Source organism: Bubalus kerabau, chromosome 5 (genome assembly GCF_029407905.1).
Source record: "Bubalus kerabau isolate K-KA32 ecotype Philippines breed swamp buffalo chromosome 5, PCC_UOA_SB_1v2, whole genome shotgun sequence".
NCBI classification, from domain to species: Eukaryota; Metazoa; Chordata; class Mammalia; order Artiodactyla; family Bovidae; genus Bubalus; species Bubalus kerabau.
The window spans coordinates 11071741-11205678 of NC_073628.1; the positions used below are offsets into that span (position 1 = coordinate 11071741).

Here is a 133938-nt window from a genome sequence, read left to right on the forward strand (position 1 = left end):
TATAGCCCGCCAGGCTCCTCTGTCCATGGAATTTTCAAGGCAAGAACACTGGAGTGGGTAGCCATTCCCTTCTCCAGGAATCTTCCTGACCCAGGGTCGAACCTAGATCTCCTGCATTGCAGGCAGATTCTTTACCTGAGCCACCCGGGATTGCTGAGTCAAGGGCAAATGCATTTGCAACTTTGATAAATATTAAAGTGTTGCCCTTCGTAGGGAATGCTCCATATTGAATTCCCACCATCTGTATATGAATGTTGTTTATTTTTTACAAGAACCAAATAAAATACTTTTCGTCCTGAAAATGTACAAAACTGGGAAAATACAAACACAGAGCAGAAAACAAAAATCACCCCTGCTCCAACTGAGCGGAGATCCCTCCTGTCCACAGTCTGGTGTGTTTCCTTCCAGTCTTGCCTGGTACCCTGCATGTTATTCCATAAACTGATGTATTCACTGAACTAATATTTTGTGAATGGTTTCTCATGTTGGTAAATTTTTTTCTACCCTCGGAGAAGTGATAGAACAGAGATATTAAGCAAGCGGACCCTGGTTCAGAGCTTAGCCACACCACTTTCTAGCTGCACAGCCTTGGGCAAGTTACCTAACAGTTCTCTACTTTCATCTCATTTAAAACGGGGATCCTAAGAGCACCTACCTCATGTTTTTGTCATGAGGGTTGAGCCGTGAGGGCCAGCACATGTGAAACGCACAAGCAAGTTTTGGCACTATAATAAAAGTGAGCTGATACTGCATCGTATTTGACTGCATGGTATTCCCTCGGATAGAAGTAGCATTGCTTATGGAATGAGTTCCCTATTTTCTTGGACACCCAGGTTATTTCTGTGTTTCACTGTTCAGCTGTGCTACAATGATGCAGCTTTGTGGATACAACTTTGCCTGGGTCTCTGGTTATCTTCATGGAAGTGGGAGGGAAGAGTTATGGCCTACCTCTAAGGGCTGCTCAGGATTTGCCCCTTGGAGCTTTTTACGGTTGGTTTTCACATCCCTGCCCCTCTGGGTTTTCCTTCACGCAGGCTTGAGAGGCAGCGTCCGGGCTCCCTGGTGCCACCCTGGCCCCTCCACTTGGGTAAATCCAGTCACCTCTCTCGGCCAAGAGAACATCAGAGCCTTTAAACCATCTGGTAACTGATGAATGGATTTTTTGAATGTGATGTCGCCATATGGAATTGGTACATGTTACAACAAGGATGAACCTTGAAGACATAAAGGTAAATGAGAGAAGCTGCACACAGAAAGCCACGTACATTCCATTTAGGTGAAATGTCCAGAAAAGACAAATCTGTAGAGACAGACAGTTGATTAGAGATTGCCAGGGGCTAGCAGGAGAGCTGACGGGGAAGGATTGCTAAGAGGTACAGGGTTTCTTTGGGGTGATGAAAGCTTTCTGAAATCTGATGTGGTAATGTTTGCACAACCTTGTGGAACATACTAAAGCCCACAGACCTGTACACTTTGTGCTGTGTGCTTAGACGCTCAGTTGTGTCCAACTCTTTGCGACTCCGTGGACTGTAGCTCACCAGGCTCCTCTGTCCATGGGACTTCTCCAGGCAAGAATTCTGGAGTGGATTGTCATGCTCTCCTCCAGGCGATCTTCCTGACACAGGGATCGAACCCAGATCTCCCGCATTGCAGGCGAATTCTTTACCATCTGAACAACCTACTGAACTGTACACTTTAAAGGAAGCGATTTTTCTCTAATAAATAAATAATAAAAGAGAATTGAGCAGAACTGGACACAGGGAGATGGAGGAAGCACCTCCTGCCCACCCAAGGCTTAATACCACCTGACAGAATAAATAAAGTTTAACCTCTGGGTCTTGTCCCAGTCCTCTGTGCATCTCAGAATCACCTGGGATGCTTTGTGATCCCAAGGCCCAGGATGCACCCAGACCAAGGAAATCCAGTGAACCCCATGCAGAGTCGGGACTGGGAACCAGTCAGTGCCCACGTGAGCCTAAAAACAATAACAAAAAACAAAGCAAAACATCTGGCCTATATGATAAGGACTCTGACACCCAGAGAGGTGAGTCTGTTTGCTTGGCAAGTCACAGGCTACCCCACTTGGCAGATTCTCTTGCAAAGGAGCATGGATTCTGGAGCCAAGCGGACCTGAGTTCAAATCCTAACTCTTACTTAATTATCTAAACCTCCCTGAGCACCAGCTCTCTCATCCACAGGCTAGTCATTAGTACCTGTTCCTCAGAGATCAGATAAGATGCCATATGAGTAAGCACTTATTTTATGCAAGTATCTGGCAGTTTCCAACGTGCTCGGAGAAGGGCAAAGGAGCATGACTCCTAACCCAAAGTGTCTGCCTTTTATATCCTTAATAATCATAGTAACTGTTGAATCTTTCTCATTCCAGGTGCTTTGTGGGAGAGGGGGTGTCTTGACCCAGGTCCCAGACTGACCCCAGTGTTTTCTTCTTTGTGGATGGATATTGGAGTACAAGTTGGCGGGGAACAGCCTCTGCAACTCTCCCGATGGTGGGTTTCCCTGGGGTGGTGGGCTTCTCTTCTCTCTGCTCCCACAGCACCTAGTGCCAGCTCTGGTATTTAATAGGTGCTCAAGAAAGATTGCCACACAGAGAAAAGTCCCCAGAGGAGCTCCGCTCCTGGTGGGTTTCCCAAGGAGACGGCAGTCCCCCATGAGGCCACTAGGGGTCTCCACGCTCCACCAAATGGCTCCGCTAGGGTTTCGTCAAGGGTTCCGCGGGCATTGGTCCGCTTGGGAGGAGGGTCCATCCCACTTGTCCTCCCCTGGGGTCAGATCACCGACGGTGAGGTTCAGCTTCTCAAACCGCTCAGTACAATGTCAGCATAAGGGGCCGGGGTCATAAGGTTGTCAGCATAAGGTTGGAGGGAGGTGTTCATGGTGATTGAACACCTACTACGTGCTAACTCTTTGAGCCAGCTCATTTTCTTTAATCCCCACAGCTACAAACCTGTGAGGCAGACATCGTTTTCTCCATTTTATAAATGAGGAAACTGCAGCTCAGAGAACCAGAGCCGTTGATGGGACTGGATTCCGGCTTGACTGTGCCTGGTTTCAGAGACTGCATGCTCTCTGGGGCCATCTGCTGCCTTCGTCTCCCCTGGGGCCTGGCTTCTGGAGAGACTGACTGTCCCTCATCCTACACAGTCATTCACACAGCACACTACACACACACACACAGGCCCCCATCCAAAATCTCAGAGCCCAACTGAGACATATCAGTCCCTGTAACCAGGGTTCTCATGGAGGAAGATGAGCCTTAAGGAGTTATTACAACAAGATCAGTTGCTCTGATCTAATCTATTTAAAAATTTTTTTCTTCCCTCTGAATGTACGTTGCATTAAGGGCTTATCTTCTTGGTTCCTATGAGAACGCTGTGCTATTCCTTAACTGAAGGTTCATTTATGGTATTTTTTTCCTGGTGTTACAAAAGCAATGTGTGCCATTGCAGAAAACACCGAGAAGCCAAGAGAACAGAAACTCCCCTCTCCCATGGTGCATACCCATACCCTTCCCTCAACACTCTTCTCCCACCACCGGGCCTGGAACCCCCACTGCGTCTCAGCTAGTTCCCTGAGACAGAACTCCCAGGTGGAATTCAGAGGCCGGGTCTTCATCCTGCCCTGCCACAGCGTCCTGTGTGTCCTTGGGCAGGGCCTGCCTGTCTTGGGGTGGGCCTGGGGATAACTCAAAGGGCCCTAACATTCAAGGACTCTGGGCCTGTCTGGAAGGGCTCAAAGCCCAGGGGGCAGCCCTAAGGGCCTCCTTCTCATGCAGGACAAGTTGAATGCTCCCAGTCACAAGTGCTTCTGGAATAATCTGGAGACCAGGGAAGGCAAGCTCAGGGAAGCCCTCACTTAGATTCAGCATCAAGCAGAAGGGCAACCTTCCTGAAGACAGACCACGTTGCTGCTCTAAGGACCAGGGCATCCTATCTCCTGGGTGTCTAACATGTGCAGAGGGTAGCAGAGGATGAGATGGTTGGATGGCATCACCAACTCAGTGGACATGAATTTGAGCAAACTCCAGGAGACAGTGAAGGACAGGGAAGCCTGGCGTGCTGCAAGCCTTGGGGTCACAAAGAGTCAAACACGGCTGAGTGACTGAAGAATAACATGTGCAAGTAGCTCAGAGTCCCAAGCTTGGGATCATGTTCTGCTGTCGCTACCTTGAAATTCTTAATCATTTTTTAACAGGTACCCAACATTTTCATTTGTACCGGATTCTGCAAATTATGTAGCCTGTCTTGCTCCTAATAATAGTATCTATTACTGATATGGGCTTCCCTGGAGGCTCAGTAGTAAAGAATCCGCCTGCCAAGCAGGGCACATGAGTTTGATCCCTAGGTCGAGAAGATGCCCTGGAGAAAGAAATGGCTACCCATTCCAGTATTCTTGCCTGGGAAATCCCATGGACAGAGGAGATTGGTGGGGTACAGTCCATAGGGTCACAAAAGGGTCAGACACGACTTAGCAACTAAACAACAGCAGCAACAAATACAGCTCTAGATCTTGCCGTATGCCAGGTATGACCAGCTTCTCCTAGTTATAATTCATCTGTCCCCCACAGCGGCCAGGTGTAAAATGCTTCTCTTGGACTTGGTCAACTCAGATGATGATGTTTACTGGGAGCTAGGCATTTTTATATATGCTGACACTCCTAAGGCTCTTAGCAATGCCAGAGGTACTATGACCATCCACATCTGATACAGGAGGCCCCAGGCCCCGAGCGATTAAGCGACTTGCCTGAAGTCTGTAGGGGGGCAAGGAGTCGGCCGCAACTGAGCACGCACGCACTGCAGTTGTGGAGCGAGTGAGGAGTCACCGGCTATTTGAATCCACGTTCCAGACCCTGGTCCTCCTGCCACTGTGCGGGGAGCCCACTGAAAGCCAGGGGTCATCCCAGGAGCGCGGCTGCCCTGCCGCCGCCAGCTTCCAACCCAGCTGTGGTGCTGCGTGCCCAGCAGTGCCCGGGTGGGTGAGCTGTCAGTTCCCGTTCCCTCCACCTCCCAGGCCTCTGACAGCTGCTGCGCTCTGCCACCTCCCATGCCCAGGTGCGCGATCTGCTCCCCCGCTCAAGCGAGGACCCGTGGGGCTAGGAAGTGTCACTTTCCATTTCTGCCCGCAGTGCTGAGCTCCCTTCGTTCCCGGCTGCAGCGTGGCTCCGGGGACCCTGGTCCGCCCGTGCTGGTTAGCACTGACATGACAACCCAGGCGGAAGGGTCTGATGCAGCTGGAAATGGGGTGGACAGACCAGCACGCAGACATGCTGCTGGGATAAAGACAGCAGGTTCATCAGTGAAGAATTTGGGGTCTGGGGCACACAGTCTTGAGTTCAAGTCCAAGATTCGGCACTTATTAGCCATTTGACTTGGGTAAATTACGGAATTGAATTTCAGGGTCCCCTTCTGTAAGAAGACAGCAAGAAGGAGGCATCTTGGTTAAGAACTCAGACATAACGGGGACTTCCCTGGTGGTCCAGTGGCTGAGGCTTCCTTTTCCCAATGCAAGAGGCCCAGGTTTGATCCCTGGTCAGAGGACTATTAATACATTCCACAAGCTAGCAAGGTAAGCTGCTTCAGTCATGTCCAACTCTGTGCAACCCTGTGGACTGTAGTCCACCAGGCGCCTCTGTCCATGGGATTCTCCAGGCAAGAATACTGGAGTGGGTTGCCGTGTCCTCCTTCAGGGGGTCTTCCCAACCCAGGGATCAAACCCATGTCACATGTCTCCTGCATTGGCAGGCAGGTTCTTTCTCACTAGGGCCACCTGGGAAGCCCCAGTACATCCCACATATGGCCAATTATTAATAAGACCCGTTGAGGCCAAATAAATAAATTAATTAAAAAAAAACTCAGACATGAAAGACTAATGGAAATTCACATCCTAGCTCTAGTACTTATAGCACTTGTGCTAAGTCCTATCACTTTGCACAACTCATTTCAACTTCTCTGAGCCTCGGTTTCCTCACCTGCCAAGTAGAGATTACCCCTGTGGCAACCTCATGGTGTCCCTGGAGGCCTGAGTCCCTTTTCCCAGTGCCTGGAGTTTAATACATGTTCAGTAAGCCACTGTTACGACCATGATCTCTCAGGGTCATCGCGAAGACCTGATGGGGTTGCTGAATGTCACAGGAACCGGTGCCCTGCTGGAGGGGTCTGTGTCAGGCCAGGCTGGGGATGGAGTCAACCAAGGGCAGGGTTGACAGCTGGGCTGTGAGGAAGACAGCCCATGTCCCATGCAGAGGCCGAGCCTTGGGAATTTGTAGCTGAGCCCCGGAGAGCTGACCAGGAGGCAGGTAACTGAGGGGCTAAGCCTGGAGTGCTGCACTTATTCAAGTTCAAGACCGTGGCAGTGGAGTGGGAGAGACACACCAAGCCCACGCCAGCCTGGGCCACCTCCCCAGCCTCTCAGCGACCTCTCCTTCCCCCACCCTGCAGCCCACCCACTCTTTAAGCCCCAAAGCTGAGCTTCTAGAACTTTACTATTCAGAGGAACCCCAAGTGGGTCCTGATACCCCACATTTTCTCACTGGCCCTCAAGTCTACTGTTGCTGCTGGTTTAGGAACAGACATGAGCAACCAGAATCTAAAACACTGCATAAACGTAGGTCATGAAAATGAACAATAACATGGGTTGTTGAGTTATTATCTGGTCTGACTTTGGTTGTCTTCAGGATGCTGTCTGAGAGACGATTCTCCCCAGAGGTCAAAGTGAACACTGTCCTCTGAAAGTCAGAGTGCGCTAGGATCTGATTCTTCTCCTAGGAGCAAAGAGAAAGGGAGAGGGGTCCTTCCAGCTTGGGTAACATGGACAGTAGTTTCCAAACTCTGGGCCACATTCCACCTTCATCTGAGCTACTTGGGGATCTGAAAAAATACAAAGGGACTTTCCTGATAGTCCAGTGGTTAAGAATCCACACTCCTGAAGCAGGGGGCCCAGGTTCAACTCCTGGTCGGGGAACTAGATCCCGCATGCTGAAACTAAGACCTACACAGCCAAATAAAGAAAAAAAAAAAAAAAAAAAAAAGACAAAAGCTGCATGATTCCACTTAAAGGAGGCATCCAAAGTAGTCAAAGAAACAGAAAGAAGACTGGTAATTACCAGGGCCTGGGTTGGGGTGGGGGTGGTGAGTTATTTAATGAGTGTTGAGTTTCAGGTTTTTTAAGATATGAAAAATTCTGTAGATCTTTTCACAACAATGTGAATTTACTTAACAGGAGAAAATGGTACCCTGAGAAATGGTCAAGATGATAAATTTTATGTAATGTATTTTTTTATCACAATTTTTTAAAAAATTACTGATTCTGTCCCTGACTCCTGAGATCCTATTTAGGTGTATCCAGGTAGAGCTTGGAGAAGGAAATGGCAACTCACTCCAGTATTCTTGCCTGGAGAATCCCGTGGACAGAGGAGCCTGGTGGGCTGCTGTCCATGGGGTTGCAGAGTCGGACACGACTGAAGTGACTTAGCATGTATGCATGCATTGGAGAAGGAAATGGCAACCTACTCCAGTGTTCTTGCCTGGAGAATCCCAGGGACAGAGGAACCTGGTGAGCTGCCTCTATGGGGTCACACAGAGTTGGACACGACTGAAGCGACTTAGCAGTAGAAGCGGGTAAAGCTTAAGAATCTGTTTTTCAAAGTCTCCCCGAGGGGATCGGGTGCATAGCCAGGCTTGGGGACCACTGGTTGGCGGAGGGGGGAGGATATACCCTGAATATCTCCTGAACCTACTCACCTCTCATGTCTCAGCCCCCTATCCTGACAATTAGAAGCCCCATGCTCCCTCTCCCTGCCTCCCTCCACCAGGCAGCTAGCTGCCTCATGACCTTTTGAGATCACAAATCCGATCCTACAAGCTCCATCAAAACTGTTGCCCAGCCTCCCATTGCTCTTAGTACAGAAGAGAAAAAAGCATGGCCCCCGTTATCAGAGTCCAGAAGTTAGGTGCGTTCTGAGCATCACACCAGGGAGCCTTTGGAGCTATGGCAGAGGTGTGTACACGGGCCCCAGGGTGCCAGGAGCCAGGGATTGATCCTGCATCAGAGAGAGGGTGGCAGGAAAGCTTCTCTGAGAAGGAGGCGTTGGGATTTCCCTTCCAGTCCAGTGGCTAGGATTCCGTGCTTCCACTGCTGAGGGCCCAGGTTCAATCCCCGGTCAGGGAGCTAAGATCCTGCAAGTTGAGCAGAGTGGCCAAAAAAAAAAAAAAAGAGAGAGAGAGAGAAAGAAAGAGAAAGAAGGAAGCATTATGCTGGGTCTTGGAGGGCAGATTGATGTCTGTCAAGGACTGGGGTAAAGGGCCAGCTAAGCAAGGGTCAGGAGGGGTGACCCCAAGGGGAGGAGTTGGGGGCGAGGAGATGGGAGAAAAATGAAAGTGGAGGTGGGTCGAGGTCTGTAAGGGGCTGAGCAGGGAGGAGGCAAGAGCTGGTTCAGCCGGGATCAGCAGGGGAGAATTTCCAGGGCTGGCTCCACCCTGGCCTCATGGAGCCGTCGGATCCCCAGTGTGGATCAGTTTACCAGCTTCAGGCCTAAGTGAGTCCTCTCTGTCCCACACCCTCGTGAGGGCCTCCCTCTCCAAAGACACCTATCTGGGAGGGGGCACAGCTCTGTTTGCTTGGAACCCACACAGCGTCCCAACTATCCACTCACACCCCTGGCTTGGCCCACTTCCCAAGGGCCTGCCTCTAGCTTTTGGCCCCAGTGCGTGTGTGTGTGTGTGTGTGCGTGTGTGTGTGTGAGTTTTCAGGGCTGTGTGGTCACACTGCCTCTTTGTGCATCTGTGTACTTGTGGGTGGTTTGTTAAAAGCTGGGTATACAGCACATACAGGCTTCCCAGGTGGTGCTAGTGGTAACAAATCTGCCTGCCAATGCAGGAGACACAAGAGACACGGGTTCGATCCCTGGGCCGGGAAGATCCCATGGAAAGGGAATGGCAGCCCCCTCCAGTATTCTTTCTGGAGAATCCCACGGACGGAGGAGCCTGGCGGCCTATAGTCCATGGGGTCGCAAAGAATCGGACACGACTGAGCCGCTGAGCACACAGAGTGTTTACAAATGTCTGAGTGCAATCCCTTTAGATTCTCAGTGAGGCCTCAGGGCTCTCCCAGGCTGAAAAAGGGGATTCTAGGGGCCACAGAGATATAGACCTGGCATGAGGGAGCCAGGGAGGCCCTCCAGCCACCCTGCTGCTGCTGCTGCTAAGTCACTTCAGTTGTGTCCGACTCTGTGCGACCCCATAGACGGTAGCCCATCAGGCTCCCCTGTCCCTGGGATTCTCCAGGCAAGAACACTGGAGTGGGTTGCCATTTCCTAGATAAGCACAAAACCCAGGTAAAAAGAGAGAGCCCACTGTGCAAACACAGCACCAGGCAGGGCCAAATTCCCTTTGACTTCCTCCATGTCCCCAGGGTCACCCCCATCACCACCACAGAGGAATTCAGGAGTGTTCATTTCAGGAAGGGCCCTTTTCATTAGAGACTAAGGAAACTCATCCTCTGAGGCTGGGGCTCCCCTTCTGCACCCCCTTCTCCCCTGGGGAGTCTTCTTTTCTCCCCGCCTCCACCCCACCCCCCTGTATACACATGCAGTTTCTTACCTGGAGCAGAAACAGGGTCCCACCTGGGGCCTGGCTGAGCGGGTCAGCCTTGGATGGGGTCACAGCTGGCCCCAGCTGGAGGGACATGACAGCCATCTCAGGGCTCAGGGGAGGCTTCTGTCTTTTGGAAAGGAGATGGGAACAGAGATATCCCAGCCAGCCCTGGAAAAGATATCACATCCCGTAACGGTTGGCAGGAAGGTTAATTGGACACAGCCGTAAGCTTGTTCTGACAGCGCTAAAACATCTGAAAACATCTAGAGACACAAGGAGGAATTAAAAGGTCTGGCAAGCCCAAGGGCACACTGAACGGCACCCAGGAGTGGAAAGAGCACTGGACCGGGAGTCTGAGCCCCTGGCTCCTTACCCTGACTCGGCCACTACTCGCTGTGCCCCTCGGGCGAGGTCCTGCCTCGCTGGCCCTTGAGAAACATTACTGTGTGCGAGGCACACGGAAATCTCGTTGTGGCCCCATGCGGTGGTATTGTCATCATCAGCTCCGTTCAGGGGATGAGGAAACTGAGGCTCCCCGGAGAGAGGTGGCTTTTGCCAGAGTTGGCAGCGATGGGTCAGTACTGGACCCCCACTCTGAGCTGAAAGCCATTCATTCCAGGGCAGGACTAGAAGCTGGGTGACTGTCCTCTGCTCTTCCCTTGGTGTCCACTAGGAGGCGCCCCAGGCTTTCTCCTGGGCACCAGCACCTTCCTCCTCAGCCTGTGTGGCCTCCCCTACTCTGAGCTAGGTGGGCCTGGGGGCCAGCTCCTGGGTCAAGGTCAGAAGGCACACTGATCCTCCCTATCCCTCACAACCCACCCCTTATGGTGGAGCCTCTTTCTAAGGGTAAGGGAGAGAAGAGAGGGGTCTCAAACCCACAGTGTCCAATAGGTCCTTCCTGGGAAGGCCAATGTGCGTGTGTGTGCAGGCTCAGTCGTTCCGACTCTTCGCGAGCCTATGGACTGGAGCCCGCTCCTCTATCTGTGGGATTCTCCAGGCATGAATACTGAGCGGGTTGCCATTTCCTCCTCCAGGGGACCTCCCTCCTCTTCCCGACCGAGGGATCGAACCTACTTCTCGTCTCTTGTGTCTCCAGCATTGGCAGGTGGATTTTTACCACGGCGCCCCCGGGAAGCATGCCAGATTGGGGTCAGCTACAAATGGCAGAGGCTCAGAGAGGGTTAGTAATTTACCTGAGGTCACACCGCTAGGTGTGTCTGGTTCCAAACACTGGAGCCCAGCCCAGGTTCAGGTGAAGCTCTGGGCAGGTGTACTGGGCTCAGCCTGTCACGTGGCCCACAGCGGGCAGGAAGGTCCCAGTCAGCTGGGCCTGTGAGCCCTGGGAGTGACAAAGTGTCCCTCGGTTCCGGCAGTTGGGGACGGGCATGGAGGCTTGTGAAAGGGCAGGGCGGGCACTCAGCGGGCAGCGGGTGGCTGTCCTTGATGCTGGTGTCAGCGTCTTTAATGGAAAGTGGGGTGGAAGTTGGGGGTGGGAGCAGAGGGTGTGTGTGTCGGGCTCAGGACCCCCAGGTCACTCTGGCTTAAAATTCAGATTTGTCAGGGCCCTGGGAGGAAAGGGGATGGTGCTGACAGGGGACTGGGCTGGGGAGAGGCCTTTGGGGATGGGGGTAGGAAGGCTGTCATTTGGGGAGGGGGTTGCGCACAGGATCCACTGTGAGTTGGTGTAGCATTGACAGCATGGGCTGGGCTGGGTGAGGTGACAGTGACTTTGAGTGGGGCTGCAAGACCCTTCTCTTCCCTGCTTGGCTTCCTGTGGTTTTTTGTTTATTTCGTTTTTGTTCACTGGGTATTTTTTTTTTTTTTTTTTTTTTGGCTCCACAGCACAGCAGATGGGACCTCAGTTCTCCAACGAGGGATCGAACTTGTGCCACCTGCATTGGAAGCACAGAATCTTAACCAGTGGAGCATCAGGGAAGTCTCCTGCTTGGCTTTCTGAAGCATGGCCGCTTCTCTGACATCCAGGGTGGGTGGCCTGGACCTTCCAAGAAAGCAAGGGGTGAGGCTGAGTACTGGGGGAGAGAGCCTCCTTGCCTCCCCAGAGTTACAGCTAGCTCCTGCCCTCTCACCCAGTCGGGGCATCTCAGCCAGGACCCTACCCCAGAGCAGGGCTGAGTCCCCTCCCCAGTTAGATGGAGACATCTAACCTGAGTCTGTGGCTCACGGCAGCAATGGTGGAGACAGGGTCTGGCCCAGGGCTGGACTCCAGCCTCCAGGGATGGAGAGGAGCACAGCCCAGACCCCAAGGCACTCGGCAAAGCTGGGGAGACAGGAGACCATCTGCGTGCACGGTGATGGGGCTGCTCCAGGTGTGGGAGCTCTGTCTCCCCCATCTTCCAGTAGACAGATGAGTGTGGGGACATCAGGCCAGTGACGCCATCCTGAAAACTCCGAGCCCTTCCGCAGGCAGGTCACAGAACCTGCTCTCCCAGCCTGGGGCCCCTCCCTTTCTCCGGGCAACGTGTCCAGGGGCACCTGACTTGAAGAGGCTATAAATAGAGGGATGACGGAAGGCTCCTGAAGCCCAAGGGAGGGCAGGAGAAAGGGTTCTGATTCTCCCCAGAGGGGCCTAGGGAGGCTGCACTGACAAGACAACGTTTCCATGGTGAGTCTTTGGGGTTGAATAGGGGACCCCCTGGCAGAGGAGGCACTCAGGCAGAGGGAGTAATCTGGCTTAATAGAGCAGGTGGGGGGCTCAGAGCCACTGGGCGAAGGCTGCAAGGGGTTATAGCAGGTGAGGAAACCCAACATCTAACAGCCTTGAATGCCAGGGTAAGGGCCATGTTTCGGGAGCCAGGTCTTGCTCTCGGGGTAGTTCTGGTTTTGTGATGACGAGTCAAGAGTAACACATGAGAATAAGTTGAGGGTGAGCCCAGGGTGCCTGGAGCACACTGCCAGAAAATACATGGCCAGTGGAATGGAAGAACGTTACAGTGTGCTAAAGGCTGCTAACTACTCCCCCAGACCTGTGCTCCCCATCTTCTTTGCTGTAGCACTCCTGATTTTTCACTGGGCACATAACCATTTGAAATAAAGATATTTCCCAGCCTCCCTTATAGCTAGCTATGACCACATGAATAACCCTCTGCCACTGGGGTGTAAGAAATGTCATTTAAAGACAGAGGTTTTCACCCTTTCTGCTGCTTCTTTTCCACCGGCTGGAGTGTTTATGTGATTGCTGGAGCTGAAGCAGCTACCTTGGATCATGAGGTAGACACCACGTGTTAAGGATAAAGATCGAACAACAAGGAGGTGGTCTGGGTTCCGATGTTCGTGGAGATGCCACATCAGTTCTGAACTAGACACTTCCAAATGTTGTTTGTTGGGAGAAAAGAGATTCTATATTGTTCAACACATTATTTCTTTGAGCTTTTCTGTCTCCTTCAGCTGAACATAATTCTAAACAACACACAGGTCAGAAGAGAACCTCAAGAACCCTTATACCCAGTTGTTCTGCCACTGAAATAAATCTGTAAACAAAGCCAAGTGAAAAAGGAAAACCCCAGGGGCATTTACACTTGTTAAGCAGTAACAACAGGCACAAAACAATTCTATTCCAGGTATCATCCCTCACCCACTGGATCCTTTCCAGTCTCCCTTCCCTGTAGTTTCAATAGAATGCTTGGAAATGTACCATCTTTACTGCAGATAATATACAACATCCTGAGAGAGCTTGGTTCCCTGGGCCAGGCCCCATATCCAGACTGCCTGTTCTGGATGCGGTCACTCAGGTACCCCATCCCCCTGCCAGAGAGTCACATACCCAGAGTGGCACCAGAAGGTTGAGCCACTCACTGTTAGAGGAGTAAATGCAGGAGAGAAACTTCCGTTACCCCTTTGGCGTGCCTGGGTGGGTCCCTTTAACCCCTTTCTCAACACACAGGGTTGTGTGGTCTTTTATCTCTGATCATTTATTTCATCATGATCATGATGAAATGATCATGAGAACATGATGATAAGCTGCCACTTAATGAAGACCTTAAGTGTTCAGCTCTCTCCGAGAGGACTGGTCAAGTGGCCTCCGCCCTCGGCTGAGATGGAAAGGGAGGATACAGCCCTTGGCTAAGGATTTAATGGAGCCCTTTCTGGGAACAACCTTCTCCTTGCGTGGCTGAAGGATTAGTTGTTAAGGGCCCGGGAGCTCCTCTTAGGCTCATACCACTTACTGGATCCCGGGCAGGAGCCAGGTTGAGAAAGGGAGGCAGCTGGGAAAACATTTCTAAGCCTCCTAAGGCAGCTCAGGTCGCTCTGTCTCTGAGTCTTGTGTTTACCTTCAGTAGCGGCTTGTGAGGCTCCCAGAGCTTTACCCAGGCCACGCCTCCAGAGGGAGGCGGGGTGGGCTGGCAGGGGCCCTGCCGGGAGGCCTGGAACTATCCTAGGGCCTACCCACCCCTCCTTCCTGGCTGGAGGGGCAGGGAGGGCACTGCCTGGGCCGCTCCTCAGTACCCTGGCAGCTGGGGGAAGGTCCCTCCTGGTGGTTGGGACACAGCTTCCCGACATGGGGGTGGATGGGGGATGGGAGGGGGGCTTTGCACCAGGTACAACAGATGGGGCAGGAGGCTGAGGCTGGTGGGGTGGGAGAGGGATGAATGAATGACTGGAGCCAAGCTGCCTCCTGGGTTTGGTCCCGGCTCCACCACGAGCTCTGGGATTTGCCCAGTGACTTATCGTCTATGAGCCTCAGTTTCCTCATCTGAACAATGAAGAAATTCACAATTCTCCTCCTCTTTGGGCCGTCATGAGGATGAAATGAGTTACATGCCAAGTTTTAGGATAAGCATGTAGTGTATGAAATGGGCTGGAAGAGTATTAGCTGCTAGTTGTTTTATTATTATTAGCTATTGCAAGAGAGAAGCTCAAACTCCATGAGTCCTCTCAGTGAAGGGAACTTCCGGTGAAGAATCTAAGTTCTGGGGTGTTACCTCAACACTTTGCAGCATCACCTCCCACTCTGTAAAGCTGTCTAATCACTCCAGCCCATCAGGGGAGAAGGGCTAAACCCATCCAGGGTGGCAGAGGTGTGTAGTCGTTTCCAGCACAGACTCTGGGGCCAGACTGCCTGGGTCTGAACCCAAGTTCTGTCCTTCTGGAACATTCCTCAACCTCTCTGGGCCCCCAGCTCCTTATGGTGATGTAGGATAATGCAAGTGCCTCATCAGTGAGGTATAAGTGTCTTGTGAGCCAGCATGACAGCCTGGCGCTAAGGGTGTGGGGAGACCAGGGGCCAGTGCCATGGGACTGGCTGCCCCAGCACCCCTTGTTCCCCAGCAAGCCCCTAAGGGATTGTGCCCAGGAACTCCAGGGTGGCTAAGAAGCGGTGCATGCATGTGTGTGTGTGTGTGTGTGAGCTGTATTCAGGGAAATTGCCCAGAGGGCCCACACCTGCCTCATTGGGTGAAACAGGAGATTCAGGCTCCACCCCACCCAGCTGGAGGCCCCTTCCACAGTGGGCACGGGGTGGGTGCCCAGTTGGCTGCCCCACTTCATCTTCTCTCCACCCAGAAGGCTGGCATTTACTGTCCCATTCTGCAGATGAGGAACTGAGACCCAGGGACCCAGAAATGGGGGTGATCCCAACCTTGACTGATTCTGGCCCCCACCCTGACCAGGACACCTTGGCTCCTGGCTCCAGTGTGAAGCCACTGTCACCGTCTCTGGGGTGCAGAGCTGGGGAGGCACATTTTCCCTCAGCTGACTCCTTTCCTTGGGGTCCAGCCTTCTAGTCCCACCTGCTGGCCCCCTCTTTGTCCATTTATCCCAAAAAGCAGTGACTTGGAGTTTACTGCAACTCTCTCCTGCAACCTTGAAGACAAGCAACAGACAAGCCCTCCCCCTGTGGATCTTGTCCTGGAGCCTGAGAGGGAGCCATGGTTGGCAGCAGGCACACGCTGCCCATGGGAAACATGGGGGGAACCTGTGCTGGAGCCATCCAGGAAGGCTTCCTGGAGGAGGTGGGCCTTGAGACCATCTGTTGGGCACCCGCTTGGTGCTACATGCTTTCCTTGCATCCTTTCATTTCAATTTCACGATTACCTTACTTGGGAGATTCTATGATTGTCCCGATTTTTCAGATGAGGAAACATGCCCAGAGAGGTTTGCTGACTTGCCCGGGGTCACACTTGCCACCTGTCAGGTGGCAGGGCAGAAGCTAAGAACCCAGGGCTGTCTGATTTCTGAGCCTGTGTCCCTAACACTCTGACCACTTTCTCTGACCCTCCCTCCCAGGCTTCCCCATCATTAAGAAGGGCACAGGGTGGGAAAGTGGTACTCTGCTCCGTCATGACTCGAGGCCCCAGCTGTTGGCAGCAGCAGCAACAGCTCTTTCTGAAGCCCAGTGCCCCCAGCTGGCCTCTTAGCAGCATCCCTGACCCACCCCTAGGGCAGTGAGGAGCAGGGGCGGGGTGAGAAGCCTTGTCCTGGGGCTCATTTTTCTGTCTTTGCTGAGGGTAGGGGGCTTGATGGGGGAGGAGTCGGGTCCCCAGTGCCCAGGCTCTGCTGGCTAAATTTAGGTGCTGGGATATAGAAGGAACAAGGGTAATTAGGGGTGTTGTGTCACTTTCCAGCTGCCTCTCACATCCCCTGAGCAGTCACACGCCACTCGGGAAGGAGGGAGGAGCTGTGGGTGACACGGAGGGGAGGGGTGGATGGACTGTTGGGGCCGGAAGAGGTGGGGGGACCTGTAGCCTTCGCCCCAAACTGGAGGACTTGGCAAGCAGGGGCTGCTGCCCCAGGACCCTGCAGTGGGGGTGACTCACAGGGAGGCGATTTTCAGCCAGAAATGACAACAGCTTCCTCCAATTAATATCATCCATAAATGGCAAGTCCTGCCCTGAAAGTTGTGACCCTTTCGTCATTGGCAGTGCTCTGCCTAGGGGGACAGCCACCAAGTACGGGTCACGCACAACACGCAGCAGGATTTATGTGTGTGTTCTCAGCAAGTGCTTCCAACAAGGCCATGAGAAAGGCATTGCAATTCCATCTCACAGAGGAGACACTGAGAAGTTAGCTGCCCAGGTTCGCATGGCTGAGACTTGGGGGTCTGGGTGTGAACCAGGCCAGCTGGCTGCAAGTTCCCAGCTACAGGCTACAAGCAACAATAACCCACTGCAGTGTGGTCAGTTATCACTCTGAGAAGCAGGGAAGGATTACCAAGAAGGCTTTACTGAGAAGGTGAGAAGGGGAGGCAGTAGGAACCAGGTCTGCAACGACTATAAGCCAATCTGGGGATCCTTGGCAGTCCAGTGGTTAGGACCCTGCAATTTCACAGGCAAGGTCCCAGGTTCAGTTCCTGGTTGGGGAACAAAGATCCAGCAAGCCACCCAGTATGACCCCCCCAAAAAAGGCAGTCTGCCCATCCCAACATGCACAGGCTAATATGAAAGAAAACATGAGGCTTCTGTGTTGGAGCCATAGTGATTGTTGCTGTATCTTTACAACTATTAAAACCAGACTTGGCCTGGGAGCTTCCCTGGTGGTCCAGTGGTTAAGACTCCGAGCTTCCAACTCAGGGGGTGCAGGTTCGATCCCTGCTCGAGAAGCTAAGATCCCACATGTCATGCAGCATGGCCAAAAAATAAAAATAAATGAAAAAAACAGATTCGAATCACCCAGTTCAAAAGCAGGCAAAGGAATTGAATAAGTGTTTCTCCAAAGAAAAGATCTGCAAATTGCTAAACAGCACACGAAAGATTGGTCATATGGGAAACAACACCATTGGTGTTGAACAACACCAATAACCAACACCATTGGTCATCTGGGAAAGGCAGATGGAACCACAGTGAGATCCACTAGGAAGGTTAGAGTCAAAAAGTCAGACAGTAAAAGTACTGGCAAGGATGTGAAGAAATAGGAACCCTTGTGCATTGTTGGCGGGAATGCAAAAAAATGGTGCAGCCACTTTAGAAAATCGTTCAGCAATTCCTCAAAAGTTAAATACGGATTACTGTGAAAGTGTGTTAGTCACTCTCAGTCATGTCCAACTTTGTGACCCTGTGGACTGTATCCAGGCTCCTCTATCCATGGTATTTTCCATGCAAGAACACTGGAGTGGGTAGCCAGTCCCTTCTACAGGGGATCTTCCTGACCCAGGGATGGAACATGGATCTCTCACATTGCAGGCAGATTCTTTACCGGGGAAGATCCAGCAATTCTACTCATAGGTATACACCCAAGAGAACTGAACTCATATGTCTACCAAAAAATTGTATGTGAATGTTTACAGCTGCATTATTCACAAGAGCCAAAAAAGCACAAAAAATCTAAATGCCTATCGGTTGATAAATGGATATCAACATGGTACATCCATGTGATGGAATGTTATTCAGCCTTTAAAAGGGCTGGAACTCTGGCACATGCTACAACATGGATGATCCTTGAAGATATTACACTACATGAAAGAGGCAGACACTAAGCCCACACGTATAATTCCATTTATATGAAATATCCAGAATAGGCACATTTATAGAAATAGGAAGTAGATTAGTGATTTCCAGGGGCTCAGGGGCAGGGAAGGATGGGAAGTGACCGCTAATAGGAGCAGTGTTTCTCTGGGGAGGTGGTCATCTTCTGGGATTAGATGGTGAGTGCGTAGATAAATGACTTTTTGAATATACCCAAAACTACTGAATTGTACACTTGAAAAGGATGAACTTTATGATATGTGAATTATATATCAATAAAACACCCTAGACCTATCTCTAATATTTGCAAGAGCATAAATGGAGATCCACACACCATATGTCTAAATATTTAAAAATCAAGCAAACAAGCTGTTAAATAAAATATGTTCCCTTCTCTTACCTTGACAAATATACCTCCATAGTGGTAAAATTGAAAAGTATGTATAAAGCTATGCTTTGTATATGCTTGAAAGCTGGTGTGTTTGGGTATTCTGTTGATGGAACGGCTGTGTTTGGACAAGTGATAAAGACATGCATTATTCATAAATTATTATAGTTTTATTCCACAAAAAATGTTCATGCCTTCATTTCACAAAAAATACTAATTTGTGTTCTAGTAAAAGGAGTGATCTGAAAAGACTAAAGAGACAAAATATGTTTTCACAACAATGATGAATTATAGTAAAATGTAAAAATGTTTTAATATTTTTCAAAAAATATATATTTCTAACATATTAAAATTATTTATTGAATTATAAGGCAGAATACAAATTCAATTAAGAAAACATCTAAAGTCAAATTTTAATTTTAATTTTTTAATTAATTAAAATTAAATGTTATGAGACATTAAAAAAATACTCTCAGCCATTCTAGTGTTCAATGCCCATCTACTTGGTAATGTAAAGAATCAGTATCATACTCCACTCATGTTATATCTAAATTTATCTGTACAGATTTAAGAGTAATAGAAATTGTTTAAACATTGCAAGATAAATGTTCCTCAGCCACCACGGGCATCGTTGTGGATACGGCATTAATTCACAGGAACTGCTGGAACCAAGAGTTACTACATGAAAAAGAACCAGAAAACAACTCTCACCCCCTGGTCCGAGGGTGGGTTCATTCTCATGAATGTTTCCATGCAGCTGGCACCCATTCTGCATGGTTGTCTAATCTATGTCTTCGGAGATGCAGAACATCTGAGCCAGGAGACACCTGGGGGCTGCTTCAAACGCTAGCCCAACGCCTGTTCCTTCTTTCTGGCTTATTGCCCACTCCTCCACACTCCACTCCTCCATGTAGCACAGTGTGGCTTCTCAAACCCCAGGGCTGACCTCCACTCACCCCCAATCCTCCTCTCTCTTCTCTGCTGCTCACACGGCAGCTCCGAAGCCCCTCCCTGCCCAGCCAGCAGCCCCGGGCCGTGCAAGTCCCACTCCCTGGAACCCTCCTTCCCTCCCTTCTCTGTCCTCAGCTCTCACGTTTCCCCAGCTCTCCTCCTCTGGAATAGGAGCTCTCCGGGCTGACCTGAGTGTGAGCCCTTCGAGGGCAGGGACCTGTTGCCTGGCTCAGGCCTCCTTCCCAGATCAGGCCCTTGGCCAAGTTGGCTGAGCAAGGAGGCCCCAGCCCAAGGGGCCAGGAGAGGGGTTGGGCCTAGTTTCTTCCATAAGCTTTTCCTCTGTGGTGATAACTCTGAGAACAGTGGGTTCTTCCCAGAGGGGTCTGGGCCAGGTGGGCAGCACCTCGTGGTCCCCTCATGGTCTGGATCACTGAGGCCGGGGGCCTTGGGGACAGACTCCTCATCACCTGGTCCACCAGGAGCCCTCTGACTCCCTCCCTCCAAGATGCCCTCTTTCAGCCTCCCCTGACTTCCAGCCCTCATCCCAGACCTCGGCTCCCCAAGCTCAGCACTTTGCATACGACAGCTAAGATTCTGGGGGCCTCCAGGGCCACACTGTCTAGAGCAACCATTCTTCCTCCCTAGCCTGTTCTTTTTTGTTGTTGTTGTTGTTGTTTTTTCCTAGCCTGTTCTTTGGGCAAAAGACAAAGTGATCAAGCTGGTTTCCTTGACCCAGAAGTGTGAGGAGAGAACAGAAAGTATGGGCTGGAGACCACAGACACAGAGTAAATTTCAGCCTCACCATCTGCCAGCTGTGTGACCCATTCTGGCCTCAGTTTTCCTCATCTTTAAAATGGGAACAGTTAGGGTTCTGCTTCATAGTGTTACTGTGAGGATTAAATGAGATAATGCTTCATATAAAGGGTATAGCAAATCCTCAATATATGGGGTTGTAATAATAATAGTAATAATGATATGACAATTATTATTATTATCATAAACTTATATAAGCTTCATCCTTACTGTCCACTCAGTCAGTTAACAGGCGTGTAATAGTGCCACAGGGTCCAAATATCCTACAGTGGCCTAGAGCAATGGAGACATTCACAGACAGATTTCAATCTGCATTGGTGAGAAAAACTAGTCAAAGAAAACCTGAAAACTGTGGCTTAAACATTTCAGGGATTTCTCCTCTCACATATCAAGGAATCTGAAGGTAAGGGCATTCCTTAGATGTTGGCTTTCAACCTCATGGTGCCACAGTGGCTGCCATACCTCCAGGCATTATGTCTAGGTTCCTGGCAAGAAAAAGAGAAGTTGGAGTCAAAGGAACACAACCAGCTCAATCTGCCTCTTATTATAAAAAGCAAAAACTCTTCTGAAACCCCACACAATTAACTTCTGCTTATGCTTTATTGGTCAGACATAGACTCATGGGAAATTGGGGAGCATGATTAGCTCAGGTTAGCCCTGATCCATCCATGGGGATGGGGGACAAGGCAACCCCTTCACAAAATTGGAGTGTGGTTAGCAAGAGGGGGATGGGTATCATATGGGTAGTTAGCAGCGTTTGCCACAAGTCACAGGATAGAGGGGGCTTGAAGCTCATCCCCTCCATGTGGATACTAGGGCACTGGGATTTAGAGAGGGGAAGCGACTTGCCAAAGGTTACACAGCAAAACAAGGGGGTACTGGAACCCAGACCTTCTAAGGCCACAGGCAAAACTCTTACACCTCCCCTGGCCAACATGACATGGCTCCGTTGACAAGCCCCCATCAGAGGACTCAGGAGCTGGGGACCCCAAGGCTCTGGCACCCAGAATCTTTCTGGAGGAGAGGAGACATTGTCCATAGGAGGAGGTGAAGGAGGACTTCTCTACTGTCACCATCTCCCAGGGGCAGAGCTGGCTATTCGGCGTGGCTAGCCAGCAGGCAGTTAATTACTCTTGTCACCCACTGTTTTCTGGGAGAGACAGCCATATAATCTGCCTGTCAGCTGGAGGGAGGAGGGTCCCCCCTCCTCCACCCTCTGCTGGGGCTGACACTTGGCTGACAGGGGGGTGGCACGGTAGCTTGTGAGGGAGGGGATGATGGGGGGCCAGCTGGTGGGCAGATAGACAAGTGAGAGAAGAGCAAGGATGCCAGGCACCAGAGCACTGTTACGATGGGTAAACTGAGGCAAGACTGAGGTTCAGCCTCTGCCAGGGGATAGCGTGAGCTAAGGTGTAGGGCCTCTCCTGTGCCTGGGTCTCCAGACTCCTTGGAAGGTGTCCCTAGAAGACCCCGGTGAGAGACACTGAAGTCCAGGTGGGGGTAGAGGGCAGGGCTGAGGATACTTCAAGTTGGAGGAAGCAAAGAAGGGCAGGAAAGGTACCCGGGCAGAAGGGACGGCATGAGCACAGGCATGGGGGCCTGCCAGCCTGTCGGGGCCTGTTTTGCTGCAACTTCCAGGGAGGGGCAGCTAGAGGCATGCAGTGGGCGTGGGGACAATGGAGGCAGTACCTGCTGCAAGCGGGCGCTTTTCACTATCTCATGGAACCCTCCCACAACCAGGGAGTCCTCTTTGCATTCCCATTTTACAGATGAAAGGGCTGAGGCTCTGAAGCCACACAGCTCATCAGTGGCAGAACAGAGACTCAAGCTCAGATCTGCCTCCCTCTCGAGCCTGCCCTCTTAGCCCTCACCTGATTCAGCCACCGGCTGTTGGAAGGATGGATGAGGGGCCCACAGGGGAGCCTGGACTTTGAGGAAGGCAAGTCATTGAAGGTCTGAGCAAGAGGAGGTTATATGTCCCATTTGTAGTTTTTTATATATTTCTTCATTTGTATGTATTATCTTCCTTACGGCACGTGGGATCTTTAGTTGCGGCACTTGGAATCTTAGTTGAGGCATGTGGGAACTGGTTCCCCAACAAAGGATCACATGTGCCCCCTGCATCAGAAGAGCAGAGTTCTAGCCACTGGACCATCAGGGAAGTCCCACCCTCACATCTTCATTTAAGAGGATCCTTGGTTGTTTTTCTAAACGCCACCCACAATGTCTACATTCTTGATTTTCCTCCTGTTTCCTTCATGGAGATGTAGAGTGGTGGCGAAGTGCATGAGATCCAGAGCTAAACTGCTGCTAAGTTGCTTCAGTCGTGTCCAACTCTGTGTGACCCCATAGACGGCAGCCCACCAGGCTCCCCTGTCCCTGGGATTCTCCAGGCAAGAATACTGGAGTGGGTTGCCATTTCCTTCTCCAATGCATGAAGGTGAAAAGTGACAGTCAAGTCGCTCAGTCCTGTCTGACTGAGCGACCCCATGGACTGCAGCCTACTAGGCTCCTCCATCCATGGGATTTTCCAGGCAAGAGTACTGGAGTGGAGTGCCATTGCCTTCTCCAGAGCCAAACTGCCTGGTTCAAATCCTCTCCCTGAAATACGCCAACTGTGTAACCTCAGGCAATCTATCCAACCTTTCTGTCCCTCAATTGACTCATCTGTAAAAGGGACATCCTAAGAGCACCACCTACTTCACAGTTTTGGTATGGAGGTTCAAATTGTTATATAGGGACGTTCCTGCCAGTCCGGTGGCTAAGACTCTGCACTCCCAATGCAGGGGGCCTGGGTTCAATCCCTGGTCAGGAGACTAGATCCCACATGCCACCACTAAAGATCCCACACGCCAGAACAAAGAGCCGTTGGAGCCAAATAAATAAATAAGTATATTTCTTAAAATTGGTACATAAAAAGTCTTGTAACAGTGCCAGGCAGGGAGCGAACACTCTGTAAAGGTCAGCTACTGTTAGCAGAGTGCCCTGATTCTACACGTTTGTTAATGGGCCCCTGTCGCCTTGCTACACTGTAAACTCCAGTGAACCAGAACAGTGTCACTTACTGTATTTTATTGCCTAGAGCTGCTGTAACAAAGTGCCACAAACTGGGTGCCTTACAACTGTAATAATCCATTGTCTCACAGTTCTGGAGGCCAGAAGTCTGAGGTCAACGTGTCAGCAGGGCTCTGGTGCCGCTGAAATTTGTTGGGGAGAATCCCCCTTGCCTCTTCTAGCTTCCACTGTTGCCGGAAATCCTGGCGTTCCTGTGCATGTAGACGCATCTCCCCAGTCCCGGCCCCTGCCATCATGCGGCGTTCTCTTCCTGTGTCTGTGCCTTCACACGGCCATCTTCCCTTTTCTGATAAGGACACCATCAGTCATATTGAATTAAGGTCTGCCCTACTTCAGTACGATCCCCCCTCAACTTGATTCCATCTGCAATGACCATTTTTCCAAATAAGTTCATGTTCGAACGTCTGGGGGTTAGGCTTTCAATGTATCCTCTGGAGGTGGGTCAGGAGCGGGGGATATATTTCAACCCATAACACTCATCAAAGCAACCCCAGCACCAGGTTCTGGAGAGATCTGTGGGGTAGATGATAAACATGAGTAAATGGGGTCTTCTGATTGTGAGCCCCCAGGAGCAGGACTCACTGTTCCTGGGAGCTGGGCAAAGCCTGCTTTCTTGGAGGGCTTTAGATGGCTCAAATGGTAATCTGCCTGCAATGCAGGAGACTCAGGTTCAATCTCTGGGTCAGGAAGATCCCCTGGAGAAGGAAATGGCAACTCTAGTTGCCCACTCTAGTATTCTTGCCTGGAGAATTCTATGGACTCTTGCTTGGAGAATTCTATGGACAGAGGAGCCTGACGGGCTATAGAGTCCATGGAGTTGCAAAAAGTGGCACATAACTGAACGGCTATCACTTAGGTGGATTTTAATTTAAATGCATCTGGGGGAATTTTCCCAGCCAGCTGCCTGACCAAGCCACCTGTGACAAGAGTCCTCTGGGACCGGGAGGGGTAGAGAGGAAACCTCAAGAGGTTTCTGCCCCTCAGAAGGGCAGGCCTGACTGCTGAGCCCAGAAAAGCTGCCACTGTGCTCAGCCCTGCTGTCACTCAGCATAGATGGGGCAATCCCGGGGGAGATGCCAGCCGGGGGCGACCGATGTCTCAGTGACATTGCTAATCTGGGGCCCAATCTGCCCGTGAGTCAGGCAGTGACTGGGCGGAGTGGGGGTGGCGGGTAGCTGACGCTGAGTCAGGGGACAGTGGGCTCCCCCTGCCTGGGTGAAGAGGCGGGCCCCACCTCTCAAGCCCCCTGCCCAGCAGTCCCTGGATCCCCTGCCTTTCCCGCTATTCCAGAAGACTCCAGCATCCGAGGGCCAGCCAGCCAGGCTGCGCCCAGAGGCCTTGACAGGAAAAGGAGGACTCAGGCAGCGGCTGTAAAGGTCAGCAGCCCTTGGGGCCAGGAACATCCACCATGCAAATGTGGAATTTACACTCCCGGGTGCCCGCTGGCCAGCCTGCCTGTCTGTCTGTATGCCAGCCAGCAGTTCTGGGCAACACGGGCACAGCAGATGTCCTGGGCCATGCCCGGAAATGGGTGGCTCTGGGATTCCCCGTGGCTGCGGGCACCTCCCCATGGAGGCCCCAGGCGTGATGGGGGAGGGGCCTCAGCAGTGGCCTGGCCCCCTGGGGGCAGGGGGTGGGGGGCTACTCTGGCTGGTGTGGATTGGGGCCCATCTGGGTGGACTCTGGCTATCTGCCTGGAATTTCCACCACCAGCTCCCTTGGCTACATGGCTGAGAGATTCTAGGGGCCAGACAAGAACAACTCGACACCAACCAGCCGTCCTTTCTGCTTATCTGGCTTCCCCCAGATTCTGTCCGGGGCCAGTTCCATTCTATGAGACTGTACTGACCTTCCTGGGCAGAATCGTAGAGCCCTGCTACAGGCCAGAGGTTTTTCTTTAAACCTGCTAACATGCTGTTATCCTGCTGTCCCAGGAGACGAAACTGAGGTTCAGAGAAGAACCCTGACAAGATCACATGTGTGTGGAATGGTGGGGCTGGAACTCAGACCTGGGTCACCATCATCTCTGACAGGCAGCGAGCAGGTCTCTACACTTTCTCAGTCCCCACCATTCTCGGCCACCCTCCCTCCATCTGCTTAGCCCAGCAGACCCAAAAAGATGACCTCCGCACCCCACATCAGGCACTGAGAGTCTGGGCATGTGTTCTGCTCAACTGCATGGTAGGCGGTGCCTTGCAGGCAGCACTGGGCCAGGAGTCCTGGACTCAGGACCCGACCTGTATCTGGCTTGCTGAGCAACCTCAAGACCTTCACCTAGCCTCTGAGCCTCAAACTCAGCAGAGACCCAAGGGCGACAGTCAGGGATCTAAGTCGGTTGCTCCTCTGTGTGTCCAGAACCCCCTGGGGCTGAAGTCACCTTCTTCTCTGCTTTGTGAGCTCCATGTGCCCCCAGCAACCAGTGATGAGCTTGACACCCCGTGGGTGCTTGATAACAGCTCATCCTTGCCTGAGTGACAATCCTGCCACTCTGAGTCCCCCGGGACGCTGTCCACAGCCTCCTCAAAAGGCTTCCAGGCAGAACACTTCCCAGGGCTCAATCTTCATTTGCAAACTTACTCATTCTCTCTCTCTGTCTCTCTCTCTGTTCCTACTCCTCACACACACACACACACACACACACACCCATGCCCTGGGGAGCCCTTCTCCACCGCTCTATTGCACTGAACAGTCCAGCCCAGAGTTCAGAGTTTTGGGTGTTTGGAGCCTGAGGGAGTGGCGTAGGGAAAAGGCCTTGTGGTGAAGGGCTCACAGTACCCCCAAGAGCCACCTGGTGGGTGGTACAAGGGGATTCGCCCCTCCCGGACAGCTGGAGCCTCCTCAGCCTTCTTGGACGGAGGCCAGCCTGGAGGAGGGGCAGGTCAGGGAGGCACTTGACGCTTGCAGGAGGTGTGCGTGAGGTGAGGCCAGGGAGGCAGAGGGACCAGCCCAGGACCACACAGTGAGGCGGACTCGTGAGCCCTGGCTCAATGCCTTCCCTCTCCCACCTCTGGGCCCTCGAAGGAGAATCCAGAATCGCTCCCCAGCTGATTGCTGGTTGTGCCAGAGACACTTGGGGGCGTGGACTCAGAGGGCAGAGGGGCCAGGCCCGGGGAACCCACCACTAAATGTGGACAGGCTGCTGGGGCTGTGGGTTTCCTGGGGAGGACAGGAGGGGAGGACTCCGGAAACAAAGAGGCTTGGGGGAGCTGCCCGCGGAAGTTGCTGCTGGGAAATGAACCCTCGTGAGTGCCTGCTGTGGAAGCTGGTATTGGCTCTGCCTTCTCAGATGCCACCTGCCTGGAGTTTAGGACCAGCGGGCTACTCTCCTGCTGAGCCTCTGCCCTAAGAGAGCAGAGCAGGGGTGCTGGGAGTCCTTCTCAGGGAGGCCCCACCCCTGGGCAGGACTGTAGGGACCAAGTCTTGTCCATCACTCACTCCTGGGAAGCAACATCCTGGGGAGGTGGGGGCCCAGAGCCCAGGTGGGATTGGGGAGGGCTAGGAGCGGGTGGTCCTCACCCTGGGAGATCCTGAGCAGCCCAGAGCTGGACAGCATCCAGAAACATGGAAGGAGCATGGGCTCCAGGCAGACAACTTGGGTTCCAATCTCCCATCTGCCTCTTGAAGGCTGTGGGACCTTAGGGAAATACTTAACCTCTCTGGGCTTCAGTTTTCTCCCATATAAAGTCAGACAACTGCTATCTGTTTCCAACGGTTCTCTGTGAGATATGAGCATAATGTCACATGCAGCACGTGCTTGGCACGGTGCCTTCCTGCTCAGTAAACAGCCACCGATATAATTGCTGTTTTAACATTTCTAACCACAGCGACAAACCATTATTCAAATATCTGATGGGCAAAGCTCACAGAGTCTGATAAAACACTGTGCTGGCAAAGCTATGGGAGAACAGGCAAATGCAGGCACGAGTGGCAGGAGGAGAGGATGAGGCAGCCTCAGCGAGGGCAATCTGACCCCCTCTTTTCCTTCATGGGGGCTCCTAGCCACGTCCCAGCCCGCTGTTCCACTTGCCAGAATTTGTCTACAGGCTCACTGGCACACATCTGAAGCGGCACACGTACACGGTTGTTTATTATAATATTTAATGTAGTTACCCAACACTAGAAACAAGCTAAACGTGCATCAATGGGAGAGCAGTTAGATAATTTGCAGTCCTTCTGTACAATGAAGTAATCTGCAGCCATAAAATAAGAACGGGGAACCAGTTTTCAGCTGACATACAACAATAGCCAAGAAATAGTTTCAAGGGAAGAAAGCCAGGTACAGAACAAGATGTATATGCATTGAAAAAGAGAACGAATGAGAACAGGTGTGAACGTGACTGTTCTCTGGAACTATCTGGAAGAACACACAGGAGCTGGCAAGCACTCCTTTCTGGAGAGGGGACCTGAATGGGCAGGCCAAAGTGGAGGATCGACATTCCCTTGTACGTCCCTTTTGAATTTTGAATCATGTAAGTGCATGACCCGCTCAAAAACACAAAGGTGAACTATTTTAAAATTAATTTTCGTAAATTATTTTTTAAAGTCCATTTTTAAAATTAGACTCTCCTATGGGAATTCCGTCAAGGTCCAGTGGTTAGGACTCTCTACTTCCACTGCAGGAGACATGGGTTTGATCCCTGGTCGGGGAAGCCAGATCCCACCAGCCTTTTGGCATGGCTTAAAAAAAAAATCTAGACTCTTGGCTGAGACCAAGCTTCAGATGTGCTTTTGGTTCTGTGTATCCAGCGGTGGGAATGGAGACCTGAAAACCTCAGAAGCTATGCCCAGGGTCCTAGGCAGTGAGGTGGGACCTCGCAGGACCTGGATGGGCCAGGCCTAGGACCTCAAGTCTGCCCCAAAGATGGGAAAACAGTAGGACCAAGGAGCTATATAGGCACCTGCTCAGCCATGGCCCCAAAGCTGGTATAAAGTCCTAGAGTACAGATCGGCCCTCGTTACATCCTGCCCACATCCGGTGGAGGCTGGCACGGAGTGGACTCACTGAGGAGGGGGAGGGTGGATGTGAAGAGGTGCGGGACGATCCTGGAGCTGAGGTCGCCACTGCGTCTTGTCTGAGGGAGCACTGAACACTGAATGTTCCCAACAGCCACTGTCAAATCCCATGCCCGCCCCCCTGGTTTTCTGCCCCTGCTGGCACCCAGGGTGTTCAGAATCCATCGGGGAAGGCTCTGCCCAGTCTCCGAGCACCTGCATGCCAGCTGCTCTCCCTCCCAGTGGAACAGGCCCAGGGCAGCCAGGACCGCCGTCTCACCTGCCCCCACTGCCATACTGTCACCTGTCCCCCCTGGCAAGCGCGCACCCTGGGGCTGGCCCTGTCTCCAGCCTCCCTGGCCGGATGCCGGCCCACTCCCAGAGTCCAGTCAGCCCTGGTGCCTTGGCGTCAGCATCGCAGACACCCATGCAAGGCGAGCAGCCGAAGCCGTGCTGCCAGGAGACCGTCTCCCTGGATTCTGATTCTTTGAGGAGACAGCAATGTGGAGGAGGAAGGGTGCCATTCCCAGAGCGGGGGATGGCTGGTGCTGGGCTCTCGGAGATGGGGGTGGACCCTCCACCAGGACTGGTCACTGGGTACCGAAACCCCTTCCCAGCTTTGCTATTAGTGGTGGGACCAGAGCAGAGAGGACTGAGGATAGGTGCTCCCTAGAAACCAGGGCCTCGGGTGATGGCTTTTCCTGCATTGCCAACCCCAGAGGGTCTTTGCTGAACTCCACAGATAGAGGCAGGATCACCCTACATCTGTCCCAACTGGTGGTCGTAGACCTGCTATATCGTGACCATCACCTCCATCATCGTTAGACCTCATGAGAAGCCGGGATGAACATTACTATTTTATAGAAACTGAAGCTCAGAGAGCTGGTGACTTGCCCTGAAGTCACATACTGCCCCTCAAAGCCCCTGATTTCTTTTCCACCTCTCCCCCCCGACCCCACCTTCTCTCATTGTGCCTCTGGAGGGGCTTGTATATCCTGGGTCAGCTCAGTTTCACAGACCAGGGGCGCTGGAGTCAGTTAGAACCTATATTAATGAGCGAGCATTCCAGGAAGAGGGCGCAGTCCACGCAAAATATCTAGAGGTGGGAGTGTTCATGAAGAGGACGAGAAGTGTGAGATGTGTGCTTGGTCTCTACAGTGTGGAGGACGAGCACGGGGTTGGAGGGAGGTCGGGAGGCCAGGAAGGCTAGGGTTCGAAAGCCAGGATGGGAGCACTGGGACCCCACAGGGTGTTTCTGATTGGGGGAACAGGCAAAATGAGAAGTGTCTTTCTAGATGATTCCTAGAGGAGGTGATGTGGGCACCAACTCAGGAACAGAGGCCCTGAAGCGGGTGCAGTGACAATCAGAATATGGTAGCTGAAAGAGAGGCTTCTGGAGTAAGGATGCTGGGACTGAAGCCCAGCTGCACTGCCCAGCTGTGTGACCTTGGGCCAGTTATTTAACCGCTCTGGGCCTCAGTCATCTCATCTATAAAATGGGGATGATGGTAATACACCTCCTAGGGCTGTTCTGACAACAGAAGGAATTAGGACATGCCCAGCATGCAGAGCAGAACCTGTTAGAACGTAGTAAGCACCAAGTCTCAGCTGTTCTTTTTTATTACTGTCACCCTGGTGACATGTTGGCTCTCTCTTCCTACTCTGGGAGGAAGCAGATGGGAAGACAGGAAGCCAGTGGGGAGGGAGGACCTGCCCTCACTTCAGACGTCTGTGTCCATGACCCGGATCTAAGTGGTCCCCTCTGTTTTCAGATGCCTGGTCAAGGTGACCAGACAGGCAAGGACGGGTCCTGCCACACCCTGTCCTGCCCCGCTTCCAAGTGGATGGGGGCACTTTATACCAGTTTCCCTGGACAGGAATCCTGTGCCCACTTACCAATGCTCCAAGGCAGGCTTCAGGATCCCCCTGCCAAGCCTGGGAGGTGGGGGAAGGGCGATGTCAGGGCAGAGAGCAGGCAGGCACACCCACGAGGCTCTAATGAGGCGTGTGAAGGCCACAGAGGCCGCCTCGGAGTCATGGTCATGGGAGGACAGGGGCGCAGCAGGCCTGGCATGACGGCTGCGGAGTCGCGGTGATCTGCCCTTTGCTGGTGGTTGCTGGGGTGAGCTAGTGCGCTCCGAGTCATCCGCCTATAATAACTCTAATCCGCTCATTACCACTCCCAAGGCTGCCAAGGGTCCCTGCCTTCCTCACCCCCATTTGCCCCGCCTCCCTCCACCCCTCACATCTGTGCAACAGCTGGGCTCCGAGACAGCCAGTTCTCCACAGGCCCCGCACCATCTGCTTCCCCTGGGGAGGAGGCTCTGCAGAGGGTGTGCCTGGGCGCTCCTGTCCCTGGAAGGGCAGGTGGACCTGAGGTTTGCTTGGCCTGGTGTTTGGGGCTCTGAGCCTCGCTTTGCCTCCCACCAATGGGCCAGGGATCCAGAATGTGGGCTCAGGAGGCTGGGGTCTCTCTTTGGCCCCTGATAGACAATCAATGCTTCATTTCCCTGACACTTGAATGTCAAGGTCTCATCTGCACGGTGATATGGCTGTCTGGACCCCTCCCAGCTTCTCCAGCCAGCCAGACCTAGTGTGTGAAGGTGGTTCCGCTATGTGTCTTTCCTGGGGCTCCTGTGTGTGTTAGGGTCCAGTAGAGGACACTGAACTGCTGACTTCTCTGGGCTGGGGATGGGGTACAGCGGAGAGGGATGAAGGCAGAAGCACCTGCTGGCTCCACCCCACCCCAGGCTGCCCACCACTTCTGGGGTTCTCAGTCCCCTCCGTCCGCCCTCTGCCTGGATGACCGGACTTGTTCTCCATGGCTGCCCCTTCCCAGGACTGGGAGGAGCCGTCAGGACCCTCAGGAATAACAACAGCAGCTGGGCTCCCCAGGTGGCGCTAGTGGTAAAGAACCTACCTGCCAATGCAGGAAACATAAGAAACAAGGGTTCAATCCCTGGGTCGGGAAGATCCCCTGGTGGAGGAAATGGCAACCCACTCCAGTATTCTTGTCTGGAGAATCCCCATGGACAGAGGAGCCTGGTGGGCTATGGTCCATGGGGTTGCAAAGAGTCAAACACAAACGAAGTGACTTAGCATGCGTGAGGCTTACGGAGCACCCGCCGTGCACCCCTTGAAGGCTTTATGCCAGGTGACCTCACGGGGGTGGGACAGGTGTTCTCCTCATCCACAGGTGGGGAGCCTGAGGCACAAGGGCCCCAGAAGGTGACACAGCTAGCAAATGGCAGCCCTGGGGTGTGAGTCACGGCCGGCGTGACCCTGGAGCCCCCTCACCGAGCCCTAGAGCTACACGTGGCCCCAGCGCAGGCTCCGGGAGTGGGGCTCCCCTTCTCAAGCCGGAACCTGGCCAGGCTGTCCCTTTAAACTTTACCCCCACCTGGCACAACAGGGGCACTCAGCCCAGCCACTGTTTGAGGCAGGAAGGAATCCTCAGGCAAACTGCTTAAAGCAGAACTGCTCTGGTGGAAACAAAGATGGAGTCCCATTAGAAAACTGTGAAAGTGCTTCTCTCCCTGCCTCTCATTTTCAGAGAGTAAAACTGAAGTCCAGAAAAGAAAGGGCCTGAGTTGGGGGGCGGGGGGACGGGAACATCACCCATCAAATTGGTGACAGAGTCTATCTTGGACCCAAATGGTGGAACTTCCCCAGTGGAGCAAGACAGAATCTCAGGATTCTTTCTCCTCCCAGAGGGGTGGCCTTACTCCCCGGCCCCTCTCTTGGGCTGAACCAGAGCCCAGGAAGAGGGCCGGAGACCCAGCCTGGGCTGCATTTTCTGAGCACCTCCACTGGCGGGCATAAGGAGCTCCTCGGGTGTATCAGGCTTCCCGGGCTCCTGCTCGCTGACGCCCTGCGCAAAGACCTCCATGGTTCACTCCAGGGACAGCCCATGCGTGTGTGCAGTTCAGGGCCACTTCATTCCCCACTGTTGACACACCCGTCTCCCTTATTCCATCAGCAAACACTGGGCCTGGAGAGACAGTCTAATTGGCTGGCAGTGCCCTGCTCCCAGATCTCCTCCTTGCCTAAACACACAGCCCTGTTTATCCTGTGTGCCCAGCCACCAGGACCTCACTGTCGCCCAGATCCCTGCCCCGTCAGCCACTCACCCCTGTCTCTCTCCCACAGTGCCCCTGCCAGAGCAGAAGAGCCCCATGGAAAACTCGTCGGACACCCCCTAACCACTTACCCAAGTAACACCACCTCCACTCAGAGAGATGAAACAACGCGAGAGGGAAGGGAGTGGCCTGTGGTCACAGCCCAGGAGGACAGAACCTGCTTCCCACCACTTGCTGGGGCTTGAGCACCACCTCTGTGCCTTTGCGTGAGCTGGTGCTTTAGCCAGGAAATCCCTTCCTCCGTGCAGCCTCAGCCCACTGAATGATTGACAACCTCATAGGAAACCCCACATCAACCTCCATGGTTGCCTCCATTACGGCTAATAATACCCACTACCTTCTATGGGCCTGCCTGGTGGCTCAGACCATAAAGAATCTGCCTGCAATGCAGGAGACCTGGGTTCAATCCCTGGGTCGGGAATATCCCCTGGAGAAGGCAACAGCTACCCATTCCAGTATTCTTGCCTGGAGAATTCCACGGACAGAAGAGCCTGGCAGGTTACAGTTCATGGGTTCATGAAGTTTCTATATTACCCTGCAGGTTCCTGAAGGCCAAGACCTGGGTGTTTCATCTCCGGGCCCCCAGTCCCAGCCCAGAGTGAGGCCCTGATAAACAACTGGCAGTGAGAGAATCAGCAGGCTAGAGGCAGGTTCTCAGTCCTGTTCCAGCCTGGCCCAGCCTTGGTCCCTCAAGTCCCCGAGCCTGCTCCCCTGGCCAGGCCTATTCCAGGGGCCCTTGTGCACACCGCTCCCCTGGGTACAGGAGCCCAGCGGGCTTTGCAGATCGTGTCTCCCTTGGTTCCCCGAGCCTGGGCCCAGCCTGGGCAGAGGCTCCTCTGGGCTAGTGTGGGTGAGTCACGGGCAGACTGTAAACAAGTCTACAGAGCACTGGCTGTACCACCAAGGCCCTGGCACTCATCCTAGCCATGCCGGGGGGATCTAAAAGAAGCCATGGCTGGCTCCCACGCACCCACTATGGAAAGGAGAGGGTGGAACAGAACCAGGGAAGCTTCCAGGTTTGCATATCAACCTGTGCACAGGGGTCTGCAAAGAGCCCCATCCGAAAGGGGACTAAGCAGAACCTGTGGGTTGGGACAGTGTTAGTTGCTCAGTTCAGTTCAGTCGCTCAGTTCAGTCGTATCCGACTCTTTGCGACCCCATGAATCGCAGCACGCCAGGCCTCCCTGTCCATTACCATCTCCTGGAGTTCACTCAAACTCATGTCCATCGAGTAGGTGATGCCATCCAGCCATCTCATCCTCTGTCGTCCCCTTTTCCTCCTGCCCCCAATCCCTCCCAGCATCAGAGTCTTTTCCAATGAGTCAACTCTTTGCATGAGGTGGCCAAAGTACTGGAGTTTCAGCTTTAGCATTTCCTTCCAAAGAACACCCAGGGCTGATCTCCTTTAGAATGGACTGGTTGGATCTCCTTACAGTCCAAGGGACTCTCAAGAGTCTTCTCCAACACCACAGTTCAAAAGCATCAATTCTTTGGCGCTCAGCTTTCTTCACAGTCCAACTTTCACATCCATACATGACCACTGGAAAAACCATAGCCTTGACTAGACAGACCTTTGTTGGCAAAGGAATGTCTCTGCTTTTGAATATGCTATCTAGGTTGGTCATAACTTTCCTTCCAAGGAGTAAGCGTCTTTTAATTTCATGGCTGCAGTCACCATCTGCGGTGATTTGGGAGCCCCGAAAAATAAAGTCTGACACTGTTTCCACTGTTTCCCCATCTATTTCCCATGAAATGATGGGACCAGATGCCATGATCTTCCATTTTCTGAATGTTGAGCTTTAAGCCAACCTTTTCACTCTCCTCTTTCACTTTCATCAAGAGGCTTTTTAGTTCCTCTTCACTTTCTGCCATAAGGGTGGTGTCATCTGCATGTCTGAGGTTATTGATATTTCTCCCGGCAATCTTGATTCCAGCTTGTGCTTCTTCCAGCCCAGTGTTTCTCATGATGTACTCAGTCATGTCCAACTCTTTGGGACCCCATGGACTGTAGCCCGCCAGACTCCTCTATCCATGGAATTCTCCAGGTAAGAGTACTGGAGTGGGTTGCCATTCCCTTCTGCAGGGGACCTTCCTGACCCAGGGATCGAACCCAGGTCTCCTGCATTGCAGGCAGATTCTTTATGGTCTGAGCCACCCTCACTGTGATTGGGGTTGGGAAGGGGCAGTTAATCAGGAAGAGACATGCCTGCTGGGAGTTTCAATTTTTTGACTACCTACAATGTGACAGCTACAGATGCAGGGCTGGGGATACTGCAGTCAACAAAACACAGCCCTGTGTTTTGGGGAACAGGAAAAGCAGAGCAGGGTAAGGGAGGGTGTGGGGCAGTCACTTTATTCATCATTTGAAAGATAGTGTAGAAAAATGAAATCCTGGAGTACTTTCCAGCCACTTGACAAATGGGGAACCTGAGGCACTGGAGGGCTAAGCATTTGCCTGAGGTTACACAGGGAGACAGGGCAGAGGCAGGTCCCAAGACCATGTGTGTGGGCTCAGAGGTAAGGCTGACTCCAATGTGGTTCCTATGGGGCCTCATTTCTATAGTCCTGGGGGTGGGGTCTGTATGGGGCCTCATTTCTATAGTCCTGGGGTGGGATCTGTATGGGACTTCATTTCTATAGTCCTGGGGGGTGGGGTCCCCATGGGGCCTCATTTCTATAGTCCTGGGGGTGGGGTCTGTATGGGGCCTCATTTCTATAGTCCTGGGGGTGGGGGCTGATGAGTACAGAACCCCTCTCCTCTGCCTCTTGGGGGAGGGGCTCCCGGTACTTGGCAGCAGCAGAGACTCCTGGGTGAAACCAGGCTCTGCAGTCGTTCCACGGTGGGTTGCCAGACCAGCCTCCTCTGTCTCCCTATCTGTGAACGGGCAGCTCTAACTCCGTGCTCCTGAATGGCCTCCCCAAGATCAAAAGGTGCTTCCCAGGGAGCAGCCAGCTAAGGCTGTCAGTACGGTCTGGCGTCGGAAAACTCTCCCACCTCCACCGCAACCCAGCTGAGAGCTCTAGGAACGCTGAGTGACTCCATTTCCCCGGTTTCAACAGCCTTGGCCGCTGCAGGGTCAGACCGCAGGCACTGACATTTTGGAGGCTTGCTCTTGGCTAAGTGAACATTAGACACAGCTTACTTAGCCGCTGAAATCTGTGGCTGCCTCCTACATGCTGTTTGATAAGCTTTTATTGTCACCTCCCTCTGGTGCTGTATCCCCAGGTCCTGGGGCAGCTTGTTTGCCAGGAACCAGGATGCTGCCAGGTCAGGGGGGCAGGGGCAGTGGGTGGCACAGAGCCCTGGCTGGGAGCCACTACCCAGCTGTGTTCCTTTGAGCACAAGGCTTGCCCTTTCTGGTCTCACCTGGAAACGGCTCTCCATAACGTGACCCGGCTTCTCTGTCTAGCAGCCCTTTCGCCAGTCCACTCCTGGGTGTAGCCCCAAGTCTGAGACAAAGTAACCCATTCTTGGGTCACTAAGCCAGCCCTCCCACCCCCAGCCCTAACCCCTGGCCCAAGCAATCATTCCAGGATCCTCCCATCTCTTCCGGGCAGAGTCTCCTAGAATCCCTTCTCCATTGCTGCCCCTCTGTTTTCTGAGCTCCCAGCACACCCTGTCTAGGCTCACCCTGGACAGTGTCTTGGGCCACTGTGCATGTGGGTGCTCCATGGAGCTGGGGCTGAATGCCCTACACAAGCCTGGGACATAGTTGATCTCTATAGATGTCCATTCAGTCGTTCAACAAACATTGCTCGGGGCAATCTATACCCCGCTCCATGCTGGGTAGTGGATATGGATATTAAAAGCTAATAAGGCACCGCTCCTTACCCTCAAGGAGCTCCAAGTCTGCTGCTGAGAAACACAAACTGCGTAGCAGGTGATTCGCGCACTAGCAGGGGAAGCCCAGGAAGCAGTTGGGAGCCCACAACAGGGTGTACTTGACCTTGGGAAGGCTCCCTGGAGGAGGCAACATCGAAACTGACTTGAAGGATCAGTAGAAGTTAGCCAGTGGAGGGAAGGGTTCCTGGAAGAGGGAGCAGCTGAGGCAGAGTCTGGAGTGTAGAGGAAGTGTGGTTCATTCTGGAAACTAAGTATTTCGGCTAGCCTCCTGATTGCCTGGCTCTTTCCCACCCCTCTAATATCAACAAAAGAAAGATCATTCTCTCCCATGGATTGAGTTTCCCAAATTCCTCTCCCTGCTTGAAGAGACCAGGGGACTCCCAAGAGGCTGACCATTGGCCCCACGCCCCCTGAGCTGCCAGTCACTTCTCCACTCTGAGCTTCAGCTGCCTCATCTGTTAAATGGGCTGGGGCCCTCCGGCCCACATGGTTAATATTTTGAGAGACCCAAAGGAAAACAGAGCAGGCACAGTCCTTTCCTGGCCTGGCCAGGGGGTGCAGCCCAGTTTGGGGACGGAATCTGCAGGGGTCAGATGTAGGGAGATCTTGCCCACCAGTCTGAGCCCAGGCTATGGAGTCTCCCTGTCTCAGAAGGCTCTCTTCCTGGCCCCTCCTCTCTCCCAGCCACTTTCGATGGGGATAAAAAAAGAAAAGAAAGAAATGGTCCTCCCACCACCTGGCAGGCGTGCCCACAATGAGAAATGCCTTCCTGCTGAGCCCTCAATACCACCCAACCCTACCTGTCGTGATCTTGTGGCTGCACGCCCCCAGACGGCCTGGGGAGGGGTGGAAAAGGCATCTCTCATGGTGGTCTGGGGACCGGGAACCTAGGTGTGGGGGCCAGAAGGACAGAGGGGTGAGGGGGGAGCCCTAGGGCCACCTTCACACAGGCCATTCTTCCCCTCCTGGTTTATAGGGGGAGTAAGGGGAGGGAGTGGAGTCCACGACCAGCAGACACACTGAGCCTGGCTCAATTCCTGGAAAGCCTGACCCCCATAAACGACTTGATAAGCTTATGAATCAGATGGGCACAGTCGGGGGGCAGCAGGAATGGTCTCATCCAAGAAATGGGATTCCCGGGTGGTACAGTGGTAAAGAATCTGCCTGCCAATTCAGGAGATGCAGGTTTGATCCCTGGGTCAGGAAGATCTCCTGGAGCAGGAACTGGCAACCTGCTCCAATAATCTTGCCTGGAAAATTCCACGGACAGAAGAGCCTGGTGGGCTATAGTCTATGAGGTCGCAAAGACTCAGACATGGCTGAGCACACAAACATCAATAAATGGGAAAACTGAGGCCCAGAGGGGCCTGGGCTTTTCCAAGGTAACATAGCAGGTTAAATGAGGCAGAGTCAGGACTAGACCTTGAGCCTTCAGAGTCCAGTCCGGGACGGGGACCAGCAGTTGGGATGGAAAGCAGGGTCCCCTTGAGGCCTGTGACACAGCCAGGCCAGGCTGCTATGGGGCCCGAATCCAAGCCTGACCACAGCTTCTATGCCTCCCTATGCTGAAAAGGTTTGTCCATAGGTGGGCTGGGCTCCTGTCCCACCAACTGAGGTGAATGGCAGGGAGAAAAAGAATTCCTGCCTCGATTTCCCAGGAAGCCAGACTTCCAGATCTTTCAAAATTCCAGAATGAAAGAAACGCTGGAAGGAACCTTCTGAATCACCTATGGATATGGGAACTGAAGCCCAGGGAGGAGAAAACTGTCTCAAAGCCCAGACCCCAGTGAGTGGCCAATGCACGCCTCCTGTCCCTTAGTCCAAGCTCTCCTGGCATATCAGTGGTTAAGAGGCTGGGCTGCGGCTGGAGGCTGATTGACCTGGGCTGGAATGCCAGCTCTGCCATTCACTGGCTATGGGGCCTCACTTCACTCCCTAGTCTCTCTGAGCCTCAGTTTCTCCATCCCCATGTAAGCCAGGGATAACAATACTGACCACATAGGGTACTATAAGGATTTAATGGCATGACAAGAGCCTCACAAGGACAGACTTGGCCTCATTCACAGCTGTGTTCCCAGCACCCTGACACATGGCACACCCTCAATAAAAGGGAAAAGTTATCACCGTGTACTATACTGCTTGTGGCTTGACATCTTTAACTCTCAAGTCCCCCGGAGGGAAGTGGGGGAATCTGGCTGCAGTACAGGAAAGTAGCCAGGATCCTAGGAAGAACGGCAGTGCCCCCTTAGGCAGGTCCCAGCCCTTCTGTTTGGTCCCTTCCCACAGTACAAGGAGGACATTGCTAAGTGATGACTGAAGGCCTCCAGCTCCAGGAACTGTTCCTGAGCTTGCGCCATGGCCTTGCCTGAGGGCACTGACCCTGACTCTCTGGGGTACCCTAAGCACGAACTGAGGGTCAGACTGGACACAAGGGAAAGAGGCAGGAGCCAGCCTGCGAGGTTCTCAGGAGCCTAGACTGTATTAGGCTGCCTGCTTGTAGGATGCACGAGTGATCAGAGGAGCCAGGCATCAGTCCGGCCTGAGAGCCAAGCTGATGGTGGATGCTGCCTGGTTCATTAGAGGGGTGAAGGGCAGCGCTAGCTGAGCACTTCATGGGCCCCCACTTCCACTCCAGCGTTACCACCACCTGCACTTAGCAGCTCCCTCCCCACCAGGCATTTGGGAATGTAAGGAACATTGCGGCTCCTAATAGACTACACAGCCCATTCTGGCCATTAGCTCTTGCTACCTGCCTCCGTGAGGGTGTTTACCTCCAGGTTGCAAGGGGGTGGGGGGATGAGTGAAAGTTCAGGAGCCAAGAGGCTCTGGTTGGGCAGAGCAGGCCTCAGTGTCAGGGCTATGAGTCCCAGCCTAGGGAGGGCAGCTCCCATCCCGAAGTCTTTCCCTGGTGTGTTGCCCCACATGAATCCTTCTATCCTCTCCCTCCACACACACACACACACACACACACCCCTTCAGCAGAGCCCTTCCCCCCACATCACAGCCTCAGCAGAGGGACTAGCCAGTGGACTATTTTCCAGGGAACTTGAAGGTTCACACCTGGAAGTCTGCCAAGTCTAGAAAGTTCTGGGCTCTGGAGAGAGAAAGTAAAGTTCTTAAAGAACGTTTCCTTAGATGAAATGGCCTCCAGGAGCCAGGGAGGAAAAACAGGAAGGGCCTGGCTGGGCAGGAAGTCCTGAGGGTGGGGCCAGGTCAGGGGAAGAGGTGCTGGGGAGTGGCCACCGTGGCCCTGGTCGAGGGCTGAGTTAGGGACTGTCCTGGGTTAAGCTGGGTGTGGGAGAGTTGTCCCCAGTTGACCGCTGCCCACCCGAGAGATAGGTCAGGACCCTCAGATCACACGGTGGGAGCTGGGCAGGGTGATGGGACTGAATCCTCCATCAGCAGGAGGCACAGATCCCACACCAGCCCTCTTCTCCCCACTCCTGGGCTGCAGGGGCCCAGAGCAAACTCCCCTCCCCTCACTCACCAGGCCGTCACCTTTCATGCACTGAGCCCTGCTCTGTGCTCAGCAACAACTCTTATCACTGCCCCCAGTCCACAGATGAGAAGACTGAGGCATAGGGACACTAAAATTCTTCTCCACGTTTACCCAGCAAGTGAGTCAGGGAAGAGACTTCAAACACTGGCTGCCTGACTGCACAGCCCTTGCTGGTAGTGGGAATGCTAAGGAAACAGAGCAGAAAACACCTAAAATCCTGGGGCGTGAGGGGAGGCCAGGGAAAGCTGAGGGGGTGGGCGGCTGACCTGAGCCCAGGGTGGGGCAGGAAGCCTCGCTGCTGTTTTCGCATCTGCCACCCCCGGCCCATGCATGCAGGGGGCACTATTTCTCACGATCTCCTCTCCTCACACCCACCCCCGCCTCCCCCACCCTCAGTCCCAGCTGTGACCTCGCTTCCCACTCCCCCAAGACAATCCAGCCGCTCAGAAGTACTTCCAGATTCGCAGGGGCACAGCCGCCCCCGCCAGCATCTGCACCCACTCACCCTGCCTCATCCTAGGAGACTCGACTACCCACGCTCCCTGTGCCACTCAGAGCCCAAGCTCTGCTCCGCTCAAGGACACCACTCCGGCGAGCCTCTCCACTCCACAAGCTCGTCCTTCCCCCCTCTCGCATCATCAGATCCTTTCCACCCGTCGATGAACAAATTGTTTTCCTGCCATCTTGATCCTACTCCCCTGACCCCCCCACCGCCAGCTACTGCCACTCCCCTGCTCCCCTCTCCAGGGGAACTGCTCAGAGTTGATTGTATCTGTTGTCATCCATGTCTCTCCTCCTGCTTCTCTCAAAATCACCCATCTGGCCTCCCCTCCCATCACTCCACGGGAAGTGCTCCTGTCCAGTGGCCTCTGAGTGGCTAAACCCAGCAGCCAGCTCATTGTGGCCACACTGGCCCTCCCCACAGCAGTGGACTGTTGGGCAGCCTTCCCCCTGCTGTTGTGCTCCCCTGTTTTTTTTCCAATTTATCTGGGTATGCCTCCTTGGTCTCCACTGCTGGTTCTTTCTCTTTTCCCAGACCTTGCAGTTAGGGTTAGAGTGAGGGTTAGGGTCACCCAACTTGCTCTAACACACGCATTCTCCATGGGGGCGCCATCTCCCCCAAGGAGGGGGAAATTGGTTTTGGCGGGGGGGAAAAAAAACTCTTAAATATTGCAGTGGTTTGACTCTCCAAAGGGCCAAAGTACATAAACATATGTACATCACAGCTGTGGAATTACAATTTTGTACGGAGGGGGTGATTATAGGGGAAGAGTCTGCAAAGGCTTCTTCGGGTAGATGATAATTTTTTAAAAGGCTGAGAAAGAGGGTTTGTTGTAACACAGATTTCTTATTCTGGCGGATGGCAAGCCCCTCCTTCCACTGCTCAGGCCAAAACCTTGGGAGTGATGTGGCCTGTTCCCTTTTTGTCTCAACCCACATCCAATCCATCAGGAAATCCCGTTAGTTCTGCCTTCAAAATAGATCCGGAAACCAATCACTTCCCCCCACTCACACCCCCATCCCCATGGCAGCTACCCTGATTTGAGCTGCCTTATTTCTTGCCTGGATTATAGCAACAACCTACTTCCTGGTCTCCCTGCCCCTGCTCCCTTGACATATAGCCAGAGCAATTCTTTTACAATATAAGTCAACTCATGTTCTTCTTCATCCAACTCTGCAGAAGCTTCCCATCTCCCAAAGTTCTCACAATGGCCCTCACTCCCCACTCCCGCTTCCTCTCCTGACCCTTCTCTGCTATTCCTCTCTCCCTCACTCATTTTGCTCCAGCCCCACAAGCCTCTGGCAAACCCTCCAGGCACCATCCCACCCCAGGGCCTTTGAACTGGCTGTTTGCGATCCCTGGTTCACTCTTACTGAGACACCCACAGGTCTGAATTTCTCACCTCCCTCAAGTCTTTGCTCAGATGCCACCTTGTCAACACAGCCTGCCCTGACCACCCTGTCTTTTTTTTGTGTGTGTACATTTATTTACTTATTTGGCCACCTCGAGTCTTAGTTGCAGCGTTCAGGATCTTTGTTGCATCACGTGGGGTTTCTCTGTTGTGGCACATGGGCTCAGTAGTTTTGGCATATGGGCTTAGTTGCTCCACAGCATGTGGGGCCTTAAAATAGTTCTCCGACCAGGGATTGAACCTGCGTCCCCTGTATTGCAAGGTGGATTCTTTACCACTGGGTCATCAGGGAAGTCCCTGATTACCCTGTCTTAAGACTGCAGTCCATCCCCAGTATTCCAGATCACCTTTACTTCTCCAGACCCTTCCTTTCTTCCCTAACACACCTAATACTGTGACATTTACTTCCTCTGTTTACTGCTAATTGCTTGCTAGATGCCAGCCCCCCAGGGGGCTCCCTGTTTGGTCACTGTTGTCCACTCAGCAGTAGGAGAGGGTTGGCACACTGCAGGAGTGTCTAATGCCCCCAGACACCCACTTCAGGCAGGTTTCAGACTTTTTTCCCCACTGGGCTCATCACGCCGCCCACCTTTGCATTAGCCTTTTGCTTTCTCTGTAATGCGCCCTGCCCCCTGCCCCCCACACTATCCATTACTCAGAACCCTCTCAAAGAACACTTCATCTCTCATTAGATCAGGAAGGGCCCAGCCTGCCAGCAGGGAGGGAGCTTTTCCCCAAGAGCAATGGGAATTCATGAAAGGGATTTGAGCTGAAGAGTGACATGGTCACATTTGTGCTGTGATGCTCATGGATGGTGGGTGGAAGGGGAGCCAGCTGGAGGCAGAGGAGGAGACCCAGAGGAGAAGCTGGTGAGAGGCGAGAGGACCCTGGCCAGGGTAGTGGATGAGCCAAAAGGGGGAAGAGGGGAGTCTGGGGCAAGCTGCGGAGGTAGCCAGGAAGGGGTAAAGGCCGGGCCCTGCCACCAACTCACTGTGGCAAGTGAGGAAGACAGGGAGACACCCAGGAACATGGCCGAGGTGTCTGCTTTACAGGGTTGGGTGGGATAATGAGTCAGCCAAGCTCAGGGAACGGGATCACACTTCACAGGGGAAAGGAGGTTTCTAGAACCAGTTTCTGTCCTCCAGATCCAGCTTCCATCCCTTTTCACTGGGGCATCTTATACCCCAACACTTCTGGCCATAAAGGAGGCAGCCCATGGGGGTGCCCCTCTATGGCCCCCCAGGGAAGGGCAGGGAGGGGTCCACCAGGGGGTCTTTTTCAGAACAGAAGCTGAAGCCTGTGCCTCTAAATTCACAGAACTTCCAGTCTCTGGTGGAAAAGTCCACACTTGCTTCACTTTCTGCCTAGCCTTGTTTGACCAGAAAGAAAAACAGGACAGGGAGTGGCCTTTGTGTCATCACGGGGGCTCCGGAGTGAAGCCCAGGGTGTGCCAGACAGGAGGACGAAGGGCGTCCCCTGGTCAGCTCCAGCTGTCCCCGACAGCAGCAGCTCCTTGCAGGAGGAAACTCGCTCATCTCACATCCTCACCTTGCAAATGGGGAAACTGAGGCCCAGAGAGATGCAAGCTATCAGAGGGTACATCTGGTTTTCCCGGGGGGAAAACTGAGGCTTCCTGGAGAGGAGAACTTGCCCTTCTGACAGGGACAGACTAATAATGTCATCGAAATATATATATAACTCGTTTCTTCCCAAGAATTCAGAATGCCGCACATCCATGATCTAATTTGTCCACGAGTCATCCCACTGGGATGGGTGGCAGGGCCACTCCATGCAGATGTTGTGAAAATGCTCAGTCATTGCCCTCCCTTCCCTAACCTTTCTTTTCTTCTTCAGTCTCTATAATTTCCCCTTTCTTCTCCCATCCAATTTAATACAGCAAAGAGGTAAGAGGCCCCCACTTGGTGCAACGATTGGGTATTTGAGAAGCTTCTGGATTTCCCCAGGGCAAAGTCACCATTCTGTTCTCTGTGGTCTCAGAGCACTTTGTTCATACCTGCATCTGTGTGCACATCATCCTGTTTCTATAGATCAACAATTCTGGAGTGCAGGGTTGGTCTTATTCGAGCTTACTTTCTCGAATACTGTCTAGGCCAGGGCCTGGCATTCGGGAGCCTGGAGACACACTTGCCCAGGGCATTCCTCCGTTAGTGTACTTGTCCCACCATATGCCAATTATCCCGGGGATGAGTCCAGAGAGGGGTTGTGAATATGCAGTCTCTAGCACATAGTAGCACAATGTCTGCTGAACGGATCAATTTAAAAAACGAAGAAAGGAAGATGAGGATGAATAGGAAGGGTCAATGATAACCTTGCCTTTAAAGAGCTCCCGATCCACGGCATGGATGGGGGAGGTGGGCAGAGAGCAGGACTGGAGAGATGTACAAATACATTGGAGTAGTGATGTAGAAGTACCATGGGCCTACAGAGGAGGAGAATCACCTGGGAGAATCAGGGATGACTCCCCGGAGGAAGTGGAATTTGAGATGGGTCTTTAAGGGTGGAAACACCTGGCAGAAACTCAGAAACAGTTTTTAGCTGAAGGTAGGGCATTGGGCAAGACAAGAAGGGCAAGGTCCTCCGACTGGGGGTGGTGGCGGTGGGATGGTAGTCTGGGTCAAGCCAAGTTGCTCATGCCTGACTCCACTGGCAGTGGGAAACCATCAAAGTCCTTGGGGCCAGAGATCAGAGTATGTTGGGGCCAGTGTTAGAGAGAGTGTCTAACTGAGGGAGGCAGCTGCCAAGTTTGCAGTGAAGGTGTGAGAGGCTCCACAGAGGAAGGATCTAAGGGATCTGGAAACCCATTAGATGTGGGGGCAGAGCAGGGGGCGCTCTGGAGCGCCCATCTGGAGTCTGGGAGAGTGATGAGGCCTTAACAGGTATGGTGTGATCCTGGGAGGGAGGGACTGCTTCCCAAGGAGATGATGGAGTTCATTCCACCGGGGTGGAGACGCTTCATTAGTAAGGCAGATGCCAGCTTGGAAGGGAGGTCAGGGCCCTGGAGACAAGAGTTGGGAGTTGGGTTAAAGCAAAAGCTGAGGCCCTGGGAGTGGATGAGCTCATGCAAGACAGTGTTGGGTGAGAAAGAAATGGGACTGAGGACAGAGTCTTGGAGAACTCTCACAGTTGTCGTGGGAGAGGAGCAGAAAGAGAGGGGATCCAGGAAGAAATGGAGTTTCCAGAGAGGTGGGGGTGGTTCCCTTATCTTCTCCCTCTTTTCCAGTGCTACCCCCCTCACTTCTCAAGAGGTGTGTGGGGGTGGGGGGCGGCCCAGAGGGACCCTGGTGCCTGCCCAGCCCCCGGAATGCTCCCAAGTGAAAGGCAGTCAAGCCAGCGATTGGAGTGCTTGGGTTCTAGAACTGGTCGGAACCGGGGAGGTGCGGCAGGGGGGACTGCCCCCTCCCTCACCCTTCCTGGCTGTGTGACCTCAGTCGAGCCACACTCCCTGTGATCTTCAGCCTTTTCTTCACCTTCCCGAGGGGATCACAACAGGACTTCCTTCATCGGGTTGCTGCGACTATTAAGAGGGATAATGTGCGTTATGCACTTGGCACTTGGGCCTGGCAAGCCCTCAGAGCTCAATAAATGGTGGCTGCTGCTATTATGATTATTACAGGGCTGGGATTGGATTCTGGCGCTAGGTCTAGCCGGGCCAAGGAGTCCAGGAGCCCCCAGAGCCTTTAGCGAGAAAGGGGGCCTGGCAACCTGAACTCGCCCAGCTCCCGAAGTGCTAGAGTCCCTCCCGTGACCCTCCCAAGCGCTGAGTCGTGTTTCGTGGAACTGGGGCAGAGTCACAGCTCTCTGTGCGCGGCTAACCGTTTCACCTGCTGAGAAAGGGGACCCCAACCCGACTAAAGTCTTCAACTTCAGATGGGGCGTGGGGATAGGGTGGGGGGGTTCAGTCCCCGGGGGCCCCCGCTCCTGCGGCGCCTCCTCCTCCAGGGCAGACGTGGACGCGTCCTCTCCCGTACGCGGTAATTCACCAGCTCACGCGGGCTCCGCGGCGCCCCCTCCGCGCACGCGCGTCCCCGCCTCGGCCCCCGCCTGGCCCCAGACTCTGCTGCGGGCGCTGTAGGTGGGTCCGTCCAAGTTGATGAGAAGGACAGCCGCCCTGGGTGGGGGCGCCCGTCACTGGGGGCTGGCGGCCTCGTCCTCCATGCCTCGTCCCCCGCCCCCCGCGGATTTTGCCGCAGGGGCCCACCCGAGGCGCGCCTTCTGCGCCGCCCTGGAGGAACAGGAGCGCGGAGGGGCGAGTGGCACGGGCTGTGCTGGGGGCTTGTGGAGGGGGCGAAGGTCTTGGGTCGGTGGCTGCCGGCTCCTGTCTCCTCACAGACTGAGACCTGTACCCCAGACTTTTGAAAGCCTCGTTTTCCCCTTCTCAGACTAAGGGATCTTTTACTGGACCCTGGAAACAGGTTAATCCATCCCTTGGGCCGCATGCCCGTCTATGCAGCCTTATTAGAGAGGGAAAAAGCGTGTTCCGCCGGAGTCTGGGGGATATTTACTCCGATCCCATCCTCTCTGGACCAGGCGCGGGGCGGGGGGTGGGGGGCTGCCTGCGGGGAGTGGGGCTTGACTGAACTGGACCTTCTACCAGCTGGGCTTGGGGACTGGGGTCACGCCACTGCAGGCAGAGCCGTCTAGCGCTGAGAGGCCCCCATTAACTAGGCCACCGCTGGGGGTGGGCGGTGGCGGCTGGAGCTGACCGGCTTGGGTCTCTGGGGGAGGTGGCCGTAGGGCCAGGGCTTTGAACAAACCACAGAAGGATTCTGCAATATCAAAAGAACTCTTAGTCACTAATATGTGGGGGGAGGGGGGCCGCTGGTGAAAGAGCTGCTGCTTGGTTCCCATCAGCGGAGGATCAAAAAGCATTTGGTCAAAGAACCTTTAAATACCTTGAAAGGCAGGTGGAGCCTGTTCAGTAGACTACAGGAGATACTGAAATGTTAGTCTGAGCTGCCAGCAAACTGGCTCCAGCCACACCGAGTGCTGGGGGGAGGGGGCCGCTGAGGCAGGAGGGAGAAACCTAGCCCACCCCCAGCGCCACCCGGGAATCCCTGCGGGGAGGGTGAGTTGGGCAGAGAACTGGGCTCAGACTGTCAGAGCTGGAAGCCACCTTGTAAACCTCTGGCTCAGGGATTTTTATTTGGAACCTGTAGGACTCTCTCCCCCTCACTTAAGGACAGAATGTTGTGTCTGTATTTGAATATGCATTTTCCTAGGGAAGAGAGGTCCTTGGAGTTCATTAGATTCCCAAAGGAGTCCAAGGCCAAATCAAGACTAAAAATCAACAACATCCTTGTACAGACTGGTAAACTGAGGCTCAGAAGGATCAAATCACTTACCTCGGGTCACTCAGCTTCTAATTGGCAAGCCAAGGTGCTGCCACAGTGCACCCAGATAAGGGCATCTCACTAGTCCCCTGTGGTTCTGTCTCAGGGGCCCAGAGTTGTCTGAGACTGGGGTAGGGGTGTCTCAAAACAGAGGCTGAAGGCCAAGATTCTGACTGAAGCTGTGGCAAGCAGGGACTGGCAAGGACAAAGGGCACTAGCTTTCATCTTTTGGGGTGACAAGTGATTTGAGCAGCTGAACCAACCCTCAAGGGTGTCAGAGTGACCATGGAGAGAGATCCAGAGCCAGAATCTGGATACGGAGGAGGTTACAGGGAGAAAGGATGTGGGTGGGGTTGGGAGTGGGGAAGAGGTTTCTGCAAAGAGAGTTTCTGACCCTATGACATGACCCAAGGATGTGGAATGAGGGCCCAGGGCTATTGGAAGTCAGCTTGGAGTAGTGTCTTTGGTGCTTGGTCACCCCCAGGGAAGCAAGAAAGACACCTAGCCCTTGCCTTGCCATCTCCCCAGTGTATTCTCACAGACCTATGGGGTACAACTATTAGCCCTATTTTATGGATGAGAAAACTGAGGCCCAGAGGTGTCAAGCAACTGGCCAAGGCCAAACAGCTAGATAGTCGCAGAGGCAGGACCAGAATTTGAGTCTTGGATTCTTCCTGGGATGCCGCGGGCCAGACCCTGCCTCTTTAGTATCAGGTATCCAAAGGAGGACCCAGCAGAAGACTGACAAGCGTAGGCCCTGGGTAGACAAGCCTGGGGTCTCCATTGTGATGAGGTGGGCAGAGAGTGGGCTGCAGCTGCCTTCTAGAAGTTTGCTGTTGCGTTGTTTGTGGGGAGATGGCATCTGTTAGTGTGATACCTTCTCCAGACTTTTGTGTTCTGTAAATGAGGAAAGGGAAGACTGGGGAGGGTGTATCTGCAGGGATGGGGGACAAGGTGGCGGAACAAGTCACTCCTCGCCTGGCACATCGGCAGGCTCTGCCGTTGCCCTGCACAGCTGCCTCTCGGAGCCCGCCCCTCCTAAATCAGGAGTAGTGCTCAGCCTGAGCCTCTTGCTACATCGATGGTGGTGAGGAGAGAGGTGTGTTTGTTCTGTCACGTGAGCTGCACAAACGGCTTCCTCAGCATTTTATTAATAATTCAGCCTATGGCCAGGAGGGTGGGGTAGAGGGGGACAGGAGCTATGGGGAGACAGCAGCAATGGAGACCATGCCAGGTGGAGGCCAGGGGAACCCAGGAGCCCTGCCTCCAGCCGTGACCTAGCAACGGAGCCAGGCAGCCTCAGGGGCCCTGTTTAGGCGAGTGCAGGCCTGGCATCTGCTCCTGCGGGGACAGAACGTCCCTCCCTGCTCCCCATCCCTCCTGAAGCCGACCCAGGACACCTGGGCTCTGACGACAGCACCGTATCAGAAACAGGCCTGAGGGGTCCACAGCAAGCACTGCACCGGGCCTTGGAGAACCTGGTGCTGCCAGCATTTCCTGCCACGTCATGGAACCCAGGACACAGGGGCCAGCAGCATCAGAGAACGAGAGAGAAGGGAAGGCGGGAGGCAAAATTCCCAGCCCCTTACCACCTGCGAGGGACCAGGCAGAACCGGGGGTGATTCACACCCTCTAATCTCCTTTCTCAGAGAACCTGCTCACTCCCCCAGGCTTCATTTCTTGCTTGTGCCCAGCCCTCAGGGACTGATCAGAAGACAGGCACTCACAGTTGTCTTGGCTTTCAGTGATGCTCCAGCAGGAGAGCGTAGCCTTCACAAGCAGGAGAACGGTTCAGGGTTAGACATCTGGAAGAACTTCCCTGACAGGCAAAGCATGGGAAAGGGGAGTATGTGGTATCCCTGTTAAGGATAAACAAATGACAATGGCATTCAGAATCATTCAAGACTAAGTGCTATGCTCCCAGTATCATTTTACGTGCTTTAATTGTACCTTCTCATTTAATCTTTGTAATAGTTGAAGGAAGTGGGCATTATTATCTCCATTGTACAGATGAGGAAACTGGGGCCCAGAGGTGTCAAGTAGTCTTCCCAAAGTCACACTGCCATGAATGGCAGAGCCATATAAATCTATATTCTTTCTGATGACTGCATCCCCTAGACAGAGTGACTGAGGCCCAGTGAAAGAGTGTCTTTAGAGCTTTTCCTGTGTCAAGCAGGAAATAAAAACCCACCTGAGGTTTCCAATGCCTCCAGAGCCTCAGATTCTACAGTGATATTTCATGGGGGTTTCCAAGGGACTGTCCAGCTCTGACATTCTGGAACAATGGTTGTCTAATGCCTGCTGGCAGGGAATGAGATTGAGGTTTTTAGTTTTGTAAGGGATAAGCTATAAGATCTTGGGTGGGAGCAAGCACTGGGTCTTCTCACAAGTCTCACAGTGGTTGGCATAAGGCTGGGAGTCAGGACCAATGGTTCTATACCTGGTTCTCTCACCAGCTCCCTGGGCTTTAGCTCTGGGCCTCTAGCTTTCCCTTGAGGCCTCATTTTCACCATCTGTCACCTGAGGGGTGGCCTGGGTCATCTCTCAGAGGTCCTTTCCACCCACTTTGAAAGACTCCGTGATTCTAGATGCTTATAAAGACCTAGTGAGTCACAGTGATGAATTCTGCTGTACCCTTTCTGGATTCTCAGGCTGATGGATTCGGGAGATTCCTGAACAGGGAGTTTTTTGGTGTGCTATCCATTCATGACAGAGGTGTGGGCAAAGGGATGGAAAGGGTGGGTGTGGGTTGGGGGGTGCACTATTTGCTCTTCACCAGGGCACTGGGCTTCCCTAGTGGCTCAGACAGTAAAGAGTCTGCCTGCAAGGCAGGAGACCCGGGTTCAATCCCTGGGTCAGGAAGGTCCCCTGGAAAAGAGAATGGCTACCCACTCTAGTATTCTTGCCTGGAGAATTTCATGCACAGAGGAGCCTGGTGGGCTACAGTCCCTGGGGTTGCAAAGAGTCGGACATGACTAAGCGACTAACACAGGGCAGTGAGAGAGGCAGCTGGGGGTGGGGGTGGGAATAAGCGAAGCCTAGAGACCCTGGAATCCCAGCCTGTTGGCTTGGCTTTCTGGGGTGTGTGAAAAAGGGGTGTGTGGAGAGTACCTGAATTTTTGGCTGTGGATGTGACTGGCTGCAGAGTGTGTGAAACAATGGCCCTTGACCAGGGGCGGAGGAGCTGAGATTTCTGGCCACTGAGGAATTATGGGCTAGAACCTACAGATGCCTTTTTCCCCCCTTCCATTTTTAATTAGAACATTCAATCCAAGGAAATCTGTTCTCTACCGGAACAATCTTCATGGAGGTTTGCTTGGGGGAATTTCCTTGTCTGTTTCTCAACCAGAAAAGCTGTGGGTGGAGGTGAATATGTGTGTGTGTGTGTGTGTGTGTGTTATAGGCTCCATGTGAGTTCATGGAGATGGTGTGTGTGTGTGAGTGAGTGTGCTGGGGGAGACTTGAGATGGAGGCTTGTCCCTGGGGTGCTGGCTGCCTGCTGCTCTGTGGGAAGGTGGAGGTGTGGCTGGGTGTGAGCTGTGCAGTATAAAGTCCATTTCTTGAGGTGACAGTAGGAATCCTTGACTCTGGAAAGCCTGGTTTCCCTGCTGACTGCATCCTCAGTGGAGGGGTGGGGACGACGCTGCAGCAGTCCCCGGGATAACGCCCTCCTGCTTATCCCCTTCAGTTCAGGGTAGGGGCAGGCCCTGTGTTGTTTGACGCATCGGTGTCTGTACCTCCGTATTTGTGTGCCTGTGTGTGATGGGGGGGCGGGGAGAGTGCTGTGGAGGCGGTGTCATTGATTAGGTTTGTAGGTATGTGCAGGGATGCATTTCTGGACCTGAAACCAGCAATGGTTTGGTTCCAGGCTTTGACAAGCCTTGGGCTTGGGCCAAGCCTTGGGCCCCTTCTCCTCCCTGCCCCAGAATCAAACAGTTCCAATTCTGTAGAGAGAGAAGAATTAGGGTTCACCTGACTTGGACTGTGTTGAGCTGACAGAGGCAGGGAAGGCCAAGTGAGACCCAGGGTTGGGAGGGCAAGGAGGCCCTTCTTTCTTACTCACTGAAGGGCTGGGGTCAAGGAAAGAGGGCAGTGGAGTGGTGAGAGGGAAGCAGGGACAGAGGTTGAGATGTCTGTTTTCTTCTACTGTGTGGCTGGGTTAAGTAGGGAGGGTCACTAGGCCTAGTCCCTCGCTGAGGATCGAGATGTTAGACCTTTCGGTTCCAGCTGTGCGCAAGCTGTGGGCATGGCCAGCGTGGTGGACCCAGCTCAGCGTTGGCAAAAATCCACTCCTGGTTTTTCCACACACCAGCTTCCCTTCCCGGGACCGCCGGTCTGTCGAGCCCCGAGCTGACGCCCTTCAGCCGCCACCAAGTGGAAAACGCGGAGCGGATCCACTCGCCTTTTGGAACGGAGTCAAAGGGCACCTCGGAGGAGGTGGCCGGCCTCGCCGCTCTGCAGGGTTCGAAGCCGCTGCCATCCGGGGCGCATCGGCCAGCTGGGGCGCCTGGTGCGGTGGGACCCGCAGGCCCGAAGAGCCCCGCCGGCGGGCTCCGTGCCCTCCCCGCGGGGGCTGCGGGCAGGCGGGGCGCGGGGCGGCGGCAGTGCCCTCGGGGCGGCTCCGGGCGGCGGCGGGCGCGGGCTGCAGTACGGCTCGCGGCCGGCAGCGGGCACCGGCGGACGCCAGGCGGTGGCGGTGGCCACGGCGTTCGGCGGCGGGCGGGCGGCGCCGGCGGTGTCCCGGGCGCGCTCACACACGCGCTCACACACACACATACACACCGCCTCGTACACACTCACACACGCTCCGGCGCGCACACGCGGCTCGCAGGCCGGAGGGAGGAGGCTTGGCGCGGCTCGGCGGCGGCGGCGGCGGCAGCGTGCTCGGCGGGCGGGCGGGAGGGCTGGCGGGCGGCCCCCGCTCCCCAGCTCCGCGGCTCGGTACAGCCCGCACGGCCCCCGCCCTCGGACCCGCCCCCGGGGGTCGCCCGGCCCCATGCCCTGCAGCGGCGGCGGAGCAACGCGCGGCCGCGGGAGGCTCTAAAGAGCCCGGAGGGAGCCGGCGACGAGGGGACCATGTACCGGGACCCGGAGGCGGCCAGCCCAGGTAAGCGCGGCCCCGCGCGGTCTGGGGCGCCCCGCACCGGCGGGCAGGACGGCGGCAGCGCCGGGGGGCCGTCTCGGAGCTCCAACTGGGGGCTGCTGTCCAACCAAGCCGCACGGACTCCCCTCACCCAGGGTCACCCCAGCCCCGGGGGCGCGGGCTGGAGCGGCAGCAGCTCGGACCCCGGCCCCCCGCAGTCAGTCCGGGCACTGCCAAGCTTGATGCCCGGCGCCGGCTTCGCAGTGTCCCCACAAGGACCTCCTTCCCCCCACCCCCCGCAGCCCAAGGACAACGTGTGTGGCGGAGCGGGGAGCTGCCGCCCCCGCAGTGCCCTCAGAGGCACCCCTGGGTCCCAGGCAGCTTTCGGCCAAGGTTGTGGGCACGGGGAAGCGGAGTGACATCGGCCGTGACAACTGTGAACCGAGAGGGTGCCAGGGGGCAAGTGGAAATCTGGTGCAGCCGCAGGGGAGGGGGGCTTCTGGAGGGCGGTGAGCCCCAGGAACGATGAGAAGGGAGGCAGGGGTACCTGAAGGGAAAGAGAGCAGAGACTGGTAGGAATAGGGGTGCCAGGGGAATGTTCTCCAGGCCTTGGGGAGGGGGCAAGCAAAGAACCCCAAACTCACTCCTGTCCTGTCGGGGGTGGGAGGGGGAGGGGCCATGCTCCTTTGCATTTCTGCGGAGCCGGGGAGTGGCCTGAAAGCCCACGTCTGCTAGGCATCTTGGAAGCAGGAATCTTTCCACCTTTCTCGGGAAATTGCTCTGCCATTTCCTCCTTGGTTCCTGATGACGCCTCCTCACACAGTGCCCACCTGTAGGCAGGTCCCCTGCCGCTCCTCCCCAGGCTCATTCTCAACTCCCACCTGGGGTGCCCCACCCCAGACCCAGCACCCCCAGTCTGCCAGTCCTAGCAGCAGGGTCTCTGCTTCTGGGTTTCTCTCTGATGCTGAAAACACGACTCTCAAGCCCGAGGATTTGCTCCCAGACCAAGAGCCTCTAGGCTTACTGATGCTAACCTCCGGGGTCTGGGGGCCCTGGGTGGGGGGAGGGACAGCACTGAGGTCCTCTGCAGAAGGGGCCTAGAGCCCCAAGGCTTTTGAGGGCACTCCTGTGGTGCCAGCTTTGCCTGCTCTTGCCCCAGCCCCACATTTGCTCCTTCCCTCTAGGGGCAGGCTCAGCCTGCCCCCGTGTCTGTCCTCACCCTCATCAAGTCATAGCAGCTCGAGCCCACCCAGGAGGACCTCCTGGGTGCCAGGCATTGCACTCATTCTGTGCTTGCGTATATGCGTGAAAGAGGACTCAGTCTCCCACTCTATAGCCTCATGGCCACCTGTGAATGTCCTCTAGGTGACAGCTGAAGGGACATTGCCTTTGGAGACCCCTCCCTTCATCTCTCGGGACCCAGATCACCCACCTTGGCACCTTCTCCCAAGTGGGCTGCCAGCTTCCAACACTGAGACCAAGGACATAGGCGTTCTCTTCCTTGGATCGCACTCTCAGAAGCCAATAGCTCAGTGCGAAGACCAGCTCTGGGGTGTGAAGGTGGAAGGGGGGATGCAGTGAGAACTCTCCCCTCCCCCTGCCAGGCTGGCAGCCTCCTGTTAGGCCAGTGGCCTGGGCCCTGCCCTTGTCCCCTCTCCTTCCCTCCTCTTTCCTCCCACGCCTGGGCACCATGACATCACCACAACCCCAAGCACCTCTGCCCTCTCCACGGAGGCCAACTTGATGTGCTTGGCATCTTCTGGGCAGAGGGCCTGGAACCCAGTGCTGTCCCCTGGCCTGCTGGCAGCCCCTAGACTTTTCCTTCTCCCTCTTGAATGGGCCTCCCTGTCTGAGCCAGAGACCTGTCTTGCCCACTCCAGTTGCAGGACTCACCAGTCCTCTGGCAGGGCCAGTTCTGGTGGAAACAGATTGGTCTTACTTACAACCGGTTTACTTCTGTCTGAGGTGGGCAGTGGGCTGGATGGGGTCAGAAATAGGCTGCAGAGGGCAGAATTTGCTTTTGACCCTAGATCTCTGGGGGTCTTTGAGGAGCCAGGGACCTCAGTCTGGACTCTGCGCCCCCTGGCCTCCCTGCCCACCTCCTCTCATCCCTACAGCTCCAGGCCAGGCTTTCCCCCTTCCCCAGCTCACCCCAGGCTCCCCGGACTCTGCTCCCCCAGGCAGGGAGTGTGTCCCCCAAGGCTGGCACTGGATGGGAGTAAGATATGCCAATGAATTCCTGTGTGATTCAGGCCCATCCCTCTGGTCCTCCAAAGGCCAGTGGACCTTTTACATCCTCATCACTTCATCCCACTGCCTGGAACACCTGCGGCCCAATCCTTTCAAAAAAAGATCTTTGTCTCCTGTCCTCTCATGCTCCCCACTGCCCCCGGCTGGTTCCAGAAGGTCCCTGTGGTACTCTCTCCTGTAATCCATGCCCTCTGCAAGTCCCCACATGGCTCAGCCTACTGCTAAGACCATTACCCCAACAGGGGACAGGCAAGCTCTGTGTGGGCCCCTGGCCCGCAGGCCATTCTCTTCCGGATCTGAATTCTCTTCCTTGGCCGAAGCAACGGGACTGTGGGGCAAAGCCCGAGCCCAGTGAAGAAGGAAGACCAACCCCCCACCCCACACCTCCATCACTCCTGCTCCGAACTCTGCCCCGCCTCCCCCCAGCCAGGCCTGCAAGCTCTCCTCCACCTTCCCATAGACAGGCAGCCCTCTCCCGGCCCACGGCCTCCATCTTCTGTTCATCCCAAAGCTGGGCTGGCCTGGCCGCTCTGTGTCCCTGTCCCCTGGCAGGGCAGGGCCTCGGCCGGCCCACAGGGGTCAGCGTTGCAGTGGGCAGGCAGGACGGCAGCAGAGAGGGAGGCAAGGAGAGGTGACCTTGCGGTGAGCGAGTGAGCAAGGCCAGAGAAGGAAAGCCTGGGCTGGTGCGGTCGCTCTGGGAGAGAGTTCAGGTCCTGAGGGCCGCCAGCTCTGGCCCCAGCCCTCCCTGAACTTGTCCTTGGGGATAGTAGTACTTAAAGTCTCCTCTGTCTGTCCACCTGCTAGCGGACTCTGCTCCCTCCTACAGCAGCTCTGCCAGGTACGTCATTCCTAAGGAGTGTGGGGGACACCCCACGGGCCAGGGGGCCTTGGCACAGCAGGTCTTCTCTCTCAACCCCAAGACCAACCCCTCCACCTGTGGGCACAAGTGAGGGGCAGAGGCTGCTGGCTAATGTGTGGGACAAGAATCAGGGCCTGGCCGAAAGGGCAGATCGGGGCTATACACTGTGAGGGCCATCAAGGTCAGGGACGGGGGCTGGGGTGTGGGGTGGCCCAGGGAAGCCTGACTGTCCGACCGTTTCACAAACTCTCCCCTCCCACCCCCACCCACCCCACCTGCACAGGCCCAGACCTCCCAGGCCTGCCTCCCAGGCTTGAGTCAGAGTCTCAAGCTGAAGATCACAGGACCTCCCGACGGGCCATGGCTGGTGGCAGGGCTGGACGTGTGACTTCTGTGGGGCTTGGGTCAAGGTAGCCAGCACCCCCAGACTGTAGCGTTTCTAGGACCAGCCCCCACCCTTGGCCTTGGGTTGTGCTGTTCAGTGGCCTTGTGGGGACAGCTTGACTAACAGGCTGGGGGGCTCAGGACCAGGGGATGGTGGAGGGGAAGAGAACCTCACAGCCCCTCCTGGTTCAGGAAGAAGGGCTTGAGCAGGCTGGACCGGCATGGGAGTGCACAGGCCAGGAGGTGACAGGGAGGCACAGCTGGAAGGCAGAGGAACAGGTGGGCGTCAGGTGGACAGAGACAGGCCCTGGGCAGCTAGGGCTTGGCTGACCCCAAGCTCAGGCCCCAGGGACAGTGAAAGCAGCGTGGGGTGATGCTGGTGACAATGGAGGACTGTCCCCTTCTCGCCGGCTCCGGCCTACCCGAGGGACAGGCAGAGGAGGGGTGGGCGGTCCCCTCTCCCCCTTCACCTCCCCCCGCCCCCATTCTCTCAGGGACTCTGAATTCTTATTGAATCCGCTGGACCGTTTTCAATAGCTGCTTCCCCCAGGGAGTGAGGCCGGGAACAGCAGAGAGAGGCGTGGTGAGGGGGGCCTCCAGGAGGGTGTGGGGGCTGGGAGGCCCAGTCCTGAGCAGAGGACTCTTGGCTGGAAGAGGAGTCGGCCGCACAGGCTCCCCAAAGGCTCCGAGGCCTCTCGGGTGGGCCCAAGCGGCCCTGCATGGGGCCAGCACCCTCTCCCCTGGGCATGCCCGGCAGGTGGCACATGCCACCCGTAAGGTCAGCGCTGTCTGTTGGGGCGGTCACTGATCTGGCCTGATGCCGGAGCCAGCCTGTGCCAGACCTAGCCTGGGTGACCGCCCGCCTTGCCAGGGAACCCCAGCCAGTGGTAACAGGTGGACCGTGCCAGTTCCACAGACATGGACGTCCCTGACCTTCCGGGCAGCGGGGGCAGCCTTGCTGGGCCCTGTCCAGCTCGTGTCTAGAGGGCAGGGCTTCGTCTCACCCAGCAGAATTCCCCAAGGGTTGGAACAGAGTTGGCAGACAAAATGGGACCTGTGGAAGGGGCTGGATGGCGCCCAGAGCCTGTGCCTGGAGCTCTGAACCGAGCTGGTCGGAAGGTGGGCTGGTGCGTTGGGCCTGCCCCGGGAGGCTCTGCAGCATCTGCCTGGAGGGGTCCCTTGGCAGAAGTGTATCGCCTGCGGGGCTGAGCTGGAAGCTGATCCAGACGGTGAGCTGGGAGGTTTGGGGAACTGACGGATCCGAGTGACTGCGGGTGTGGGCCCCCAGCACCCAGGAAAGGGAGGGCAGGGCCGATGGGCAGAAGTGGTGGGCTGTGTATGTACCTAGGTGCACGCGGGTGGCAGCTGGATGGCCCTAATAGTTCATCCAAGTGCCGTGCCCGCTGTAAACAGGAGCTAATAAGTGGATTTGTAGCGAGGTGTGTCAAGGTGCGTGGGGAGCTGTGACAGAGAGCGTTGGGGGAAGGCAGCTCCCCTGGCCCTGTACCCAGCCAGGCGGAGCCTGAGCCCTCCAGGGGCCCTGCCTGCCCCCTGCCACACCCTCCCACCTGCCAGCTTGGCTGCCTGCAAGGCCTCCATCTGCTGGGAGCAGGGCCTCACCTGGCTGTGCAGTGTGCACGGCAGGGATGTTAGGGTGGATGAGGGGGTGGGGTTGGAGCTTTGGTGTGTACAGATACGGGGAGGCCCAGGACAACGTGTGAATCTGTCAACGTGTGTGTGTGTGTAACTGGGTGTGTATACGTGTTTCTCCAACTCGATGTGTGTGTGTATACACCCCTTCCCAGAGCTCTCAGAGAACTGCCTCTCCCCATGTTGGTAGTGGCCCTGCCCCTCCGATGCCCTTCCTGGGGCAGAGGGAGCTGGGGTTCTCCAGCTGGCCCGGGGTAGAAAGACGGTGACCCTTTCTGCCCATCAGAAGAGGCAGGCCGGAGGTGCTGGTTGCCTTGGAGAAAGGGCAGAACTTTGCACCTGTAGAACCCCGCCAGCCCTGTGGCTCCCGAGCGCTAAGGAGCCCCCAGAGTGAGAGGAGAGGTGCCAAGGCATCCATCCTAGCAGGTGGGGGTCTCACAGCACGGGCTGGCGAAGCGTGCACCCTGCTTCCAGCTGGGGTGGGGGGTGGCGTGGGGCATGGGAGGCCTCGAGGGGTGCCGGCGTGAGGCACTCCATGAGGGGAGCAGAGGAGGGAGCTGTGTGGCAAATGTGTCCAATTAAATTACTTCAAACCCTGCCGCAGCAGCTGCTCCCGGCGGGGCCCTGGGTACAAATTGGATCCGTCTCATTACCGCGGGGTGGTGTCAGCGGGGCCATAGAGCAGTGGCCAGCTCAGCTAGCGCACGGCCGGCCCCCTCCCACCCTGCCCAACCTGGGCCTGCCGTGACACCTGCGGGCACTGGCTCCCTCCAGCATCCCTCAGGTTCCTCAAGTCCCCTGGGTCCAGATCCTGGGGCTCCCTGTATACCTTCTTGTCATCCTGACCCTCACTCCTGGCAGCCCAAGGCTTCCTCTGCACCCTCACTTTCTTTCTCCAGGAAAATGGGAGTTTCCTGCTTTATGGCAATCCACTCCCATACCCTTGTCTGGAAAATCCCATGGACAGAGGAGGCTGGGGGCTACAGTTCATGGGGTTGCAAAGAGCTGGACATGACTGAGTGACTGAGCCCACATACCCTGCTTTATAGGGGGTCCAGCCTAAGGAAACCCCTCTTAGATCATCCAACAGACTTTGTTCCCTCCACTGATAGTAACAGCAGGACAATAATAGAAAGTTCTTATTTATGGAACATCTGGTATGTGCTACGCACTTCATGTCCATGCAGCAAGGGGTGGCTTGCTTAAGCCAGGTGTCTGGGGTCAAACAGCTTCTGGTAGAGACACTTGCGACTGTGTCCCTAAAGCAAGTCCCCCCATCACCCTGGCCTCAGTTTCCTCCCCTGTTAAATGGGTATGATGCTGGTTCTTACCTCCCATGGAGTCAGAGGATGAGGCGAGATAAGGCAGGAAACATCTTTAGCAGAAAGCCCAGCACATAGTAAACACTCAACCAGCGACAGCTGTTATCAACATTACCCTGCACTGAGTGATTGACGTGTGGGATGCGGGTTCTGGAAGCTCCAAGGAGGACAGGCCTGCCTCAGCCCCACTCCACCCTGCTGCCGGCATTGGGGAGGGCTTCACGGAGGCAGTGTCGGTCTGTCTACTTCAGAACAGTGAAGATGTGTGGAGCATTCAGTAGATGCCACGTGCTCTTCTAAGCCCTCGATGTATGTTAGCTGGTCCATCCTCAGACCACCCTGGGATGGGGGAACTTGCAGTTAGAAGTTGATTTGGGACCAGCCACACTGCCAGACCCAGGAGCATGAGCCTTGGGTCCAGGGTTTTGGGGTTTGGAGGGAGAATGAGCTTGCCATGTGAGCAGGCAGGGAGGAGTCATTCCACGTGGTGGGGACAGCACGTGCAGTGCCCCGGACGTGTGTCAGGTCTCAGCCGGTCGAGGCAGCTGTGAGCGTCTAAGCCTGCAGGGCTGGAACGGAGGTCTTTGGAGGCCGTAGTAGGAGACTCGAAGGGCATGGCAACCCACTTCAGTATTCTTGCCTGGAGAATCCCCTTGGACAGAGGCGCCTGGTGGGCTACAGTCCATGGGGTCGCAAAGAATCTGACACAACTGAGCAACTAAGCACGGGAGTCGAGGCTTGGGTGCAGCAGGCTGGGCCAGCTGATGAAGCTCCTGGGGTTCTGAAGTAGGAAAATTGGACTTTTTTTTTAATTTGGGCAATGGCAGGCTATGGATGGCTTTTCAGCGTTCTCTATGAAGAACTTTAACGCAGCAGTGTGGAGGGTGGGAAGCCTGGTGGCAGGTCCGTCTATGGAGCTGCATCCCCAGCCATTAACGTCTTTGTTCCCACCTCTGTCCAGCCCCTCCACTGCCTCTTACCTGCCCAGGGCTGTGTCGAGAGCACCCTTAGCAGGAGGTCTGGGGCCCTGCCCTTGGAAAGCTTGTGGTGGGTAATGGGCAGTCAAGGGAACAGCCTGCTGCAGGGGGGCATGGCTGTACACCCCCAGGGGCTTACCTAGGGGGTCGGGGTATCAGAGGAAGTCTCCCGAGGAGAGATGTAGAGCCAAGTGGGGTGGTCCCAGGGCCCAGTGAACACAGTAAAGGCTCCTGAGAATCAGTCCTGCACCCCACCCCCCACCATGGGTATCAGGGCTTGGCCCTGAAGGAGCCGTACTGCTCAAGCTCCAGCTGCCAGGCCTGAGCTCCAGAGCCCCACCGGAGCCAGCCTGTCTCCACAGCAACTAGGCAGGCCGCCCCCCTCTCCATGCCCACGGCCCCTGGCACAAGGGCCCATTCACAGCAAGGCCTGGGTACGTCCTCCCACTTCCCTAAGGGGGTCATCCCAGAGCGAACGCCCTCACACCCAGGCACTGGCAGCAGATGAGCATGTTGGCATTTGAGTCCGTGTGCACGCACAATGGGTATGGGTGCCCCGTAGCAGGAAGCAGGGAGTGGGGATAGTCTATGATTTCTGCCCACCTTAGCTGGGGGTTTGTTTCCCTGGGGGAGAGGGTCCCATGGGTACCAAAGAAGATGAACTCTGGGCTCCTGCCTCAAGGATCATGGTAAGGAGGAGGATTTGCCAGTGGGGGAAAGCCGTAAGGGGGATCTCTCAGCAGTACCTGGTGGACCCACAGACCACCTCGTTCTACATGTACGGCTTTCATCTAGTCTTCACAGCAGCCCCTTGAGGGAGATATCATTACCACTGTTGTACAGATGAGGAAACTGAGGCCCAGTGAGGTGGAGCGTCTCTCCAGGTCACTCAGTAGAGCAGACATGGAATTGCACGTCAGCCTCACCCCCAAGCCCTGGTCTTAACCACTGCGCCACACAGCCCTTATCCCGCTAGATCTGAGCCAGCCTGTCTCTTGGTCCATCGCTCAGAAGGGAGGGCTGGGGATGGGTACTGGCCTCAGAGCTGGACCCAGAGTATATCCCAGCACCTGCTTTAGTGCCCGGCGTCCCCTAAAGCTTTATTCCCAGGCCCCTGGAGTGGGGCGGAGCCTCCTTCCCACCATATCTTCTCTCCCTCTCTCTGGGCGACGTGGAAAGATCCTCTCACTCAGAAGGAGGCACCCCTTACTCCCTACTTGGCACCTGCCAGCCCTGGAGGAGCCTGATGAATCGGCTGTGTGTGTGCCCCCCCCCCTCACAACCCCGTTCCTCCCTCTCCAGCCCCCGCCTGGTTAGGGAGGTGCGAAGGGAGCGATTTCACAGCCTGTCAGCTGAGGCCTAAAAATACACAGAACTCTGAGATGCTTGGGCAGGGGGAGGAGAGAGCAGGGACCAAGGATGGGGTGGGGGGTGTGCACCGGTAACTTGGCCAGAGTAGCCCTCTTGGCATCACAGTCCTGCTCGGCAGTGGTGGACAGACCCTCTGTCCCCTGGTTCCCTGACTGGCCCCATATCTGGTGATGACAAAGGGGAGTTGGCATCTCTAGGGTCCTGAGGGGCTCAGCTCTGCACTCAGACCTAAGGGAGGGCTTAGTGTCCGATGGGAACCATAGCCCCTGGGCCCCCAGAGCCTCTGATCAATGGCTCTTTCTCCATCTCCTCCCCCGGGTTGGCTGGCATCTTTGGGCTGTGGGAGCCAGGCTGGGCCTGTGCCTGCTTCCTTCCTGGAGAAGGTGCCTGCTTCTGTTAGGGGAGAGGTGTGAGGAAGGCAGCGTGGATGGGGGTGCCAGCAGGTGTGCAATGTGACGTGCGAGCCACCCAGGCACTGGTGGGGGGAGGGCGACGCAGAGGAGAAGGGGTGTGGTGGCCCACGTCACTGCCACGTGGCCATATGCTGAAGCCTGGCACACAGCTCCCTCGAGTCAGCCAGTGCCCAGAAAGGGGGCCGTGCGTGCGCGTTCATGTGGGCCTGCTGGAGCTGGCCTGTTCTTGTGGCCATGGATGGTCGTGTGTGGCTATTCCAGACAGAAACTGGGCGGAAGCACAGGAGTGGGTGTGGCAGCATGAGCAGACGCATGTTGTGTTATGCAGACACGTGATGGCGGGTGTGCCTCCCATGTGGAAGCGTGATGGCATGTGTGCCAGGGCCGAGGGACATAGGCAGATCTCTCTGGGGCACCAAGCAGGGGCGGAGAGAGTCATTAGGGAAACTGCAGAGTGGCAGGCAGAGCATGGGCTCTGGATCAAAAGTAATGGGGCCCAAATCCCAGATCAGCCATGTATTGATTAGAATTGTGCCCTTGGGCAAGTTACTTAACCTTGCACTGCCTCATTTTCCCATCTCTAAAACAGGCAATAATAGCTCTTACTTTAGAGTGGGCTGGAAGGGGCTGCTGAGTTAACATCCATATGCTGCCTAGAACCGTGTCTGTCACAAAGTTAGTATCATGTATACCAGCTCTGCCTGGAGAATTCCATGGACAGAGGAGCCTGGAGGGCTACAGTCCATGGGGTTGAAAAGAGTCGGACATGACTGAACAACTAACACACACACAAATACACACACACATACATACATACAAGCTCTATTATCTGGTCCTACCCTTTGATGAAGAAGGAAATGGCAACCCACTCCAGTATTCCTGCCTGGGAAATCCCATGGACAGAGGAGCTGGGGTGGGTGTGGCTACAGTCCATGGGGTCACAAAGGGTCAGACATGACTTAGTGACTAAGTAACAGCTCTTTGATGATATAGGTGGGAGAACCAAGGCCAGAGAGGGCAAAGGACCTGCCCAAAGTCACACAGTATGTTAGTGGCAGAGCCAGAACTAGAACCCGGACCCCAGCACTGTAAGACAGGGCTTATTCAAGTCTAGGATCTCCTTTGGGCCATCAGAAGCCTCCACAACACAGAACTGTAACCCCATTGGCATCTGGGACCTAGATTCTACCAGGGCTGGGCTAGGATCTTGCAAATTCAGGGCTCTGAGCATCTCCAGATAATGCCAGGGTGCAGGGGTCCTCAGAGAAGTAGCCAGCCACCAGAGTTAGAACCATGCCATTGGTTAGTCTGCAGACTTGGCCAATTACTCAACCCTCCCGAGTCTCCATTTCTTCCCTATAATAGAATAACAGTAATACATACTTTATAAGGTTATCGTGGGGATTAAATGAGATCTGCATGTAATGTCTTAAGTGGCTGGAACACTGTACCTAGTAAGTGCTCAATAATGTTAGCTGCAATTATAACCCATGCAGAACCCTCCCACCCAGGGCTCCATAAATGGTGACTTCCTTTGCTTCCCTTCCAGCCCCTGGCAACCCTCGCTGCCTTCTGCCTGCCACCCCACACTCCACAAGGCTTAGACGGATCAGGGACTGACTTGCTGGCAACCAAGACCTGTCTTGTCTCCTGTTATTGGCTTCACCCAGGAGGGAACAGGACCCACCACTGAGACTTAGCCCCTGAGCTCTTTTCATCTGGCCTCCTCGCTCACTTGTTCTGTGACCTTGGACAAGCTCTGTTTCCTCTCAGGGCCTTGATCCTCCTCTCCGTAAAGTGGAGGGGCTCGACCACACAGCCCCAGAGCCTCTTGGTCACATGGCTTTGTGACCCAGGAGGGTCCTGGCTTAGCCTGCTGGAGGGGGGCGGCAGATTGGCAGAAAGGAGAGTCGGCTGGCTGCCCTGGATGAGTGAAGCATCTGGGGCTTCAGCCGGCTGGTGGCCTGCCATCCTGCCCGCCCGCACCTGTGGCTGCGTAGGAGGGCAGGCAGGCCCGGCTGGCTGGGCACTGACATTGGGGGAGGCTCAAGGACAATGACGTAGAGAAAGCCCTTCTTCTCAGGGCCCTGGGAGCGGCCACTCCAGCCGCCCTCCCCTGCTCTCCTCCCCTTCTCCCCAGGGCTTTCCTTCAGCAATGCCTCCTTCCCCCTTCCTGGAGTCCCCCGGTATCTCCCCGCCTCTACCTTTTCCACTTCTGTCATCTTGACCATTTTCCAGGGTTCCGTCTTTCTCCCTTGGCAGAGGGGAAATCTCTCCCTCCTCCTCTGTCTCCCTGCTTCCTGAGATGCCTCCTTGTCCCTTCCTATGACGTGTCCCCGATTCTCTGGATCTTCCTGGCTCCCCCTGCTCCTCCCGAGCCTAGGTCTCTCTCTCACTCTGCCTGGCATGTCTAGGCTTCTTCCAGCTTCTTGTCCCCTGGCGCTCTCTCACATCAGAGCTGTAGCATCCCCGCCTCCCGTCTTCCCATTTCTTGGAGCACCTGACTCCACCACCCGTCCCCCCGCCCTCAAAAGTTTCCTGGCCTCCTTCCGATGATGGGGCTGGTCCAGGTAGTTTCTGTGGCTGGTGCTGCTCCCTAGGATCTCAACAATTCCCCCACCCCCATGAGTTGGGAAAAGGGGTCAGCCCAGGGCCCAGGGACAGCAGTCTTGCCTCCTAATTAGCAGGAAGTAATTGCCTGGAAAAAAAAAAATCATTTCGAATGAGACTCCGAGACTCCAAGTTAGAGCTGAGACAACTGATGGCCCCTAGAGAGCAGGAGAAAGGAAGCAGCTCAGGTCAGGGCCTCAGGAAGACCCCCAGGAGATGAAGGTCCTTAAGACCCCCTTGCTGGTTTGCCTGCAGGACCCCAGCCATGAAGAAGTAGGGAGAGAGAGCACTGGGCTAGGAACCCCACCATCTTCACCGGAGTTCTAGCTCCATTACTCATTGTGTGACATGGAACAAAACTTATTCCTTTGAGCTTTATTTATTTATTTTTTTTCCTCCCCTGTAAAATCGGAAGAGTTGATTCGAACAGTGGCTTTGAAAGCAATTCGCAGGCTGTAAGGTGCTGTGGGAGGGTGAAGTTTTCCTCCATGTGGCTCTCAGCTGAGACATGATGATGGTGGAGGGGTGGGGTGGCTTTAGAAACCCCTAAGGGGGCAGTGAAGCTTCCCAAAGAACCTGGAAGGATGGGGTGGTAGATCCAGTTGAGCTGTAAGGTTAAGGGCAGATAGAGGTGGTTTCCCTTGCTGGTCTCAATACTCACCAGCAGCACCCCAACTGAGTGGTCACCTCACCTCTCTGAACCCCACTTTCCTTATCTGTAGGATGCTGACCATGATGCTTCCCTGGGGCAGCGGGGTTTGGCCAGGTTAAATGAGATAATGTTCACAGAGCTCTCAGCACAGTGCTTGTCCTGTAGTAACTGCTCAATGTATATTAGCTCTATCTGCTGTAATTAAGTGGCTTCCCTGGTGGCCCAGCTGGTAAAGAATCCTCCTACAATGCAGGAGACCTGGGTTCGATCCCTGGGTTGGGAAGATCCCCTGGAGAAGGGAAAGGCTACCCACTCCAGTATTATGGCCTGGAGAATTCCTCGATCTGTATAGTCCATAGGGTTTCAAAGAGTTGGACACAACTGAGCAACTTTCACTTCACTCACTGTAATTAAAGGCTATTATCTTTACTCCCTGCCTGGATCCAGAGAAGCTGATTCGGGGTGTTGTCTTCAGGTGGTTTGATTTGTTTTGCTGTTTGTTTCAGGAAGAGGAGAATTTCTGCACCCAGTGAGGCTAATACAAGCAATCCCTAGAGACACCAAGCTGCCTTGCCTCTCCAAGAGCCCCTACCTGTGGGGTGGGGGGAACAGGCTTGGGCTGCAGCTGTGGCCCTCTCCCCCAAGCCCCATTCTTCATAGGAAAGAGCTGTGGGCACGTTTCTTATTTGGGTGGATGTGAGGTAGAGAGACTATGCCATGGTGAAGGCATATTACAGGCCTTAGTGTTCGTTTTGTTAGGACTGGCCTGGCAGCAGGAGAAAAGGTTGCGTTTGTTTAAACAGGCCTACCCCACCCACCTTGGAGGAGAGAACAGGAAATTTCACCTGGTAGGGTCCAGCTGTGTGAGTTGAAGTTGCTGTGAATGGAGCAGCACAGCACCCCAAGGTGGCCGGAAAACAGTTGGACAGCCTGCAGCGTTTGGGTGTTGGACAGCGCTGCAAGCTCAGAGCTCCAGATTGCCCCAGGAGGGGTGAGGGGGCGGCGGGGGCCCAACCGTCTGCCGCTCCTTCCCCACACTCCCGGTGCCACCCTGGGGACCCTTCTGTGTGCCTGCTCTGAGCGCAGTACCCGCGCTAGCCGCCAGGAGGCAGTGTGGTGGGGGGGCTACCCTGAGGGAAGGGGATGCCGCATTTTCATTATCTGGGAAGCTCTTTTTATCAGGAGCAGGGCTGCTGACTGGGGTTCTTGGCATCTTCAGGCCTCATCCAGGAAAAGGGAGCTCTTGAGGTTGGCTGCTCGCTGCTGGGTCTTCAACTTGGGACTTATCAGGGAGTAATTAGCAGAGGAAAGTGTGACCGCCATGCTGCAGTCCCGGAAAAGAGCGCGGCCCTGGGACCGATTTCTGTTTCAGCACCAAGGACAGAGGTGATGTGCCGATCGTTGTTTCAGCACCGCGGACAGAGTTCAGAGCAGCGGGCTCTGTGGATCCATCCAAATAATTTGTGATGCAAATAATACCACCAGAATACCACCACCAACAGCTCCAAGAAGGAATCTCAGATCCCTTATATTCTAACGCGGAGACAGGGCCAGAGAGTTGAGTTAGTTGCCTAAAGTCACACAGCCACAGTGACAGTGGGTGGCAGAACTGGGTTCAGATCCACAGTGGTCTCTCTCCATCCACCTCCCCCGACACCTGGATCCCAGCGAGTTAATCCCTCCTTCTTGAACATCTCTGGGAGCAGCTTCACATTATGTTGCATCCCCCGGAATTTTGAGCTGGCGAGGATTAAGTGTATCCCCTCCCCCACCAAAAACTCAAGTCGGGAATTTGAATCCCAGGAGAGAAGATTCCTAGCCCCCATGGCTTTCATGGCTCCGAGCCTCAGGTGGGAAGGTGTCACGGCAGGACAGGTGCCCTGTCCTGTAAGGAAGTGTATGACTTGCGGAGGTAGAGTTGAGTCATCAGCATGAGGAACTCTTAAGTGCTCTGAGGTCCTCAAATAAAATATAGCACACCATTCCAATCCCAGCTTCTTTGCAGCTGTGTATTATTAATAACAATAAGATGCTGATTTAGGCCAAGGCACAACAATGCATTATTCATAAGAGTAACTAGTGGTCAAGGCCTGCACTTAATCATCACACGTCCCTGATCCTGCCCCCGCTGCACACTCCTGGGGGAGAAGCCCTCTATCTGAGCTTCTCCTTTTCCTGGGCTCTTGCTGCCCTGACAGACATGATCATTTTCATGGCTGCCCAGGCAACTCATCAGGTTTTGGGTCAGGGTGAGTGACAGGTTCCAGGCTAGCTTCTGGCTGGACACCCTTCAGTCTGAGCTCCCTGCTCAAAGCTGGCACCTGGTCCTCTCTGTCCTGAATGGCTTTCACCCTGAAGACTTCCAGACTCAGTAGGCCTCTGGGGTCTAGAGATGTCCTGTAACCCTCCCTACACACACCCTTTTTTGAGACTGAGGACTAAGCCAGATGCACCAGACTTCCCTAAGCCAAGAATTGTAGGAGTTTGGGGGTGTGGCTTTAGTGAGGGGAAGGAGTCACCAGATAGAAGATACCCTCGACACCTCCATTAAATATGACAATGGATTTAAAATCCTCAGTAAACTCTGGAGCACTGTCAAGTGTTCTGCACTAAACAAACCTGAGCCGTGTTACCAAGGCCATGTTCTCTGCTGGAAGACAGAACAGAGGTAGAGAAGGCATGGATGAGGTCCTTGTAGTTCACCAGGCCCCACTCCCTGATGAGGAGTCAGAGTTCTTGTGGATCCTGACATGTCCCCGTCCAATTTCTTGCTGGAACGGCTCCTGGCCCATCCAGATAATCCTTCATTCGCTGTTTACTCACTTGGCATCTCTTCTGAATTCTAAACTGTCTGCATCCAGCCGGCCTCTGCGGCCCCTGCCAGCACACTCTCCCTGGCTCACTCACGCATTATCTGTTTTTATTACAGTCAAGGTTGAGGAGGCTTGCTCGTGCTAAGCCCCTATTTTCAGCTACTTGTAACTTTCCAAAACAATTCCCTTTGGGCCTCCTCTTTCACCAGCCTTGTTCCTGCCCCAGGTGAGGCCAGAGGGCTTGTGGGTGCCTCTGCTGCTTTCTGAAGGACACTCAGAGAGACTGTCTGGAGGGTATGGGGGTAGAGCAACAGCCCAGCCCTCCTGGGAAATGAGAGGCTCTCTTTCCTCTCCTTTTTCTTTTTTCCTTCTACCTGTCCATCTCATTTTCTTTTTCTTGTTGGAAGGAATGAGCTGCCCCCATTCCCAAGGTGGGTGGCCTGGAGTGGGGGAGTTTTCAAGTGAAGAAAGGGCAGAAAATTCAGCATGACAGGAAGCCTGGAGCTTTGCCTGGATGTCTGGGGTTCAGAGTTTAGCTCACTGGTTTTCTGTTGCTTTCTCCTACACTCTGCCTTTTTCTGGCTTCCTTGTGCATGTTGGGTCGAGAAGAGGAAGGGAGGTGGGGTAGGTGCCAAAATTGTTCCCCTTCCTATGCCCAAATAGTCCTGGGGCTGGTAGGCTCTGCCTTTGCCCTGCCACCCTCCCCCATTTCCATCTGCTCTGCATGCACGTGGAGGGGTGCTTCCTGTGGAAACCTGTGACTCCAGCTTTCACTGTTTTCCACCTCGAACGTCATCCTGCAGCCACCAAAGGATGGTGGGGGGAGGTGCTGGGGCATGATACATTGCGGTGCAGAATCAAGTGGGAGGAGGCAGGATCGGGATGGGAAAGTGATGGCAGATGTAGTCCCAACCACCCCCAACATCTCTGCCTCATCTCTGGAAGAGTGGTTGCACCCTAGTCAGCACCTGAGACAGGGCCCTGGGTGAGTCCTCAGGTACCCCACCCACCCCTTCTTCCTGCTCCTACCCTGTCTGGCCCCAGACACCCAATCCCCAACCTATTCTGAGACTTTAGAACATCTTAGCATCTATCTGATGGAGAAGGAGAAGGCAATGGCAACCCACTCCAGTGTTATTGTCTGGAGAATCCCAGGGACAGGGGAGCCTAGTGGGCTGCCGTCTATGGGGTCGCACAGAGTCGGACACGACTGAAGCGACTTAGCAGCAGCAGCATCTATCTGATGAGGATGCTTTACTGAGGCCAAGGGCTGGACCAGTTGAGGAAGGAAGGAGCAAAGATGTGTGGGTAGGAGGGGGTCTCTTACCCACTTTTCTCCAAGAAGTGCTTGGAGAAGTTTGTGGAAAGTGGAAGCCCTTTCCCTTTTGATGTGGAGCAGTTTTAAATTCTTTATTGAATTTGCTACAGTGTTGCTACTTTTAAAAAAAGTTTTGGTTTTTTTGCCACAAGACACGTGGGATCTGAGCTCCTGACCAGGGATAAAACTCGAACCCCTGCATTGGAAGGTGAAGTCTTAACCACTGGGCTGCCAGGGAAATCCTCCTGGCTGCTCTTTATATTTTGTGTTCACTCGTTTCTTTCTTCCCTTCTGTCTCTCCTTGAAGCAACTTATTTTAAGGCTTAACTCCCATGGGGCACAGAGTTGAGGCCTTCCAGACTCCAGGTCCACTCCTAGCTTTGTCTCTCCTCTGCTGTGTGTTCTCAGGCAAGTATTTACCCATTCTGAGCCTCAGTTTCCTCCTTTGTGAAATGAGGATAAGAGGGTTTACCTTCAGAGGGCTGCTGAGGACCTGAACATGATTCAGTGTTGAGCATACACTAGTTACTATGATTAAAGGCACTTGGTGAGGAAAGCAAGGCCTTGTGATCTGAGGATCCCCCAAAGAGGGAAGCAGTCTAGGTTAGGAGGATGTGAGGGTAATGGGACAACTTTGGAAGGGCTGGATGTGGGGAGTGTGAATGTCACCATCAGACTGTCAGAGCAAGTGAATTCTTGGGGAAAGAGTCTGTGTGCCCAGATTCCCAGCATGTCCACTAGTTTCTCTGTATTGTGTCCTGGGCCATGGGCTGTGGGAAACCCAAGCAATGAGGAGAACCCCATAGGCCCTGCTTCAGGGACAGACCTACTCCCAAGAAAAGGAGGTTGGACAGAAGACAGTTAATACAAGTTTGGAGAAGGAAGAGACTGCTGTGAGCACTTGTCATCAGGGAGGGCTTCCTGGAGGAGGTAAGCTCATGTGGGGCTTTGAATAATTTCATGCATTTGTTTAGCACTTATTTATCCAGCCTTTCCTGTGCACCAGACCTTGGGCTACAGAGATGAGTGATCCGGGGGTCTCAAATCTCCAAGTGTTCCCAGTGGGGGAAAGACATGGAAAATGCTAATTATTAATCCACAGGGATGGATTGCCATAGTTACAGGGGAGGTAGAAAGGAATGTGGGAGGAAATGAAGACCATCTTTGTCTAGAGATCTTGAGAATAAAAGGAAGAGAATAGGTGGTAAAGAATGGAGGGAAGGGCCTTCGAGGCAGAAGGAACAGCCCATGTGAAGCCTCAAGTGTGAAAGAGGAGACATGTGGGTTGTGGCTGGGCCGTGCAGTGTGGCATGTTACAAAATGCTCTCACATGCTTCAGCTCAGAGGAGGGCAGCCATAGCAGGATCAAGGCCAAGTTCAAGTTGCCTTAATTCTCCATACCTGTTTCTTCCTCTGCAAAAAGGAGATAATATAAGGTTGAGGAGATCACACGAGATGGTGCATATAAGCTTCCTGGCACAGTGTCTGCCACAAAAGGCACATGTTCAATGAATGTTTGCTATTCTTTGATCCTGATGACACCCCAGCAAGAGAAGTTGGGGTTCTTCTCATCATTTGGAGGTAAAACACTGAGGCCCAGAAGGAGACTTGCCCTGGGTCACTGGCCAGGTGCAGAGGTGGGACCTGAACCCAGGTCAGTTGCCTCCAAGTTTACTTCCTGTCCCACTGCTCTGCCCCAAAAGACAAACGGGGTCCATGGGGAGAGGACTCCAGGCCAGAGAAGGTGCATGAACACTTAGACCTCAGGGACAGCAGAGTGGGCTAGGTATCTGTTCATGACTGTGACCGTGGCTGTGTATTCACTTTTGTGTGTGAGAGCATGGGTGTCCCTCCATGGGGTAAGTCCCCATGGCTTGTGTATATGTGTGTGTGTGTATGCATGTGTGTGTGTGTGCGTCTGTGCATGGGGGAGGCGGGCATAGATGTCTGCGCCAAGGGTGAGTCTCCATGACTTTTGTGTGTGCACGTGAGCCATGGGTGTCTCTGGCCCGTGTGTGTGTGCCTGCTCCCCCTCTGGCTCCCCTCGTGTTCCCCCTGGGCAGCTGTGAGCTTGCCTTCAGAAGTCCAGTGCATCTCCAGAAGCTCCCCAGGGCATCCCAGCAGCCGCGCCTGTTTGATTCTCTTCATCTATAAATCATGGCTTGCTGAGGACATGAGGAGGAGTTGGGAGTTGGGGCAAAGTCCTGGCAAGGGATGGGGTCAGCTCTGCAGTTCGTATCTGAAGCTTTGCCTGGCTTCCAGCTGTTGCCCCAACCCCCGCCACACCACCGCCCCCGCATGGCTCAGCTCTCCCCATTCCTTGTCATAGGTGTTCACTGAGGTTTGCTCTTGTTCAGCCCTGGGCCAGGTCCTAGGGAGGGGGTCAGGAGTACACAGGATTGAGTGAGACATGACCCCTGACCTCTGCTATCCTGTGGGGAAAACTAAATGTGTTTTTAGTATTTCAATCACCACTCACTGAGGGCCAACTTCATGTCCCAGATGTCTCTAATGCAGGGCTCGATGTGGTGATATTATGATAATAGCTAGCATTTATTGCCTACTTATTCTGTGTCAGGCACTGTGCTAAATGCATTGTATGTGTTAATTCCTTTAAACCTCACTATCCTATGAGGCCTGTACTATTCTAGCCCCTGTTTGTAGATGGGGAAACCAAGGCACACAGATAATCAGAATTTGAGCCTAACAATCTGGTCCCAGAGCCCTGGCCCTTAATCAATGCACGCTAAAAGACGGGTACACGCACAGAATGACGGGAGCTCAGAGGCAGGAGAAATTCCCACTGGGCAGATTATGGAAGGCTTCCTGGAGGAGGTGCTTCTCATGTGGGTCTAGAAAAATCAGGACTTGTCAGGCAAAGATGGGTATGGGAGGAGACCAGAATTGATCCTGGGGTGTGTGTGTGTGTGTGTGTAAAAGAGAGAGGCTCTCAAACCCTCCCATCTCTTCTCTCCCATCTTGCTTGGGTGACAAGGGAGGTAACATATGCAAACACTGGGCATTCAACAAATATTTACTGAGTACCTTGCATGCACTGGCCTGCCACAGAGGTTATAGGAAAAAGCAAAACAGCAACATCCCCTTCCTTTATAATCTGTACACAGTAGGCACTTAATAAATGGTAGCCTCTATTATTATATTTATCCCTAGAGGCTTGAAATTCCTCCTCATGCATTCTTTCAACAAGCACTTACCAAGCACCTACTATATGCCCAGCTGTCCTTGGTGCTGTGAAGAGAGTGGTGAACACGAGGCCCAGCCCCCTTCTTGTGGGGCTGATGTTCTAGAAGGGAAGACTGTGTGTGGACATCTTGTCCACCTTCAGAGGGGACCACTTTCTCGAGCACACAGGTCTTATTTACCCTGAGAGCTCCCTGTGGGATGACATGGTCAGGACCATGGTCTCTGCCCACAGCACCTGGCGAAGCCCACAGCACTCCACCATATGGTCATCAATCCTGGGCTCTGACACGTTGACATGGTGGCCACAGTCCCGGGCAGAGGGGCAGGGATGTGCCCGAGTTCACGTCTCGCATCCTGACACCCCTGGGGCTGGACCCTGAGGGCCTGGCTCTCCTTCTTCCTGGCTCACCCTGCCTCCTAGGTCTCCTGAAGACATCTGTCTGCCCTTGTCTGTGTCTCACCCCTGGGACCCAGATGTCTCCTCTGCCCAAGGGTAGGTCGTGGAACTCAGCCCTGTCAAAGGCTGACTAGGGCTGCATTATTTTGTTTCCCCCAATGCTAATATGCTGACGCTAAGGGGACTTGAAACCATGTATGTCATCGGAGGAAGGGCCAGGGCGGCTTTGCCTGGAGAAGACCGGAAGGGGACATGAGAGCTGTCGGTGGGGATTTGGAGGCCTGTCATGTGGCAGAGGGAGCCGGCTTGTTCCCAGCAGCTCTGCAGGGCAGGCTTAGGACTGCGGGGGGAAGATCGAGGGAGACAGGCACAGCAGCCCTAGCTACCAGTGCCTATTCGTGGAGGGTCTGCCTCCCACAGAAGCAGCTTCCTATCCCTGGCAGGGCTGCCAGGGGGTTTGTTCATTGATGGAACCTGACTTCCAAGGTCCCTTGCAGCCAGAGACACAGTGATCCCACACTCTGGGAATGGTTTCATTCTGGCTGGCAGGCAAAAGTATGCCTGACCCCCTTGGTGGCAATATCGCATGCTGGCCGAGGGCGTTGTGCCACTTGTTTGTGGTATCAATGCAGTTTCGCACTGGCAAGCATTTTGCTTTATCCTAGATTCAAGGACTGTTCAAGGATTGCTTGGTGGGGGGTGGGGTGGGCAGGGAATCTTTGGGAGAGAGGTCAGCTGTGTGGAAGGTGATATCATCTGCACATGCTGCAGGGTGTCCTGGGGTCACTGATCTGGGAGGGTTCAACTTTCCTTAGTAATATTTCCCTTTCTTCACATGGGACGTTCCATGGACATGAAACAGGGAAATCAGGTTCTTTTGGTTGCAAACAGCTTGAGGGGACACAGCCCTATCTACTCAGCATCCATCTCTGTCTGTGGCCCTTGAGAAATTCCTGGGAACCCTAGGTGTTCCAAAGAACACACTTGGAAAACCACTGATCACCCTCCTCTGTAGTGGGTGTGATGTCTGGGCGAAGAGTGTAGGCTCGAAGTCAGACGGTCTGGGTTTCAGCCTTCACTCCATTACCTACTAGGTGAATGACCTTGGACAAGGTACTTGACCCCCTTTGTGCCTCAGTTTCCACGTCTGTAAGATGGGGACAATCTTAATGCTCCCCTCAGCTGTCGTGCAGACTAAGTTGTCACTGCATGTAGAACACCTTGAATATCTGTTCCTCGTCAGAGCAAGGACAGGTCAGCTCTCCCACACAGGAGGGCACTGGCATCTAAGGCTGAGTGCCTTGCAACCAGTGCCACACATCTGGTTAGTGGCCAGAATAGGGCCTCAGCCTCCTTCTCCCAGACTCCAAGTTTGGTGCTCACTCTGCTTGCCTGCAGAACGCTGATTGCTTAAGACAGGTGTTTTCTGGATCTCTGGGGTCCGTTCAGAGGGGCCACTGGCTTCTGGGATTGACAGGCTCTGTCCTCAGGGGCTCTTCAACTTACAGCACAGGTCAAGGAGCAGTTTTGATAAGGACCTTGTTTGACAACGAGAAAAGGGAGCTCCAGGGAGGTGACCCCGTGGAGAATTGCCCCGTGGCCAAGAGATGTGGGGCAGGGTGAGTGCGGAGAGGGCACCAGAGCAGAGGAATCACGTGGGGTGTAATTGCCAACCACAGCTCCCAGCTCACGAGCTTGCTGACTCCCCCTCTGATCCTGCCCTCCCCTGCTCAAAAACCTTCCATGGCTCCCACAGCCCACAAACACAAGGAGCCCCTCAGCGAGAAAGACAAAGCCCCTCTCCATCAGGCCCTATTCTCATTCCCAACCCAGCCTCCACCACTTCCCTCCCCATCTCCTAGTCCAGATCTTCCAACAACACGCCTGACCGTTCTTCCTTCTCATGCCTTCGCTCTTGCTGTCCCCTCTGCCCAGACTGTGCTACCTTCACATCCTTTCCCTCTCCCAGATCACACTAAATACCACCTCCTCGGGGAAGCCTTCCCAGATAGCTCCCTGGTCCAGCAATCACTTCTCTGTGCTCCTGGAGCTTTCTGGACACCTGAGAGAGAACTGACACTGCCAACCCTAATAATAATTCATATCTGCTCAGTCACTTCAGCCGTGTTCAACTCTTTGCAACTCCATGGACTATACCCCACCTCTGTCCATCAGATTCTCCAGGCAAGAATACTGGAGTGGGTTGCCATGCCCTTCTCCAGGGGATGTTCCTGACCCAGGGATCAACCTGCGGCTCCTGCATTGCAGGTGGATTATTTACTGCTGAGCCACCAGGGGAGCCCCAATCTGTATCTGCTGCTACTGCTGCTGCTAAGTCGCTTCAGTCGTGTCTGACTCTGTGCAACCCCATAGACGGCAGCCCACCAGGCTCCTCCATCCATGGGATTTTCCACAACAACTCCATGAGTGGGTGCCATTATTATCTTCACTTTATTTTTTTTAATGTGGTGGGGGGGGGGATTAATTATTTTATTTTATTCTTTTGACCACGTTGCTCGGCATGCAGGATCTTAGTTCCCCGACCAGGGATCAAATCTGTGCCCCTGTGGTGGAAGCTCAGAGTCTTAACCACTAGACCACCAGGGATATCCCCTATCTTCACTTTGTGGAGAAAATGCAGACACTGAGCGGTTAAGACACTTGTTCAAGGCCACACAGCTATTAAGAGGCAAAGCCTGTACTCACACCTGAGTCTGTTCTTGGGTCTCCTGGAGTCTTGAGCTTCAGCCTGGGTGTCTATCTGCCACTCCCTGGTTCTAGGACACGAGCTGTCCTAACAATTAGCTGAATTCTGACCTGTCCCCTGGGCCTCAGGGTCAGCTCTTAATAGACAGTGGTTGAAGAAAGCTCAGCCAAAGAAGGGAATTTATTTAAAAGTGAGTTCAGCAAAGGAATGTCTGCTCTCCCAGCCCACACAGCACCCCACCCCCAGGCTCTCTCCATGGGGGCAGGGGCCAACTCCCATGGAGAGAGCTGGAAAGAGCACTGGCCCCATTCCCAGAAGCTGTGTCCGCACATCTCTTGACCACAGGTCTGAGTCTGGGGGCCTATGGTATTATTGTCCCTCCGCACCCCCTGGAGCCTGAAGGTTCAAGATGGAAGCCTCCCATCTGGCCTGAGAACCATGATACAAGTGGCCGCTCCAGCCTCAGCAGAGCTGTGCTCCTCTGCTGGAGGGAAGGAAGGGCAGGACCACTTCCCCGGTGTCTGCAGGCTGTCCAGGCCAGAGCCCCTGGGTGCTATGGACTCTGAGGTTGACAGTGAGCTGGGTGCAGTGGCTTTCTAGGCGCTGAGGCTGGGACTCAGGACAGGAGGAAGCGTAGATGGCCTGGCAGGTGGACAGGGAAAGGCCCCGCAAGACTGGCCTTTCCCCACAGCTTGCAGACTCCAGACGTTGGGGTGGGAGGGGTAGAGCCCAAGCGGGATTCTGAGGAGACCAGACAACGGGACCAGCTGCCCAGAGCGCTGGAGTCATGGTGGGAGGCAGCCCGAGGGCCCTGAGCGCTGGGGCTGGCCTCTGGGCTCTCCTCCATGAGGCCCCACAGCAAAGCGACAGGGACTGGGCGCCCAGAAGCTAAAACCGCAGGAACCGGGAGCAGACAGATATCGTCGACTCTTAATTACCACCATTGCTGAAACCAAAAAGCCCACGCAGGCTCCTCTGTAAATAAACAGCGTCTCCTTGACTTGAAGATCCATCCGAGCGCACACATATTTACAGAGCACGTGTGATCTGTGCCGGTCTCTGTCGACTCACTCCCCCACACAATAATCTCTGGTCAAGTTTCTCCTTCCTTACATTTAGGTTTGAGTTCGTGTTCACAACCACCTGTGAGGAGGGAGGGAGGAGGGTTAATCCACATTTACAGGGGGAGAAAACCCAGCGGTTAGGTGATTAAAGCCGCATAGCTAGCAAGCAGTGGGATTTGCACAGAAACCTGGGCTTTGGCTCCCAGGGCAAGTCCATCAAGGTTCCCACCCTGGAAGCTTAGGGCCCCTGGGCTGTTATGACAGAAGCTGCGGGGCACACCCTTCCCCACCCACCCCTGCGAGGAGCACGCAGGGACACTGTGAGCAACCAAGGTGAGGCTGAGTTGGAGGGGAGGAGAGTGTGGGGAAGGACGGGAGGCAAGCTCAGGGACTAGGGCAGGGGAGGACAGGGCATGCAGAGGTCAGTTGGGTGGACTTCCAGACCAAGAAAAGCTGAGCTAAAGGGGATGAGGACTGCTCAGGGGGTTCCAGATTCCCTCTTTGATTACACATGTGGCCAGCACTTGAGGAGGGTCTGTGAGGGCCCATAGGGCACATGGCCTCAGAGGGGCTGTGGGAACTAACCCTTTTGGCAAATGAGGCTGGAGTTGTGGCTCAGAGTATGTGTATGGGTTGGGGGGGTGGAAGCATTCTTGACAGAAGCTCTTTAAGAGGTACTTGAAAGCCCACTGGGGGCTTCCCTGGTGGCTCAGACCGTAAAGAATCCACCTGCAATGCAAGAGACCTGGGTTCCACCCCTGGGTTGGGAAGATCCCCTGGAGGAGGGCATGGCAACCCACTCCAGTATTCTTGCCTGGAGAATCCTATGGACAGAGAAGCCTGGAGGGCTACAGTCTATGGAGTCACAAGGAGTCGGACACGACTGAGCAACTAAGCACAGCACAGCACAGAAAGCCCAGTGAGGTCTGGGTAGGCCAGGGGCACACTTGACCTCTCCCTTGGGGGGCATGAAGTTTGGGGGATGGGGAGTACCCCATGCAGGGTCCATGCAGTGAGGGACTGGGAGAGACCTACCAGAGGCTCCCATTTTACAGATAAGGAAAGGGAGGTGCAGAGGGAGGAAGAGACGACCCAAGGTGAGCCCGCAAGGCAGAGCTGAGTGTAGAACGTGGGGCGCACAGCTCCCAGTGTGGGTTGGGCGGTTGTTCTGGCGCGGGGCTCCGGGCTGCGGGAGAATGGCTGGCCTTGACCAGTGAGGGTCTGACCTGTGCATGTCCTCTCCAGGGGCGCCCACCCGCGATGTCCTGCTGGTCTCTGCCATCATCACCGTCAGCCTTAGCGTCACTGTCGTCCTCTGCGGCCTCTGCCACTGGTGTCAGCGCAAACTGGTGAGGCTCCTAAGGGCTCCCGGGGGGACGCGGCCTGGCCCTGCACCCCGCCCTCCTCGACGACAGGCTCGTGAACGCTCTCAAGGGCGCGCGCCCACGACCCACCTGCCCACAGAACCAGGCACACGTGGAAATTCACACCGGGCGCTCTGTGTTTGCTGGGGCTTGGTCCCATACGTCTGTGTGCACACCCAGAGCCACACACCTAGGCACACACTGGTGGGGGCATTCGCACGCTCTTGACTACGCGCACACACGCCCCACTTCCCGCAGAAAGGACTGCAGGCACACACGCGCAGACTGAGAATGGAGACCCCTCCTCCCACCCAGCGCCGCGCGCCCCCTCCCCTCCGCCCGCGCGTCCCGCCACCACCCAGGGCTGGGCGTGGCCGAGCCAGGCCCCCTGTCCAATGAGGAGGCTCCGCCCGCCCCGCCCCCTCCCCCTGCACCCTCCCATCCATCCTGGTTCTCGGGGGTTTGTACAGGCACAAACGGCTTCTTTTCATTTTTAACGAGGGCTGGGAAATTAACGAGCAGGATTAGGCCATCAATAAGTAACGAGACCGTCAGGAGGGACATTCATCACCGGAGGGCGCAGGGATGGGGAGTCAGCTTGAATCACCCTCCTGCACCCCCGCAGCTCCCCAAGGGTGGCTGCCCTTGAGGCCGCCGCCCCATTCCCCCTTCTGCTGCCCCAGTTTGGAAGTGCTGCGGGGTCTTTGAGGACTGCGGGGGGCACCCCCAGAGGTGGGCCCAGAGGTGTCCCAGGTGTGGGGCGTTTCTGAGGCTTCGGTGAAGAAGGGTCACTAGCAGACCTCTTTCATGCCCCAGATCGAGGATGGTGGGAGTGAGGTCAGAGTGCCACATTTTTCTCCCTGCCCAATCACAGAGGGGCGAGGGGCGAGGGGCGGGGAGGGCTGTGGCCATGGGTACCGTGTAGGTGGGAGCTCCATGCCTCAGTCCTAATGAGGAGAAGGGGCAGATACCCCTGGGGCCAGACCCAAGAGGCCACCATGCTCCCTTCAGGACTGTGTGCCTGCAGTCCTTTCTGCGGGAAGTGGGGCATGTGTGCGCGTAGTCACGAGCGTGCGAATGCCCGTGAGACCCCTGTCTGTCCACCAGTGTGTGCCTAGGTGTGTGGCTCTGGGTGTGCACACAGACATATGGGACCAAGCCCCAGCAAACACAGAGCGCCTGGTGTGAATTTCCACGGAAAGGCAAGCCTGGGGGTTGGGGGTGTTCTTCATCCCAGGATGTGCAGTTTCAGGCAGCCTGTTCCCTGGGGAGGAGCCAGGGAGAAGGCCAACCCGGCCCCACGCGTGAGAGTGTGCGAGTATGTGTGTGTGACTTGGGCCCACTCCTTGTGTGCAGGTGCCAGGCTGGCTGCCCTGCATTGTTCCTGGATTTCCTGTCTCTGTGTCTGTCTCAGAATTTCAGGGGAGGTGGAGGAGGGGGCTTGGCCACGTGCCTGTGTGTGCCAGTGTCCTCGGAGGCCTGGGAGGGGCTGAGCCTGCACTGCAGCCCTGTGCGTCTTGTTGCAGGGCCCTTAGGCTGCCCGTCTGTCTGTATGTGAAGGCCGGGGACTGTTGTATGAACAGGCACTGCTGCTGACCTTGAGTGGGGGCTGTTTTGTACTGGGGGTGTCAGTTTTGAGGACATTAGTGCTGTGTGTGTGTGTGTGTGTGTTCTGCCCTGCACGGTGGGATGTGGATCATCTCATCACATCCCCATGTAAGTGCTGCAGTATGTGTGTGTGTGTGTATGTGTGTGTGTGTGCATGCGTGCGTGTGTCTGTGTGTGCGTGCATATCTCTGTGTTTGTTGAGGGCCTCACCACTCACCTGGGGACAGGAGTTCAGAGATGACAGCTTTTGTAGCAGGTGGGGGGTGTCACTGCAGGAAGTGCCTTGGGAAGCTGAGAGCTGCAGAACCTTCCCTGGCCCAGCCCCTCCTCCCGGCCTCCAGCCAGGAGCTTCCTCCGGGGTCCAGACCAGACCGGCACGTGTCCTTCTTTGACTTAATCCTCTGAGCTGCTGCTAGAACATTACTTTGGCCAAGACCCCCCAGTCCTGCCACCCCTTCCCCGCTGCCCCTCCACCTGGGTCTCAGAAGCCAGGGAGCTTTTTGTCCAGATTGTCTCCGGAAGGGGCTTTCAAATGCACCCCCCCCCAACAGTTGCTGGGCTCTTCTTGCCTGCCTGTCCCCTCAGCAGCAGTGACGTGATACCTGACAGCCCAGATCCCATTTCCAAACATTAATAACTTCCTTAATCTCCAGCTGGCTTTTTCCGGATCAGCCTGGCCAACCCCCTCCCTGCTAAGCAGGCTGGGGGGATCAGGCTCCTTTAGAGCCACCTAATTCTCCAGTGGGGAGGCTTCTTAAATGGCGTTAGTGGTAAAGAATCCACCTGCCAATGCAGCAGACACCAAGAGACCCAGGTTTGATCCCTGGGTCAGGAAGATCCCCTGGAGAAGGAAATGGCAATCCACTCTAGTATTCTTGCCTGGGAAATCCCATGGATAGAGGAGCCTGGCGAGCAGGAGTCCATGAGGTCGCAAGAATGGGCCACGACTGAGCACTTGTCAGCAGCAATGTCTCCAGAACCCCAGCTGGGGTTCCTCTCTTTGCCCCATTTACTTCCCCCTGACCCCTAAAGCAAGTCCTGCCTTGGTTCCTATCCCCCATATGCCCCAGCTCTTCTGCAAAAGGATCGTTGCAGCTGGAGGGGAAGCTTCCCTGAGCTGTGGCAGGAAGAGGGACAGGCAGAAGCTTCCAGAACACCCTGGGTGAGCCAAGTGCCTGGGCTTGGGGCAGGGGTCACGGACCAATCTTGGAAGAGGGTGCTGGCCAGAGCAAGTTCCCTGAAGACCAAGAAGAAAAAGGAGAAGGGATGAGGGGTAAGGTAGGGACTGCCAGCAGATGCTCCCTGCCCCAGGCTGCCTGAACAGCTGGAAAACCACAGGGCTGGGGCTCCAAACTGAGGGTCCTGCCCATGAAGGGCCCTGGGCCACCGCAGAGGTGCTCCAGGCTCCCCACCTTCCCAGGTGGAACTAGGAATTGTTTGGGGCTTGAGCTTCTGGGTGATGATGGGAAGGACCAGAGCTAAGCTGAGAGAGGGCAGCTTTTGTGGACCCAAGGGATCCAGCAGTTCTGGTGGGTTTTTTGTTTTTTTTTTTTTTTTTTCCACTCTTTGGGTTCTGGCTCAGCATCAGCCTGAGGCTGGGATGCCCAAGTAGGTGGGGCACCACACCAAGTACCAGAGCCCATACGGTCCCTGCCATTGGGGGCTACATTCCCAGGGGTGGGAGCTGAAGTAAGTAAAGAGAAATATTAAAGCCGTGATGAGAACCCTGAAGGGTGAGGGACAAGGGCTCATCCAGGGATGCCACACCATTTCAGAAAGGAGGAAGGGAGGCTAGAGAGGGCAAGGGACGTGAGCGGGGTGACAGGGGGAGTGTGGGGCACTGCTTGGACAGGACTCTGGTGCCCCCAAGGCACAGGGGTGCTGGGGGGTGGCATGAGGGCCTTCCCCCCACCCCCCACGCCTCTTCCAGCAAGCTCCACTGTTGTTGTCCCTAAACAGGCAGCTCCGGTCCCAGGAAGGGGCTGCAGCTGGCAGGAGCGTCGGGGAACACGGCTGTGTGGCTTTTATTTTGCTTTAGGGAGAATGGAATAATTGACTGTTGTGGCTATGGTCTTGGCGCACATGACGGGATGTTGGGGAAATGTATGCCTGTTTGTTTGTGTGTGAGTGTGTGTGTGTGCGTGCATGTGTGCATGTGTATTGTGTGTGTGTCCCCATCCCTACTCTGCTGGGCAGGGGCAGGCCAGTGCCCAGTGGGTGACAGCCCCAGCCCCTGCACTCCCCCTACCCCACCCAGGCCCGTGGCCCCTGGGTGCGCGTGAGGATGCTCGGTGGCCGCCAGGAATGTTAATGGTGCCAGGCTCTGCAGGAGCTAAATTTAGAAACCCAAACCGAGAAGGTGAATGGTGCTCACCTTCCCAGCAGCAGGCCCAGTCACCGCTGTAGCTGTGGCCCTTGCTCCAGCCAGGGGACCTGGCGTGCTCACCCCATGCCCATCATCCTGCCCGGCCTGTCCCTCCACGCATGCTAGTTGAGGACCTCTAAGGGGCTGAGCCTGGCTGCCCCCAGCCCCAGAGTTCGAGGGCAGCCCTGCTTCCTTCCTATAGTGGTGGGTCCTCAAGCTCTGCCCTGCCTCACAGGCCCAGAGCAGAAGTGCCTCAAGGAGCCCCCAGACAGTAAGGGACACGGCCCCGGCAGGACTAGGCACGGGCCTTCTCCCCGCCCCCGCTGCTCACGTCACTGGCCACTGCCAACCTTGCCCTGCAGGATGCCACCCCCACCATCTGGGGGCAGTGACGTGGCCCGTGTGACGTGGCCAGGCGCCTGAGAGCCGTCTGTCCATGGCAGAGGGAGATATGTTTCTGGGAGCCGAGCCAGAGCCCCAGGAGACAGGCAGGCGGGAGGGGCCTTGTCCCCAGGGGTCAGGGATGCAGTGCAGGTCAACGGGGCGGGGCATGGAGCCTAGGAACTGCCAACCGGGGAGCAGGGATGGGTGGGGGCCGGCACCCCTGGCTGGTGGCACCCTCAGACATTGGCCCTGGCCCTTGCTGCCGAGGCTGGGCTCCCATCCACTCCCCTCCCCGCTGGGACCTTGCTCTGGGGAGGCAGGGAGAGTCCAGGCCCTGTCTCCCAGGACTGACCCTGGTGCTGTCTCCACAGGGCAAACGCTACAAGAACTCCTTGGAGACGGTGGGCACACCAGACTCAGGGCGTGGGCGCAGTGAGAAGAAGGCCATCAAGTAGGTGCCAGGCTTCGAGTCTGGGGAGGGGCACACAGGCAGTCCAGGTGGGAGGAGCCCCCGGGTGTGGTCAGTTTCCCCTTTACACCTGGGTGCTGTGCTCTCTCCGCCCGCACGCCCATATACGCCCTCCCAGCGCCTCAGAGTGACTCCAGGGCCCCACCTACTCTGCCCGTGCCTCCCAGAACCCTCTCAAGGCTCCAGGGCCCCCAGCCCTATCTCTGGCTGCCTTCATTCCCCCCATGGTCTGCCTCCTCCCTCAACCTGGGTCCTGGGTGCTCCATCAACCTACACATCACACACGTGATCCCCCAGCCCTGCCTGGCTCCCCTGCACCTCCAAGCTCCTCCCCCAGCTGGGGAGCCCCTCTCTGGGGGTGGGGTGGAGGGGGCTCAGACCCCACCCATGTTCTGAGGGTCACCTGGAAGGAGAACAGACAAGAACCCTGGGCACCCCGACAGAACCCAGTGCTGGGCGGCTCTTGGAAGCAGAGCGATGGGGGAGGTCTCCCTGGTCATACCCGGTCCCCACTGCAAGTCTTGCTGCCCTGACTCCGCTGGTTTCCCCATTTGGCTCTGTGATCCCTCTTCAAGTGGGCAGGTCTGCCTTGCCCTGCAGACCACTCCTGAGAGTCACTGGGAGACACTGGGATAAGCTCCCAACCCCGCCACTGGGGACTCTAGAAACTGGGTGAGGGGAGAGGCCTCTTCCTAGAGGGCTTTCTGCCCTCTGGCCCATTGGATCGTCCCCTTCCTCTCTGCCTAGCCCCGGCCTTTGCTAAGAGGCGGCTGGGCACCCTTCCATCTTAGCCTGCCAGGGCCGAGCCTGCCAGCCAAGGGCTCTGCCTAGAAGCGGGGCCTTCCCCAGCCCCACCCTGCCCAACTCCAGGCCCCACTGCTCCTGCCCACGCCTCCCCTCCTGGCCTCCCCCTGGTCCGTCTTCCTCTCTCCCTCCTACCCTCCTTCGCTCCCCCTCTGCCCTGCTCCTGAGGGCTCCTTCCCTGCCCTTCCTCGGGCCCCCCTCCTCTTTTTTCATCTCTTGCTCTGACCCTGCTTGGGGCCTTCACAGAAGCTGTGGGTGTGTGTCTGTGGGGGAGTGGGTAAGTGGAGGGGTGGGCCAGGCCGAGGTTGGGGGTGGGGAGGAGGCTCGGGAGGAGGCTGCCGGGAGCCTTTGAAGCTGGGTTTGGTTGCACACTCTCCAGTCTTCAAAGCTGAGAGCTGGTAGGTCTCAGGGGCTGTTGCAAGAGCTCAGGCCCCAGGCTTTCAGAAGGAGGGGAGGGACCACGTGGGGGAGCAGGGGCCAACCCAGCTCCTGTGCAACCTCTGGGCCCGACTCCAGTCGCCTCTGTAGCCACGGTCTGGGCCAGGGGGCCTGTCTCTGCCAGGTGACCATCACCTTCCTGGATAAGGGTGTGTGTGTCCCAGACAGTCCTAGAAAGGGCCGTGAGAGGAGATGGGATTCCGATAGCAGGGAGAGTGGGCAGCAGGCTCTGTGGGCTGGGACAGGGTCCACAGGTATCAGAACCTCAACCCCAGGCGAAGGAAGCCACCTTTCATGGCTGCATGCCCCTAGGTCCCTAGCCTTTGGCTTTTGCCTGGGCCCAAGCCAGCGGGCTTCCCTGGTGGCTCCGACGGTAAAGAATCTGCCTGCAATGTGGGAGATCTGGGTTCGATCCCTGGGTTGGGAAGATCCCCTGGAGAAGGGAGTAGCAACCCATTCCAGTATTCTTGCCTGGAGATTTCCGTGGACAGAGGAATCTTGCAGGCTACATGGGGTCACAAAGAGTTGGACAGGACTGAGCGACTAACACACACAGACACACACACACACACACACACACACAAAGCTAGTGGGGCAGCAGGAAGCAGGGTTTACCTGCTGCACAATCGCCCTATGGGCTTGGGACCTCCTCCCAAAGGATCATGTTATCAAGGATTCCGAGAAGCTGCATCCTTTAATAGCTGTTTTTCAAACTGTTAATAGTGTTTCTCAAACTGTGTTCCTCAGAGCACTCGTGCCCCTGTGAAAGATTGATAGTGATCCCATGGATCCAGGGGTCCGTGACCAACTAAGTTTGGGAAACACTGATATGCACGGGTACGTTAAAGGCTCTGAGAAGCCCTGCAGTAAAGGAATCAGTGTTTTGTAAACGTCTTTAATGAAAGAGCCTCTTTTCTGGTACTACCGCACGCAACCCTAGGGACCGTGGGCTCCTTGGAACACAGCGGAGGAGGCCAGCCTGGCAGTGATGATCCTGGGTGGATCTTCCTCTCCAGGACCCTGGGTGGGACGGGCCTCGATTTTGGAGATCTGGAGGGGACAGAGGAACAAAAGCCTTCCAGCTGCTCCATTGCTCTGTTACGCTAGGGCAGGGGACCAGAGCATGTCTCCGGCAGAGTAGGGAATAGGATCTTCTCGGGAGGGAACCTCCCTGGGGAGCCCCCCACCACCACTCGGGTTGCCTTCCAGTGGCCTCCCTTGCTTCTCCCACTCCCGGCTCCTGCTGTCCCCTGAGCTGGCTCAGGGCTTGGGCCTTGGACCCTGAGTACGGAATCCCCTGTGAGACATTTCCAAGGCACACTCTGGCAGAGACTGTCCGCACCAGGGAGGCCCAAGGGGGCCCTGCCCACCCTCAGGCCCGGGGCACTGTCTCCTCCTAGCCTAGGGAGACATCTCAGTTCCGCTTCCTCTTTTTCTCCTTTGTTTCCCAGTCTGAGGCTGAGAACCAAGGTTGAAGTCAAATGCTGGGGCTGGCTGGAGGGAGAAGCAGGTCCCCTGAGAACATGTTTCCTCTGTCCTCAGGGGCTGTGCCTCCTGACGGTGTCCCCCACCCCTAGCAGGGCCCTCACCTTGGCCTTGAGCAGTGGCATGGCCTAAGCACATGCCATGCCCACCCCTGACACGCCCCCCAAGCCCCTTGCTGTTGATGCCTTCCTGAGGGCTCAGACATGACTCCTTTCTTGAATGTTCCTTTGGCCTGGGGGTTGCCCTCCTCTCCCGGTGCTCCAGTTCTGCTCTTGGGGAGGTTCCCAGGAACCCAAAGAGCTGGTGGAACCCCTGGTCTTTGACTCCTGGGTTTTCCAGGCCACACCTCCTGCCGAGGCTTCTGCTGCCCACCCCTAAGAGAGATCCCCACCTTCTCTGCGCTTCTAGCACACATACATCTTCCGTAGGATATGTCACACGGCAGGAGGGGTGGGGAGGCAGGCACGTGGTCCCCTCCAGACCCAGCAGTTCCACTTTGGAAAGGGACAGGGATAAGCCAAGTACACGTCAAGAGCCGAGGCTGGGTCTGCCCCGTCACTCCCCTCGCCCAGAGAGGGGTAGTCTCCCTCCATGCAGGCCTCAGACCTCCACCTGAAGGGCCTCTGTTGACCCTGCTCACCCCCTTTTCTGGGATGACCCAACTACCACTTTTGCAGTGAGCAGAGGGTGCCTTCAGTTCAGCTGACATTGGGACAGTCTCCTGTGAAGGCTGTATCCCAGCCTTTCCTGAGGCAGGGAGAGAACAGAGGAGGCCAGGGGAACCTGGGGCCAGTGGGAGGGCGAGAGACCAGCCAGGAGCGGGGCCTGTCCCCAGAGTGGCTACCTTAAGTAGATGGAAGGGTGGGGAATTTTGAGTCTTATGGCTCAGTGTTTGCAGCCAACCTTCCAGTTTGACAGGCAAGGAGACCGAGGCCAGGAAAGGGGGCACCTAGCGGGTAGGCAGCAGGGTCTGATCTACCTTCCGGTCATTTCCAGCCAGAAACCAGCACGCCCCGTCCTCCTCCCTGTCCACATACCATCACCATCCCACCGCAGGCTGAGTCCCGGCCTCTCCTCCCCCGCCACCTCCTCTCTCACCATCTTTCTCTCTCCCACCAGCTTCCGGGGTGCAAGGCTCCAGTCTGCCTGCCTGCAGCTCGCCTCCTTTCACCGACCTCTCCCGCCCTGGAGCATGTGTGTGTGTGTGTGTGTGTGTGTGTGCACGCACGGTGTGTGTGTGTGTGTGTGTGTGTGTGCGCGTGGGCCACCCGCCTCTCTTCCTCCCTCAGGCACCGACCCCCGGCCCACCCCACCCTCAGTGGCCCCCCGGGGGCCCGGCCCCTCTGCCCACACGGGACTTGGGCGGTTCTTGTTTCTTCTTGTATCTCCCTGTTTTCTCCCCTCTCTCTCTGCCCCTCCAGTGATCTAGACAGAGACTTTTGGAATAACAATGAGAGCACAGTGCAGCAGAAATGGAGCTCCTACCCTCCCAAGGAGTTTATTCTAAACATTTCACCCTACGCCCCTTATGGCGACCCACGACTGTCCCTCAAGTGAGTGACTTTACCTGGTTTGATCATATGTACCCAGTACCCTCGCACGCCCTCCTTCCCCCTCCTGGCCCTCCCCCCACCTCCCCACCCGTGCACCCCATGGGCAGGCTGACCATGGAGACGAGCAACCCCTCCTGCCCCCCCACCCTCGCCTGCCTGACCCTGTCCCGTCCCCTCCCCCAGGGCCAGCCACCAGGAGCGCCCCCCACCCCACTCTGCAGCCACACCCAGCCCCCCAGCTGGCCCCCATGGCCCCCGCCCCCTCTGTGCAGTCAGGATGGGGTTGCCCGTTTTGGTTTTTTTTTTGGATCCCCTCTCTCTCGGTGTGGCTCGCTTTTTCCTCCCTGCTGTGTGCTGCTGCCCTGGCTGCTCCGGTTGGTGGTCGGTGGTCTCTCGTGGAGGTGGTGGCGGTGATGGTGGTGGTGGTGATGAACTCTGACTAACACGGCTTTCTCTCTCTCCCTGCCTTGGGGCCTCCTGGCCTGGACAGCCCGCTCTTCCTCCGTCGTTAACCCTTCGTTGTCCTGTGGGATAGACTTGGAGGTGGCTGCCCTCCCCCACCCCCGCCGCCCCGGCCCCAGGCGGTGGGGAGGGGCCCCCCTCCGTTGTCGTGGTGCGTTGTTCTCCGACCCCCAGCCCGCCCCGTCCCCTCTCTCCTCTCTGCAGGCTCCGCTGGTGACCCATTTGCAGTGCTGACGTCTCTCTCTCTCTCTCTGTCTGTCTCTTGTCTGTCCGTCTCTCTGTCCTCCTCCTCCTCTCTCACTGCCTCTTTTTTCCTTTTATCTGTCGTTGTTTCTCCTCCTCTGACCCCACCCCGCCCCCACCCTCACGTGTGGCCTGCCCTCTGCCCCACCGCCACCCCCGGTTGCCCCTCTGGCCCGGCTGCCTCATGGTACGTCCAGTGGCACCCTCCTGGCGGGCGCCAAAGTGGCCGCCGCGGCGGGGCTGGCGGTGGAGCGGGAAGGCCGGCTGAGGGAGAAGCCGGCAGCGGCGCCGCCACCCGGAGAGGACGCCTTGAGAAGCGGCGGGGCTGCCCCCAGCGAGCCGGGCAGCGGTGGCAAGGCGGCGGGGAGAGGCCGCTGGCGGACGGTGCAGAGCCACCTGGCCGCCGGGAAGCTCAACTTGTCCAAGTGAGTGATGGCCCCACGGCCGCCGGAGCCGTGAGCTCAGGCCTGCCCTCTCACCCCCCGCCTCCCGCCAGTGTGGACAGCGGGACCCCTGGCATGCCCGCTGCTGCCCCCAGAGGTGCCGTCCTCGGCCCCTGGCTCATCCCATCCCTTCACAAAACTCCCATCATCCTTGCCACCTGGCACAACCGACTCAGCCATGCACCGTGCATCTCAGCCTCCGGTTGCCACCCCCATCCGTTTCTCTTTGCCAGTGACCAGGTCATTTCATTTTCTGCCCCCAGGGCAGCTTCATTTCAGTCCTTGGGTCATCCCATCCTCTTTGACTGGCTGCCCCATCTCGACCTCCATGGGCACCAGGCCACAACTGTTAGCACTGGACCATCCATCCCTGGGGAGCTGGCCCAGCCTCAGCCTATTTTCTGCCGCTCATCTGCCACCGGGCCTTCCCTCTTGCAACCAGCACAAAGCTCTAGACCCAAAGGTCGAGCCACTTCATCTTGACCATCAGGTGATTCCATTGGCTTGTCCCAGTCTTGCTTGCATCATGTCACCGTCTGTTCCTTGGGCCCACTGTGAGCAGCTGGGAGGTCCCCACTGGCTCATCCCCATTGACTGTCCCGGTCTCGGTCGGTGACCTGTCCTGCTCTCAGCTGTTGGGACTGGATGTTCTTGGACGTTGGGTTGTTGAGCCCCCAGCTAACTTTTCTGACGAGGGTGGTCTGGATGTCAGACAGAAGAGCCGTTTCCCTTTTAATAACTTCTGAGCTGGCCAAACAGTCAGTCCAGTCCCTCCCTGGGAGCAGACATAGGGTGGGCCTCTATTCTCTGCAGATATTAAGTTCTTAAGTTCCTCCCTCCTCCCATGGGGCAGCCGTATTCTCATCTTGGCTCTTAGAACCTTCCATTTCCCCACAGCTAAGCCTCCCAAGCTCTAAATCCTTTGAACTATGACCGTTCTCACCTACTGGGACGTAGGTTCCATTTTTGGCTTTTAGAACCGCCTTGTTCCCAGCTAAGGCAGGAACCTCTCACTTAGAAGGCCAACAGCCCTGACCCCTTCTTGGTGGCCGGGCCGGTTCTCTTCAGCAAACCTGTGGTTCCCGCCAATGGGACCACTGAGGACCACCACACTGAGACCTCATTTGCTCATTGGCCTGAAGGAGCACCAGCCGATGTGCCCCCTGACTTGGAGCCTCAGGAAGGCTCCAGAGGGAAGCCCCACTGTCCTTCAGAGAGCCAGGCCCAGGGCCCTGCCCTCACCGGGTTACTCTGGCCACAGACTCTGGGCTGCTGAGGCCTCCATGCCCTCCGCTGGCTCCAGGCCTGGAGGAACCGATTTTAGTCTCCCTGTGACTGAGAGGTTGTAAATTGGACTAATTCTGGATGTGATAGAAAACCAAAATGAGGTCAGCGAGGAGGAGGAGGAGGAGGCAGCCGCCCCGGTGCCGGCCTCCCCTCTCCTCAGCCTTCCCCAGGGAGTGTGGGCCCACCCGGCCAGCTAGGCCACGGCCTGCCCCTGGGGGTCGCCCCGATGCCAGGCCTGAGCCAGGTGAGGCTGCCGCCCCTGCCAAGACCCCAGCTGAAGCCATATTTTGCTTTTCTCTTTCTTCTTTCCTTTCTGTCCTTTCTCTCTCTCTCTTCTTTTCTTTCTTACTTTCTCTCTTTATTATTCTCTGACTTTCTGTCCCTCCTTTGCTCTCCCTCTTCTCACTTTCTCTCTCTCAGCCCACAGGGGCAGCCTAACTGTTGTCCTTTTGGTTCCCAGGGTGGGCTCAGGGGGTGAGCCAGGCTGCCTGGTCGTGGTGAACGTGGCTCCAGGGGCCCCGGGGCCTCCCTAGGGCGGCTCAGGCGGGGGTGGGGGGTGTCCCATCTGCCCTGTGGTCCCAGACCAGGAGGTGGCAAGCTATCTCTCTAAGAGATCTGATAGGAAATAGGCTTTGCAAGTCAGGTCCTCTCTTGTATGACTACTCAGCCCCAAAGCCACCATAGACAACATGTAAATGAATGCCGGTGGTTGCATTCCAGTAAAACTTTATTTATGAAAACAAGCATCGAGCCAGATTTGGCCCACAGGCCATAATTTGCCAACCCCTGCCCTGGACGACTGAATGGAAGACGGAAGGAAGGGACAGAAGACGAGGAGGGTGGGCCCCCTGAGGCTCTGGCCCTGCAGGTGCTGAAAGCTCTGGCCAGGAGACAAAGCAGACAGGTTGTCAGAGGAGGCCAGTGGTCTTTGAGACCTCCTTCTGCCTCCATTTCCTGAGACATCTGTAGCTTCCCCTGGCAAGGGAGCAAGGACCAGTAGCATATTTCCCTGGGCCTGACCTCATTAGGTTCCCATGGCAACCCTGTGATTGGAGGCAGCTCGGAATTTTTACCCCCATTTTACAGATGAGTAAACTGAGAGGTCGCCTCCTTTTCCCAAAGTCCCTCAATGAGGAAGTGGCAGAGATGGGTCCTGAACCCTGGGTCTCTCTGACCCCAGACTGCCTCTGATGAGCCATGTCCTGTTCCCAGCATCTTCCAGAGATGCTGGTGGCCCATGAGGCAGGGGCCCTATTGCAGATGCATAGAGGACAGGATAATTACCCTGTTCTTTGTCAGAACTTGGGCAATCCGAGTTCTGCCAAGCAGCCAGCCAAGTGGTTTCCTGAGTTCCCTCCTCCGACTGGGAGTCATTCCCAAGATACTGGGAAAGGAAACTAAGCCTTGGAAACAAGGAACCCCAGAAGGGTTCCCCGTGCCAGAGCCCGAACCCTGAGGGAGCACCGGCCAGAGGGCAGAGGTCCCAGAGGCCCAGGACACGCCCCAGCCTCCGAGGACAAAGCAGGACAACTGTTGGCTGCTCCTGACTCACCGCAGGTTACTAGGCCAGCTCCACGCTGGCCTGGATTTCCTGGCGTCTCCAAAGGCCTGGAGCACTTACAGCACAGAGGCGGACTTTCTTGGGGTCCCCCAGTGAGATGATGGGAGGGGGTGGCCCAGCTCCCTCCACCCCCTCCCACTCCAGCAGGACAGGCAGCCACGGGGCCCTGGGACCCGCCTTCACCACACGGCCAGCGGCGCAGCTCCGCGGCCCGCTCAGACCAGCACAGAGGTCGGCTCAGACAGGAGGTATCGGGCACTAGCTGAGCCAGGGCCGGGGTTGGGGGCTGGGCGGGCCGCCCTGGGGGCCTCTGGGTGGGTGTGGGGCCTGGTGGTGGCCTCCTGGGTGAGTTGGTGGTGGCGACGGCAGCGGTGACAGCTCGGATGGAGGCCCGGCGAGGTATTCCGGCAGAGCGCGCCCAGCACTGGGGCCTCCTCGTCCTGGCCCTAGGCGTCTTTCTCCTCCACTGTGATCCCTTCACCTGCTTCTCCTTTCTCTCCTCTCCTCCACCCGCCCCAAGTTTCGAGGACTCCACCCTGTCCACGGCCACTACCCTTGAATCTATCCCCAGCTCCACGGGAGAGCCGAAATGCCAGCGACCCCGCACCCTGACGCGGCAGCAGAGCCTGCAGCAGCCGCTGAGCCAGCACCAGCGGGGCCGGCAGCCCAGCCAGCCCACCACCAGCCAGAGCCTGGGCCAGCTGCAGGCCCACGCGGCCTCGGTGCCCGGCCCCAACCCCCGGGCCCACGGCCGGGGCCAGGCACGGCAGGGCTCCTCGGCCGGCTCCAAGTACCGGCCGGCCGGCGGCCGCAGCCGCTCCAACCCGGGCAGCTGGGACCACGTGGTGGGGCAGATTCGAAACCGAGGCTTGGACATGAAATCCTTCCTGTAAGTGCCCTGCTTGAGCAGCCCGGCCCCCACCTCCCTGACCCAGCCTCTTTTCCTCCCCGTCTCCTTTGGAGCAGCTGGCTCTGAACCACACTTAGCCCTCCGTCTCCAAGGCAAGGTGCCCGGCAGACTCGGGCACCCTCTCCCCAGCCTCTTGTGGCCTGTGGCTTGTCCCTGAAGCACCCCCCTTCCCATGGAAGGACTTGTATCTGAGCCACCCCCTGAGGACCCCAACCCCCCGCCCTGATGTCCCCCAAAGCCAGTGAAGACACTAGCGGATGCTACTGAGGTCCCCAGATCTGTCTCTCCCCTTCTGGCCAGGCCCAGGCTCTCCTGGCCTCCCTGTCACCTCTCTCCTCTCTCCTCCTAAACCTGGTCTCCTTCACTCCAGTGCCCAGGCCTTGCTTCCTCCCATCCCTGTAACCCGACTCTGCTCACCTTCCGGCCCTGCACTTCCTCCCTCCCTCCCTCCCACTTCCCCTGTCCCTGCCTGGGGCCCTGTCCTCTGTCCCTCTGACGACCTTCCATAGCCACCTGCCCTCCACTTCCCTCCGTGGCTCCCACCATGAACCGTTCATTCCCTGAGGAGAAACCTCAAAATGTCCCCCCAAAGCTTTAGAAAACATCTCTGTATCAGAGGCTTTTTCGAAGTGCACAGGTCAGAGAGGTAAAAACACCCCATCCGTATCTGGCCTTAACCATTCCCCTCCGCTGGGTGTGTCCCTCACCCACCCCCTACCGTGTGCCCACTTGCCCCTCCCGCACTGGCAGGGCCCCACCTGGTTGCCCTCTGCCCAGTGTCCCTCTGGGCATCTACACTCACTCTCCGAGCCTGGGGCCGGCCTGGGCTTCAGTCCCTGACATTACCTCCTTCCTCTGGCCTAACGTGACCTTCCTTCCAGGCTCTGGGAATTATTCTCAACACCCAGATCTTTCCTGGGAGCACTTTACATGGAGCAGGAGACCAGCACACTAAGCCTGGGAGAGGAGAAAGGGAGGAGGAAGGGGAAGGCCAAGGTGAAGGCCCAGCTCACTGGCAAAATGTGAGGATTCTGAGCGTCCTTCAGAGCTCATGCCTCTGGCTGAGACCCCAGCCCGAAAGGTGGGCAGGAGTGCTACCCCTGGGAGGGGCAGCCCAACAGAAGACACCCCGCTGCACCAGCTTCCTGTACCCTTGGCCCCGGCCAGGCAGGAACATGCCATGCCACCTGTGACTCTACTTGGCCAAACTAGGCAACGCATCTGCTGGGGCTTTTCCCCACCCGAGGACCGTCAGGAATTCAGCAGATGCCGGCCTGAGACAAGACAGCCAACAGAGCTTCCTGGCCTGCAGAAGGGTAGTTTGTCCTGGGGCGGATGCTGTGGCACCGGCGTGGATTGGAAGAGTGATGGGAATCGGTTCTGCTGTGGCTTGAGCAGAACGGAGAGCCGGCGGGAACCCTGCACCCCTCCGCTCTCCCTGACTGAAGGCAGCCATCACCCTGCCTCCCATTCTGTAGCTGTCACGTGGGAGCAGGGGCCATGCCCAGACTTCGGGAAGGAAGTAGCCAGCCTCAGAAAGGCCTCTGGTACCCCCTCCTCTGCCCACCCCCTCTCTAGCCGGCCAGGATTCGATGAGCATCACTCTCGTCCCAGCATCAGCGCTTCTTCTGCCCACTGCGGTATTTGCGCCCCTCACCTGCCGGCCAGCCCCAGGGCTCACCCCAGTTCCCCACCTCCTCCACTTGTAGTCCCTCACAGCAGGGGTCTGCAAACTTTTTCTGTAAAGGACCAGATTTATAAATAATTTAGGCTCTGAGGGACACGTGGTCTCAATCACATTTAAAAAAAAAAACAACAATATTTTTAAAATGTGCAAACCATTCTTAGCTTGTAGGCTGCACAAAACAGGCCACCAGCTGTAGCTTGCCAGCCCCTGACCCCTCTCACAGTTCAGCTGGCGTGCTTCTGACATCCTTCTCTCACCACAAATGCTGGGGACCCACACAGAGAGTCAGAGTGAGAAGGCTAACCAGGACCCCCCAAATCCCACTCCCTCTTGCAGGGAGAAGGTGTTCCTCCTGCTTCCAGGATGTGACCACCCCCCTCAACACCACCAGCTTCTCCCCACATCTCTTCCTCTTGCCCTTCACTCGTGCCCCTGCAGCCTGCGATGCCACGGAGAACGACAAACCAGGAACTTATGCAGAGCAGCCGTTTTGTTTTTAAGAAGAGCAAAAGGAGTATCTGAAAAATGCATTAACCAGGGAAAAACATGTTGTTTTCGTTGGGTTTGACTTCCCCCAGCACAACCAGCTTCCAGGCAGTCAAATGGAATTTTACCAACTGTGAAACAGTACCAGTGGGCAGGAAACAAAGGAAAAAATGAGGATTCGTCCTGAGGAAAGGGGGCGTTCTTTCTGAAAGTTAGACGCCGGTGCAGGTGTCAGCCTGGAGCACCTGTGGCCAGGACGAAGATGCAAAGACAAAGAAGTCAGCATCCACCGGCTCCGGACCCCACGGCCTTCCCCCACTTTCTGAGACCCCCGCCTCTTCCCCTCTGTCGTCATGTCTCACTCGCCTTTTTGACGACCTCTCCAGCAACTCTCCAGGGCGACCAACCTCTTCGCGCTCTTGGACGGTGGTTGAAGCAGGAGACCTCCTGGCCCAGGAGTCCCACCCTCTGGGACATCCCATCAGACTGGCCATCTTTCCCTTGGTGGCTTGCCTGCCGCTTCTGAGAATCGCTCTCCCTGTGTTCAGTTGAGAAGTCAAAGCAGGGGGACCTCAGCCAAGCACCCAGAAAAACCCACCAACCGCAATGGACTAGAGGGGCAGAGGGGCACTTTTCACCCCTGGAAAGGGCAGGCAGCCCCACAACCGCCCAGCGGTTCTCTGAGAGAAGCTGGCTGGAAGACGTCACCCCTTGACCTCTGGCCCCACGATGCTGCCCACGTGATGATTCCTGGGCCATCTGAACCGAGCCTTCCTCAGGGCACGATTCCTCCAGACCACCCTGACTGTGGACACAGGTCCCTCGAGTCCTGCCAGGCCCTCTACAGACCTTGCCAGCTTCCTGCACTTTCTGTCTCTCTCTCTCTCTCTTTGCCCCTTGGCGCCTTCTGGACTGATTCTCCAAGGAAAGGCCCCTGAACTGGACCCCAAAGCCTTGGTGGCTATTCCCCAAATCTCCAGGAAGGGGGACCCAGGAGAAGGTGCAGGATGGCCAGTCCACCATGTGCCAGAAGAGACTAACGTTCTCCTCCAATGGGCCGAGTCTCTAAGGACCTGGGAGGGAGCCCCCCAGACCTGCCTCCTGGCGGCCAGGACTCAGGGATGTCTTGATGAGGGACTTCTTTGGATGCAGCACCCTCTGGGTTTCCAAGCTTTCTAAGAACTTCCTGCCTGGAAGCCCAAACCCCTGCCCGCAGGGTCCCCAAGCAAGATGGCAGCAGAGGGCCTCCCCCTACCTTCTCCCAGGGGCCCAGGTGCTCTGAGTAGCCTCTGGTCTTTGTTCAGCCCGAGATGAATGAACCTTGGATACGGACCGTGTCCCTGGGCCTGGGCTCCACTCCTAGCCTTCCCTGCGGGTTTTCTTGGGGCATCCCAGCCACACGCCTCTGCCCAGCCCCTCCTTGGTGGCGAGCTGGGTCTCAGGCTGCAGACACCTCCACTCCATTCCCCTCCCTTCCCCATCGCCCCGCCGCCCCCGCCTTCTCCCCTCCTCTGCTCTACAACTGTTGACAGTGCTGAAGTTTGGTTTCTCTTCTGCAGGCCAGTTTCTTATGCTGTTTTCTTCTCTCTCTTTGTCTCTGTCTCTGTCTCTCTCTCCTCCCCCTCCCTGCCCCCCGCCACCCCGCGGGGCCTCCTCCTCCTCTCCCCCGGCCGGTGGGCTGCCCACCCCGCCCCCCGGGCAGGGAAGGCCGGATGGTGGTGCTATCCTTGGTCTTAGGGCTTTCGGAACAGGATGACTTTGCCAATATCCCTGACCTGCAAAACCCAGGAACCCAGCAGAACCAGAACGCTCAGGGGGACAAGAGGTACGAGCACAGGCGAGGGCCTGCGGCGGCCGTGGCAGAGAAGGAGGCGTGGAGAGGCTCCCAGCCTCGACCCCCAGCTGCTGGACAAGGCAGCGGCACCTTCTGCGGATGCTGGAGAGGGAGGACGACCCCTCCCCAGCCGGCGCCCTCACACCTGCCACGCTGGTGGTGTCCCTTGGGCCTGAGGCCAGTATGGCTGTCCTGGGACCATTCTGGATCAAGCCTGCTCCCCGGGCCTGCCTGCCTTCGCCCAGAGCAAGCCAGCCTTTCGGCCCCCATCTTTCCTGCTTGGCTCCCCTCTGCTGCCCCCTCATCTTTCATTTCTGTCCCACCCGACCCAGAAATCCCAGTTTCTCCGGTGGTTTGTGGGCAGCGGGGATGTTAGGGAGGGGGCATCAGCCTGTTTTCCCTCATCCCCGCCACCTCAACCTCCCTCTTGCCTGGAGGTCCCCCTGGGGTGATGGTCACACACACACACACACCCAACACCTGCAGAGATGTGACCTGGCTGCTCAGGGCTGATGGAAGAGGAGGCCCTGGCGGGGAAGGTCTGGGGCCTAAGAAAGGCCCAGGGATCAGAAAGAACCAGAAAGGCAGCCCCCACTGAGCCTGAGGTACCAGGAGGAGGGAACAGGGTGGGTGGGGGGTGAGAGCAGGTGGCAGGGGCTGGTCGGGCCCTCTGTCACTGGGAACCCTGCAGCTGGCCTTTGGGAGTAGCCCGCGTGGCCCCAGCATGGGCTGAGCAGAGGGCTGGGCATTTAACCATCCGTCGCCCTGGTCATCAGAAGCCAAAGGAAGCATCATCGGATGCCCTCATCTCAAGGAGGGAGCAGAGCGCTCTCATGGGGAAGGGGACGGGCAAAGGTCAAGGGACCCAGGGTTCAGGCAGCATCACTAAGGCAGGATGACCCTGCACCTGGTCTGGCCACCGCCTCCCACCTGGCCTTGGGCTGGGTCAGGTACATACCTGTAATCGCGGGAGGAGGACTCATCCTCTTGATCGGGTTGTACTTTTCATCAGACCAAAGGCCTTCAGGAGAGTTGTGTGGCCTGACAGCCAGGCCACCTCCTTCTAGCTCTGGTTTTGAGACATTGGGCAAGTCACAGCCCTTCTCTGGGCCTCTGCTTCCTCGTCTGTCAAGTGAGGGATTGGACAGGGTGACCCCTTCCAACTTGGACATGCTAAGCCTCTAGCGAGGGAGCAGCCCCTCGGGTTGAGGCACGGGTCAGAGCCTGTCTGCTAGGCAGGGACCCTGACCCTCACTCACTAAGAGCCCGAAAGGTGCAGGAGGGACTGTCCCAGGCTGCTGCCGGGGGCCTGTGTGGGAGGGGAGGACAGGCCGAGTTAGCCAACTTGCCTGTCTCTGCAGTGGCTTCTGGAAACCCAACTCTGTTATGTTCTTCCCATCCCAAGTTCACAGTTGCATGTCTGGTGGGCAAAGCCGCAAGTGAACAGAGAGTGGGAGGGGAGCATGGGACCAGCTCTTCCGCTCACGGGCACAAATGGTGTCACACCCTGAGCCCAGGTCCTGGGATGCGGGAGGAGCTGAGGCTGCCACCTCCAGGCCCCTGGAACCACCGGAGTCCCGGCTTCCTGCAGGCCAGCCAGAGGTCTTTGGGGGAGAGGGCTAGGGGCCGCAGGAGCTGGAGCCCTCTGAAAGCCTTGCTAAGAACCCGGGCTCCTGGACGACAAAGGTGTGAAGCGTGAGGGAGCAGATGCAGGCTGGAAACGAGATTTCACATCACCCATGTGTTAATTAACTGGCTCCATTTTCACCCACCGCCTATTTTTACCCCCTTGCCACTCAGGTCTCACTCCATATTTTAAGACACTCATCCCTTCTGATCATTGCATCAGTCGTCCCCTGCCTTTCTGGGAAAGGTGGGTGTGGAGGTGGGGGCCCTGCGCCCTCGCCCCCACCCAGCCTGACTTTCAGAGTGGACCCAGGCCATTCCCACCCAGTCACACCTACTCCATCCCGGAAGCTCATTTCTCATGGCTGTTGGGGTGTTTCTCAGGCAATGGGCCACTGCTAGGGTGCTTCCTGCCCGGCACTCTCCCCTCCCCCAAGCTTGGCATTGGCATCAACCTCCGGGCACCGGGCACTTTAGGGTCCACCCCTCTGGGCTCCTGGCTGCATGGACCTTGCAATGGTGAGCTTGGGTCAGCTGTTCCCTTCCTCCTCAGCTTCTGCCTCCACGTCCAGGGTTCGCCCTCCAGTCCCAGCACCCCCTTCTCCACCCAGCTGACCCCTTGGCCAGGTGTCTCTGGGGTAGCAGATGGGTGGCCCATGGCTGTGGTAGGGGAGAGCATCCAGCCCCCCAGGTCTGTTAGCCGCAGGTTCCCGGGAGACAGAAGAGCCCTAGGAGGAGGTGTGGCCACTCCAGGTCCCAAGCAAGTCACTGCCCCCCACTCCCACAGTTCTTGGTGGCCCTGAAGCACCCCCCATCCAGGACCCCCCAGACCCCTAGGCCTCAGTGCTGGCGCCCCAAGAGATGCAGACGGCTCCTGGGCCCGCGAGGGGGAGGGAAGGAGGCCACGGCTGCCCCTGGCCCCCACGCCCCGCTCGCCCAGCCCACTTCACCCGCGCTGCCCTGCACCCATGCATGCTTCATGCCCTGTCTGTCCCTCTCACCATCGCTTCTCGGGATCCAAATGGTTTCCACCATGGCCCCACCCCCCAGAGTGGGGTGGGGGACAGGGCGGGACCTAGCCACCCCATCGCTGCCCCCCGCTCCGAAGCCACCATGCTTCCTCCGTCCCGGTGTGTGTCCCCGCCTCCTCTCTGCCTCTCCTCTCGGCCGCCTCGCTCCTTGTCCCCTTGTCCACCCTGCAGCCTCTTCACTTGTGTCCGACTAACCTTTCTCGGCTTCTCTCCCTCCCTCCCTGTCTCCTTCCTCCCATCTGCTCCTCACAGGGATGCCCCTGGGCCAGGCCGGGCCCCTCCGCCTCTCCCTCTGCCTCCATGCCCCGTCTCTCTGTCTCTCTCTGTCCTGTGACCTCCGATAGCTTCAGTGGCGCTGACCATCTTTTCCCAGGCTGCTTGGCAGCTGTGCTGATGCTGTGGTGTGGCCAGAATAACTCCGACTTTCTCATACCTTCAGCAGTCAATCTCGGCTCTCTCCTCCTCTCCCACTCTATTTTTAACCTGACTTTACCTCTCCAGCTATTTCAGTCTCCTCTTCCTCCCCGTGCCTGTCTGTGTGAGCACGTGTCCATGTGTGTGTGTCTGTGATGCGTGCATGCGTGCGTGTGCTCTGCTGTGGCTCCGCCTCTGGGAGGGTGCCCCGCGTGTCCCGGCTCGGGTAGGGCATTTTCCGTGCTGTCTGGATGAGGCCGGGTTCTCACAGCAGGTGCACCGTGCGTCTGACTCTCGTGGCGTCTGTCCCCAAAACTGCTCCCTGCTTTTTCTGTTTCAGTGTGTCCCGGTTCACACGCACCCCTTGGCATGCCCGGGCCTCCCCGAACGTGTGTCCTCTTGGAATCTAAGTGTGCACAGCGCTGCGTGTGCGTCATCTTGCTACCTCTGGTCGATCCGCCTGGTTGCCCATGCCTTTTCTCTCCCTGTTGCCTGGGTGTCTGTTGTGCTTGTGTGCACTCGTGTATGTTTATGTGTGTTTGTGTGTGTGTGTGTGTGTGTTCACACACCCTGCTGTTGGGTCCTGGTGTCTTCTCTCCAGGGCCTGGCATACTCCATGCATGTCCTGTCTGCCTGTCGTAGCCAACCGTGGGTGCTGGTGGCTGGTCCATTCCGAGGGCCATGGCTTGTGTCCAGCCTGTGTGTGCCTCCGAGTCTATGGCTCTGGTAGCCTCGAAGCTGTTCTACTGTAGCCCGTCATGAGCCCCATGCTCCCCACCACACGGTCCCTTCCTCGCTGCCTGCCCCCACCTCTCTTCCTCATGGGATGTTCCAGCCTGGTCCCTGGACAGGCTTCCTGAATCCCGGCTAGACAGAGACTGGCTCACCACCCAGCCGCTGGGCCAGAGAGCCCAGCTTCCCGGGGGGCCATGCAGAGTCAGGGTGTAGATAGGGGCCTGGAGTGGAACCGTCAGAGCCGGGGGCTTTTCAGTGGGACCCTGTCTTCCTCTGACCTGGTGAGAGCCTTATCAAAGTGCAGTCCTCAGAGTGGGAGGAGGGTGGAGATTGGGGAGCAAGGCGGTGTAGAGTTGCCCCATCCAATAGGTGGCCATTTAAATCTAAATTATGTCAATCAAAAGAAAAAATTCGGTTCTCAGTTGTACTGGCCACGTTTCAGATGCTCAATAGCCACACATGGACATGAAAATTTCTAGTGGACAGGGCTGCGTGGACACCGGTCCCAACCTCACCTGGTCAGTCTCATGTGTCTAAAGGGCACCTGTATTCCTGCTGAGCCTGAACAAACAGGTGGGGCCTCCAGGAGACAGGAGCTCTGGGCGTGTTTGCCAAGGGAAATGACGCGGACAGGGGAGCCGGACACGCTGTCTCGGGAGCCTCCCTCCTGGGCTGGGGCCAGCAGGGGTGGAGGGAGCCTCTAGGGAGGGCGGGTGCTCAGAGAGCACCACGTGAGCAGGGGCTGCAGGGTGGGGTACTTTCTAGGGGACAGGAGGGGTGGGAACACGGGCCAAAAAAGCAGCTGCCAGGGGATGTCCAGCCAGATCATGCAGGGGCAGAGGCGAGGGGGAGGTCTCCTGCTGGCCCGCAGGAGGTGGCAGCTGCTTGGGTACCAGAAGGTCCTGCCGCCTCCCAGGCTGGTGGCGCCCAGTCCAGCCCACCTCCGAGCCCACACTCATTCAGATCCCTTCCTGCCCCCAGGTTGCCTGCAGGAGGGAAGGCAGTGAACACAGCCCCAGTGCCCGGCCAGACACCCCACGATGAGTCTGACCGCCGGACCGAGCCTCGTTCCTCCGTCTCAGACCTCGTCAACTCCCTCACCAGTGAGATGCTTATGGTGAGAAGGGCAGGGGGCAGGGGGTGGGGAGCGTGAGGGTCAGTCATGCAGGAGAATGACCCTGGTGGCCAAGTGAGCCTGCCCTGCCTCCTTTTCCAGCTCTTTCACCCCAGCAGCCTCTCTGTGCTTCAGTTTCCTCATCTGTCAAGACATCCTCCTCCCATCTCTGGGTGGAGCCAGGGCCATAGAAAATCTGATACATGGTCCTAGGAGGAAAGGCTTGTGGACCAAAGACTTGGAGCGGAAGGTGTCCCCTCTCTTGGAGGGACCGCCCACTGAGTGGAGGTGTCAGGTGGCACTCTGGGACCCCGTTGCTAGGGGTCAGCTGAGGCCCAAAGAGAACAGGAGAGCAGAACCCCTCTGGTCCTAGTCCTTCTGAGTGGACCCCACCCTCCTGGGATCCTGGCCCTGTGGATCTGGGGTGTTCTCTCTAGGGGAGAGGTTGTGGCGTCACATGGCACCCCCTGGTGGCAGCAGTGAGTCACAGCCATTTGCCCCACCTGCACTTTCCAAAGGGCTCCTTGGAGGGCCCAAGGCCCCAGGGCGAGCCCCCTGTGATTGGGCAGCCGTAGAGGTCAGGCCAGAGTCAGTCAAAGGCTTGGCAGCCCAGAAGTCCCAGGAAGGCTTGGCGAGGACCTACCTGAGGGTGGGAACCCAGTGCCTGCTAGATTCCTAGTGGGGACAAATCATTTCCCATCCCTGGACCTGGGTGCCCCACCCTCCTCCCCTTACTCCTCCCTGTCTTCTCCATCCCTCCTGTAGAGAAGGAAGGGGGCTTGGTGGGCTCCTGGGCCCTTGCTAGACCTGACATCATTCAATTCAGTGTTCCCTTGCCCACCATTCTGACACCACACCCCCCACCTTCCCAGAGGCTCCGGAGCCCCAGGCCCCACCCTCCTGCCATTTAGGGTTCTGGCTGGCTCAAACCATCCATCCACACTCCCCTTTTCTAGATTGTGATAGGCACACACATCACTGGGAGATCTCATTAAAATGCAGATTCCCAGTCAGCAGGCCTGCCACGGGCCCAAGTCTGCATTTCTCTGGAATATAGACTAGGGTATCAGATTTTTCCACATTCCAGATCTGGGCTTCCTTCAGCCTCTCCCCTCTCCCCTTCTTCCTGCCCGCTCTGAGCCCTGCCTGCCTGGTCCTCCACCACCTTTCTGCCTGTCTTCCCCCACCCATGTAAATCAGCCCGGCCTTCCTCTCCTCTGGACGGGCCTTCGGCACAGTCCATCCTGCTTCCCTGCACAGCCTCTTAATTGGTTCCAGCTTCCCAGTAGCCAGGTTCCCAGAAGGGACGGCCCTTTCCCAGCCAGCTCGCCTGCCCCTTGCTGCCTCCAGGGAGGGGCCGGCAGCCTCAGGCAGAAGAAGGGAGTGCAGGCCCCAGAGCCCTCTCACATGCTCAGCGAATGCTCAGAGGTGGGCAGGCAGGGTCTAATTGCCTAGCCTTAGGCCACAGCTGGGTCACTGGCATTAACAGTGATGATGAAGATGAATAGGGCAGAAGGAAACCAGGCCCCAGGCTGATCTCCAGGTCCCAGACTGTCCGAAGCTCAGGGGTCAGGGAACAAGTCGGGCACCCAATATAGCCTTTCAGACAAAGGGACTGAGGGGAGGGGTCAGAGAGGAGGCCTAGCCATACCCGCATCTGGGTTACTCCTGCCTGCTTACCAGAGCTGGGGCTGAGGTAGCACCTCCTCCAGCCCTTGGTGGGGAGGGCGGGGGTGGTGTGGCGTGGCTAGCTTGGTTGCCATGGATACAGATCCAGGAGCTGCCCCAGCTGGTTAATTAGGGCTCAGGGCTGTGGTTTGGGAAGACTGGGAGTGGACACAGAGCCACTGCCCACTTCTGAGGTGAAGTCCACTGGCCCAGGTTAAGACTCTCAGCACCAGACCACCCTGTTTGCGAACCAAGATCCAAATAACCAGACCAGGAGGGGCTGGGGCCACCTCCGCTCCGGTCACCAGGGTCTCCACCCCAATTTTAGAAGGCATGGGGTGGGGCAAGTGGTCCTGGAAGGGACTGCATGCCCCAGGCTCTCAGTCCATGGCCAGCAGTGGCAGGGGCCAGGCTGCAGAACAGGACCACAGAAGGGTCCCTTTAACCTTCCCTGGAACCCCATAACATAGGTCTGTCTCATGGTCCCACTCTATAGATGCAAAAACTGAGGTTCAGAGGGAGTGGGGCCAGTAGGAGGAGAAGGAAGGAGCTCCCAGGGAAAACTGGACCTGAGTTGGAAAGCCAGATTCTCAGTGGGCCTGAATGGAGCTTGCACAGGGCTGCCTGGATCCAGCCAAGGGGTGGGGCTAGAATAGCTTCTTCGCTGTGAGAAGGATAGGGGAGGCAGCTCCACCCTGCTCCCACCTCCAGGCAGGACCAGGGGTGTGGCTGGTGAAGCCCCAGACACTGGACCTGAGTGCAAGAGTGAGGGCAGCTGTAAGGGCATTCATGATGGCTGGGCGCTGACCTGCATTCAAATTCTGGCCCATCACTTAGTCACAGGCTGTTTGAGGCTGTAATCTCTGTGCCCCAAACCAGACTAGAGCCCAGTAGTGTCTGCTTCATTAGGAAGTTGGAGGGAGTAGCTGAGGGCAAAGCCAACAGGGCAGGGCCGGGCCCAGGGTGGTTACTATTGGTGTGATCTGGGTGCCTCTCACCTGAGTCAGGGGAGTCCACACACTGGCTTGAGGCGGATGGTGGGAGAGTCTCAAAATCACCCTGGGATGTGGGCCTGCTTTGGTGGCAAGAGTGGACTTTCAAGTCAGAGAGAGTCCATACTGCTGTGCAATCTTGGACTTGTGACTTAACCTCTCTGAACCAGTCTCCTCAGCTAAAGAGTGGTCATAACTGCCTCTCCTGGCTGTTGTCAGGATTCAGCAAGAAGGTGATGTAAGAGACTTCTGCCGCGGTTGGTGCACATCATACATATTCGTGTCATCTGTATTCCTTAGTAGTTCAGAGCCTAGGGCCGCCTCTCCAGGAGGAAGGAGGGGGCACAGAAAAGTCTCCTGCAGGGGAAGGGGCGAAATCAAACCAGTTCCAGCAGTTTTGTCTTAAATGTGGTACCCTGGGCCCCACCCTGGCTCTTAATCCCCTCAGGAGCTTTTAGAGAGAGGAATTGTTTTTGTTCAGTTGCTGAGTCGTGTCCAGTTCTTTTGCAACCCCATGGACTGTAGCCCACCAGGCTCCTCTGCCCATGGCGTTCTCCAGGCAAGAGGACTAGAGTGGGTTGCCATTTCCTTCTGCAGGGGATCTTCCCGAGCCAGGGATCAAACCCGGGTCTCCTGCACTGCCCGGCAGATTCTTTACCACTGAGCCACCTGGGAAGCCCAGAGTATGGAATGCCTGGACCATGTGGATCCCTGGGTCAGGGGTGGAATTTAGGATAGGACTCGGGGAAGGATGCAGGTGGCCGGGGAAGGACAGGATTCTAAAACCTAACCATGTGTCCCCGGTGAGCAACCACAGCTGGGAACACTTGGCTGAGAGACCCGCCCCCAGCTACTTCCCATTTTTTCGACTTCCTCCAGGAAATGGGACACCCATGCCACCCCCCATGTCTGTTGGTTGCTGGGTTGGCCCATCCAAGTGCCACCCGCCCCGGGGATGAGGACTGAATGCAGGTGCAGCCGCCGCTGCAGCCATCCGGTGTGTGTACTGTCATCCGAGGCTCCTAGGAAAAAACTCTGCCGCCCAGGCCACCCCAGCCCCCTAGAAAGGAGGCTCCCCAGGGATGCGGCCCGGGAATCTGCACTTTGCCTGTCCCTGCTTTACACAAACAGACATTGCTCCTGAAAATTCACCTCTCTCATTTTGGAAATCTCTTTATCCTCAGAACCCCAGAGAGTCGCTTTCTAAAGAATTGCCATGGTAAACTCTTTTGAGATGAGAACAATCTCCCTCATCTGTTTTGTAGCCCAGGTTTTTGTGTTGGTGTATTTCACAGGGGGCCCTCCTGTAGGGCTGATGGAAGGGTGGGAAGGAGGAGGAGGGAGCTGGGGTCCCAGGGTGCACCAGAGGAGGTGAAGCAGCCTGTGGTGAAGCTGGGGGTGGGGGCAGACCCAGGGCTGCGAGAAGAGGCTGGGGAGTGGGGTGCACACGGCTCTGGGGTTCAGGGGTCATCCTGGCTCTGCCCCCTCTCCCTGTGTGATCCTGGTCAAGGCACCTGGCTTCCGCCTCGGCGTCCTCACCACCAAGATGTGAACAGGAGAATGCCACCACCAACCCCACATGGTGACGGGGCAGGGATGGAGGCGGCTCTCCGTAGCTGGACCGGCCTTGGGCACAGGGAGGGGGCCTCCCAACCCCGCTGGACTGTGGAGGGGGCTTCGGGGAAGCAGTATTCTCCCCAACGCTGCCTGCCTCTCCCCTGCCCCCAGCTCTCCCCAGGCTCCGAGGAGGACGAGGCCCACGAGGGCTGTAGCCGTGAGAACCTGGGCCGGATCCAGTTCAGCGTCGGCTACAACTTCCAGGAGTCCACGCTCACCGTGAAGATCATGAAGGCCCAGGAGCTGCCGGCCAAGGACTTCAGCGGCACCAGCGACCCCTTCGTCAAGATCTACCTGCTGCCAGACAAGAAGCACAAGCTGGAGACCAAGGTGAAGCGGAAGAACCTGAACCCCCACTGGAACGAGACCTTCCTCTTCGAAGGTGAGGCCGTGCCGCCCCTGCCCCCAGAGTCCCCTCTTCCCCTTGGCTGTCCCCCGCACCGCCCAGCCACACACACACACACACAGATGACCACATGCACAAACACACTTGTACAGATACACACACGCACAGGCCCAGGAACTCGGCCCAGTCACCCCGATGCGTTTCATGTCTGGCTGGGATGAGGTTACAGGGCTGAGTGGACCCAGCATCACAGCCCGAGGGCAGGGAGGAAAGCTGGGCCACTGCCCAGACACGGGACCCATCCTCAGCATGCAGGAAGGAGGGGAGGCAACCACAGGATCCAGAGGGGGAACACCTGCAGTGACCATAGTGTAGAGGGTAAGAGCCCAGGCTGTGGCCTAGGCTGCCTGAGTTCAAATCTCAGCTCTGCTGCTTACTAGCTGTGTGGTCTGGGGCAAGTTCCTGAACCTCTCCATGCCATGGTTTCCCCATCTGTAAAATTAAGATAATAGTGAGGGCTAAACAAATCAGCGAATTGTAAAAGCACTCACAACACCCAGAAAACACTTTATATCAGTTTGTTAAACACCTTATGGCAGGGTGACAGCCAGCGCACCCGCTAAATAATTCCTTAAGGGTGAGCCAGTGGGTGTTTGTTTGTTTCTCCCCTCCTCAGCTCTGCATAGGGTCCTCAGCTCTGCATGGGGGCCGGTTTAGAGATGGCATAACCAGTGAGAGGCTCAGCTATCTGCTGGTGTAGGTGGCCAACTGGTCGGGTGAAGTTTAAGGGCAGAGCCTCAATCCACTGATCCCTTCTGCAAACATTTACCCAGCATCAACTATGGGCTGGGCACTGTCCTGGGTACTGAGGGTACATAAAAGAATGAGGCACCATTGTGACCCTTAAGGCATTCTTTGGAAAACACAGATGTGTAGATAGGTAAACCATGCATTGCATGGCAGATGTGCAAGAGTCCAATATAAACTCCTGTTGGTGACACTGAAAACCATTTCCCAGAAGCAGGATCATTCATGATGGGTTTTGATGGATGAATAGGAGTTTGCCAGATAGGAGACTGGTGTTGAAGAGAGCTGACTCAGGTTCAGGGACTTCATGGAACCTTCAACCTTTCCAGAACACCTGTCTACATGCATTTCACCTAAACAGATGCCAAAGGTCACCTAGGGAATTCCCTGGAAGTCCAGTGGTTAGGACTCCATGCTTTCACTGGCAAGGACATGGGTTCAATTCCTGGTTGGGGAACTAAGATCCCATAAACCACACGGTGAGGTAAAAATAGAGTCACTTGAACAGGTGCCTGGGGTACTCCAAAGTGAGCAAGACATAGCCCATAGCCCCCCCGATATGGGCCCCCTCTCAAGAATTCAGAAGCTGGGGGCTCGAGGGACAAAGAATTTCCTCTTCGAGTGCAACTGCTCCTATCAGAGGCAACTCTGTGCTGCTGGCATCTTTAGTAGAAGGCACCAGAATCCTGCAGAACTCTTCCTCTCCCTTCATCTTCTCCACCAGCTGAGCTAGGATCTTAAGTATTGTCTCTCCTTCCTGCTCACACCTTGGTTCAGGATCGCATCACCTGAGGCCTCCAGGCTGGCCCGCACCCCCTGCCCTCCCAGGTCAGCTCTTCCTCCTACTAAGCCTCCCAAAGCCCAGTGAGTGACTCAGGCTTCAGACCTCAGGCTCCCCAGTGTCTTCAATCCTGTCCCAGCGCCTTCCCCTGGCTCTCCGCTCTGGCCTGAGGTCCTGTTCCAGCCCAGAACACTCCAGCTGTTCCATCAGGCCCTTTCACGGGCATTTGTTCAATGATTGATTCACTTAACAAATATTTAATCGAGTGCCTACTACGTGCCAGAAATGGTGTTAGATGCTGGGATCCGGTGGTGGCTGAGGACAGAGATGCCTTCCTGGAAATTCTAGCCTTCTGGGAAAGCCAGACTCAAGGAAACATAAATCTCTAGTGCAGCCTGTGAAAAGTGCTGCGAAAGGAATGGGCTAGTGTATAAAACAGGGGATCCAAGCCCCTCTGGGACGTCGGGAAAGAAAGCTGAGACCTGACGGAAGAGGATAAGCTGAGACACGGCGTGGTGGGGCCAAGGCAAGAAAAGCCAGGGTGGCTGGAGCCCAGTCATTGAGTGAAGAGCGGTCACGAGGTGAGCAGGGACAGGACAGCGGGCCAAATTAAAGCCGAGGCAGGGCACCTGGCTTTTATCCTAAGTGCACTGGGAGCCATTGAAAGGCTTTAAGCCGGAGAGTATCATGATGTGATTTCTATTTTTAAAAGCTCACTCTGGCTGCTGTGTTGAGAATGGGCTCTAGGAGAAAGCTCACGAGCAGGGAGGGCTGTTTGGAGACTCTTGTGACTGTCTGGGCAAGAGGTGCCAGTGGCTCGGATGGTGAGGTGGCAGTGGAGACGGGGATGGCTGCTGGTCTGTTGAGGAAGGATGGACGGACAGGCTGATGCATTCGCGGGAGGCTAGGGCAAAATTAGGGAGTCTAAGACAGGAGTCTAGTGCTGTTCCTCCACCTTTGCCATTTCCCCCTGTCCTGTGTCCTCCTGGGCCTTGCTTTCTAGCAGCCGTGGCCATCTCAGGCAGGGCCACATGCCCAGACTTGTCTTATGATGATTGGCAGCGGCAGGGCTGCCCAGAGGGCAAGGGGGGTCACTGCCCAGCCGCCAGGACAAACTCGTGATGAACGAGTGAATGAATCGTCTGCTCTTGATTAGCTGTGGGACTTTGGGCCGATAATTTAAGCCATCTGAGCCTCAGTCTCCTCATCTGTAAAATAGACACGATGCCGTCCACCTCGCAGAACTGTCGAGGGAGACAAATGAGACGGTCCTTGCTGACACTTCAGGGAGGTCTGAGTGCACACGTTCCTGCCCGGGAGCGCTGCCCTGCCTGGGCTCCGTGTGACCGCTCTGTCCTGCTGTTTACCTGCACTGTCTGCCCCCCAGGTTTCCCCTACGAGAAAGTGGTGCAGAGGGTCCTCTACCTCCAGGTCCTGGACTATGACCGCTTCAGCCGCAACGACCCCATCGGGGAGGTGTCCATCCCCCTCAACAAGGTGGACCTGACCCAGATGCAGACCTTCTGGAAGGATCTGAAGCCATGCAGCGATGGGAGTGTAAGGCCCTACCTGCAGGTCCCCGGCTGGGCAGCTAACAGACCAGGTCCTGGTTGTTGTCCAGTCACTAAGTCGTGTCTTACTCTTCGTAACCCCATGGCCTGCAGCCCGCCAGTCTTCCCTGTCCTTCACTATCTCCCAGAGTTTGCTCAAACTCATCTCCATTGAGTCTGTGATGCTTTGCGACCCCATCGACTGTAGCCCACCAGGCTGTCCATGGAATTCCCCAGCCAAGAATACTGGAGTGGGTTGCCATTCCCTTCTCTAGGGGATCTTCCCCACCCAGGGATTGAACCTACACCTCCTGCATTGCAGGGGGATTCTTTATCATCTGAGCCACCAGGGAAGTCCAGATGGGTTCCTAGTCCCTCCTCAATGGCAGGGAATCAGGAGGGTTGTGGGAAGGGAGGGTTGACGGGGCCTGGCAGACCCGAGTTCCCACCAGCTGGCTGGAGGCCAATGCCAATGCTCAGCACTTGGGGAGGCTGGGCGGTGATAGAGAGCCTGGGGAGCAGGGCCCAGACCTGCCAGATGAAGGGAAACCAGCTGTGCAGCTGTGACAGACAGAGGGGGTGGGTAAGCACCCAGGTGCAAGGCGAGGGGTCCCCTGGTCCCCACAGCCCTCTTGTTCTCCCTTTCAGGGGAGCCGAGGCGAGCTGCTCCTGTCTCTCTGCTACAACCCCTCTGCCAACTCCATCATCGTGAACATCATCAAAGCCCGGAACCTCAAAGCCATGGACATCGGGGGCACGTCAGGTGCTGGCACCTCTCACGGCCGGGGGCGGACGGGCCAGGGAGCTTCGGGTGCACAGGAGTCATGCTGGATGTGAACAGCAGGGTCCTGGCTGTGGGCTTCACCCCCGACCCCCAGGCCCCACCTCTAGTCCCCACGCCTTTACCCTACAGCCCTGGTGGCTGCCTTTGGAGTGCCCTAAGGGTCAGCATCATCTTGAACTCTGCCCTGCTCAGGATCAGGAAGAAAGTGAACACGATGGTGGGGGGGAGGGGGGGGGGCCTTGGGTTCTAGCCCCAGCTCTGACACCTCTTATCTGTGACCTCGAGAGAGACCTGAGCCTCTCAGTCTTCCTGTTTGTGTTCCCAGAAGAGCACTAGGCAATGGCTACAGTCCCTGGCAGCTCCTCCATCTGCTGATGCCCCAGGTCCCCCTGCCCTCCTTCTTCCTTGGGCTTTCCTCACCCCGCAGGGAAAGCGCACAGCCCTTCCTGCCCCAGCTTCCCCTCTCTGCTCCTCTGACCCTTCCCCCTGGTGTCCCCCAGACCCCTACGTGAAGGTGTGGCTGATGTACAAGGACAAGCGGGTGGAGAAGAAGAAGACAGTGACGATGAAGAGGAACCTTAACCCCATCTTCAATGAGTCCTTTGCCTTCGACATCCCTACGGAGAAGCTGAGGGAGACGACCATCATTATCACCGTCATGGACAAAGACAAGCTCAGCCGCAATGACGTCATTGGCAAGGTAGTGGGGGTGGGGCGGCGCCTGGCAAGGATGTGTCCTTAAAAGGAGCTGCCGGGGTAGTGAGTGAGCGCAGGGCTGGACAGCAGGAGGGAGAGGGGGTCAGTCTGTCTGTTTCATCTGAAAAGGAGAGGATTGGTCGAGATTTGCCCCTCAGTGTCCTCCCATGGGTCCATCAGTTCAGGACAGACCACTGGAAGAGCAGGGAAAGAAGGAAATGATAGGGAAAAGTGTCCTGGGCCCCAAAGGGGGTTTTCTGGGCAGGACCCTCTGACAAGATAAATCAGCGTCACCCTGGGTTCTGCCTGCAGAGGGTAATCAGCCTGGGGCCTGTGTTGAGAGCTGTAGTCAGGCTCCGAAGACTCTGCTCTTCAACAGCTGTAGGACCTTGCCTCTCTGAGCCTCAGTGTTCTCATTTGCAAAATGGAGCTATAATACCAACTCTACAGCACTTAGCAGGGTGTTGTAAGAACTGCCTGAGGCATGTGGACATTCTCCTTGCAGAAACTGACCTCTCTTCGTCATATATTAACCGAAAGTCCATGCCTGGCCTTGAGTTTTTCCAGGATGCAATTCTGTACCATAAAGCCATCTCTTTTCTACTTTGAAATGTCTATTCCTTTGTTTGGCTATGGCTTAGTGTGGAAAGTGTGGGCTTGAGAGTCACCCTGCCTGGATCCAGGGCCCGTTGCTGCCTCTTAACAGTCATAACGTTTATGAGCCTCGTTCTTCCTCTTAAAATGAGAGTAAACAAACCTAGCCTCACAGGGTGCTGGGAGGATTAAATAACACAGGCAAGATGCTTAACACAGCATATGGAACATGTATGTTACTACTATTGTAATGGCTATTACTGAGAAGTTCCTAGTAAGGGCATGGGTGTCCAATCGGGAATGGAGGTTTGACCAGGAACAGTGCAGGAAGTCAGTTGATCAGGGAGGTACAGGGGAAGGAAAGATGCCAGGGGCAAGTGAGGGGACAACATGCGTCACCCAGGGGATGGCCCGGTATAAGGGAAATGGGAAGTGGCCTGGGCACCCACAGGGAGGAGGGCCGAGGTGGAGGCACCCCTCAGACAGACAGGAACAGAGAACCTAGCTACTGGGGGTGGGAGGGAAGCAGCTGGCCCCAAAGAGGAGAGCTGGCCCTGCCTGCCATCCAGCAAGGCCCAGGGAGTATGTATGACTTGCTGACCTGTGGTCACAGGTAGGATGGGTCACCAGGACAGCATCACCCACATCCCACTGGGACCATGAGTGTTGAGCCCTTCCTTGACCAGCTTAGTCTTTTCTCAAGCTTAGTCTTTCAGAGTTGAGTGAGTCCTACCTTCTGCTGGCTGAACTGAGGTGAAGGTGAATTTGTTCTCCCTTTGACCCAGGTAGCTTAGGGAGCCCTATGCTCTGAGCTAACCACCAGTCACAAGTCTGAGGTTAGCCAGGGGATCACGTACACAGCCTCCCCCACCCTGGGGCTATGAAGCTTCTCACATGGAAGCAGGTAGGATTAGGTTGATAGTATAAAGTCCACGGGGTCTCCAAGACTCAGGTACGACTGAGCGACTGAACAACAACAAACGAAGCCCCAAAGACCCAGATTTAAATCCCTCTGCACCACTCATAAATCCTGTGACTATGGGTCAGTCTCTTAACTCTCTGTACCTCAGTTTCTCCATCTGTAAAATGGGGATAATAACATACCTGCCTCACCAGTAAGGATCTGATGATCTATGTATGCGAAGTCCCTAGCTCCGTGCCTGATAGGTAGTAAGTGCCTATGAAGTGTGGGAATGTTTGTCAGTAAGGAGAGATAGACAGTGCCCAGCAGGTAGGGGAGGGAAGGGCGTGGGATAATCCTGCCTCCATCCCCATCCATCTCCCACCACAAAACTGGCTGGGAGTTTAATTCAAAAGGGCCAGGCATGCCCAGGCTCCCGAGAGAAAGCACAACAAGGAAGATAGGTCAGGCTGGTGGGGGGGTTGGTGGGGATAGGAGGGGCTTCTGTAGGGTAGGTTGTCACTGCAGGCAGGGACCCCATTGGTCCCCACGATCACAAGCTAGGGTGCCACCGTGGACACAGAGTGTCACCACCAGCGGGGGAAGGGACAGTGCCTCAGAGGGTGCCACTAACACGTCCTCTTCCCTCTCTCCCCAGATCTACCTGTCCTGGAAGAGTGGGCCCGGGGAGGTGAAGCACTGGAAGGACATGATTGCCCGGCCCCGGCAGCCTGTGGCCCAGTGGCACCAGCTGAAGGCCTGAATGGGGCCAAGGGAGCCCCAGGGGGCCGAGGGCCGGGTCCCCATCACGCCCTCACCACTTTATGCACAAGGCCCGGCCTGGCCCCCCCGGCCATGGGTGAGGGAAGGATCCTGAGGGCTCGGCCAGGAAGAGGTCCCAGGAACCAGTTGGGCCCTGCTTCTAGCAAGCACCAGCCCCATTCCCCACCGGTCCAGCTCTGGGGGAGGGGCTCTGGGAGCCATTTGCCTGCTTTGCCCCTTTCCTTCCTGACTTGCTGATACTCAAGAAGCGGGGAGGTGAGCTTGAGAGCCAGAGGGCAGATCCCTCCAGAGGCCCGCCAGGTGGGCAAGGTCCCCCCGTTTTCTTTAAGGCAGAGCCTAGGAGTAGAGGAAGGCCGCCCCCTCCCCTGCCCCCAACGTGGGCCCAGGAGAGGGGACGTCGGAGGCGTTTGGCCCCGGCCTGGCCTGACTAAGAGAGAGGGAGGCCTGTTCCAGGGCAGTTTCAGGAGCCGGCTGGGCCCTGAATGCCGAGGATAGTATATAGCCTGCTCCGGGGGTCCTGGAGCCGCAGCCCTGTGTACTTGTGTTGTGTCCACTGTGCGTGTGTAATGTGTGTGTGTGCGTGCACGTTTGGGGGTGGCAGCACGCACTCCCTGTGTCCCTGGGGCCCATGTGCTGAAGGCGATGCAGAAAGGACTGGGTGGGCTGGAGGCTTGAGAAGTCAAGGCACAGAGCTAGGGGGTGGGAGAGGAGAGGCAGGTGAGGGGGTGGGGTGAGGCAGGGATGGAGGAAGAGGTGGGTGGGGAAGAGGGGCAGAGAGGAGCTGGGCTGAGACCTGGGCTCTGTCCTTCTCCTCCCGCCTCCCCAGAGCTCTCCACCGGCTCCCTCCCCAGCAATGTCATCTCTTGAGCATCGGCTCATGCCTTTTAGGCACCACTGTGTATATCACATTCCACCTCTGCTCCTTTCTGTCTCAGGGGTCCCAAGCCCCCACTAGCTCTCTTCCCCAACATCCTCATCCAAAGACACCCTCCCTGTTCCCAGGTGTCACCTCCCAGCCACACTGGCAGCACTCACCACGCCTTCCAGCTTCCTTCCCCTTCCTCCTCTCTGTCTGCCGACCTCCCTGCCAAATTCTCCCTCTCCTCCATCCCACCCCCGCTCGGAGACCTTCCCTTTCATTCCATCGTGGTTTCTGTCCTTGCATCACTTGAGCAGCTCACCTTTCCCATCGCCCCTGGTCCCCTGGTTCAGGCGGAGGAAGCAGAGAGCATTCCCGGATCCTGTGAGCTTTGAGGTTGCCTCCTCCCCCACAAAGAAACTGTGGTTTCCCTGCCTCCGCGGCTGCAGAGACCAGAACTAGCAGCTCCACGGAGAGGGAAGATTTCAAGATGATCCCTGCTTAAGCCCCCTCATCCCCACGTGGGTCCTGGTGTTGATACAAGACCGCTGGCGACCGCCTTCGAATCCCGGGGTCCGCGCGCTTGCGCCTGACATTCCCGGCAGATGCCGCCAGGTGGCGCCAGCACACCACAGTCTGTGGACGAGGCCTGGGACCACGGCTCTACCCCCAAATGGGTCTGACGCCCCAAGAAAGGAGACTCTGGAAAAGGTCCCCCACTTTGCACGGCAAAAGCATGGGCAGTTGGGAACCATGTTCCTTAAGTAGACTTCCCTTTGAGCTGAGCGTTCTGCTCACATTTTTGCCCATATCAAAAGTTTCTTACATAGACTCTCATGCCTTCGCCCTTACCCCTGACCCCAAGGATCTGGAGGAATATCATACAAAGTAAGTGAATCATTTTGTAGAGTGAAGAGTGCTAACGTAAAGCAAGTAGTCACCCACATTCCTTGTAAATCCCAATTTTTCTATATTGTAGCTTTGCTTAAAATGGGGGTCTGCCCTCATGGCACGGCCCTTATCGGGCAGGCTGGGGAACCAACCCCAGTGGGGAGGGAGGGCAGCGGCTCCGGAGACAGTGGAAGCGAAGAAAGGTAGCTGTTGGAAGCTCTGAGAAGCGGAGGGGCTCTGCCAGCCTCCATCCCGCTCTCAAATCCTGTGCCCCTCCACCCCGAGGCGGGTGGGAGAGCAAGCCCCGCCCCGGGTCCCCTTGCCTGCTACAGAGCTCTCGGGAATTGGACCAACTAGCACTGAGTGGGCGGGGCAACTGCATCCCCGTTTTCCGAGCCCCGCCCACGAAGCTCTTAGCCAATCACATGCAGAGAGCCTCACAGGGCCCTGCCTATTCCAAACCTGACCGCACCCAGGCGCAGCGATGAACCCCGCCTGGGGTTCTCCAACCCTCGACGTGTAGCCTGAGCTCTGGGACGCGGGGGTTGGGTGGCAAGCGGCGGGCCAAGGGCAAAGTGGGCTAGCAAGGGAAGAGGCGGGTGGTATGGGTGAGGGCGGAGGGAGGTCTAAGGCTTTAGGGAACAGAGAAAGGGGGAACTTGAGGGTGGAGGAAGGGCACTGCCCTGTCGCCATCCCAGGACCTTGGACAGATCACCCACACTCCCGGGGCCTCAGTTTCCCCATCTGTCAAATGATGGTAATAATACTTCACCTACCTCATGGGGGAGGTTGTAAGGCCGCCGTCACCTGACCTGGGGGTGGAGGCAGGAAGATTCTGAAGGTGCTACCCGCGAGCAAAGTATTATTACCGCAGCCTGAAGGCAAGGCCCGCCTGCCCCTCCCCCTACAGAGCCTCCGGGGATAGCTGAGGCCGGTCTGGGCCCACCTATCTCTTCTCCACTGTGTTCCTGCACCCTTCTTGAGCGTCATCCACCATCTTTGTGGGCACCCTAGAGTTAGTCGTTAACTTGTTCAGGTATCCTTTCTTGTGACCATCACCCCACATAATTGCTGTATAAATTCCACCTGCCCCAGGACCCCGCACCTGCCCACCGGCGCTAGACGCCAGGGAAGGGACAAGGAAAACAGCCACACAAAAAGCCAAGGGGAGTCCCCAGAGTCCCCAGTCCTGCTGGGGCCCCAGGGGTGGGGATTGGTGGTTTCTGTTTGTATTGTGTTTGAGTCCTTGAGCGCAAGTGTTTTATAAAAAAAAAAAAAAAAAAAACTACGACAAAAACCCACCATCACAAAAAAAAAAAAAAAAAGCAGCGAAATGAAGAAAAACTGAAGAAAAAAAGAGGGAAAAAAAAATACAAAATTTTTCCACCACATGCACCCTCTAAGCCAGCAAGATTTCCTCTTTGCAAAATCATATTTTTGTGGGGATGGGCCCTGCTTTTTGTGGCAAGGCCTATTCTGATTAATAAAGGATCGTGAAAAAGTAGGGCCTTGGCTGTTTCCTCCGTGGGTCCTAGCCCTCCACTATCTCCCAGGGGAAGAGGAAGTGGGGGATGGGGATGGGTAGCCTGGGGCCAAGTCTCCCCTCACCTGTCACCTTTGGGATTCAGCTTCATTTGATGAGGCCCTTCTAGCCTATCTTCAGGTTGAGGATATGAACCCACCAGCTACCCAGAAAGCCAGGAAGCAGCCATACCCCCTGGATCATGCCTAAAGCAAGGCTTATTGGGAGTGGAGTCTCCTTAGGGCTTACAGGGTGCCCCCTCTAGTTCACCCAGCCCAACACGCCCTCCCCACAGTTCCCAGGGGACCCTCACCACCCTCCAAGGCAGGTGAGACAAACCAAAGGGAGAGCCTTCGCCTTCCCCACCACCACCGTGAACTCTGACAGGGCCACTGTGGTTTCAGGCCAGTGTGTCCTCTCTGTGTTCCCTGTGGAGTTCTGGGTCTGTTGGCTGGACCTGAGCCTTCTCTCCACCCTTTTCTGGTTTCATCCTTTAGAATTAGAAAAGTCTCAACTCAAAAGCGTCCAAGGCCAGTTCCAGCTTGAGGACCTAGGAAGCTGGGCCCCAGTAGACACAGAGGCCCCGGGGCAAGGTGTTTCCTTCCTCAGTTCTCTCCATCCACAGAAGAGCAATAACCATCCTTGCCCTTTCTCCTTCCCTCCCGCACACAGCCTGGGGGAAACGAGGCTTGGCAGCTCTCCTGGTTCTTTCAGAAGGGAAGTGCTGCACCTGTATGGGCGCACAGGAAAGGAGAGCCCTCCACTGTCGTGTGTCCACCTGCTGGCCCCTGTGCACTTCTATTAGAGGGGCCACCTCGCCTCTTTCTCCCCTGCACCTGAGGCTGGCAGCTTTCTCCTCACTCTGCACTAAGTACTTCCACCTGAAGCTGCCTGCCCTCTCCCCTTCTGCCCCATACTGACAATATGGTTTAAATGTCTCTGGTTCAGAGGTTGGAGGGAGCCCTAGGGTCAGGTAAGTAAGCCTCACAAGCAGTTCTTGCCAGGACTTCTGCTCAATCTGGAAAATCTAGGCTAAAAAGCAGGACAGCTCAGCCTGGCAGAAGTGACAGCCCCTTGCCGTGGGCTCCAAGCCTCCCTCCTCCTGCACTTCTGTCTTTCTCCTGCCTTCACTTCGTGGGGTTTCTCTTCATCCCTACCTGCAGAGACTCCCCCATCCTTCCCTGTGCCTGGGACCACTGCCCTCTGGTCTCTTTCTCCTGCCAGTCCCTCTTGGATTCCACTGCTTTCTGGAAGGCCATCTCAGGCCACGTCCTGCTCTCCTCTCCCTCCCCCACAAAGACAACCAGAAGGACACGGCTTGAACACACTGTATGCCCCAGCCCTTGGCTCCCCTGACCACCTGTCTCCCTTGAAGAAGCCCCGCTCCCTGTGTCTGTGTCTTGTGTGTATGTGTTGTGTCACATTTAGATTGTGAGCCCACCCCCGGGCAGGGACCCCTGTCTGAATACATGTTCTGCGTAGCACACTCGGGTGTGCTAATAAATGTCCATTCTGAGAACAAGAGTGCCCAGGTGTCTTAAGGAAGCTTTGGGGCAATGGCTAAGCAAGCCCATGTGATGGCACTGGAAGCAAGGGAGGTGCTTCTGGACAGGGCCCCCAGTTTCTGAGCACCCTGTTCTCCTGCTTTCTGAAGCGGGAAGAGGGGGATGGTGGTAATGAATCCAGGAATGCTGCTCTGCCAGCTGGGAGGGCTGGCTGTTGGGAGGCTCCAGGAGGAAGAGAGGCTATGATTCTCACTGACTCCACACCCAGACCTGACCACCAGCCACAGGCAGGTTGCATCTCCCATGGCTCGGATTGAGCACTGGGTTAGGAGGCCTAACATACACTTATGGGCAAGTCACTTACCTCCCCGGGCCTGTTCTTTGCCCTGTTGCTGCCTCTGCTCTCATCTCATTACCATCCCCACAGCCTGCCTCTGCCCTGCATCCCTGGCACAAACACTGAACTCTTCCAGGGCTTCCCTGCCCTGTTCCCCCACAACCCACCCACCCCTGACTGTCCCCCCAACAACGTGGGGAACCTCTGACCTGGCCATTGTTACAAGTGCCCCTATAAAAATCATCTCCCTTTCTCCCTGCTCCTCCAAGGCCAAGTGTTAAGTCACGGGCAGCTGGGGGCTGGGGAGCAGGTGGGCCAGTGGGGAGGGACCACCAGCCCTGATGGAGCCTCAACAGGGGGAGCGTGGCACCTGAGGGTCTCTGGGAGGGACACAGTCAGCAGCCAAACCCCAGGCTCCTTTTCTTCCTTGAGAAGAAGGCAGCCTCTAGTCTTCCCCATTCTACAAGCACTTTGTGCATTTGGAGGCCTTCACTCTCCCAAGCTGACTCCTTCAGATCCATCCCTGGCCTCCTCCTGATCCACAGGCCCAGCCCAGTGGCCAGCGAACTGCTGGGCCAAGCCTGACCTTTGGGCCTTATATGACATTATCCTTGTTGCCATGGTGATGGTGACCTGGCAGCATCTTCTCATGGGACATAGGCTTCCAGGCTTGAGGTTTTATAATTTTCTCTCTTTAAAAAAAAAAATTTTAACTTATTTCCCCCCCCTCCCTTAACAATGAGGAAAGTAATGACTGAGCTAAAAAAAAAACAACAAAAAAACAAAAAACGATTAAGAGGAAGAAGTGAGAAAGGAAAATGGAGCCAGGGAGACGGAAGGAGGGAAGAATAGTCACAGATGGGGAGGAGCCAGGGTCAGTACCAGTGAAAGAACAGAGAAAGGTCAGCCCAGCCTGAGATTCAAAAATATATTACGAGTCAGGATATCTGAGAAGGAAGCTGGAGAAGACAGGGGAAGGGAAGCTGGGAGTGGGAGGCAGTGGCCGGGTGGCAGAAAGATACAGCCAGACGGAAGAGCAGTCTTGAGCAGCCAAAGCCATTTGTGACTGAAGACAAGCTCTCCTGCCCCAGACAGGACACAACAGTTGGCTGGGGCCACTGTGACGCAGAGCTGGGGCACATGGACAAGGGGCAGTGCCAGGGGCAGCCCAGAGTCCCCACAGCAATGGGACCCAGTGCTCCCAGGGCTTATTAATAAACAGACATGTGGGAAACGCACATTCTTTCTCCAAGAAATATAATTTATGTTTACAGCCAGTTTTTTTTTTTTTTCTCTTCCTAAAGAAAACACCACCATGTGGGGCCTCCGCCCCAGACAGTGTCCCTGAGTGGCCCTGGCCCTGGGCCTTCCTCCCATTATTGCTTGGATGGGAAAGATCTGACCCTGGGAACTGCAGAGCAAAGCCTCATTCCTCACCCCCTGGAGGCTGTCCTGGTGACGGAGAGGAGGCACACAGGGCTCGTCCCCTGCCCCACACCGTGCCAACCACCCTGACGCTGCCCATTTAAGGGAATGGAGAGTCCAGGCGGTGGCTACACAGGAGCAGCCGCCCAGAGCAGAGAGCCTCTCTCTTGGTGCAGGAGGCCCTGGAGGCACAGTGGCTTCTTTTCAAACCTGACAGCTGGAAGGCTCAGGCCGTGGGGAAGGGAGGGCCTGTTCTCTTTGCAGCAAGATTCCGCACACAAGCTGGGAGAAGAGAACAGAAGAAAAGGCAGGGGCAGAGACCTTGCCTTCTGGCTGACCCCCTATCCCCACCCCTTCCCCACACAAAATTTAGGAGGCCTGGAGAGGGAGGTATGTACCATGAGCCCCGGTGGAGGGGCAAGGGCAGCTGTGGTGTTTGGTCCCCAATCCCCGGCTCCTACACCTGTCTGTCCAGGGCACAGGCTCCAGCTCCAAGCCCCCTGCCCCTGGGCCAGGCCTTCTTCTGTTCGCACTTCTGCCTCATGCAGGCATGTGGTCCACCCCAGAGGTAGTGGCTCCTGCGCCAGAAAGGGTGGACCTAAAAGATCCAAACTCCGGTCGGAGGTGGGGGCCTTGGGCATCCAGACTCAGCCGAGGAGATGATTCCGTGGTCAGTGGTGACCCTGGTTCCAGGAAGAAGCTGGTGCTTTTATTGTGTTGTCAGTGACTCTATCAGGGGCCAGAGGAGCTATAGGTGGAGAAAGCTGGGACTTCTTGGCCTGACGACTGCCCAGGGACCAGCCGGGAGGCAGTCTTCTCATCACCCTGGAATGTCTGAAGATGGCTCCCAGGCCTGCCTGTCCCTGGCAGTGTGCCCAAACTGACCCCTCCTCTGCCCCCAAGTAGGGACCCACCGTTCCCACGAACCTTCCCGGAGCCCCTCCTCCCGGACTGGCCAAAGCCCATCGTTCAGATCACAGGCTCAGGTGCCCAATCCTGGAGCTGCTTCCAGGGCACGGAGGCTGTCGCCGGGGGCCCCCAGAGCCCGGGAGCTACCGCCCCCTATGAGCAGGTCTTCTTCCTCTTCATCCTCAAAGGCCCGCGCTGGGCGCCTGGGCGGCGGCCGGGGCGTGGGCTCATCGCGCTCGGCCATGCGCTCGACGGCGCCCTCGCCCACAAGGAAGACTGTGTCGGCCACGCGGGGGGGGCCAGTGACCGGGTTATGGTCGTAGGAGAAGACGCGCAGGGCGCGCAGCGGGTGCAGGTCGGGGAAGCCGCCCAGGCGGTTGCGGTCTAGGTCGAGGATGTGCAGGCGGCCCATGCGCAGCAACGCGGGCGGGAATTCCTCGAAGCGGTTGCCGTAGAGCCAGAGGCCGCGCAGGCCCGTCATGCGCGGCAGCTCCGCGGGCAGCGCGCGCAACCGGTTGTCGCCCATCTGCAGCGACTGCAGCGCCACCAGGCGCAACAACGGCCGCGGGAAGCGCCGCAGGAAGTTGCCCTCGATCCAGAGGCAGCGCAAGCTCTGCAGCTGCGCGAAGTCGGCGGGCAGCGCCAGCAGCCGGTTGCTGCCCAGGTAGAGGCGCGTGAGGCGCGGAAGGCGACACAGGCCGTCGGGCAGGCGCTCGAGTTTGTTGAAGTCGAGCGCCAGGATGCGCAGCTCGCGCAGCTCCTCGATCTCCTCCGGCAGCTCGCGCAGCCCCGTGCCGCTCACGTACAGCTTCTGTAGGCGGCTCAGCGCGCACACGGCGCTGGGCAGCCGCCGCAGCCGCCTCCCGCTCAGCTCCAACTGCTGCTCGCCGTTGCGCAGTTGCTCCTCAGCGTCCGACGGCAGCTCGTCCGGCGTAGACTCGGCGATGCCCATGGTCACCAGCCCCGGGCGGGGCCGCCGCCGCCGCCCGGCATCGCCCCGCCCTGGCGGCCCCTGGGCCTCCTAGACGGGGCCGAGGCCGCGCTGGCTCCGGGGCCCCCCGCCCCGGCCTGTCCCTGCTCCGGGAGGGAGGCCGTGCCGGGCGGGGAGGAGGCGCCCCCCTGGGGCCCCGCCGCGGTGTGCCGCGTTCGGCCGCCCCACCTCCGGCCTCCGCCGCTCCCTCTGCTGGAGGCCGACTGGTTTGGGTTAGCGCGGATTCTCAGCTTGGAGACCCGTCGCCCTGGCAACCCCCGACGCGCGTGCTGCTGCCAATGACGCGGAAGGAGGGCGGGGCGGGGCCAAGGTGCAGCTGAGTTGGGTCCTGGAGCCCCGGCCCGCGGCCCGCTTACCCACCCGTCGGGCGCCGGAGACAGCACTAACCCAGGGAACCCAAGAACCGCGCCCGGCAAGCCTGGCTCCGTGCCAACACAAACCCGACGACTGACGCTGTCTACGCTTCCAGCCACAGCGAGCCGCTTGGTGTGCGGTTTGTAGGCGCCCAGAGCTGCAAGTCCGAGAAGGAAACAAGGACTGAGGAAATGCCGGCGCGCGACCCAAGACTCCGGACAAGTGGCTCTCCAGCAGGGACTGAGAGGCGAGGTCAATGCCCGCCAGCGTGCGTGTCCAGTCTTCCCGCTAGGGTCACATTAGGGGAGTAACTCAGAACAGTGCTCTTTCTGGGCTCTTTCAGGGTGGGTCGAGGATCTGCGGGGACCCAAGCTTGGCTCCGTACTCCTCCCCGCCCGGTACACCCTCAGCGCGCCGCAGGTTCCGGGTTAGTGCACTCACCCTTTCTGCCGAGTTCCTCCAGCTGTGTTTAAGGTCGGTGGGTAACTGCGGTGGACAGAGGACTGGAGCACATGAGCGCCTTTGAGCACCACAAACGGTGACCACACTCGTTCTGTAACGCTTCCTCTTGCACACGCTCTCACCAGCAGCCTTTTTGCCCCTGACTTCTCCCCTCCTACTCCAAGCCCTCCTGCTAGAGCTGCCAGCAGAAACACTCCCTCTGGTTTATTGCCAGCCTGTCATGTGCCCAGCACTGTACTAAAAGCACTGCGTTGAATCCTTGCCACAAACCTATGAGGTAGGTACCCTCACTGCCCCGATTTTAAAGATGGAGAAACTGAGGCTCAGAGAGGTTTGACATGAGCTGGGTGACTTGCTTGGGGCTTCCCCGGTGGCTCAACTGTAAAGAATTCGCCTGCAATGCAGGGGATGCAGGAGACACAGGTTCAATCCCTGGGTCAGGAAGATCCCCTAGAGAAGGGCATGGCAACCCACTCCAGTATTCTTGCCTGGGAAATCCCATGGACAGAGGAGCCTGGTGGGCTACAGTCCATAGCGTCGCACAGAGTCAGACACGACTGAAGTGACTTAGCATGCACACATGCACGGGTGACTTGTCCAAGGTCACCCCGCTGACTAGTGGCTGGGATTTGAAACCAGGCAGGGGACTTCCCTGGCTATCCAGTGGTTAAGGCTGGCGCTACCATTGCAGGGGGCGCAGGTTCCATTCCTGATTGGGGAACTAAGATCCCGCATGCCTCACTGCTTGGCCAAAAATAATAATAAATAAAAATAAAACCAGGCAGACTGCCTCTCCAACTTGTGTTCTTAACCATGTGTGTGTGTGTGCTCAGTCGTGTCCGACTCTCTGCGACCCTATGGACTGTAGCCCGCCAGGCTCCTCTGTCCATGGGACCTCCCAGGCAAGAATACTGGAGTGGGTTGTCAATTCCTTCTCCAGGGGATCTTCCCAACCCAAGGGTCGAACCTACATCTCTTACATCTCCTTCATTGGCAGGCAGGTTTTTACCACTAGTGCCACTTGGGAAGCCCCTCTTATATACTTACGGGATTAAGAATGCCTTTGTCATCAGAGTTAGAGGCTCTGCTGTGAGAAAATTCATGGTCAGAAGTGGAGTCATGTCCATTTTTTGGAGTAGTCTCAACCATGTTCCACTCCAATAAATGCAAATGACTCCACTTCTGACCATGAATTTTCTCATGGCAAAGCCTCTAATTCTGATGGTTATTAATCCCATTAGAAAGATTAGGAAAGTGGCCCCAGAGGGATTAGGCAACTTGCTGAAGGTCGCAGAGTGATGAGAGAATACAGTCAGGGAGTCAAGTGTGTAGGCTCCAAGCCTCATCCATCCTGCCTTCCCATGTGACTGGTGTGTTGATAACTGGCTGAGCGACTTCTCTGATGGTCCAGTGGGTAAGACTCCACGCTCCCAATGCAGGGAGCACAGGTTCCATCCCTGGTCTGGGAACTAAATCCCACATGCCACAACTACGAGTTTGCATGCTGCAACTAAGACCCGGCACAGCCAAATAAATGAAATAATAAATAAAAAAAATATATAATTGGCTGATGGGACAGACCTCTAGACTGCATCTTGCCCTTTGACCCATCCCCATTTTTTCCCCACTACAGGCAGGGCAGGAGGCCAGTCCAAGGGCAGACAGCAATGGCCAATGCAAGAAAAGGATGGAAACCACAACCCCTGAAATGTAAGCTGGGCGGGGCAGGCACGCTTGTCTCCTTCCCTGCTGGCACAGGGTCTGGCACATAGTGGTGGTTCAATGAGAATTGTCAACATTTAAAAGATGAAGGCAAACTTTACATACTGTGAAATGCCTAGGCCGTAAGTATACGGTTTGGTGAGTTCTGACAAATGTAAACACCGTGTAATATTTCCATCACTCAGAGTTCCCTCCTACCTGCCTCTTCCAGACAATCCCCACCTCACAGAGGCAACGGTGATCCTGACCTCTAGCATCATGGATCAGGTTTGCCTGCTCTTGAATTTCATATAAATAGAATTACTCTGTGTGTACCTTTTTTTTTTTTGGTCCTGGCATCTTTTGCTCAGATGCTTAATATCTATGTGTTGGATAAGGGAACAGAAGGGCAGAGCAATAGCAGTTGTAATCAGGCGAGGGATGTCATGGGGCAAACAGGTGATGGGGAACACAGAGGCAGGTTTTGCTCTGAGCCAGGAGCTAGCTGCCCTGGAATGAAGACTAACAAGATCCCAGCTGAGTAGAGGAACCAGGCAGAGGATAAGTGGGGCTCAGATACCAGATCTGGGATGGAGGAGGATTCTGAGCCCCAGGCAGCAGGATTTCAAGCTCCTTCTGGATCTCCCCTAAGCCCCAAACCAACTCTCTCCCTTCTACTCATTTGGGAGAACTTCTGGGAAGAGCTGACACCTCAGAGACCAGAAAGCTGAGGAAAACCCCGCCAGGCAGCTGGGACAGGAAAGAGTGCCTCCCCATCCACCCCACCTCCTGGTGCCACCCCACCCCCGCCAGCAGCTTCCCCAAGGGAACATTTGCTGCGGAGGAGGGGGCCCAGCCAGCCCCCCTCACCACATGCTCGGGGCTGGCGCTGCAGCACCAGGCAGCCCTCTTGGGCTCTGCCAGCACAGGCAGGACCCCCAAGCCCCTGCCACCCCAGCCCCGGCCTTGGCAGAGCTTCCTGGGCTCAAGGGTACAGGGGACCAGCCCTCTTCTTTCTTGCTTGCTCTCGGTAGATGCTGTACCTTCGCCTCCCACCAGGCCCTTCTCAGTGGGGAAAGGTAAAGTGCGCTGTCGTTCTGGGCCCACGCAGGCTGGCAGCGGGGCAATCGTGCTGATGAATCACGCTGGCGCTGCGGGCGCCCAGCCGTTGTCGAGGCGTCACTAATGAATTAGCTTCAGCCCCAGCACGGGGCCTCTCAGCCTTTCCCCACTCCCTGGAAAGGCAGGAAACTGAAACCTGGGAGCCAGGAGGGGCTCTGACAGCTCCAGGAATTCACCCAGACCCCGGCCAGCCCCTCTGCCCACACGTGCTGGAAAAATGTCCAAAGGCCAGGCCCCTCAGGCCCCCTGAAACAGTCTCTCCATTCCTGGTCAGGAGCTAGAACTGTCCCACCCGCCTCCAAATCCGTTGTTTTTTTTTTTTTTTTTAAGAAATTTTTGAAATACAGAAAATGTACAGAGCTTTCTGGGATAAACACCCCTGTGCCCAGAATCCAGCGCTAACAGTTGCTCACACTGTGTCACACTTGCTTTATATCTAGTTTTTTTTAAATAAAAGGAAGAAAACTGCACGTCATGTAGAAGTCCCCTTTGTTGCCCCTCCTGTGCCCCCACGAGCATCCCAGCCCCCTGCCTCACTGACCCTGCCACGACCCCTCTGGTTCCCACCCCCACCATCCCCTGTTCCAACCCCCCACCTCCCCCTCACCTCCCACCCCCCATCTTTGGAGCCAGGACCTCTGTGCCTGCTGGGACTTGAATAAGATCAAGGAATGTTGGCATCATCTATTCTTAGAAAGCAAGGCTTTGAGCCTATTAGAGCCAACCATGAAATGCCAGCCCTGGGAGTGTGCTTGGTACATCAGAAGATCACAGGTTCTGTTAAGAAGCCAGGGACCCTCACCCCAGAAAAGTGTACGGAGGCAGGAACTAAATGACACCTACAATTCCCATGGTTCCTCATCTCCCGAGGGTCTAGTCCAACGCCCTCATTTGGCCAAAAAGGAAGTGACAAGTCCTTGGTACCATGGCCCACTCCCTTTACCTGTACCAGCCAGAACTTGAGTCTTCACCATCATTCAGGTATTCATTCAACAACCATGAAGCCCCTGCTCATATGCCCAAACACTGCGGATGGCTATGCATGTGAACCTCATAGACCAAAAAAAAAAAAAAAAAAACCCTGCCTTTGTGAAACTTGCATTCCTATGAGTGGAGATAATCAACAAACTGCCTTTGAATATGTCAGGCAAAGGCCAAGTTATAGAGGAGCTAAAATAAGAAGAGAGGACTGAGGACCCCACTTAAAACAGAGTGGCCAGGGACTTCCCTGGTGGCCCAATGGTTAAGAATTCACCTTCCAATGCAGGGGATGTGGGCTTGATCCCCAGTCAGAAAATTAAAATTTCATATACATCGGGGCAACTAATCCCAGACACAGATACCAGAGAGAAACCTGGACTCCCCAAAGAAGAGCCTGTGAACCTGCAATGAAAGATTCCTCAGGTTGCAACAAAGACCCAATGCAGCCATACATAAACACATAAATAAATAAATATAAAAGTGAAAAACAGAAATAAAAAGTAAAAACAGAGTGGCCAAGCAGGCCTTGTCGGCAGGATGGCATTTGAGCAAAGACGGGAAGGAGGAGGAACAAACGAAGCAGACAGATGTCTGAGGAAAATAGGTTCCAGGCAGAGGGGACGGCAATGCCAAGACCCCAGGGCAGGAGTGTGCCTGGGCGTTCTGGAGCCACAGAATGCCCATGGAGCAAGGGTGGGTGGGGCTCGTAACAGATGAGGACAGAGAGGAAGGGACAGGGCAGACCATGGAGGGCTCGTAGCCTTCTGTGAAGGCTTTGGCTTTGACCCTGGGTGAGAGCTCCCTGGGGACTTTGAGCAGAGGAGTGACATGATTTGACACACATTTTAACAGGATCCCTTTGGCTGCAGCTGCAAGAAAGATGTGTGCCTGTGCGGCGTAGGGGGAGGAGGCGGGGGAGGAGTTTATGCTGCTCGCACCCCTCCCATCCGAGTTCTTGGCCACAAAAATGATGATGGTTACCATTTACTGAGCACCCCCGGGTTTTCTGATTTACCTTTCTCCACACCTTGGCCAGGCAGGTACCTGCCCTACAGATGAGGAAAACAGATTCAGAGAAGTTATGTAGCTTGATCAAGGTCACACAGCTGGTCAGGGGCAAAGGCAGGATTCCAACCCAATCCATCTTATTGTGAGCCAGGCCTCCCCCCACTGTATCTTGTTGCCCCTCTTGGCCGTGGGAAATCAGAAGAACCACCCAGGATCCCCAAGTGCTTTCTCCCACCCTGCTGACAGCAGAAAAACTTCCAGGACTGTCCTACTTGGAGATCTTGATTCCAGGCCCTGGGGTTCAGTGTTTACCCAACTGGGGGTGTCCTAGAACCCACAGTGCTAGTCTCAGTTCAGTTCAGTCGCTCAGTCGTGTCCGACTCTTTGTGACCCCATGAACTGCAGCACACCAGGCTTCCCTGTCCATCACCAACTCCTGGAGCCTGCTCAAACTCATGTCCGTCCAGTCGGTGATGCCATCCAAACATCTCATCCTCTGTCATCCCCTTCTCTTCCTAGTGCAAGTCTAGGAACCCCAGAACAAGCTGGAGAGGGCCAAGCAAAGAGGCCCGTAGGGCTGTGATCTGGGCTCAGGGTTTGCCTGTTAGCAAATCCCAGGTAGTCTCTGGCCCCTCACTGGCCCAGAACTTTCTCTAGACAAACAGACTCACAAGGCTAGCCCAGACTCAGCCTCTGAGCATCTGCTCCCCAGGCTCCCTGGAAACTAGAGCCTAGACATACCCTGGAGGATCATTTTCCCCTGAAACAAGAGCTCTGAGAGTGACCTGCCTGGTCTGTTGAAAGCTGAGAGTGTCATTTTCCATTCAGTAGCCACCCCTACCTCCACAAACCCTCTTCCTCTCTCCCAAGGACACAGGAGCTGGAGCAACATGGCAAGAGAGTGAGGCTGACTCAATGGCCAGGGCCTTGCCTCCACACTGTGGATGGAAACCTGACCAAAGTAATGGTTCTAGTAGGTTCCACATTCCAAAATGACTTCGGAGCACTTCCTTCCGAAATAGGCCACAGTGGTCACAGCTGACTGCTGCCCATATGTTAACATCTTCCTAGACCTGTGGCCAAGTGTTGGTCCAGTCTTCTGCTCCAAGACTGTAAACTCAGGTCCCAACCATGACCACCAAGGACTAGCCTGTCTTAGTCCCCCTCCCTGTGGTGGGGGCTGTTGAGGGTCACCAACTTTTGTTTTTTTCCACTTCTTCCTGAGTTCTCAGGCTGATGGGGTGGGGCCCTGGGATGAGCCCTGAGCCGATGGATGTCGGCAGAAGTGACACATGCCACCTCCCTACACAATCGTCCTCTCTTATTTTCTGCAGTGTCAATGGTGGAAAGGAATTGGATCCCCGAGTCATTACTTGGATGCACTCTCTGATTCATGTTAGACTATGTAACAAATGAGGAATACATTATTAATATGTTTAGCCATTTAGAGGTATAGGCTGTTTGTTACAGAATGCACCTGGTCTAACACACTTCCTCTCAGTTTCTCAAATGCACCAGCTTCTTTCTACCCCAGGAGCTTTGCATATGCTCGTCCATCTTCTTCCCATTCTCCTTGCCTCACACTGCTTACCCTTAAAATTTCAGCTGAAACCTCCCACTCTCAAAGAATCTTCCCAGATCCTTCAGAACACAGGAGTCAAGCCCCGATGTTACAGATTCTTCAGCTCCCACATTTCTCCTTCAAAGTACTTATTCCAATTATAATTAAATAAATAATTAACTGTGAATTAGTTGAAGTCTGTTTCTTCCCTGGTGGCTAAGAAGGTAAAGATTCTGCCTCAATTCAGGAGACCTGGGTTCAATCCCTGGGTTGAGAAGACCCCCTAGAGAAGGGAATGGCAACCCACTCCAGTATTCTTGCCTGGAGAATTCCATGGACAGAGGAGCCTGGCAGGCTACAGTCCAAAGAGTCTCAAAGAGTCTAAAGAAACCGAGTGCAAAGAGTCGCACGAGTCTAAAGCAACTGAGCGACTAACACTTGCACTTTCCTCTGTACCAAAGATGTAAGATCCATGAAGGTGGAGACCTTGTTCATGGATGTTCCATGGTGCTCAGCCCCATGCCTGCTGCATTGTACCTCCTGAACGAACACGTGTTGAATGAATGGATGGGAAGTGTCCCTCCCACAGGATCCCTGGGGCCGTCTCTCCTGACTTGAACTACTCACCCTCTCAGAACCTCAGTTCTCACATCTGGAGGAAGTCCCAAACCGTGGTGGAATTGGGGGTGGGGAAGAAGGGGGAGGAGGGGAGCTAGGGATAGCTAGGTTACTTGGGCCAGGCATAAAATTTAAGTGGGCACCAAAAAACTCAGTAATCGAGAGAAATAATAGTTTAATGCAATAAAAGCAGGGTCATAGCCAGTGCTGTGATCCATAGTGGATCATATGTCAAAAGGAAAAGTCAGTGATACGAATCCTGTGTTTAAATTTCACTACTGTGTTCCTCATGAGGTTTTTTGCATTAATTTTGATTTTTTAAATTACTGCATTAAACTAATATTTGTCTGCATTCCTTGGCTTGACAGCACTTCTTTAAATCTTCTGCCCAAAGAAGTGCCTCACTCGCCTCACCCTAGTCCCAGACCTGGAATCCTCCTCTCCTCGAAGGATCATGTGTCAGTGAGATAACTCAGGAGCTGGGTATTATCTTGAGATAGCAACTGATGCGCCTCCGGAGGCAATTTCCTTATATCCCTTCCCCTCCATTCAGATGCTAAATTGGCTTCTCAAATTCCGCCCTCCAAAGGAAACTCAGAACAAAGAATCAAATCCTTGGCTTTAAGTTGCAAAAGAGGCTTTGAAACACAGAGCAGGTTCTCAGAGAGAAATATTTTTTGTTAAGTCAAAAAGCTAGGCTTTGAACTTGGAGAGCCGGGAGCTGATGCTGTAAGCCCTGGAGCGAGGAAACGTGTGTCATCACAGAAGTCAAGATCCCACCCAACAGGAGATGAAGGCTCAACAGGCAGGCAGGAGAGAAGGGGGCAGGGGGTGGGGGGGAGGAGGCAGAGCCACACTCCTAAACATGGATGCTGGCCCGGGCTGAGCCTGAGGGTGCCATGAAAAGATTCCCAAGTGGGCCTTCCCTGTTGGCTCAGTGGTAAAGAATCCGCCTGCCAATACAGGGGTTACTGGTTCGATCCCCAGTCCAGGAAGATCCCACGTGCCAAGGATAAACTAAGCCCATGCGCCACAACTACAGAGCCTGTGCTTTGGAGCCCATGATCCACAATAAGAAAAGCCACCACAGTGAGAAGTCCCTGCTTGCAGCAACTAGAGAAAAGCCCACGCAGCAACGAAGACTCAGCACAGCCAAAAATAAATAAATAAATAATATATATATATATATATATATATAGGTCCCAAGTACGTTTGGGGAATACCAGGGCAGAGGGGATGGCACTTCTCTTAGCAGGTGTGTCCTGAGGATATAACAGCTCCTCCCGCCCCGCCTGTATGCAGAAGCCTCAGTAGAAATGGAGGTGATCTGGACCCTCCCCAGAATCCACGATAGACCCCTGTTTCCTGAGGGGGAGCATCCTGAAGTTTATGCACCCCCAAGGAGGACTTGGTGTGTCGGAGAGCAGGCTGATGGACCTGGAGGTGCTGAGTATGTGGTCCAGGTAAGGCAGCTGAAGGACTGGTTGCGTGACCCTGGCAACCAGAGGCCAGAGTGTCACTCTTGTTTCCAGGTAGATGCAGGCAGGACAGGTGTGGATGACCAAAGCCCACTTCACATCTCGGGGGAGTCAACCACGGACAGATGCCTCTCCCGTGGCAGCAAGCTCCAGGCAGGTATGCACCCTCCGGGGGAAGGAGATGAAAGAGAACAGGAGCAGATCCTGACCAGACTGGATTCTCAGATGGACAGTTTTGCCAACTACACACTGGCACTTGCCATCTACAGCTTCCCAGCTGGCTCAGTGGTAAAGAATTCACCTGTCAAGCAGGAGACTTGGGTTCGATCTCTGGGTCAGGAAAATCCCCTGGAAAAGGAAATGGCAACTCACTCCAGTATTCTTGCCTGGGAAATTCCATGGACAGAGGAGCATGTGGGGCTACAGTCCATGGGGTTGCAAAGAGTCAGACGCGACTTAGCAACTAAATAGCAGCAGCAACAGCAGCATCTACCATTATGAGCTGGTGCGGCTGCTGACCTTGAATACCTCCTGAAAGGAGTTCAGGGTGAAGATCAAGAATGAGGCACTCTGTGCTCCTGCAAAAACTGGCAGAACAGGTCCTCAGACAGTTAAATATTTTCAAGAAAAAAGGTTTTTTGAGTCCAGTTCTTGCATCTCTTCGTACCTAGAAAAGCACTAAAATCCTTCATGGTGATGTCTGCTCCTCGTGACTAGCAGTAACCTTCATGAGATTATCAGCAACCTCTGTTAAAAAAATGGCAGGGGGAGGGGGCGGCTTCCCCTGTGACCCAGGTGGTAAAGAATCCGCCTGCAATGTGGAGACCTGGGTTCAATCCCTGGGTTGGAAAGATCTGCTGGAGAAGGGCATGGCAACGCACTCCAGTATTCTTGCCTGGAGAATTCCATGGACAGAGGAGCCTGGCAGGCTACACTCCAAGAAAAACATGTGCTTAATTTCATGTACTCTGCCTTCATTAAAATCGCATATACACTGACCTTCCTGTCTACCTTTTTGGAACAATTTCTCAGAGCTATCTGAAATGCTGCCTCTCAGACTATACCCCTCATTTTGCCCCAAATAAAACTTCACTCACAACTCTCACGTCGTGATTTTTTTTCCCAGTTGACAGTTTTAATTCAAAGGGGATCAAGTTGCACTGGAAGCAAAGAGATGGGTGTGTCTAAGTTCAGTTACAGAGAGACCGAGGTTTGTTTCCAAGCTCCTGAGTATGTGCCCGTGAAATCTACATCTGCTGTGCGAAGGGGATGGCAGCTATACGTGGGAACCACGCCCAAGGGGCTCCGGTTGCATCAGGAAACTCGTAGATTGGTATGCTGTTAGGGCAGTGGGGAAGGGCATCTTTTTCATGTCCCACAGAGAGTCCTTAAGGATCAGCAGCAGCCCTGCCAGGTGTGTGAAGCTCCCAGCTCAAGGGAGGCATACAGCAAATGCTTATTCCCTTCTTTTTTCTTAAGTCTTTCTTGAATTTGTTACAACATTGCTTCTGCTTTATGTTTCCAATTTCGGCTCCCAGGCATGTGGGATTGAACTCAAATCCCCGACATTGGAAGGTGAAGTCTTAACCACTGGACCACCAGGAAAGTTGCCTTGTTCGCTTCTTGATGGTAACCCATATGTGAAGGACATTTGAATTCTTTGGGCCTCCCAGCAGTCTCCTGAGTGGGAGAACCCCAAATGCTTTACCAAACAGAACCCACACATCCTACTATGGAAGCTGAAAACTCTGGGAACTCCCAGCCTCCCTGGTAAATTGGCTGCAGCCACCCAGCACAAGTACCTGTTCCAGATTTTGAATCGGATATGAGAGATGCAGAGCCGAAGAGACTGTGTGGAGTCCCTTCTGAGGATGTGTGGGGGCGGCAGCAGCAGGAGGAACAGAGTCCAGGCCCCTGCAGGGAGGGAGGCACGTGCTCTCAGGGGGCCCAGGTCCATGGGGTGATTTTGATCATGGTTCTTGGCTGGGTAGCCTCTAACCTTTATTCTCAGGTCCACCTGAAGATTTTGTGAGCTCCAAAAGCCTTTTAATAAATTTCTTATAGCTTAAATAAGCTGAAGTTGGTTTCTTTTTTCTTTCTTTTTCTTTACTTTATTAAAGAATATTTATTTATTAATTAGGATGCATTGGGTCTTAGTTGCAGCATGAGGGATCTTCATTGCGACACGGGGGCTTAGTTGTCTAGCGCCTTGTGGGATCTTAATTCCCCGATCAGGGATCATACCTGCATCCACTGCATTGGAAGGTGGATTCTTAGCCACTAAACCACCAGGGAGGTCCCCGAAGATGGTTTCTGATGCTCGCAAAGAGCTGTGACTGCTACCCCGCATGGTTGGAGCCCTAAGCGAGTCACGTGATCACAGTGGAGGGCCCACTGTCCCGGATCCACAGGGCCTTCACTGTCATAACTAGGAGGCCCCACACTGCCAGATCCTCCTCCTCATATATACTCAGGAATAAGTCTGCCCAGGTTCTTCAATACCAGCTTCCCACACCAGGTGCCAGAGCCCACCAGGAGAAAGAGGATCTGCAGCAAAGCTGTCCTGCCATAGGGACCACACCTCACTGGGCCCAGAGCCTCCTAAAGTCTTTTTTGAGCACAGCTTTTTCAGGATGTTGTCCAATCACTCTTCTTAGAATCCCTGTCTTAGATGCCTTCCTGGCCTCTTTACCTGAGGACCTCTGAAGTGCACACACACACACACACCGCTTCAGCAAATAGTGAAAGTGAAAGTTGCTCAATGGTGTCCAACTCTTTGTGACCCCATAGGCTATACAGTCCATAGAATTCTCCAGGCCAGAATACTGGAGTGGGTAGCCTTTCCCTTCTCCAGGGGATCTTCCCAACCCAGGGATAGAACCCAGGTCTCCCACATTGTAGGCAGATTCTTCACCATCTGAGCCACCAGGGAAGCTTAAAGCCCCATGCTTTTCAGCAGCTGCAATCCAAGACCACCAGTGCAGTGATGTGATGGGAAAGGCCATGTATTCCTAGCAGAGACTAAGCCGTGAGCCTCTGGGAGCTGGCTGCACCCCTCTGGCTCAGGCTGAACTTGTTTTCACAAAGGTCTTTGCAGCAGTGAAGTTTTATGACTCAAAGAACTTTCTTGGCAAACCTTGTCTGTAGCAGCATCTTGAGAAGCAAGGAGTGTCAGGATGCCTGGAGCACCAGCAGGCCCTCCTCTGACTCGAAGAGAGACCTCGGCAGGAGAGGGGTTTCTGGAGTCTGATCCCTCCAAAAATATTTGCGGCTCAGGGAACATTTCCATGGGGCTGGGGACCTCTCCGGACAGTCAGAGAGGAAGTTGGGGGTCGGATCCTACCTTTCAAGCCCCCATCTCTCTGTGTGTAGCAGCCTCCCCATGCAGGGCTTCCCACCACCCCCCAGGCCTCCAGTTCCCACCAACCAATGCCTTTTCCCAGCTGGCCAGCTGTCAAGCCTGTGAGCTGGTGGATCTGCGGGTCGCCATGTGACCTGGGCCAGATGGTGCCCATCAACATCAGCTACCACGGTGCTATAATGGCACCAGCCTCACACACGTCTGCCTGCCGATCGCACAGCACCCAGCACCTGTCTGCATCCTGCCGTCTGGGGCTCCACTCCCCCACACCAATGCCATCAGCGCAGCACCCACCTGTGTCCCCAGACTTCCCTCGGAGGGAGGTCCCTCTGCATTCTTGCTCAAAAGATGAAGGCCCACAGAATATTCCCAGCTCCCAGCAGGCTGTGGGGGCTTAATAAAGAATAATCATCCTCATTGTTGATGACACCTCAGAACAGTTTCTAAAATTTCAGTGGGGGGTGGGCAGGATTCAATATGGTAGTGGATTCAATGTGAAAGTCGTTCAGTCGTGTCCGACTCTTGGTGACCCTTCCATGGAATTCTCCAGGCCAGAATACTGGAGTAGGTAGCCTTTCCCTTCTCCAGGGGATCTTCCCAACCCAGGGGTCATCTGCTGAAAGGAGAGACTGTCCTGGTTACAAGTGAGCAGAGGCCCTTCCAGACCTGGGTAAATTGGCCTGGTAGAATTGTCCTCAGAGATAGCGCCCCCTTGAGGGTCTTCCTGGTAAGGCTGTCCAGGTGGATCACCTACCCAAACTCTCCCAGACAAGCAGAGGCCTGCTGGCAGAGAAGAGAGCAGAGGAGGGGCCCATCCAGAGCCGAGCAGGAGGGGACAAAGGTCAGACCCTGTGACAATTTCAAATCCCCACTTCTATCTGGGACTCGGGTTTCCTCTGCTCCAGCATCAATGCAGCTATTCATCACATGCTAAACTCTTACACACGTCATCTCATTTAGCCCACAG

The 133938-nt window shown here is 55.7% G+C and overlaps 2 protein-coding genes across 3 annotated transcripts; one reads left to right on the forward strand and one right to left on the reverse strand.

Annotated features, from left to right (window-relative positions):
* Window positions 1–51908: 51908 nt before the first annotated feature.
* On the forward strand, window positions 51909–112076 carry SYT7 (synaptotagmin 7). Of its 2 annotated transcripts, XM_055581103.1 has the most exons (13): window positions 51909–52097; window positions 77310–77413; window positions 82157–82236; window positions 86403–86534; window positions 87437–87664; window positions 91051–91419; window positions 95316–95438; window positions 100235–100370; window positions 104756–105026; window positions 107966–108135; window positions 108777–108891; window positions 109413–109612; window positions 111762–112076. In XM_055581103.1, exons 1-13 carry the CDS (start codon window positions 52067–52069, stop codon window positions 111864–111866), a joined length of 2064 nt encoding a protein of 687 aa, XP_055437078.1. In that variant the 5' UTR covers window positions 51909–52066; the 3' UTR covers window positions 111867–112076. The 2 variants fall into 2 exon arrangements, with proteins under 2 accessions (XP_055437078.1, XP_055437077.1); XM_055581102.1 differs by lacking the exons at window positions 86403–86534; window positions 87437–87664; window positions 91051–91419; window positions 95316–95438.
* Window positions 112077–118285: 6209 nt separating this feature from the next.
* LRRC10B (leucine rich repeat containing 10B) lies at window positions 118286–120523 on the reverse strand. The gene has a single exon (XM_055583362.1). It carries the CDS (start codon window positions 120284–120286, stop codon window positions 119408–119410), a length of 879 nt encoding a protein of 292 aa, XP_055439337.1. The 5' UTR covers window positions 120287–120523; the 3' UTR covers window positions 118286–119407.
* Window positions 120524–133938: the final 13415 nt, after the last annotated feature.

Coding starts and splice junctions, on each gene's coding strand:
- SYT7 (XM_055581103.1), top strand. CDS start 52,067: ATGTACCGGGACCCGGAGGCGGCCAGCCCAG. Junction 87,665..91,050: donor GGGAAGCTCAACTTGTCCAA/GTGAGTGATGGC, acceptor ACCCGCCCCAAG/TTTCGAGGACTCCACCCTGT. Junction 91,420..95,315: donor TTGGACATGAAATCCTTCCT/GTAAGTGCCCTG, acceptor CCCCCCGGGCAG/GGAAGGCCGGATGGTGGTGC.
- LRRC10B (XM_055583362.1), bottom strand. CDS start 120,286: ATGGGCATCGCCGAGTCTACGCCGGACGAGCTGCCGTCGGACGCTGAG.